The 121,896-nt window shown below is 41.5% G+C and overlaps 5 protein-coding genes across 10 annotated transcripts; 3 read left to right on the forward strand and 2 right to left on the reverse strand.

The window, feature by feature from the left end:
* Positions 1 to 38,903: 38,903 nt before the first annotated feature.
* On the reverse strand, positions 38,904 to 73,544 carry vamp4 (vesicle-associated membrane protein 4). 5 transcript variants are annotated; one of them, XM_041791273.1, is made up of 9 exons: positions 73,357 to 73,544; positions 67,825 to 67,881; positions 67,090 to 67,191; positions 54,667 to 54,713; positions 54,076 to 54,126; positions 51,609 to 51,709; positions 42,763 to 42,842; positions 42,638 to 42,689; positions 40,348 to 42,555 (listed from the first exon to the last, which is right to left on the reverse strand). In XM_041791273.1, exons 2-9 carry the CDS (start codon positions 67,825 to 67,827, stop codon positions 42,530 to 42,532), a joined length of 462 nt encoding a protein of 153 aa, XP_041647207.1. In that variant the 5' UTR covers positions 67,828 to 67,881; positions 73,357 to 73,544; the 3' UTR covers positions 40,348 to 42,529. The 5 variants fall into 5 exon arrangements, with proteins under 5 accessions (XP_041647208.1, XP_041647207.1, XP_041647211.1 ...); XM_041791277.1 differs by having other exon boundaries at positions 67,090 to 67,237; XM_041791274.1 differs by lacking the exons at positions 40,348 to 42,555; positions 42,638 to 42,689 and adding an exon at positions 38,904 to 39,111 and having other exon boundaries at positions 42,745 to 42,842.
* A 2,338-nt stretch (positions 73,545 to 75,882) lies between these two features.
* On the forward strand, positions 75,883 to 78,401 carry rangrf (RAN guanine nucleotide release factor). The gene is made up of 2 exons (XM_041791691.1): positions 75,883 to 76,331; positions 77,815 to 78,401. Exons 1-2 carry the CDS (start codon positions 76,065 to 76,067, stop codon positions 78,127 to 78,129), a joined length of 582 nt encoding a protein of 193 aa, XP_041647625.1. The 5' UTR covers positions 75,883 to 76,064; the 3' UTR covers positions 78,130 to 78,401.
* Positions 78,402 to 83,460: 5,059 nt separating this feature from the next.
* On the forward strand, positions 83,461 to 86,424 carry LOC121511739 (the record flags this gene model as incomplete). Its single annotated transcript, XM_041790501.1, has 2 exons — positions 83,461 to 84,726; positions 84,979 to 86,424. Coding segments are annotated over exons 1-2 (2,712 nt in total), but the record flags the coding sequence as incomplete, so codon positions are not given.
* A 2,622-nt stretch (positions 86,425 to 89,046) lies between these two features.
* itpa (inosine triphosphatase (nucleoside triphosphate pyrophosphatase)) lies at positions 89,047 to 101,635 on the reverse strand. 2 transcript variants are annotated; one of them, XM_041791602.1, is made up of 8 exons: positions 101,483 to 101,635; positions 101,170 to 101,227; positions 98,605 to 98,669; positions 98,253 to 98,326; positions 94,999 to 95,030; positions 94,811 to 94,923; positions 94,657 to 94,733; positions 89,047 to 89,245 (listed from the first exon to the last, which is right to left on the reverse strand). In XM_041791602.1, the coding sequence occupies exons 1-8, from the start codon at positions 101,543 to 101,545 to the stop codon at positions 89,113 to 89,115; spliced, it is 615 nt and encodes a 204-aa protein (XP_041647536.1). In that variant the 5' UTR covers positions 101,546 to 101,635; the 3' UTR covers positions 89,047 to 89,112. The 2 variants fall into 2 exon arrangements, with proteins under 2 accessions (XP_041647536.1, XP_041647538.1); XM_041791604.1 differs by having other exon boundaries at positions 94,606 to 94,733.
* A 65-nt stretch (positions 101,636 to 101,700) lies between these two features.
* On the forward strand, positions 101,701 to 111,012 carry mettl13 (methyltransferase like 13). Its single transcript, XM_041791601.1, has 10 exons — positions 101,701 to 101,959; positions 102,080 to 102,352; positions 102,737 to 103,205; positions 103,634 to 103,833; positions 103,912 to 104,101; positions 107,403 to 107,561; positions 107,637 to 107,849; positions 107,942 to 108,073; positions 108,209 to 108,521; positions 110,736 to 111,012. Exons 1-9 carry the CDS (start codon positions 101,807 to 101,809, stop codon positions 108,490 to 108,492), a joined length of 2,073 nt encoding a protein of 690 aa, XP_041647535.1. The 5' UTR covers positions 101,701 to 101,806; the 3' UTR covers positions 108,493 to 108,521; positions 110,736 to 111,012.
* Positions 111,013 to 121,896: the final 10,884 nt, after the last annotated feature.

The raw sequence follows: 121,896 nt of genomic DNA on the forward strand, positions 1-121,896 counted from the left end.
TTCAGTAAAGGTTCAATAAATGTTCATTAAAGGTTCAGTTAATGTTCAGGAAAGGTTCAGAAGAGGTTCGGTGAATGTTCAGTAAATGTTCAGAAGATTTTTCAGTTAATGTTCAGTAAAGGTTCAGTAGAGGTTCAGTGAATGTTCAGCAAAGGTTCAGTGAATTTTCAGTAAATGTTCAGAAAAGGTTCAGTAGAGGTTCGGTGAATGTTCAGTAAATGTTCAGTAAAGGTTCAGTGAATGTTCATGAATGTTCAGTAGAGGTTCAGTGAATGTTCAGTAAATGTTCAGTAGAGGTTCAGTAAAGGTTCAGTAAAGGTTCAGGAAAGGTTCAGAAGATATTCAATAAATATTCAGTAAAGGTTCAGTAAAGGTTCAGTAAATGTTCAGTAAATGTTCAGAAGATGTTTCAGTAAATGTTCAGTAAAGGTTCAGTAGAGGTTAAGTGAATGTTCAGTAAAGGTTCAGTAAATGTTCAGTAAATATTCAGTAGAGGTTCAGTGAATGTTCAGTAAATTTTCAGTAGAGGTTCAGTGAATGTTCAGTAAAGGTTCAGTAGAAGTTCAGTGAATGTTCAGTAAAGGTTCAGTAGAGGTTAAGTAAATGTTCAGTAAATGTCCAGTAAATGTTCAGTAAAGGTTCAGAAGATTTTCAGTAAATATTGAGTAAATGTTCAGTAAAGGTTCAATAAATGTTCAGTAAAGGTTCAGTAGAGGTTCAGTGAATGTTCAGTAAATGTTCAGTAGAGTTTCAGTGAATGTTCAGTAAATGTTCAGTAAAGGCTTAGTAGAGGTTCAGTAAAGGTTCAGTATAGGTTCAGTAGAGGTTCAGTAGAGGTTCAGTAAAGGTTCAGTTAATGTTTAGTAAATGTTCAGTAATGGCTCAGTAAGTGTTCAGTAAATGTCCAGTAAATGTTCAGTAAAGGTTCAGAAGATTTTCAGTAAATATTGGGTAAATGTTCAGTAAAGGTTCAATAAATGTTCAGTAAATGTTCAGTAAAGGTTCAGTGAATTTTCAGTAAATGTTCAAAAGATGTTTCAGAAAATGTTCAGGAGAGGTTCAGTAAAGGCTCAGTAAATGTTTCAGTAAATGTTCAGTAAAGGTTCAGTAAATGTTCAGAAGATGTTCAATAAATATTGGGTAAATGTTCAGTAAAGGTTCAGTAAAGGTTCAATAAATGTTCATTAAAGGTTCAGTTAATGTTCAGTAAATGTTCAGGAAAGGTTCAGTAAATGTTCAGAAGATGTTCAATAAATATTCAGTAAAGGTTCAGTAGAGGTTCAGTGAATGTTCAGTAAATGTTCAGTAAAAGTTCAGTAAAGATTCAGTGAATGTTCAGTAAATGTTCAGTAGAGGTTCGGTGAATGTTCAGTAAATGTTCAGAAGATTTTTCAGTTAATGTTCAGTAAATGTTCAGTAGAGGTTCAGTAAATGTTCAGTAGAGGTTCAGAAGATGTTCTGTAAATATTCAGTAAATGTTCAGTCAAAGTTCAGTAAATGTTCAGAAGATGTTTCAGAAAATGTTCAGTAAATGTTCAGTAGATGTTCAGTAAAGGTTCAGTAAATGTTGATTGAATGTTCAGCAAAGGTTCAGTGAATGTTCAGAAAAGGTTCAGTAGAGGTTCAGTGAATGTTCAGTAAATGTTCAGTAGAGGTTCAGTAGAGGTTCAGTAAATGTTCAGTAGAGGTTCAGTAGAGGTTCAGTAGAGTTTCTGTTAATGTTCAGTAAATAATCAGTAGAGGTTCAGTAGTTGTTAAGTAAACGTTTGGAAATGTTTAGGAAAAGTTCAGTAGAGGTTCAGTGAATGTTCAGTAAATGTTCAGCAGAGGTTCAGTAAAGGTACAGTAAATGTTCAGTAGAGGTTCAGTAAATGTTAAGTGAAGGATTAGTAGAGGTTCAGTAAATGTTCAGTAAAGGTTCAGTAGAGGTTCAGTAAATGTTGAGTAAAGGCTCAGTAAATGTTCAGTAAATGTCCAGTAAATGTTCAGTAAAGGTTCAGAAGATGTTCAGTAAAGGCTCAGAAGATGTTCTGTAAATATTCAGTAAATGTTCAGTCAAAGTTCAGTAAATGTTCAGAAGATGTTTCAGAAAATGTTCAGTAAAGGTTTAGTAGAGGTTCAGTGAATGTTCAGTTAATGTTCAGAAGAGGTTCAGTGAATGTTCAGTAAATGTTCAGTAAAGGTTCAGTAGAGGTTCAGTGAATGTTCAGTAAATGTTCAGTAAAGGTTCAGTGAATTTTCAGAAGATGTTCAGTAAATGTTCAGGAGAGGTTCAGTAGAGTTTCAGTGAATGTTCAGTAAATGTGTAGTAAAGGTTTAGTAGAGGTTCAGTAAATGTTCAGTATAGGTTCAGGAGAGGTTCAATAATTATTCAGTAAATGTTCAGTAAAGGTTCAGTAAATGTTCAGTAAATGTTTCAGTAAATTTTCAGTAAAGGTTCAGTATAGGTTCAGGAGAGGTTCAATAATTATTCAGTAAATGTTCAGTAAAGGTTCAGTAAAGGTTCAGTAAATGTTTCAGTAAATGTTCAGTAAAGGTTCAGTAAATGTTCAGTAAAGGCTCAGAAGATGTTCAATAAATATTCAGTAAATGTTCAGTAAAGGTTCAGTAAATGTTCAGTAAAGGTTCAGAAGATGTTAAATAAATATTCAGTAAATGTTCAGTAAATGTTCAGTAGAGGTTCACTAGAGTTTCAGTGAATGTTCAGCAGAGGTTCAGTAAAGGTTCAGTAGAGGTTCGGTGAATGTTCAGCAGATGTTCAGTAAAGGTTCAGTAGAGGTTCGGTGAATGTTCAGTAAGTGTTCAGAAGATTTTTCAGTAAATGTTCAGTAAAGGTTCAGTAGAGGTTCAGTAAATGTTCAGAAAAGGTTCAGTAGAGGTTCAGTGAATGTTCAGTAAATGTTCAGTAAATGTTCAGTAAAGGTTCAGTGAATGTTCAGTAAATGTTCAGTAGAGGTGCAGTGAATGTTCAGTAAATGTTCAGTAGATGTTCAGTAAAGGTTCAGTAAAGATTCAGAAGATATTCAATAAATATTCAGTAAAGGTTCAGTAAATGTTCAGTAAAGGTTCAGTAAATGTTGATTGAATGTTTAGCAAAGGTTCAGTGAATGTTCAGAAAAGGTTCAGTAGAGGTTCAGTGAATGTTCAGTAAATGTTCAGTAGAGGTTCAGTAGAGGTTCAGTAAATGTTCAGTAGAGGTTCAGTAGAGGTTCAGTAGAGTTTCTGTTAATGTTCAGTAAATAATCAGTAGAGGTTCAGTAGTTGTTAAGTAAACGTTTGGAAATGTTTAGGAAAAGTTCAGCAGAGGTTCAGTGAATGTTCAGTAAATGTTCAGCAGAGGTTCAGTAAAGGTACATTAAATGTTCAGTAGAGGTTCAGTAAATGTTAAGTGAAGGATTATTAGAGGTTCAGTAAATGTTCAGTAAAGGTTCAGTAGAGGTTCAGTAAATGTTGAGTAAAGGCTCAGTAAATGTTCAGTAAATGTCCAGTAAATGTTCAGTAAAGGTTCAGTAAATGTTCAGTCAAAGTTCAGTAAATGTTCAGAAGATGTTTCAGAAAATGTTCAGTAAAGGTTTAGTAGAGGTTCAGTGAATGTTCAGTTAATGTTCAGAAGAGGTTCAGTAAATGTCCAGTAAATGTTCAGTAAAGGTTCAGAAGATGTTCAGTAAAGGCTCAGAAGATGTTCTGTAAATATTCAGTAAATGTTCAGTAAAGGTTCAGTAAATGTTCAGTCAAAGTTCAGTAAATGTTCAGAAGATGTTTCAGAAAATGTTCAGTAAAGGTTTAGTAGAGGTTCAGTGAATGTTCAGTAAATGTTCAGTAGAGGTGCAGTGAATGTTCAGTAAATGTTCAGTAGATGTTCAGTAAAGGTTCAGTAAATGTTGATTGAATGTTCAGCAAAGGTTCAGTGAATGTTCAGAAAAGGTTCAGTAGAGGTTCAGTGAATGTTCAGTAAATGTTCAGCAGAGGTTCAGTAAAGGTACAGTAAATGTTCAGTAGAGGTTCAGTAAATGTTAAGTGAAGGATTAGTAGAGGTTCAGTAAATGTTCAGTAAAGGTTCAGTAGAGGTTCAGTAAATGTTGAGTAAAGGCTCAGTAAATGTTCAGTAAATGTCCAGTAAATGTTCAGTAAAGGTTCAGAAGATGTTCAGTAAAGGCTCAGAAGATGTTCTGTAAATATTCAGTAAATGTTCAGTCAAAGTTCAGTAAATGTTCAGAAGATGTTTCAGAAAATGTTCAGTAAAGGTTTAGTAGAGGTTCAGTGAATGTTCAGTTAATGTTCAGAAGAGGTTCAGTGAATGTTCAGTAAATGTTCAGTAAAGGTTCAGTAGAGGTTCAGTGAATGTTCAGTAAATGTTCAGTAAACGTTCAGTAGAGGTCCAGTGAATGTTCAGTAAATGTTCAGGAGAGGTTCAGTAGAGTTTCAGTGAATGTTCAGTAAATGTGTAGTAAAGGTTTAGTAGAGGTTCAGGAGAGGTTCAATAATTATTCAGTAAATGTTCAGTAAAGGTTCAGTAAAGGGTCAGTAAATGTTTCAGTAAATGTTCAGTAAAGGTTCAGTAAATGTTCAGTAAAGGTTCAGAAGATGTTCAATAAATATTCAGTAAATGTTCAGTAAAGGTTCAGTAAAGGTTCAGTAAATGTTTCAGTAAATGTTCAGTAAAGGTTCAGTAAATGTTCAGTAAAGGTTCAGAAGATGTTCAATAAATATTCAGTAAATGTTCAGTAAAGGTTCAGTAAAGGCTCAGTAAAGGTTCAATAAATGTTCAGTAAATGTTCAGTAAATGTTCAGTAGAGGTTCAGTAGAGTTTCAGTGAATGTTCAGCAGAGGTTCAGTAAAGGTACAATAAATGTCCAGTAAAGGTTCAGTAGACGTTCAGTGAATGTTCAGCAGATGTTCAGTAAAGGATCAGTAGAGGTTCGGTGAATGTTCAGTAAATGTTCAGAAGATTTTTCAGTAAATGTTCAGTAAAGGTTCAGTAGAGGTTCAGTAAATGTTCAGAAAAGGTTCAGTAGAGGTTCAGTGAATGTTCAGTAAATGTTCAGTAAATGTTCAGTAAAGGTTCAGTGAATGTTCAGTAAATGTTCAGTAGAGGTGCAGTGAATGTTCAGTAAATGTTCAGTAGATGTTCAGTAAAGGTTCAGTAAAGGTTCAGAAGATATTCAATAAATATTCAGTAAAGGTTCAGTAAATGTTCAGTAAAGGTTCAGTAAATGTTGATTGAATGTTTAGCAAAGGTTCAGTGAATGTTCAGAAAAGGTTCAGTAGAGGTTCAGTGAATGTTCAGTAAATGTTCAGTAGAGGTTCAGTAGAGGTTCAGTGAATGTTCAGCAAAGGTTCAGTGAATGTTCAGTAAATGTTCAGAAAAGGTTCAGTAGAGGTTCAGTGAATGTTCAGTAAATGTTCAGTAAAGGTTCAGTGAATGTTCAGTAAATGTTCAGTAGAGGTTCAGTGAATGTTCAGTAAATGTTCAGTAGAGGTTCAGTAAAGGTTCAGTAAAGGTTCAGGAAAGGTTCAGAAGATATTCAATAAATATTCAGTAAAGGTTCAGTAAAGGTTCAGTAAATGTTCAGTAAATGTTCAGAAGATGTTTCAGTAAATGTTCAGTAAAGGTTCAGTAGAGGTTAAGTGAATGTTCAGTAAAGGTTCAGTAAATGTTCAGTAAATATTCAGTAGAGGTTCAGTGAATGTTCAGTAAATTTTCAGTAGAGGTTCAGTGAATGTTCAGTAAAGGTTCAGTAGAAGTTCAGTGAATGTTCAGTAAAGGTTCAGTAGAGGTTAAGTAAATGTTCAGTAAATGTCCAGTAAATGTTCAGTAAAGGTTCAGAAGATTTTCAGTAAATATTGAGTAAATGTTCAGTAAAGGTTCAATAAATGTTCAGTAAAGGTTCAGTAGAGGTTCAGTGAATGTTCAGTAAATGTTCAGTAGAGTTTCAGTGAATGTTCAGTAAATGTTCAGTAAAGGATTAGTAGAGGTTCATTAAAGGTTCAGTATAGGTTCAGTAGAGGTTCAGTAGAGGTTCAGTAACGGTTCAGTGAAGGTTTAGTAAATGTTCAGTAAATGGCTCAGTAAGTGTTCAGTAAATGTCCAGTTAATGTTCAGTAAAGGTTCAGAAGATTTTCAGTAAATATTGGGTAAATGTTCAGTAAAGGTTCAATAAATGTTCAGTAAATGTTCAGTAAAGGTTCAGTGAATTTTCAGTAAATGTTCAGAAGATTTTTCAATAAATTTTCAGGAGATTTTCATTAATGGCTCATTAAATTTTTCAGTAAATGTTCAGTAAAGGTTCAGTAAATGTTCAGAAGATGTTCAATAAATATTGGGTAAATGTTCAGTAAAGGTTCAGTAAAGGTTCAATAAATGTTCATTAAAGGTTCAGTTAATGTTCAGTAAATGTTCAGGAAAGGTTCAGTAAATGTTCAGAAGATGTTCAATAAATATTCAGTAAAGGTTCAGTAGAGGTTCAGTGAATGTTCAGTAAATGTTCAGTAAAAGTTCAGTAAAGATTCAGTGAATGTTCAGTAAATGTTCAGTAGAGGTTCGGTGAATGTTCAGTAAATGTTCAGAAGATTTTTCAGTTAATGTTCAGTAAATGTTCAGTAGAGGTTCAGTAAATGTTCAGTAGAGGTTCAGAAGATGTTCTGTAAATATTCAGTAAATGTTCAGTCAAAGTTCAGTAAATGTTCAGAAGATGTTTCAGAAAATGTTCAGTAAATGTTCAGTAGATGTTCAGTAAAGGTTCAGTAAATGTTGATTGAATGTTCAGCAAAGGTTCAGTGAATGTTCAGTAAAGGTTCAGTAGAGGTTCAGTGAATGTTCAGTAAATGTTCAGTAGAGGTTCAGTAGAGGTTCAGTAAATGTTCAGTAAGAGGTTCAGTAGAGGTTCAGTAGAGTTTCTGTAATGTTCAGTAAATAATCAGTAGAGGTTCAGTAGTTGTTAAGTAAACGTTTGGAAATGTTTAGGAAAAGTTCAGTAGAGGTTCAGTGAATGTTCAGTAAATGTTCAGCAGAGGTTCAGTAAAGGTACAGTAAATGTTCAGTAGAGGTTCAGTAAATGTTAAGTGAAGGATTAGTAGAGGTTCAGTAAATGTTCAGTAAAGGTTCAGTAGAGGTTCAGTAAATGTTGAGTAAAGGCTCAGTAAATGTTCAGTAAATGTCCAGTAAATGTTCAGTAAAGGTTCAGAAGATGTTCAGTAAAGGCTCAGAAGATGTTCTGTAAATATTCAGTAAATGTTCAGTCAAAGTTCAGTAAATGTTCAGAAGATGTTTCAGAAAATGTTCAGTAAAGGTTTAGTAGAGGTTCAGTGAATGTTCAGTTAATGTTCAGAAGAGGTTCAGTGAATGTTCAGTAAATGTTCAGTAAAGGTTCAGTAGAGGTTCAGTGAATGTTCAGTAAATGTTCAGTAAACGTTCAGTAGAGGTCCAGTGAATGTTCAGTAAATGTTCAGGAGAGGTTCAGTAGAGTTTCAGTGAATGTTCAGTAAATGTGTAGTAAAGGTTTAGTAGAGGTTCAGGAGAGGTTCAATAATTATTCAGTAAATGTTCAGTAAAGGTTCAGTAAATGTTTCAGTAAATGTTCAGTAAAGGTTCAGTAAATGTTCAGTAAAGGTTCAGAAGATGTTCAATAAATATTCAGTAAATGTTCAGTAAAGGTTCAGTAAAGGTTCAGTAAATGTTTCAGTAAAGGTTCAGTAAAGGTTCAGTAAATGTTCAGTAAAGGTTCAGAAGATGTTCAATAAATATTCAGTAAATGTTCAGTAAAGGTTCAGTAAAGGCTCAGTAAAGGTTCAATAAATGTTCAGTAAATGTTCAGTAAATGTTCAGTAGAGGTTCAGTAGAGTTTCAGTGAATGTTCAGCAGAGGTTCAGTAAAGGTACAATAAATGTCCAGTAAAGGTTCAGTAGACGTTCAGTGAATGTTCAGCAGATGTTCAGTAAAGGTTCAGTAGAGGTTCGGTGAATGTTCAGTAAATGTTCAGAAGATTTTTCAGTAAATGTTCAGTAAAGGTTCAGTAGAGGTTCAGTAAATGTTCAGAAAAGGTTCAGTAGAGGTTCAGTGAATGTTCAGTAAATGTTCAGTAAATGTTCAGTAAAGGTTCAGTGAATGTTCAGTAAATGTTCAGTAGAGGTGCAGTGAATGTTCAGTAAATGTTCAGTAGATGTTCAGTAAAGGTTCAGTAAAGATTCAGAAGATATTCAATAAATATTCAGTAAAGGTTCAGTAAATGTTCAGTAAAGGTTCAGTAAATGTTGATTGAATGTTTAGCAAAGGTTCAGTGAATGTTCAGAAAAGGTTCAGTAGAGGTTCAGTGAATGTTCAGTAAATGTTCAGTAGAGGTTCAGTAGAGGTTCAGTAAATGTTCAGTAGAGGTTCAGTAGAGGTTCAGTAGAGTTTCTGTTAATGTTCAGTAAATAATCAGTAGAGGTTCAGTAAATTGTTAAGTAAACGTTTGGAAATGTTTAGGAAAAGTTCAGCAGAGGTTCAGTGAATGTTCAGTAAATGTTCAGCAGAGGTTCAGTAAAGGTACATTAAATGTTCAGTAGAGGTTCAGTAAATGTTAAGTGAAGGATTATTAGAGGTTCAGTAAATGTTCAGTAAAGGTTCAGTAGAGGTTCAGTAAATGTTGAGTAAAGGCTCAGTAAATGTTCAGTAAATGTCCAGTAAATGTTCAGTAAAGGTTCAGTAAATGTTCAGTCAAAGTTCAGTAAATGTTCAGAAGATGTTTCAGAAAATGTTCAGTAAAGGTTTAGTAGAGGTTCAGTGAATGTTCAGTTAATGTTCAGAAGAGGTTCAGTGAATGTTCAGTAAATGTTCAGTAAAGGTTCAGAAGATGTTCAGTAAAGGCTCAGAAGATGTTCTGTAAATATTCAGTAAATGTTCAGTAAAGGTTCAGTAAATGTTCAGTCAAAGTTCAGTAAATGTTCAGAAGATGTTTCAGAAAATGTTCAGTAAAGGTTTAGTAGAGGTTCAGTGAATGTTCAGTAAATGTTCAGTAGAGGTGCAGTGAATGTTCAGTAAATGTTCAGTAGATGTTCAGTAAAGGTTCAGTAAATGTTGATTGAATGTTCAGCAAAGGTTCAGTGAATGTTCAGAAAAGGTTCAGTAGAGGTTCAGTGAATGTTCAGTAAATGTTCAGTAGAGGTTCAGTAAAGGTACAGTAAATGTTCAGTAGAGGTTCAGTAAATGTTAAGTGAAGGATTAGTAGAGGTTCAGTAAATGTTCAGTAAAGGTTCAGTAGAGGTTCAGTAAATGTTGAGTAAAGGCTCAGTAAATGTTCAGTAAATGTCCAGTAAATGTTCAGTAAAGGTTCAGAAGATGTTCAGTAAAGGCTCAGAAGATGTTCTGTAAATATTCAGTAAATGTTCAGTCAAAGTTCAGTAAATGTTCAGAAGATGTTTCAGAAAATGTTCAGTAAAGGTTTAGTAGAGGTTCAGTGAATGTTCAGTTAATGTTCAGAAGAGGTTCAGTGAATGTTCAGTAAATGTTCAGTAAAGGTTCAGTAGAGGTTCAGTGAATGTTCAGTAAATGTTCAGTAAACGTTCAGTAGAGGTCCAGTGAATGTTCAGTAAATGTTCAGGAGAGGTTCAGTAGAGTTTCAGTGAATGTTCAGTAAATGTGTAGTAAAGGTTTAGTAGAGGTTCAGGAGAGGTTCAATAATTATTCAGTAAATGTTCAGTAAAGGTTCAGTAAAGGTTCAGTAAATGTGTAGTAAAGGTTTAGTAGAGGTTCAGTAAATGTTCAGGAGAGGTTCAGGAGAGGTTCAATAATTATTCAGTAAATGTTCAGTAAAGGTTCAGTAAAGGTTCAGTAAATGTTTCAGTAAATGTTCAGTAAAGGTTCAGTAAATGTTCAGTAAAGGTTCAGAAGATGTTCAATAAATATTCAGTAAATGTTCAGTAAAGGTTCAGTAAAGGTTCAGTAAAGGTTCAATAAATGTTCAGTAAATGTTCAGTAAATGTTCAGTAGAGGTTCAGTAGAGTTTCAGTGAATGTTCAGCAGAGGTTCAGTAAAGGTACAATAAATGTCCAGTAAAGGTTCAGTAGACGTTCAGTGAATGTTCAGCAGATGTTCAGTAAAGGTTCAGTAGAGGTTCGGTGAATGTTCAGTAAATGTTCAGTAAAGGTATAGTAAATGTCCAGTAAAGGTTCAGCAGATGTTCAGTGAATGTTCAGCAGATGTTCAGTAAAGGTTCAGTAGAGGTTCGGTGAATGTTCAGTAAATTTTCAGTAAAGGTTCAGTGAATGTTCAGTAAATGTTCAGTAGAGGTGCAGTGAATGTTCAGTAAATGTTCAGTAGATGTTCAGTAAAGGTTCAGTAAAGGTTCAGAAGATATTCAATAAATATTCAGTAAAGGTTCAGTAAATGTTCAGTAAAGGTTCAGTAAATGTTGATTGAATGTTTAGCAAAGGTTCAGTGAATGTTCAGAAAAGGTTCAGTAGAGGTTCAGTGAATGTTCAGTAAATGTTCAGTAGAGGTTCAGTAGAGGTTCAGTAAATGTTCAGTAGAGGTTCAGTAGAGGTTCAGTAGAGTTTCTGTTAATGTTCAGTAAATAATCAGTAGAGGTTCAGTAGTTGTTAAGTAAACGTTTGGAAATGTTTAGGAAAAGTTCAGCAGAGGTTCAGTGAATGTTCAGTAAATGTTCAGCAGAGGTTCAGTAAAGGTACAGTAAATGTTCAGTAGAGGTTCAGTAAAGGTTCAGAAGATATTCAATAAATATTCAGTAAAGGTTCAGTAAATGTTCAGTAAAGGTTCAGTAAATGTTGATTGAATGTTTAGCAAAGGTTCAGTGAATGTTCAGAAAAGGTTCAGTAGAGGTTCAGTGAATGTTCAGTAAATGTTCAGTAGAGGTTCAGTAGAGGTTCAGTAAATGTTCAGTAGAGGTTCAGTAGAGGTTCAGTAGAGTTTCTGTTAATGTTCAGTAAATAATCAGTAGAGGTTCAGTAGTTGTTAAGTAAACGTTTGGAAATGTTTAGGAAAAGTTCAGCAGAGGTTCAGTGAATGTTCAGTAAATGTTCAGCAGAGGTTCAGTAAAGGTACAGTAAATGTTCAGTAGAGGTTCAGTAAATGTTAAGTGAAGGATTATTAGAGGTTCAGTAAATGTTCAGTAAAGGTTCAGTAGAGGTTCAGTAAATGTTGAGTAAAGGCTCAGTAAATGTTCAGTAAATGTCCAGTAAATGTTCAGTAAAGGTTCAGAAGATGTTCAGTAAAGGCTCAGAAGATGTTCTGTAAATATTCAGTAAATGTTCAGTCAAAGTTCAGTAAATGTTCAGAAGATGTTTCAGAAAATGTTCAGTAAAGGTTTAGTAGAGGTTCAGTGAATGTTCAGTTAATGTTCAGAAGAGGGTCAGTGAATGTTCAGTAAATGTTCAGTAAAGGTTCAGAAGATGTTCAGTAAAGGCTCAGAAGATGTTCTGTAAATATTCAGTAAATGTTCAGTAAAGGTTCAGTAAATGTTCAGTCAAAGTTCAGTAAATGTTCAGAAGATGTTTCAGAAAATGTTCAGTAAAGGTTTAGTAGAGGTTCAGTGAATGTTCAGTAAATGTTCAGTAGAGGTGCAGTGAATGTTCAGTAAATGTTCAGTAGATGTTCAGTAAAGGTTCAGTAAAGGTTCAGTAAAGGTTCAGAAGATATTCAGTAAAGGTTCAGTAAAGGTTCAGTAAAGGTTCAGTAAAGGTTCAGTAAATGTTGATTGAATGTTCAGCAAAGGTTCAGTGAATGTTCAGAAAAGGTTCAGTAGAGGTTCAGTGAATGTTCAGTAAATGTTCAGTAGAGGTTCAGTAGAGGTTCAGTAGAGGTTCTGTTAATGTTCAGTAAATAATCAGTAGAGGTTCAGTAGTTGTTAAGTAAACGTTTGGAAATGTTTAGGAAAAGTTCAGTAGAGGTTCAGTGAATGTTCAGTAAATGTTCAGCAGAGGTTCAGTAAAGGTACAGTAAATGTTCAGTAAAGGTTCAGTAGAGGTTCAGTAAATGTTCAGAAAAGGTTCAGAAGATGTTCAATAAATATTCAGTAAAGGTTCAGTAGAGGTTCAGTAAATGTTGAGTAAAGGCTCAGTAAATGTTCAGTAAATGTCCAGTAAATGTTCAGTAAAGGTTCAGAAGATGTTCAGTAAAGGCTCAGAAGATGTTCTGTAAATATTCAGTAAATGTTCAGTAAAGGTTCAGTAAATGTTCAGTCAAAGTTCAGTAAATGTTCAGAAGATGTTTCAGAAAATGTTCAGTAAAGGTTTAGTAGAGGTTCAGTGAATGTTCAGTTAATGTTCAGTAGAGGTTCAGTGAATGTTCAGTAAATGTTCAGTAGAGGTTCAGTAGAGGTTCAGTAAATGTTCAGTAAACGTTCAGTAGAGGTCCAGTGAATGTTCAGTAAATGTTCAGTAGAATTTCAGTGAATGTTCAGTAAATGTTCAGTAAAGGTTCAGAAGATGTTCAGTAAAGGCTCAGAAGATGTTCTGTAAATATTCAGTAAATGTTCAGTAGAATTTCAGTTAATGTTCAGTAAATGTTCAGTAAAGGTTCAGAAGATGTTCAGTAAAGGCTCAGACGATGTTCTGTAAATATTCAGTAAATGTTCAGTAAAGGTTCAGTAAATGTTCAGTCAAAGTTCAGTAAATATTCAGAAGATGTTTCAGTAAATGTTCAGTAAATGTTCAGTAGAATTTCAGTGAATGTTCAGTAAATGTTCAGTAAAGGTTCAGAAGATGTTCAGTAAAGGCTCAGAAGATGTTCTGTAAATATTCAGTAAATGTTCAGTAGAATTTCAGTGAATGTTCAGTAAATGTTCAGTAAAGGTTCAGAAGATGTTCAGTCAAAGTTCAGTAAATATTCAGAAGATGTTTCAGTAAATGTTCAGTAGAGGTTCAGTAGAGGTTCAGTAAATGTTCAGTAAATGTTCAGTAGAGGTTCAGTGAATGTTCAGTAAATGTTCAGTAAACGTTCAGTAGCGGTCCAGTGTATGTTCAGTAAATGTTCAGTAGAGTTTCAGTGAATGTTCAGTAAATGTTCAGAAAAGGTTTAGTTGAGGTTCAGTAAAGGTTCAGTATAGGTTCAGTAGAGGTTCAGTAAAGGTTCAGTTAATGTTTAGTAAATGTTTTGTAAAGGCTTAGTAAGTGTTCAGTAAATGTCCAGTAAATGTTCAGTAAAGGTTCAGTAAATGTTCAGTAAAGGTTCAGTAAATGTTCAGTAAATATTCAGTAAATGTTCAGTAAAGGTTCAGTAAAGGTTCAATAAATGTTCATTAAATGTTCAGTAAATGTTCAGTAGAGGTTCAGTAGAGTTTCAGTGAATGTTCAGCAGAGGTTCAGTAAAGGTACAGTAAATGTCCAGTAAAGGTTCAGTAGACGTTCAGTGAATGTTCAGCAGATGTTCAGTAGAGGTTCAGTAAATGTTCAGGAAAGGTTCAGTGAATGTTCAGTAAATGTCCAGTAAAGGTTCAGTAAATGTTCAGTAGAGGTTCAGTAGAGGTTCAGTGAATGTTCAGTAAATGTTCAGTAGAGGCTCAGTAAAGGTTCAGTAGAGGTTCAGTGAATGTTCAGTATATGTTCAGTAGAGGTTCAGTAAAGGTTCAATAAACGTTCAGTAAATGATCAGTAAACATTCAGTAAATGTTCAGTAAAGGTTCAGTAAAGGTTCAATAAATGTTCAGTAAAGGTTCAGTTAATGTTCAGTAAATGTTCAGTTAAGGTTCAGTGAATGTTCAGTAAATGTTTAGTAAATGTTCAAAAGATGTTTCAGAAAATGTTCAGTAAAGGTTCAGTAGAGGTTCAGTGAATGTTCAGTAATGGTTCAGTAAATGTTCAGTAAATGTTCAGTAGAGGTTCAGTAAATGTTCAGTAGAGGTTCAGTAAAGGTACAGTAAATGTCCAGTAAAGGTTCAGTAGACGTTCAGTGAATGTTCAGCAGATGTTCAGTAGAGGTTTAGTGAATGTTCAGGAAAGGTTCAGTAGAGGTTCAGTGAATGTTCAGTAAATGTATAGTAGAGGTTCAGTGAATGTTCAGTAAATGTTCAGTAAATGTATAGTAGAGGTTCAGTGAATATTCAGTAGAGGCTCAGTAGAGGTTCAGTAACGGTTCAGTGAATGTTCAGTATTGTTCACTAGAGGTTCACTAAACGTTAAGTAAGTGTTCAGTAAACGTTCAGTAGAGGTTCAGAAAATGTAGTAAATGTTCAGTAGAGGTTCAGTGAATGTTCAGTAAAGGTTCAGTAGAGGTTCAGTGAATGTTCAGTAAATGTTCAGTAGAGGTTCAGTAGAGGTTCAGTGAATGTTCAGTATATGTTCAGTAGAGGTTCAGTAAAGGTTCAGTAAAGGTTCAGTAAATATTTTGTGTTCATTGACTCATAGAGTTAAAATTTAGACCACAACGTGACAAGAGGAGCATGTCAGAGTTTCTCCATCATTGTTGTCTAGTTTGACGTCAACTACGTGAGTCCTGAGTTTGAGGTTTTTTGTTTTTTGCTACCTTGTGTGTCTGACAGGATTTGGCCTGAGGCTGAGACCAGGCTCTGCAGGCAGATCTGGGTCCTTCCGGATCCAGTTTCCTCTGAGAAGCAAGTGTCCTCTTTCATGTTGAACATGACGCAAGCATCCAATGAGAGTCATCACTCTGGGGGGGCAGCAGGTCAAGGTTAAGTGTCAATCGATGAGCAGGCACCTGAAGTTGACCCTGACACAGAGCTGAACCCTGTGCTCTCTTTCTCTCTCTTTCACAGACGGGCTGGACGGGTGCCTGTGAGGCTCACGTGTGATCCAGAGGATGATGTGAGTCAGATACTCTCAGAGACGACACCATGCTGCAGGAGTGCAGACACACACCTGCACCTTCGCTTCCTCCTCTCTCAGTGAGTTTGGGCACCGACTATAATACTGACCAGGTCCAGAGGCCTGTACGACGAAGCTGGATTATCTCTTATCGAGATAACTTCAGGATTAACCCTGGATTTTCTGTACGACGAAGCTGGATTATCCCTTACCGAGATAACTTCAGGATTAACCCTGGATTTTCTGTACGACGAAGCTGGATCATCCCTTACCGAGATAACTTCAGGATTAACCCTGGATTTTCTGTACGATGAAGCTGGGTTACTTCTTACCGGGATAAATCACCGCGGTAACTTATGCTGAATGGCTAACCTGCTCCGGAGCAGGTTATGTTCTAGATAAGAGATCAGCGAGAATAAAAGCACCGCCTCCTGACCAATCAGTTCTCTTGGAAAATGGCCTGCCCATTCTTAGAAGATCCTGGTTGGTGCACGGAAAAAGAGAAGAGTGCTTCAGAGAGAAAGAACCTTTAGGGATAGATGATAATTAATTCTGGTGATTTCATCCATACAGCAGAGACAGTGTGAAGAGATAAAGCCTTGTCACCCGCCGCTATGTTTTTATATTTGATCTTCTGTTCCCAAGTCTTTTTTGCTCCACTAGGATTGCATCTGAAATAATGGGGTTAATAATAATGGTCACACATTATGTCCTTTGCACACTGGGTCCGATTATTTTGTCTGATTTTTGGACGTTAAAAAAGAAAATCGAGCTCATGTAGTTCTTATCAAGGTTGCACACTGACGCCAAAATTTTCGTCCGTCATTTCTTGTCGGAACAGGCTCGATTTTATGCGAAATTTCGCATCAGTCCAAGTCATTTAAATGGGTGAGTGATGATTTAAAACAGTTTCCACTGCTTTCTCCTTGCTTGCTCACCCTCACCAGACCCCTCCTCCCTCTCTCTCGCCCTGAAACATCACTTTAAACACCAAAGTTTGCTCATGTATTATGTGGATATAAACCATGGAAATATAACTGATAGATGGGCGATAGGTGATTCAGATCAGCGCCCGTTGCTCTCTCTCTCTCACTCACCCCCGTCCAACTCCTCCCACTCTCCCACTCCCGAAACCTCACTTAAAACCCCGTAGTTTGCAGGTGTGTGATGTGGATATCAGTTATGGAAATATAACAGATAAAGAGGCTACATTAGCCTACTCACAGCTCATAACAGAGACTGAATAAAAAAGTTGCACTCCATCTCTCCAACTTCTCTCAGCACTATGGCGCATGGGCAGGTGCTGAATGGAGCTCTGTGTCGGGATGGATCCAGTGGGATTTTAAAGGAGTGACAGAGACGCAGGTTCACAGTACTAAACTATTTGCCACCTTTTACGAATTTTCGCAGTGAAGGCAAATAAAAAGGCATCAGATCCAGTGTGCAAGGTCTGAGTGCGTGACGTTTTTTTTTTCGGATTATGGATCCTAAAATAACGGACAGTGTGTAAAAACCTTAACAGCAGAAACATGGATTAATGGAACGTGCGAGGAATTAATGTTACAACACAAAATTTGCCGAGGAAGCTCCGCCCCAAACATCTGTGCCGTAATAAAGTGAAACTGAGTGATCAGAGTGCTGTCAGTTTATATCGTCCCATAAATTAATTTTGTATAATCCAAAGAATTTACGCATTAACAGAGTTGGCAATTTTCTGCCAGCATTCATTCCTGGCTTTTGCTGCAGCAACAGTGTTGCTTCTGGCCTGGATGATTGATTTAAATTCCTCCTATTTTTGAAGAATGATTGTCTGTTCCTCCATTGAAAAGACGCTGCTCTACAGGCTTTCTCCATGTTTGTGATTGGTCAGACGCTGCAAACACCACCCCAATCTGATCCAGATTGGAAAACCCTGGCCGCAATCAGCGAGTTGATAACCAGCTTCGTCGTACAGCTAATCCGGATTGCGAATGTCTTGATAAGTCAATCCAGCTAGCAGAGAGCTATCCAGGGCTTGTTAATCCAGCTTCGTCATACAGGACTCAGGTTGGGTCACTGTAGAGGACTCACTTATGGTAGACGCCATATTGGAAATATTGTCTGCACTAAACTTCTGTCAACCAAAGACTGGCTACAGACTGATTTAAAGTCTGTAAAATTATCCAGCAGTCAGGTTCTAGATCACACTGCTCACTTCTGTTGGTACTGTAGCATAAAAAACATCTCTAAAAACCCCAAAACACACTGCTGCTGTCAAACACGCTTCCATCATCACAGCCAATATTTTCTATGATCAAAACCACACCAACGATGCGCGGCAGCACTTCAAGCGTCTGCTCCGTTCCTGGCACGACCTGTCAGGGCTGTCCGAGTGTTTTCCTGAGAGAGCGGCTGTCATCATACACACTCTGTTTGAGAGCACAGAAGAAGAAACTAGCGCCATCTTCCATCCCAGGTGTAGAATAAACGGGAGGCCTCTCTGCCACTAAACACCACTGATCTGATATTGATACCACTGATATTGTATTGTATTGTATTGTACTGTATCTTATACATCCGTAAGAGTAGCAGTGAATCTTTATTCACTAACCTGGTGAGGCAGGGAGGCAGCTCTCCCTCCTGGTATCAGGCTCCTGGTCCAGCTGATGACACATCTTTGCAGATGTGTGCTAGGGTTGGAAATTAAGGCCCGTCATACAGTTGCAAGAAAAAGTGTGTGAACCCTTTGGGATTTCTTGGATTTCTGCATAAATTGGTCATAAAATGTGTTCTGATCTTCATCTAAGTCACAACAATAGACAAACACAGTCTGCTTAAACTAATACTGCACAAAAAAGTGATATGTTTTCATGTTTTTATTGAACAAAACATGTAAACATTCACAGTGAAGGGTGGAAAAATTATGTGTTCTCTGGCAGCAATAACCTCAACCAAGTGTTTCCTGTAGTTGCAGATCAGACCTGCACAACGGTCAGGAGGAATTTTGGACCATTCCTCTTTACAAAACTGTTTCAGTTCAGCAATATTCTTGGGATGTCTGGTGTGCATCGCTCTCTTGAGGTCATGTCCCAGCATCTCAATCGGGTTGAGGTCAGGACTCTGACTGGGCCACTCCAGAAGGCGTATTTTCTTCTGTTGGAGCCATTCTGTTGTTGATTTACTTCTACGCTTTGGGTCGTTGTCCTGTTGCATCACCCATCCTCTGTTGAGCTTCAGTTGGCGGACAGATGGTCTCAAGTTTTTCTGCAAAATGTCTTGATTAACTTGAGAATTCATTTTTCCGTCAATGACAGCAATCCGTCCAGGTCCTGAGGCAGCAAAGCAGCCCCAAACCATGATGGCCCCTCCACCATATTACGGAGCCCCTAAAGGGACATTGGCAGAAAAAAATTAAATGTCAGGTTCTCGTGCGCACGCGTTATTATCTTGTGCACACGTGAAACTTTCCCGTGCTCACAGAAAACTTTCTCGTGCATATGTAAAACTTTCCCGTGCTCACAGAAAACTTTCTCGTGCATATGTAAAACTTTCCCGTGCTCACAGAAAAATTTCTCGTGCACACGTGAAACTTTCCTGTGCTCACATACGCAGGAGAAACTTTTGCATGTGAATGAGATAATTCCAGTTTGTACACACTGCAGGCGACACAGTAGACCAGTAGTTCATCTCAGCGTGCTTGTCTGAAAATGATAATACAGGATTTAGTTGAGCTTTACTTCGATCTTGGACTCAGTTATAAGGACATTACTGCATTATTTGCACATCGTCACCATTATATTCTCTCAGAATGACATTTAAAACGGATTTTAAAGTCTTGCAGTCTGTTTCAGCGGACAGGATTCAGCAGTCTCCACCAGGTAGCAACTTTCATTAATGAACTATTACAAACTTCTGGAGGTGGATGCACACAAAATGCAAGGAAAATGGATTACATGTCAGGAAAGAAGCTGTACGTAAAATTCTGAAAGAGCTTGATCCAAGGGGTGTTAAACTTAGAAGGACCAGGCGTCTCCACCGCAGAAGCTATTTGGCAAAAGGCCCCAATTTTATTTGGCATCTGGACTCCTACGACAAACTAAAGCCTTTTGGTATCTGTATTAACAGCTGCATAGATGGATTTTCGTGGAAAATCATCTGGCTGAATGCCTTTACAACAAGCAGTGACCCTAAAATTGTTGGAGGCTACTACGTGGAGGCAGTCGAGAGACTCCGAGGTTGTCCACGGATTGTGAGAGGTGTCCGGGGCACAGAGAACATTAAAGTCAGAGACTTCCAGCGTTGTCTCCGTCGAAATACGCAGGACGTGATGGCCATTGACAGCTACACTGAAGGGACGAACACGGCTAATCAGAGGATAGAAAGCTGGTGAGGATTCCTGAGGAAGGAATCTCTGGAGTTCTACATCGCTCTGTTCATGGATCTGAAGGACCGGGGTTTATTCGACGGTGCTTTTGGACAGATGTCTTATTCAGTTCTGCTTTATGGCTATCATCCAGGTAAAGCTACTGTACCCGTGATCATACTGGAATGTTGCAGTTTAAACCATTCCTATCTTGCAGCTCAGTTTATTTATCAACTAAAATTAGGAGGCTCTGCCTAACATTTTGTAGATCAGTTCTATATGTGAATATTGCTGGAGCTGAAGACAGCCACAGACTATTTGCCTTCATTTTGCACTAGATTGCTTATCAATCATTTATTAAGAAACCCACTGCTAACAATTGTGTTATTGGCTACTGTAAAGAGCCCACCAAATTAAACTACTTACAAAGTAATTTTAGATCCTGCTGAATGGGATGAGTTAGAACGGGGAGGATGGCAGAGCCCCACCAGGACCAGGATTAAACTTACACACATGCATACATACAGTGCTTAACAAATTTGTTAGACCACCACCCAAAGTAAGGTTTATGCCAAAGCTGCCCTAAATAAACAGCACTGGTGAAAATTGGTAAAACCAAAATCATTTTTTATGTTTCTACAATGGTTAATACACCAATATGTAGAAGCTCTTTAACCCAAATGATATTTTTAATGCTAAAATATCATTATTATTGTTATCCATGAATTTTCAAATTTACTGATTAAAAAAATGAAAAAATAATAAAGCACATTAATATTTCTTGATTAATATGTCAAATTATAGTTATTTACTGTCATTCCTTAACAGAAAAATGAGTTTTAGTGGTTGAAAGTTATAAAAAGATGAATGCAGCTTGAAATTCCTAATTCCCGTTCACAATGGTAAAGCATGGAGAGCTCACTGAAAATGAAAGAGTCCGCATTAAAGCACTTCATGATGCTGGATGGTCTCTGAGACAGGTGGTCTAATAAATTTGTTAAGCACAATGTGCATTATTTATATATGGTGCAAAAAAAACCCTCCCTGAGCTGCCACCTTAACGTGGTGGAGGGGTTTGCGTGTCTCAATGACCCTAGGAGCTATGTTGTCGGGGGCTTCGTGCCCCTGGTAGGGTCTCCCAAGGCAAACAGGTCCTAGGTGAGGGACCAGACAAAGTGCAGCTCACAGACCTCATATGGCGGAGCGGCAGGACAGGAATAGATCTCCCTCCCCGGACGTGGGTCACTGGGACCCCCTCCTGGAGCCAGGCCTGGGAGTGGGGCTAGATGGCGAGTGCTTTGTGGCTGGGCCTGCACCCATGGGGCTCGGCCGGGCACAGCCCGAAGAAGTAACATGGGCCCCCCCTCCAATGGACTCACCACCCGTAGGAGGGCCATAGAGGTCAGGTGCGTTGTGTGCCGGGCGGCGGCCAACGGCGGGGACCCTGGCGATCTGATCTTCAGCTGCAGAAGCCGGCTCTGGGGATGTGGAACGTCACCTTTCTGGTGGGGAAGGAGCCTGAGCTTGTGCGTGAGGCTGAGCGGTACCAGCTAGATATAGTTGGTCTCACCTCGACGCACAGCTTGGGCTCTGGAACCAGTCCTCTTGAGAGGGGTTGGACTCTTTTCCACTCTGGAGTTGCCCTTGGTGAGAGGCGTCGAGCAGGTGTGGGCATACTGATTGCCCCCAGGCTGGCAGCCTGTACATTGGGGTTTACCCCGGTGGACGAGAGGGTAGTCTCCCTCTGCCTTCGGGTGGGGGGACGGGTCCTGACTGTTGTTTGTGCATATGCACCAAACAGCAGTTCAGAGTACCCACCCTTTTTGGAGTCGCTGGAGGGGGTGCTGGAGAGCGCTGCCTGTGGGGACTCCTTCATTCTGCTGGGGGACTTCAATGCTCACGTGGGCAATGACAGTGAGACTTGGAAGGGGGTGATTGGAAGAAACGGCCCCCCTGACCTGAACCCGAGTGGTGTTCTATTGCTGGACTTTTGTGCTCGTCATGGAATGTCTATAACGAACACCATGTTCAGGCATAAGGGTGTCTACATGTGCACTTGGCACCAGGACACCCTAGGTCGCAGTTCGATGATCGATTTTGTAGTCGTATCATTGGACCTGCGGCCACATGTCCTGGACACTCGGGTAAAGAGAGGGGCGGAGCTGTCAACTGATCACCACCTGGTGGTGAGTTGGCTCCGCTGGTGGGGGAGGATGCTGGTCAGACCTGGCAGGCCCAAACGTATTGTGAGGGTCTGCTGGGAACGTCTGGCGGAGTCCCCTGTCAGAAGGCGCTTCAACTCTCACCTCCGACAGAGCTTCAACCAAGTTTTGGGGGAGGCGGGGGACATTGAGTCCGAGTGTGCCGTGTTCTGTGCCTCTATTGTCGAGGCAGCTGATAGGAGCTGCGGCCGTAAGGTGGTCGGTGCCTGTCGTGGCGGTAACCCCTGAGCCCGCTGGTGGACACCAGCGGTGAGGGATGCCGTCAAGCTGAAGAAGGAGTCTTATCGGGCCTCTTTGGCCTGCAGGACTCCTGAGGCAGCTGACAGGTACCGGCAGGCCAAGCGGTTTGCGGCTTCAGAGGTTGCCAAGGCAAAAACCCAGACGTGGGAGGAGTTAGGGGAGGCCATGGAGAACAACTTCCGTACGGCTTCAAGAAGATTCTGGACCACCATCCGGCGTCTCAGGAGGGGGAAGCAGTACGCTGTCAACACCTTGTACAGTGGAGATGGCGCGCTGTTAACCTCAACTCGGGACGTGGTGGGTTGGTGGAAGGAATACTTCGAAGACCTCCTCAATCCCATCGACACGCCTTCTGATGGGGAAGCAGAGCCTGGGGACTCGGGTGTGGGCTCTTCCATCTCTGGGACTGAGGTCGCCGAGGTGGTCAAAAAGCTCCTCGGTGGCAGGGCCCCGGGGGTGGATGAGATCCGCCCTGAGTTTCTCAAGACTCTGGATGTTGTAGGGCTGTCTTGGTTGACACGCCTTTGCAACATCGTGTGGACATCAGGGACAGTGCCCCTGGACTGGCAGACTGGGGTGGTGGTCCCCCTCTTTAAGAAGAGGGACCGGAGGGTGTGTTCCAATTATAGGGGGATCACACTTCTCAGCCTCCCCGGTAAGGTCTATTCAGGGGTCCTGGAGAGGAGGGTCCGTCGGATAGTCGATCCTCAGATCCAGGAGGAGCAATGTAGTTTTCGTCCTGGTCGTGGAACAGTGGACCAGGTCTACACTCTTGGCAGGGTCCTAGAAGGTGCATGGGAGTTTGCCCAACCAGTCTACATGTGTTTTGTGGACCTGGAGAAGGCATTCGACCATGTCCCTCGGGGAATCCTGTGGGGGGTGCTTCGGGAATATGGGGCACCGGACCCCCTGATAAGGGCGGTTCGGTCCCTGTACGACCAGTGTTAGAGCTCGGTCTGCATTGCAGTAAGTCGGACTCGTTTCCAGTGCGGGTTGGACTCCGCCAGGGCTGCCCTTTATCACCGGTTCTGTTCATAACTTTCATGGACAGAATTTCTAGGTGCAGCCAGGGCGTTGAGGGCGTCCGGTTTGGTGGCCTCAGGATTGGGTCTCTGCTTTTTGCGGATGATGTGGTTCTGCTGGCTTCATCAGGCCGTGACCTTCAGCTCTCACTCGAACGGTTCGCAACCGAGTGTGAAGCGGCTGGGATGAGAATCAGCACCTCCAAATCTGAGGTCATGGCCCTCAGTCGGAAAAGGGTGGAACGCCCTCTCCAGGTTGGGAATGAGACCCTGCCCCAAGTGGAGGAGTTCAAGTATCTCGGGGTCGTGTTCACGAGTGAGGGAAGAATGGAGCGAGAGATTGACAGGCGGATCAGCGCGGCGTCTGCAGTGATGCGGTCTCTGCACCGGTCCGTTGTGGTGAAGAAAGAGCTGAGTCGAAAGGCGAAGCTCTCGATTAACCAGTCGATCTATGTTCCCACCCTCACCTATGGTCATGAGCTGTGGGTCGTGACTGAAAGAACAAGATCACGGATACAGGCAGCTGAAATGAGTTTCCTTCGCAGGGTGTCTGGGCTCTCCCTTAGAGATAGGAGAGACTCAGAGTAGAGCCGCTGCTCCTCCGCGTTGAGAGGAGCCAGATGAGGTGGCTCAGGCATCTGGTCCGGATGCCTCCTGGAACACCTCCCGGGTGAGGTGTTTCGGGCAAGTCCCACTGGGAGGAGCCCCCCGGGGAAGACCTAGGACACGTTGGAGAGACTATGTCGCTAGGCTGGCCCGGGAACGCCTTGGGATCCCCCAGGAAGAGCTGGACGAAGTGGCTGGGGAGAGGGAAGTCTGGGTCTCCCTGCTTAGGCTGCTGGCCCCATGACCCGATTTCGGATAAGCGGAAGAAGATGGAGATGGAGATAGTGCAAAAAAAAACAAGTAAATATAACAACTCATCAAAAAACATCACAAATAAAGTTCACTCCTGAAATTATAGTCGATTGAGAAAACACCTATATAGATCCCATATATCACTCAAAACTGCAAAACAGACTTAGCAGTACTCTACCTGAATAAAGTGAAATTAAGATTACTTTGGTAGAAAAGGTCATATCTCTATGAAGTGTCATCATACAGTGGAAATGCCTGTACATACCAGAGGTCAACTGCTTTGAATATCATAAATTAAAGTTTTGTTTCAAGTCAAAGATCCATATCAAAGTATGAATGTGCACTACTGATCAGTTTCCTTATTTTCTTGTGTGCTGTTTTTGCAGGATGACCTTGATGAGACCATGCATGTGTGTGGGATTCACACGTCATCAGACCATCCAAGAACGAAAGAGCACCAAGTGGTCAACCCAGAATAATGTACATGTTCCCAGAGCTCTACAGAACCAATGACTGTCTTACTCCAGCAGAAAGAGATGATGTACAGCTGTGCCAGAGTAACTGCACATTTTGTCCAGCAGTGCCATGTGACATTGACATCTACAACATCTGCAACATCCAGCTGATGCTTACCAAGCACTGGATTTGTACCTGCATTTAAGGGAAAAGATCAGATCCTCTCTTTAGTGTGAGTTGGAGTTAGATGAATAGCCATCTTAACCAAACATTCTCCTATTTTTCAGGATTCCCACCAGTCCAAAGCTCCTTATTCACTAAAACATGTGGCTTTTATGAAGGTGATATCTGAGCTTGTTTTATGGTTCCTATTTACCACTGGTCATTACTGTTTTATTCAAAACACAGACTGCATCCCTTTGGAGTAAAAAGCAATTTCAGTGATTATTTTGTAATGAAGGATTAAAAGATCAAAAATATGCAAATTTTAGGTTTAGACATGCAACTAGTGAACAGTAACAAGGAAACCTGAAACAAACTCAGGTACCATGATCTAGAAAAGATATTAGCAGTAAAAGTCTTGCAAATGTTTGGTAAAGGCATAGTAAACATGGAACTGGATATATTCTTGTGGTTTTCCTGGATTTATGTAAGGTATATTTGTCACTTGTGGACTGTGTTGCCAAAAGAAAGTTTCCATCTGTAACTGTATGTTAACTTTAATAGAAACTATGATGGTGAACAATATTAAGAACATTTACCTTCGTACTGGGGTGCAGTCAAAGATGTGCTTTCCACTGGTTTCTTATCAATAAAAAATATTGTTCCTGCATTTCAAGAATGACTAAAGTTTAAATCTAAAACTTTTGCTGGAAGTAAACTTTACATAGTTTGGTATGTGTCCTGTGTTGCATCAGACATTAACAGAAAAAGAACATAAAAAATAAAACAGAAATGTGACAAAGGAGGGGATGGATGAAAATGACAACCTCTTACTTGATGAATAATTTATTTCCCTCATAAGGCTCAAACAAAACAAGCCATGGGTAGATATTTCAGGTGTTTAGAGGAACAAGCATTATTTTGTTAAATGCTGGCATGAATTTCTTTTAGAATAACAACAGCACAAAACAAACATGGCAATGATAAATTCAAACTTGGAAAAATGTGTCTACACATGAGTGCAGACCTTCCTGATTCAAAATGAGGGTAACAGAAGTGTCATTTGAACAAATTTTCAATCTATGTATCCCAATAAACAAATAAACAGATACAAAAAAATATCAACATGACTTATTTCACTTTTTGTTGTCTAACAAAGAAATCAGCCCATATGATTCACTGATGTTTACTTTAATTTCCTTTGAAGTTCATTGTGTAATATTTAGCCTAGTAGCATTTCACAGAACAAACTTGGCAAAAATTGAACATAATTTGTTGTAAGTAGGCCTCAAATTAGTGTGTAATATATATAATTGTTTTATCATTATTTGGTACTGCAGAAACATGCAAGATGCAAAAATCCAAGATGGTGGAGTCCATGGAGGAGACCCTCCCTATGTATGAATCAAATGTTTATTCTAAGTAAATAAAGATTAAGTCCTGTCATATATCCAGGTGATTAAACATTTACTTGGTGAGGCCTACTTATAAATACTCTGTTCAACTTTTACCAAGTTTGCTATAGGCTAAATATTAGAAGAAAAGTACACTGTTTTACCAGTTGTAATACCTGAACTGGTAACCTGAAATAATGAATTGTTACAAACATTCACTGTAAAGGAAGAGCTTCTTTGGCATGGCATTAAAAAAGGCAGTTTTTTTCCTCTGTAAATACTAGTTTGTGACAGAAGTTATTTTACTTCAACAGAGCTCTCTACAAACTAATACTTTCAGCAACAGCTAATGATGTCTACTTATGCAGAACTTTCAAGTGAATCTTGTAAAAAGTTACTTTTCTATGTAAGATTAGTCCCCTTATCCAATAACCAGGGATAAATTTGTTCATGCTCCTAACAGTATTAATCAATAAGCACTGGAAACACAATGTTTTAAGAAAGAAACCCCTCTTCTGGGAAAATACAACCAAAACAGCCTGGCCTAGCCTGATGCCTTAGCATACATTACCCTTTTGACAAAGCAACTGTGACAAAGTAACACTTTATTCACCAATGATTAAACCACAACACAATGATGCATATTTAGTAAGGAAATGTTAATCTGTCTGCATGAGTTTGACTCAGGTAAAAGTTATCAGAGAGAGTAATGTATATGATACACTACATCTACGACACAATCACCAGACAGGATGCTGTCCAGCTCTTTACGGAGCTCAGGGTACGAGCTGCTGTACATGTGTGTGCCACAGGCCTGCGACCTAAACCATACAGTTTTTAAAAGTTACTTCAATTGTGTCTTTGCAGAGCACAGTGGATCCTGTGCAGAAGTGTAAGAAGACCTCCAGTTTCCTTTGGTCAAGGCTTCTTACATAGCAGATCAGTTAGTTTAAGGCTGACTGCTCTTGAGAGTTTAGGAGCTCATTAGAGGGCTTTATCATCTGGGCCACTTTCTCGTTAGTTGGCCTCTTAGATTCATACAGTTCTATTATTCTGTCTTTGGGTGTGAGTGTGGGCACAGCATTGTGAATGACAGAGTGAACTTTGGTTCCTGAAGAAGGACTTTACATGCCAATGCTAAAACTGCTGCACCTAAGTTGTCTTTGGAGGGAAGTCTGCGTGAGCCTGTTCCTGAGAAGAGGTTGAGCAAGTCTTCCTTAATGTTTTCATCCATGTGGCCCTGCAATGCTTTTTCCACAGATTCTTGGTCAGTTACTGTGAGAAATCTAGAAAAGGACATCATCAGGAGCTCTTCATCCACTGAGCTGAATCCTTGACAACAGGCAAGAATAAAAGCAGGTGAGTCTGATGGGTATGATGTTGTGGTCCAGGTATCCTTTCATCCAAACTCTCCCGACAGCTTCCCATTCCTTCTCAGAATAGTCTGGTTCTAGTCTGGGTACTCGTTCATCCTCATCCTCACACTAGTCCAAGAAATGCTCCCAGAAAGCAGAGTAGACCTCTCTTGAACACCCTCGTTGTCCACAGCCTTCTCATTGGTTAGCTCCATTTTTAGATAGGGTTAGGGTCTTGTGTTTGCAGTTCTTGATTTCATATCAAATGAACCAAATTACTTTTGCTTTTAGGCTCTTTCTTGGTTAAATAAAGCAGTCTAAACATCTCAGCATGGGCTGTGGGAATGTGATGGCATTTCTCTCCTTTTTTACATGTTGAAACCTAAAAATATCATTGTATCTTATACTGATTGATGGACAATATCATTTTTACAGCACTATTATAATTACATTAGATACACATCATACCTGCAGAGAATTGAGCTCAAGTGGGTTCCAGGGAAGAGTGGAGTCTTGATCAGCATCACCAACAGATGCAGGCCCAAAGTCAACTTCTGAGTCTTCAAGAGATGCCTGGATGGCATGGGAGACAGAGGAATCTGGCCCATCATAGAATGGGTCTGCATCTTCATTCACCTCAAGAATGAAGCAGTCATCTTCATACAAGTGCCAACATCATCAGAAGATACTGAATGTAGGGTCTCTGTGTTTTCCATCTCAGGAGAGGCTGGTCGTGAAGCTGGCTAGGTTCCACAGCCTGTTGTTATGGAAGAAGGAAAATGTTATCATCTATGATTTGGTTACCATATGGCCTTGTCCATCACGTCTACTATCAACCACCTGCAATGCAAACCCTTGAACTTTGACCTTTTGTGTACACATTTTAAGTCAATGACATCCATCAGAAAAAAAACTCATTTCTGTGTGCTAAAAAATGCGCTAAAATTTGTGATTGTGTCCTGCAGGTGTAATTTTATTCCACTAGAGGTCACCATATATGATATTTAAGCTTTTATCTTGCTGTAAATCTGGAGTGAAGTCAGGGTTAACTTAAAGTCTGTTTCTATAAAGCAGGGGTGTCAAATTCAATAACAGCAGGGGCTGGATTCTGAATTTAGTTCAAACCTGAGAGCCGAAGAGGGTCAACATTTAGCCATAAACTGTCAGCCTCATTTCACACCAGTGATGAACTATGGGAACAATAAAAACCTTAGCACTGATGATAATTGAGCTTGAGACTAAAAAAGTCAAAATGATAAGAGTAAAGAGTAAAAATCTGAGATAAAAGGTCAAACTTATACATTCAAAAGGTTCAGTTTCATACTGTGGTATTATTTCAAAACAAAATTAAAACTCTAAATAATGTTTTTAAAAGGCAAAATATGAGTTAAAATTCAAAATCATGAGTTTAAAAGGTCAAATTATGAGATATGAATTCAAAATAATGAGTTTAAAAGGTCAAAATATAAGTTCAGATTTTAAACTGAGAGTCTACAGGTTAAAAAGTCAAAGTTAGGAGGTGAAAAGGTTGAAACATGAAATAAAATTAAAAACAATGAGTTTTGAAGGTCAAAGATCACAATATGAGCTAAGTAAAATGATTTGAAAAGGTCAAAATATTAGTATTATTATTAATATTGCTGGGCCAGTTAGGATAGAAATGATATGATCTTGTGTGCCCGGTATAGCTAACTGTGCCACGGGTCAGATTTGGCCTTGAGTTTGACACTGATTTAGTCTTTGCATCTTAAAAATTAAAACAAGCTCAATCAAAGTTCCATTTGAACAGCTTTAAATGAAGTAGTTCATGTTCATAGTTCATAGCCTGAAATAATGGAGTAAGTTTACAGGCCATAAAAAAACTGTAGAAGGATTGATTTTATACAAGAAAGGGTCAGAGTCATATGCTTAATTACATTCTAATAAATACAAGTCATTTAAACAGCCATATTTATATGTATAGATATTTTTACGTTACATGATGTTCTCCATAGCTCATAACCTGATGTCTGAAATTATTAACATAAAAATAAATAATAAATAATAAATGTTTTTGTATAGAAAGTTTACCAGAGATACCAAGATAAACCAAAGCAAATTTGTACTTCACTTCATGGCTTAAGAACAAATTAATAAGAAAATCACTGTGAAAAAAACACAGGCCATCACCACAGAAACAAACTGACAGACACCAGTGCAGTGAAGCTGGCTTCAGACTGAACTACACTCAAGTTTAATTTATGTTTGAAAATTTTTTACAATGCAAAAGATGTGGTAAGAACAATGCAACCCTTCAACATCACTGTTTAATGAGGATAAAAGACTATAAATCCATATAGCTTATAACAAACTAAAGTCAAACAGTCACCGGAGTCATTTCTTTTTTGAGCAATAATTTAGATTATTGACACATGGAGGTCATGGTCTGCTCAGCTACATTGCATTGTGAGCAATCAAGAGCATGTTGTGGGGATTTGGGATGCACAACTACTACGAAAATGTCATCATCTGTATAAATCTCTGGAACTTACTCTTTTGTTTTTTCCCTCCATTGAGCAGCTTAGTGATGGATCTGAATTGTAAGATCACTCTGGTCGATCCATCTGTTGGTCAGTCCTGGTCTTTGAGTGATGATATCCTCTGGTTTTGTTCCTCTCGGATTTTCTCCGTTTTTTCCTAGCCTAGAGACATTAGCAGATCAGAGGTCATGAGATTATGGATAAGATTATGCTCTCTCCAGCTTTATAAACTTGTTACTGAACATGCTCAGGAAAAAGAGATGAGGCAAAAATTCCCAATTTAATAAACATCTATCCAGTCTTTGCATTTCTAATATCACTTCTGATCAGGCACACAGTTTTCCAAAGATTGTAAGTCAAATAAAATGGATTATTAGACCATATTCTTGTCCACAAGTAGTAGAGAGGTTAGTAGGGTTACCTTTATTGGCCTGTCCTCGGTGGGCGTGAAGTCTGAGGATGTGTCAGACAGGATGATGGAGTCATCGCTGGGGCTAACTTCATCCTTTCTCTGCGAACAGGTGTAGATGCGCAGCATTCTTAAATTAGTCTGCTGGTAGAGCTGGTTCACGGTCATTTCAAGAGGCACTGACTTGTGACTGAAAACGTGAATATCAAAGCTGAAGTCTTCTACTGGTCCTCTAGAGGAAAGTCCATTTGGGACAAACAGGGTTTTGCCAGTCTCCAGCAGCTCTCCCACAGTTAAAGTCCTCTGGACAGAGAGGTGTCGTGTTCCACCTCCTTGTCTTGTTCGCACCTGATGATAATCCCCCTTGTTGAAGTGGAGCCATCCCATCTCAACCCGTCGGGTGTCTTTTGCTGCATGTTTATTGCCAACACCTGGGCCGGCAGTGTCCCTGATGGAAGGCGTTTTCTCTTTTTCCCGTAGTCGGTCTCTTACCTTCTGCATGAGAGCAGATTTGACTGACTTCTTCTCCAGTCTGCTCACTTGACACACTTTGTTGCCAACAAAATGCTCTGACTGCAAGCCTGTCCCCATACCTGACGATAGACTGTCCTAACTCTTCATCAGAAATCCAAGAAATCCCAAAGGGCTCACATACTTTTTCTTGCAACTGTATATACTGACGTTGCAGCACCAGTGTGTTTTGGGCTTTATTTGGTCCTTTTTATGCTACTGCAAAAACCAGCAAGATGGTGGAGTTTGTGGAGGGGAGCCTATCTGTTGAATGTACCTGTCCAACAAGGTGTTTGACTTCAGTTAGCTCATTAAATGAAATGATTAAATGAATTAAATTAAATGAAATTAAACAATTTCAGATATTACGCTGATTTATTCTGCCTGTTCTTAAATATCATATTACATTTTTACCAGGTCTTTTCCACTGAATGCTGCTAGGCTAAATATAACACACTGTACCTTTAAGGTCAGATTTTGGGCCCAGGCCCCCTCACCAATTATTAATATCAAACATATTTGAAATTTATTTATAAATATAAAAGGGAAATTCAGCTTACTTTTGTTAGATATTAGTGATGAAAAATTAACAAAATTAGCTTTTGTCATTTGCATTTCTAATAGAGGACAAAAATGGTTTCAGTTGTAAATCTATGGGTGCGAGTGGTCAGATTGCTCCTTGGGCAGCCTGTGGCACCCTTTGAGCATGTTATTCCCCTCTTTCTTGTCCCTATTTCTAACTCTAGCCACCACCCTAAAGGCGTGAAAAAATCCAAACAAACAAACAAAAAAAAAGAAACTAAAAAAGTTGTATTTGGAGTTTGGTGAGAAGTGTTGGAGATTTTAGTTGCCCAGCCCCAGAATCAACAATGTCAGGCCATGATCAAAGACTGGAGGAAATACTGGGCCAAGCCAGAGGGACATCAGCCATTTGGTTACTGAAGGGGCCTTCTGAGTCCAATCTGAGTCTGCCATATTGAAAATTCTCTCAAGCAAATTATAGACCAAGATGGGGCTCAGACAAAAACACGCCGGCGCTGGACCGTGGCTTTGGATCAGATGACGCGCCTCAATTGCAGTCCCTGAAACACACCAGACAAACTCGGGCTCTTGATACCAGAATAAAGCCCGCCCAAGGCTATTCTACACCTGCAACAAAAGATGGCACTGATTTCTTCTTCTGTGCAAAGACGTGAGCTATTCAGACCAAAATGTGTTATTTAACCAGGCTGTAAACGTGTTTAATTCTGCTCTAAATCTGGACTTTTTAAACATGGCCGTTAATGAGACTTTTGCCGTTTCTCGACACAGCCTCTAGTGGACACGAGAGGAACTGCAGGTTCCATGTTGCAGATCGTTTTTTGCTCTTCTGCTTCCCACACCAACTTCAGACGTCCTCCATCTCAGCTGATACATCACCCTGAGGTCACCTGAGGTCCCTGAAACATCATCTGACCCTCATGTTTCTCCTCAGGGAGGTCAAAGGTCAAAGGGTGCAGACTCCCACAAAAACACTTCCTCCTTGCAGGCCGATGATCACCTGCTTCTGTCAGACAAGTTAGTCAACAAGTCAATCAGCTGATTACAACACAATAATGAGAGTTTTTATTCAGCTTTGTAGAAATCTGTTCTCACCTCTTTCAGAGGTTGTTTTTGTTTTTTTCTGTCAGAAAAGCCCAAATCATGACCATGATTGATTTATATAATCAATAAAAGGAGAAACAGCCACGTTTTTTCAGGCACTGTAGATACCTGTTGAAAACGGGATGGTCCTGGTTAAATCAGGACGTATGGCCGCCCTGTACAGGAATCATTCTGCGTTTAAAGACCTGACACTCCCTCGCTGGCAGCTCGGGATGTTTTGGTCGTCCGTTAGGGGCCAATCCTGGATGACTTGAGATTCCGAGCATAGCAGTGGTTATATGGGTCCAATAAAAGAGAGCTAAACTCACAGAGGAGAGAGAGACAACATACCAGCTAGTGTTAGGCACACCCCCACTGTCCTCAGGAGGCAGCGCCCTGAGACACTCTTCCTCTCTCTACCTTTGTTTACTGGGATCTCTTCTTTGCAGCCTTGCCTTAAAGTGATTTATTTTCTTCTCCACCGCCCACGCTCTCTTTCCTCGGTGTGGAGATTTCCTGTGAGAGGATTTACACTAAATCAGAAACATGCTGCACATTCTTTATCAGTCTGCCCAACCAATCACAGTCGTGCTTCATCAATCATAGTTATCAGTCATGGTGGTTCTGATGCTCCGTCTGCTCACAGGAAGAGAGGGGTGAGGAGTTTAACCACTCAGTTCAAACTTTCATTCTCTCATCGTGGCCTTATCTACACAAGAATCCATTTCTGTGACTCAGTCCTTCCAAAAAGCTTCAACTCCTGGCCTTTTTGCCATTAGCTCCCTGTTAAATTGAGGAATTATTCTAAAATGGGTCCATCCGCTAGTTTTTAATGTGCATCTGCAACAGGAAACTCTAAACATTTCAAAAAAGTTCTTAGAATTTTTGCTGTGAAAACACAAAATAACAACAACATCTGTGGATGATAAAACCTGTCACGCCTCATATCTCTATGGCATCAAGACAACACCCCACAGGTGATTTAACCCTTCAAAATAAAACTCAGAGGGTTGAGGATGACCATTCTGTCATCATCACAGGCCAATCAGAGTTAAAAACAAATGATGCAATAGGCATGCACCACCACAGCTGTTCACTATCAGTGGAGCCCGTTTTACCGTCTGGCTCCACTGATTAAACTCTGCCTGAAGAGCAAAATCATCTTTACCACCAAAATCTTCCAGTGTGGTTCTTTGCTAAAGGAACGTTCTGATTAAACAGTTAACGCCACGCCACAGCGAGGAACTCCAGACGGTGGGCAGTGATTTCTCCATAGAGAAGCCAGAGTTTTGTGCTTTTACGGCTGTGCCTTCTGTTCAGTGTACAAAACTGGAAAACAATCTTAAGCCATGTAGTGACAAAAAAAAAACCTCCCAGAGAATGACCACAGAAAGCTTCTATCTGAAGTCTGAGAGAAGGCGTTCACATATGGCCTTCTTCCAGTTGGTCACAGTAAACCCTGATCTTATCAGCATCTCTCGTCGTGATGGGATCATCATCTCTGTTCAGACATCTGCTCAGATATAAGAGCCGAAATTTGGCCCCCAAACGGCTCTTCATTCACAGGTTTGGCTTTTAAAATGTGGGTTAAATAAATGGAAGAAGGAAACTGGCTCTCAAACAGGAGCTCCTGTCATTCATATAAAAGAGCTCCTAGAGCAAGCTCGACACGTCATGTACTTGGTCTTCGCCACAAATACACCAACAACCTTCGCCTTGTGTTGACTTGCTCACTCACTTCCCGCCAGCTCACCAACCTTTCCAGAAGTCGCCAGCTATGGACTACTGTTTGGCAAAAATGGAGGGAAAGAGACCATGGTTATTATTATTGTCCTGGATATTAGAGCAGAAGAGACCATGGTTATTATTGTTGTCCTGGATATTAGAGCAGAAGAGACCATGGTTATTATTATTGTCCTGTATATTAGAACAGAAGAGACCATGGTTATTATTATTGTCCTGTATATTAGAACAGAAGAGACCATGGTTATTATTATTGTCCTGTATATTAGAACAGAAGAGACCATGGTTATTATTATTGTCCTGTATGTAAGAGCGGAAGACACCATGGTTATTATTATTGTCCTGGATATTAGAACAGAAGAGACCATGGTTATTATTATTGTCCTGTATATTAGAACAGAAGAGACCATGGTTATTATAATTGTCTGTTGTGTGTGCGTTGTGGATGAACCCAGATACGGAGTCGGGAGCAGTTTTAAAAGGTTTATTGTGCACAGGAAAGGGGGGGGGGGATCCTAGTGTCCGGAGAGTGAGGGGAAATCTTCGTGGGTGAGAGTGCTGGAGTCGAGCTGCTGGTGAGCGGTGAGTGAGGCACTGGAAAAGAGGAGAGACACGTTAGTAACGAAGCCACAGGTAAGTACTGGAATAAATCAAAGAATCACGAGAATACTGAGCCGATGGCTGGAGCTTTACCACAGGGAGTAAAGAGCGAAACTCTGGCACTGCAGAGAGCTTCCAGGCGTCTTTTGAAGGTGAGTCGTGATGAGTGATTAACCGCAGGTGTGAGTGCTCTCCGCAGCGCCGTGGGGGGATGGTGAACCTCAGGGAAAGCAGTGACAAGTTACCAGCAACAAGGCCGGTTCCCAGAAACCGGAAACCGGAAGTCCACAAAAAATAAAATGAAACTTTCAAAGTAACCATGACAGTACCTCTCTCCTAACGGACGCCTCCTGGCGTCCTACCAGGCTTATCCGGGTTGGCCGAGTAGAAATCACGGAGAAGGCTGTCATCCAGGATCAAGCCCCGCGAAATCCAAGAGCGCTCCTCCGGTCCATACCCCTCCCAATCCACAAGGTATTGGAAGCCACGTCCTCGCGGTCGAACATACAAAATCTTGAAGACCGTGTACGCCGGGTGGTCATCTATAATCCGGGGGGGGTGGAGGGGCGACGGCAGGTGGGCTGAGGTCACTGGATGTCACCGGTTTAAGTAGAGACACATGGAAGGTGGGATGTATTTTCATCGACTCTAGAAGCCTGAGGGTGACTGCAGATGGATTAATCACTTTAATAACCTCGAAAGGACCCACAAAACAAGGAAGAGAGCTTACGTGACTCCATATCTAGGGGTAGGTCCCGGGATGACAGCCAGACTCTTTGCCCCTTCTGATACGCCGGAGCGGGGGAGCGATGCATATCGGCCATCCTCTTGTTCCTCTCTGCTGTGCGCATAAGCGCAGCCCTGGTGGTCCTCCATACCTCCCTCATCCTCTGGAGATGTTGCTGCACCAAAGGGACGGCCACAGATTGCTCCTGCTCAGGAAACAGGGGAGGTTGGAAGCCGAAGCAACACATGAAGGGGGACATACCTGTGGCCGAGGAGGTGAGGGAGTTGTGTGCATATTCCACCCAGGGGAGGTGTGTGCTCCAGGAGACGGGGTGGTACACAGCAACACAGCGCAGAGCGGTCTCCAACCCCTGGTTCGCCCGCTCCGTCTGGCCGGAGGACAGACTGGCTGTTGCGCCCAACTCCCTGCAAAACTCTTTCCAAACTTGAGAGGTAAACTGGGGTCCACGGTCTGACACGATGTCACAAGGGAGTCCATGTAGGCTGAAGACATGTAACACTAGGAGCTGAGCGGTCTCAAGAGCTGAGGGGAGTTTGGGTAAGGGTACATAATGCACACACTTAGATAATCTGTCCATGATGGTTAGAATAACTGTGTTATGTTCTGATGGAGGAAGTCCGGTGACAAAATCCAGGGCTATGTGTGACCAGGGGCGTTGGGGAGTAGGGAGAGGGCGCAACAAACCAGCAGGGGGACGATGGGAGGATTTACCTCTGGCACAGACAGAGCAGGCTGCAACAAATTGACGGGTGTCACGTGTCATGCCAGGCCACCAGAAGCTACGCTGGAGGAACTGGAGGGTCCTGTGGAAGCCTGGATGACATGTAAGCCTGGAGGAGTGGGCCCACTGAAGCACTGGAGATCTTGCAGAATCTGGGACGAACAGGCGATCTGGAGGTCCAGTCCTGGGGTCAGGTTGTTGTTCCTGGGCCTGACGGACGATGGATTGGATCTCCCAGATAGCTGCTCCAACAACACAGGTAGGTGGAATGATGAGATCAGGTTCTTCTGGGTCTCCAGAACCGGAGTCCCTCCGAGAAAGCGCATCTGGCTTGAGGTTTCTGGAGCCTGGTCTGTAGGACAACGTGAAGTTAAAACGGCTTAGGAAGAGAGCCCAGTGAGCCTGGCGTGGGTTCAACCACCGAGCAGATCTAAGGTAAGCCAAATTCTTGTGATCAGTCCAAATTAAAAAGGGGTGGCTGGTGCCCTCCAGCCAGTGCCTCCACTCTTGCAGGGCCCACACAACAGCCAGCAACTCTCGGTTACCCACATCATAGTTCCTCTCCGCAGGTGACAAACGACGGGAGAAAAAGGCACAGGGATGCAGTCTCTGAGTCTCTGGGTTCTTTTGGGAGAGGACGGCTCCCAGCCCCGTGTCGGAGGCGTCCACCTCCACGACAAACTGGAGAGAGGGGTCGGGATGCTTGAGCACAGGAGCTGAGGTGAAAAGAGTCTTTAGTTTGGAGAAAGCCTCCTCAGCCTCCGGAGTCCACCTAAAGGGGGCGCTAACTGAGGTAAGATGGGTGAGGGGAACTGCCACCTTACTGTAGTCCCTAATAAACCTGCGATAGAAGTTAGCGAACCCTAAAAACCTCTGTAACTCTTTGCGGGAGGAGGGAGTGGGCCACTCGATGACCGCTTGGATCTTAGCAGGGTCTGGCTGAAGTTGGCCTTGGGCAATAATATAACCTAAGAAGTTGACCGAGGGGGAGTGGAACTCGCACTTCTCAGGTTTCACATAAAGTTTGTTTTCCAAAAGTCTCTGAAGGACTAACCGGACGTGCTGTTGATGCTCTAGCAGGGTGCGGGAGAAAATAAGAATGTCGTCAAGATAAACAAACACAAATCTGTTGAGCATGTCACGGAGCACATTGTTAATAAGGGCCTGGAAGATGGCTGGAGCGTTAGTTAAACCGAATGGGATTAACAAATACTCGAAGTGTCCGAGTGGAGTGTTAAATGCTGTCTTCCATTCATCTCTCTTTATAACGGATGAGATGGTAATCATTGCGAAGGTCAAGCTTAGTGAAAATCTGCATGGAGCACAGGGGCTCGAATGAGGGGTCAATGAGAGGAAGTGAGTATTTATTCTTAACAGTGATGTCGTTAAGACCACAAAAATCGATACAGGGCTTAGAGAGGCATCCTTCTTTTTAACAAAGAAGAAACCTGCTCCTAACGGCAAGGAAGAGGGCCGAATCAACCCGGAAGTCAAGGAGTCCTGGATATACGTCTCCATGGCTTCCTTCTCAGGGCGTGAGAGATTGTAGAGCCGACTACTGGGCAAGGGGGCGCCAGGGAGCAAGTCTATAGCGCAATCATAAGGTCGATGCAGGGGGAGAGATATGGCCAGCTCCTTGCTGAACCCGGGCGCCAAATCATGGTATTCAGCAGGGACACTGGTTAGGTCAGGCTGACAGGGGGTGACTCTAGGGCGAGAAGTGAACGGATTGGCTGAACGGAGACAATGTGAATGACAGCGGACGCTCCAATTAGTGATGGAGGCCGTCTTCGAGTTAATCTGAGGATTGTGCATCTGCAACCAGGGGAGACCGAGAACTATGGGAGAGTGAGGAGACGGGATAACAAAAAAGGAAAATCCTCATGGTGATTACCCGAGATTATAAGAGTGAGGGGGGCGGTACGATGAGTAACTCTTGCGAGAACTCTGCCATCTAAGGCAGTAACAGTTTTGGGAGACTCTAGAGGCTCGAGGGGGATTTGAAGCCGATTAACCAATTCGTCTTGAATAAAGAAGTCATCTGCGCCAGAGTCTATGAGAACCTGAAGGGGGAGCGAGTTCTGCCCCCACAGAAGGCAGGAGGGGACGGTGATATGAGGGGGAGAGCTAGGAGTGGAAGAGGTGTGGCTCACTAGTGCGCCCTCTGTCACTAGTGAGCCTGGTCTTTTGGCGTAGAAGGGCAGGAAGCTAGAAAATTACCTGATTGACCACAGTAAATGCATAGTCTAAGATTTATCCTTCTCTGGCGTTCTCCGGGACTGAGTCTGGCTCTACCTAACTGCATGGGTTCAGAGAGAGGGGAGCTAGAAGGAGAAACATTAGCCTTGGGAGTTATAGAGATGGGTGAAGGGGTTTGGGCAACAGAGAGAGCCACCTGACGGGGTTTAGACTGCCGCTTCTCTCGCTGTCTCTCCCTCAACCTGTTGTCTATCCTAATGGTTAGAGAAATCAAGGACTCTAGTGAGTCTGGATCATCCCGAGAGGCTAATTCATCCTCAAGTTCATCTGATAAACTCCTCAAAATATGCCTTTAAGCTCTGTCTCCCCCCACCCACTCTCAGAGGCTAAAATGCGAAAATCTACAGAGAATTCTGCAGCTGACTGGGAACCCTAAGAAAGGGAAAATAATCTCTTGGCTGCTTCCTGTCCCTGCAGGGGGTGGTCAAAAACATGAATCAACTCAGCAGAAGAAGCGGAGAAGCAGAGGCTGAGGGATTAGCGGTAGCATTACTCACAGAGGTGGGAACTGGAGGTGCGTAGGGAGGCTGAGAGAGTGACTGCAGGTGGTCGGAAAGGGTAGAGACTTGGGTGCTGAGGCCTTGCAGGGATTTCATGATTCCGGTGAGCACGTCTTCGTGTTGTCCTAGGCGCTGTCCTTGTTGTGTGATGGCTGTCTTGATGGGGTCCAAATCCACTGGGTCCATGGTTTGGCCAGAGTTTACTGTTGTGTGTGCGTGGTGGATGAACCAAGATGCGGAGTCGGGAGCAGTTTTAAAAGGTTTATTGTGCACAGGAAGTGGGGGGATCCAAGTGTCCAGAGAGAGTGGGGATTCTTCGTGGGTGAGAGTGCTGGAGTCGAGCTGCTGGTGAGCGGTGAGTGAGGCACTGGAAAAGAGGAGAGACACGTTAGTAACGAAGCCACAGGTAAGTACTGGAATAAATCAAAGAATCACGAGAATACTGAGCCGATGGCTGGAGCTTTACCACAGGGAGTAAAGAGCGAAACTCTGGCACTGCAGAGAGCTTCCAGGCGTCTTTTGAAGGTGAGTCGTGATGAGTGATTAACCGCAGGTGTGAGTGCTCTCCGCAGCGCCGTGGGGGGACGGTGAACCTCAGGGAAAGCAGTGACAAGTTACCAGCAACAAGGCCGGTTCCCGGAAAACGGAAACCGAAAGTCCACCATGACATTTTCCTGTATATTAGAACAGAAGAGACCATGGTTATTATTATTGTCCTGTATATTAGAACAGAAGAGACCATGGTTATTATTATTGTCCTGTATATTAGAACAGAAGAGACCATGGTTATTATTATTGTCCTGTATATTAGAACAGAAGAGACCATGGTTATTATTATTGTCCTGTATATTAGAACAGAAGAGACCATGGTTATTATTATTTTCCCATGTATGTACCAGCAGAGTCTCAGTTAGCAGGCGTGTTTGAGCGGAGCTGTAAATTTTTACAGCCTCTGGTCCAAACAGCTTCACGTCTGATTTTACTGAGACTACAAAGACTTTACTGCCGCCACACCGAGGTTCGAATAAGATGAAATAGAGCCATCTGTCTTGCAGGAGCAGTGTTAGCAGAGAGGCCATCTGTCCAAGATCAGTGGAGGCCAACGCAACCTTTACGTTTGTCCTCAGCCAAAGTTTAAATCCGTCCAGTTTTGTTAATGGTCTATTTTGCTTATTTCTCATCCTCCTGTTGGTTTAAATCTTTGGGCACTTGGTGCCGCTTCTCTTCATTTCTTCCTCTCGTTCCTCAGCAGCATTCACCAAATAAATCATGAAACTGTTAAATCATTGCTGTATTTAATTTGCTGCCTTGAGTCCTTGGAGAAAATGAGGGCTTCAAGTTGCTATGGCTGCTCCTCTCACTAACTGCTGCGGCACACTCACTTGGAATTGTGCAAAGATGTTTGGAACCACTGGAGGAGTTAAAATATCAGAAGTTAATGAACACGACTGTGTTAGAGTGGCACAGTAGGGATCAGTCAAACAAAAATCCCCCTCTGCCTTGTGATCACGGCAGCAGAAATGTACTTTTCACAATTTCAAAGAAGGTAAGTCAAATCTCTGCTATCATTAAATACTGGCGATAGCAATATTCTATCACCATATTCTATCTTTCTGCTGCTCTCCACCTGCAGGACCCCCCCATGTCGTGCAGGTGGAGAGCAGCAGGTCTGTGAGAACAATAACCTCGCTCCATCTCCAGCTTTAGTGCCATCGTGGGACTCTACAGAGCCCGTAAAAGCACGGAGCAATAAAAGTGGCGAGTAATGAGAGCAGGAAAAGAAAGCCGTGGTAAAGAGACCAGGGATGGCATGGCCATTAGTTTCCCTCCTCACCTCTAATCGTTCTTTCCATCAAACTCTTCCTTCTCACATGAGGAACCAGTTTAAACCAAATAAAACCAGACCGCCACACTTTTAAACCACTTTATTTCAGAGCAAAAAGGATCTCACAGTCTTCCAATGCAGTGTCAGAGTATTATACATCCGTAGAATCAATATGTACAGCTAAATAAGTTACATTCAAATAATAAAATGGAGATTTGTGTTTTATACAGTTAAATCAGGTTTGTTCCATGGCTCAGCATCCAGTGCAGAGACCAAAGGTCCACGCAGCATCACACCGAGCGAGTGGACAACACAGAAGCCGTATTAAAGACCACTTTAAAACCAAACAGCCGCCAGCCGTGACCAAACAGGTCCAGAGCTCGGCATGGAGCTGCAGGAAGGAGAGGACACATTCATAACCTGGATGTTTGGGTATGACAGCGCGGCGGTACGGTAGAAGAAGAGATTTATGGAGGCGAGCAGATGGGCTTTCAAATCTGAGCTGACCGGGAAACATGACGGGCACGTGAAGCCAAGAGGATCCAAAGACAAGTACATGTTCTCTCAGCTAAAATATGTTCCCTTTAAACATCCCTAAGAATTACGGGTAGTCTCCTATGTTCCTGTTGCACCAGCTCTGTGTAAGCTCTGTCTTAAGTCCATGGGCAGCTTTACCTATTGGTCCTGGGGCCATGTGACTTCCTGGGGCCTAAACATAGTCGACAGGTGTTTGTCAAATATGAAGAATCCATGTAAAACTACTTTAAGGGACTAAAACGTGGTTTTTGGCTGTAAATAAGGGGCCAAGAGTGGATAAAACCCTTCAAAACAGACTCTAATCTTCCATCCTTGATCCCTAACACCCTAATGTCTCCGTATCAGTCTAATGATAGCAGGGTACATCCCTACAGACAGACTGGAACAATGAGCTGGTGAATTACTGTGTGGTAAATGGATTAATAAATTCAAATGTCTGATTAGAACCCGGACTAGAGACAAGTTCAGATATTAGGATGGAGGAGATGAGGTCTGATGTTTGGGGAGATGCTGAAGCGGAGCACCGACAAAGAGCGAGGTGAAAATTAAAGTCTGCATCAAACGTACACCAAACGGACCAACACCATTGGGAGCACTGTTAGTCAGTGTGATGGTGTGTCTATGTGTATTCTCCACCCAAACGAGTTGCATATGTTAGATATTGATTAATGGAAGCAGCTGAGGCAGAGGATGGGGGATTTTTTCACTTGTTCATCTACTGAGAGAGAGATGCATGACTGATATTTTCAGATGTCAGTGAGTAGAGCTTACTAGTTGGATCTGCAGACATTACTCAGACAGGCTGACCAATCACAGCAGTTATATTTTTGAAGATGTTCACATCGACTATGTGCGTCGGCTTCATTTAGGGTTCAGGGCTGCATTCACCGTGGAATGCAAAGATGAGAATGCCAAGATGATTAAAATCCTGAGCAGGGAGATGACCATTGAGCTGCACTTGCAATTCCTAATTTGAAATAACAACACAGATCTAATGATCCTCAAAGACACCAGTGGTTCTAGCATCATGACCCACCAACCTTCACTTTTTCTATCATACATTTGGTCAGTTTGAGATGGATGAAAGATAAAAGACTCTCCAGTTGAAAATCAAGGGTGTATACTACAGCACAGATCTGATGCAAGAAGTATGAATCAGGCTTTAAAGTGTGACTTTTACCTAAATTAGAACGGTCTCAGCTGGTGAAACGCCTTAAATGTCAGTAAAACATAAACATTATGCAGAGCTGGTGCAGAAATCAGGACCATCTAAAGACTCAGAGCGAGCAGATGACCTTCATATGTTCCCTCACCTTGTGTTTAAAATGTTCCCTTTAAATGTCGCCGCTCTGACGGCGCCACACAAGGCATCAAGGGTAGACATCTGAGGTTCATCAGCTGCAGAGTTAAATTTCTACCTATGAAGAGTTTCCCTTTGTGTACAGCAGACTCTAAATGTGACGTTTACGATGAGCTCTCCTTCATGAGGCAGCATTAAAATACCTCCCCAGTTTTCCCATGATCCCTTTCTGCAACTAGGACTCAAACCGACCCTCAGCTCAGATCTCAGCATGTTTTAATAAGATCTGCACTAAGGAGGAGTTCAGTGTACAGGGGGGTACTGAGGGGGGAGAGGGAGGCTGACTGGTGCCCCCTAGCTGGAGTGAAGGACTGTGTGCAGAGGAGAGAGAGACGGAGAGGAGGGGATTCCTCATTCTCCTGGTCAGACACTAGCGGTATCGGAGGATCACAGGAACTGAAAAGAAACAAAGAATATTCAGTGAAATGTCCAGCACATTTTTATTTAATTTGTTATCGTTGTTCAGTAAAAAACTCACTGATGATGATGAGCAGCAGAGCAACGACTACCAGAGCAATTATGATCTTCATCTGTGGAGAAAAACATGTTAGAGTGCACGTGCTGACAGGACACACATAGATTTACCTGAGAACAGATTGTCACCTTCATGTCTCTCCACCACATTCTCCTGTGCAGCTGTTTGGCTCGGCTGCTGAAGGCTGATGCGTTGTCTGATAGGCTCTCTGGAGTGTCACATGACCGGAGCATAGACAAGGACATGACACAGAAAAACAGAAAAAATTTTTTTACAGAGAATCTTTAGAAACCAGACTTCACTAACACCTTTAAACTCTAGGGACACTAAATCAGGGAGTTTGGAATAAGTGTGCAGGACGTCTGTGTTTTTAATCCCATGTGAATCGACCAGAGGTCAGACGGTAATATTAATCCTGTTTAAATTAGCATCATTGTATTTTAGAGATGATAACTTAGAATTTGTCTGAGTGGCTTTTTCAGTCTCTTTTCTGATTGAAAGTCTCTTAAAGAAGCTCTGTAGGAGATTATCCACCATGTCTTGACACATATAGGCCATAATAGGGATTTTCTTTAAGTCTATTTCATTTTACGCCGACTTTATTCGACTGGATTTATTCATTTAAATGGTGCTATTTAAGTGCACGGGTGCACCGCTGCTCCCTCAAGAGCAGGGGTGTCAAACTCAATCACAGCAGGGCCAAAATCTGAATTCAGGTCTAACCTGAGGGCCTAAAAGGGAAAACCGTCAACCATGTTTTCAAAGGAAATGAATTACAGGGGAAATGAAACTGTGATGATAAACGATTTTAAGATTTCTGAAAAAAAGTCAAAATGATTAAATATCACAGCATCAATGTTACTGTGTGTCCATGCCAAATAAATAAATAAATAAATAAATTCGATTAAAGGCACAAAATCTGAGATAAAAAGTCAACTTTATAAGTCCTAAAGCTCAAAACTCAAAATTAAAAGTCAAAAAAAAGTTTTAAAGGCAAATATATGAGATAGAGTTAAAATCACAAGTTTAAACATCAAGATATGAGATAAAATACAACTCAAGAGTTTAAAAGTTTAAAATAGAAGATAAAATTCAAAATTGTAACTCTAAAAGGTCAAAATATGAGATAAAATTCTAGATCAGGAGTGTAAAAATTTAAAATATGGGATTAAAAGTCAAAGTTATTTTAAAGGTCAAGATTTGATTTAAAATGAAAAAATGTGAATGTAAAAGGTCACAATATGAGAAAAAAGGGTTGAAATTATTAATTTAAAAGGTCAAATATGAAATATAAAATCAAAATCCTAAGTTTAAGTCATAATCTTGGGATGCAAAATCAAAATATGAAATGAAAACACAAATTAATTTCTTGCCCTCATTCCTGACATTTAATGAAATTATTTCTACTCTCTTTACTTTTTCAGATTTTTTTGTGAGACTTAACAAAGATTTTTTTTTTAATTTTCAAGGTTAAATTTACATTTCTATACTGGAGGGAATCTGCAGACCTCATTCGGGTGAGCCACTTCTAATTAAGATATGATCTTGTTGGCCGCACCATGGGCCACATTTGGCCCCCAGGCCTTGAGTTTGACACCTGTTCTCTAGAGGCAGCGCTGCTCTGCTCCTTACCTGATCTTCTATCAGCATTATTTCATGCATAACACAGTCTGTGATTTGGAATGTCTTGCACAACAGTCAGTCATTAGACTTCAACAGCTGATTTATGAGAGGAGGGTTTTTTGCAGAAAACTTTCAACAACAGAGGTTACACGCACTAACAGCAGGGATGTAATGGCGCCTCTCTGTCTGATCAGCTGCAGATACACACAGGTTACTGGGAGAGCCAGGGGAGATTTAAACACCGACATCATTCACAAAGTATCAGGAGTCCATGGGTAAACAAACAGTGCTATAGAGGACAGAACATCACCATTGGTAAACCAGTATTACTGGATTTTTGAAATGCCATCATAACAGACAATGCAAAACCAACAACACTGACACCTGTACTGGTGTCTCATTAAAAGTAGCATGACTGAGAAGCTTATGACACAAGCGAGCCCTAGCATCTCTTTAGAGAAGCTCCACCCATCTCTGTTTTTCAGGGCCAGTACTGAGTATTAGTTCATATTTAGTACTGATATTCATCAGTACTTAAAAACAAAATGAAGTTAATGTAACAAAAGTAAAACAATATAATAATAAAAAGGCTTATTTCCCTTGTCTCGCCTCCAAAGCATTGCTGCCGAAGGTTGGAGATCTCATGCTCAATGTAGACGGGACGTCCATCTGTCAGTCCTCTGAGGTCCGAAACTGGGGCGTCATCCTGGACTCCACCCTCTCCTTCCAGTCCCAATTCTGCTTTCTATCACCTCAAGAACATCTCAAGACTCTGACCATCACTTCCAGACCCTGTGGCAGAAACCCTCATTCACACCTTCGTAACCTCCTGTCTAGACTACTGCAATAGAGTCCTGTCTGGTATACTCAGCAAAACCCTGGACAGGCTCCAGTTTGCCTTCAGTCCTGCAGCCCCCACCCTCTGGAACACTCTGCCTGCAGACATCCGTAGCGCTCCATCTCTGGACACTTTCAAAAAAACGTCTGAAGCACCACCTGTTCACCACAGCCTCTAGTCTTCACTAAACCAGCCCCTACTCTCATCCTATCCTCACACAGTCCGTCCATGTCTGATGGGTTTCATGTCTTGGAAAGACGCTATATGAATCCAACATACTATTATTATTATTATTATTATTATTATTATTATTATTATTATTATTTTAATGGAAAAGCTGATATACTTTTAAGAAATGAAGATTTGGGGTAAGAGACCAAATAGGGACGTGTCGTTCATGAGTCAGCTCTTTTGTATGGCTCCTGTTCGAGAGCCAGTCTCCTGCCTTTCATTGCTGTTATTTACCCACATTTAAAAGGCAAATTGGTAACAAATGAAGAGCTGGGAATCTAAAAACCAAGCTGAGCCAAACGATCCAGATTTCCCATCATAACCAGTGAGTCCCAATTAAAAAAGTAGCAAACGGCAGAGGCAGAGCTGAGCAGTGCTGGTCCACTTATGGTGGAATTTACATATAGATTATTGAAGATAAAACATCGTGTTTGTTGTAGCATCTACATTATTTGATATTCCAGGTACTCCTGATGTTGTTGGTGAATCTGAAAACCATGGAGCATGGTTCTAATGAGAACAATAAGGCGTCTGTTGTAGTGGATGAAGTGACTCAGACCTCCTGGCTCTGACTGAGTCTGAGGTGTTTCCGTTATGTAAGGCTCTGCTGCTCGGATCATTGAAGAAAAGATTTCTAACAACGATTATCCAGAGAACAAACATGCTCTCTGAAACATCTGTGCTGTGACTCGGCGCCCTCACCCTCCCTCTGTTTGTTGGTGACTGTTGTTAACTCCACATTTCTGCTTGTTAACAGGAAGGAGACAAATCCCTGACAGCAGCATTGTTCTCCTCAGGAAGCCTCTGTGTGTCGTTGTATGTCACGTTTGCTCGTCTGTCTGTTAACAATCTGCCATTAAAAGAGAAGCACTCTCAAGGATTCGGAGAAAGCATTCATTAATCTGCAGGAATGTAACCACAGGTCAGCACGCTGCAATCACCGCATGTTAGAGCCACAACATGAAGGAAACAACACAGAGCAAAGGGACGAGCCACACAACACACAAATAAACAACAACTACACAAACGCACAGATGAGGTCCAGATGGTCTTTATCTGCTCACTGCTTGACCCGACAGAGTGACGCTGTTACACAACAACTGCACCAGCTTCAGAGAGATTCATGTGCTGGAGAAGGAGAAGAAGAAGATGGAGAAGAAGGAGATGAAGAAGGAGAAGATGGAGAAGAAGAAGAAGATGGAGAAGAAGGACAAGGAGAAGAAGGAGAAGGAGAAGAACAAGCTGGAGAAGAAGGAGGAGAAGAAGAAGAAGAAGAAGATGGAGAAGAAGGAGAAGATGGAGAAGAAGGAGAAGATGGAGGAGAAGAAGAAGAAGATGTAGAAGAAGAAGATGGGGGAGAAGAAGATGAAGGAGAAGAAGATGGGGGAGAAGACGAAGGAGAAGTGGAGCTGTTTTTGCTGAACGCCTTGGGTGAAAAATGTTTCTCTCTTGGAGTGAATGTGTGAGATTGATTTCAGACCCACAGCTGGTGAAAAGGTGTCCCTGGATCTCTCATAAGCATCTTTATAGTTTACTGAATGAGTTAGTGAGGGGCCCCTGCTACTGCTGAGCACCGTTTAACTACAGATGAACTTTAGATGTCTATGTGACAGACTTCATGTCTTTAAGATTAAACACCAAGCTGCACTAATGAGTGAAATAAGATGAGAAAAACTAATCTGCAAAACTAATCTACATTTTTATTTCCAGGGATGTCCAGATCAAATGCATAACTCATTAAGTCACCAGGAAATATTAGAATTTCTCACAGATACTAACATTTGAGTTTGTTAGTTTGATGCTAACATGCTCACAACGCCACACTGGCTTGCTCAGTGATCCAATTCTGTGGTTTGGCCTGTAAGAACCCTGAATGCATCCTGACTGTCTGACCATATAGCACTTTCTTTTTATCTGATCCTTTTATTCTTATTGCTATTTATTGTGCTTATTATTCTATTTTATTTTTAATTGTATTTATTTTACTTGCTGCTGCACTGGCCAGAGAAGTACTGCAATTTCACAGTATACCTGATGTGCAATGACAATAAAGGTGTCTAATCTAAACTAATCTAATCTAATCTAATCTAATCTAATCTAATCTAATCTTCTAATCATCTAATATAATCTAATATAATGTAATGTAGTGTAATCTAATCTAATCTAAAGCGTAAATCCCACATTGTTGATGATGCTCGTTCTTTACTGCATTGTACTTCTTTGGATGGACACTAGGTGCTGCTGCTGACTTATTTCTGTAAACAAACATTTTGACAGGAAGAATTTGTTGTTAATATTCGTTTCATGACTAAACTGAGACAGACAAATGCTCAACATATTGAGAACCAAAATCGAGCATTAGTTTAGGAATCAAACGTCGCAATATACCTGAGATCAGCTGATCTCTCAAGCCAGCCGATTTCCTTCTTAGCGTGCTAATCAAACTCATACTGCCATTTTTACCTGCTCCCTCTGTGAGCTGCTTCATGCAACCCTCCTCCACCCTAGCTCCTCCTTCATTACCTCCGCCAAGGAGGTTATGTGATCAGTTTGTTCGTTTGTTTGTTAGCAACATAACTCAAATAGTTATGGACAGATTTTGATGAAATTTTCAGGAAATGTCAGAAATGGCATAAGGAAGAACTGATTAGATTTTGAGAGTGATCTGGATCACTGTCTGGATCCAGGAATTTTTTTAAGGATTCTGTACTATTGGGAGATAGGGCTAATGGCGGAGCGCTGTGCTGTTACCACTTTACACCAGGAGATGACGGACATGAGTAACTTCAATCCCAGCATCATTTTGGCTGTGTTTCCATTCAAAGTTTTGGAATTTATAGAGTTCGAAAGACGCACGCCTGGTCGAGGAGATGAGTCAGAGCGTAATAGAGAGAAAGACAGCGAATTGTAGCGAGAATACTCACAATGCTGGGAGGAATAGAGGAATATTCACCCTCTGCCATGACTTCCAGTCGTCCAGTGAGACCATGATTGAGACTGTCAGTGCATCTGTTGGCACCGACAGGCAATGCTTCTGCCATGACAGTCCACCTGTAGCAAAGCCAATGCTTTGTCTCACTGTGTTTCCACCCCACGGGGAAGGGAGTAATCGGCCAATGCTGTGGTGGGGGGCACATGGGGACGGATCCGGAAAGTTTTGAAAGGATTCTACACTATTGGGAGATAGGGCTAATGGCGGAGGTCGGCGCTCTCTGTGTGCTTTTCTAGTTGTGCTTCTGAATTAACAAGTGTCATTCTGTCGTCATTGATGCCTGCTCTGCTCCGAGTTTTGCTGCTTCTCTCTGGCTTTCTTTGTGTGCACAGGAAAGGCAGAAACGTGTGCCGCTCCTGCTTGATGCTTTCCACATAGGCTCCCAGAAGAGCCAACCGCAAAATATAATTAGCAGCAATGAGTGCAAATTATTAATTGTTCAAAAGAAACATATTTATAAGCACAAATCATGCGTGTTTCTTGACAAAGAGGTTTGACTGAATTAAAAATGAAATCTGGATTTTTAATGCCAAGACAACCTAAAGGATCACAGCAGCATGAATGGCTGTCAGTTTCTCCTCTATCACTCTATCCTAAGCTCTGATTCACCAAGCATCGCTGTCATCTACAAGCATCAACACTCCTGTAAATTTTGCACATCAGATGTAGTCTGCACAGACTTAAGGCAGATGCTCTGACAGAAGAATAACACAGGCCTTGTTGTCTACTAAATGGTGCTTAGCAGGTTCAGCTGCCCAAAAGACACATTTTTCTGGCAACACAGAACTACAACCAGGCACTGGCAAAATTAAAAATTAAATGAATTAGTTGAAGGAAACTTTTAATTTTTATCAATTAGAACGATTAAAAAAATCTTCTCTAATCCCCAATTATTTCAGTGATTTTTGCTGCAAAATGGTGCAGCCTTTACTTGTTTTAGCTTCTGGTCTCTTCTCTGTCAAACGTGTTCATAAACTGGATGTCCTTGAACTGCTAATGACACAAAATAAGCTTATGCTGACTATACTCTGACTCCTTGTTTGCAGTCCTACCTTTGATTTTACTGCTTTTTCTTTTACCAATCTTAGAGACAGAAAGTATAACTGTAGCTCAGCATGCTCTCTGTGTGCAGAAATCATCATCTGCTAATGTTTCACACAGAATTTCTCGCTTTAAAAGGCTTTTCTCATAATAAAATTACATTAACTTGAATGCTTCTTTAAAATCGAGTCACATTGCAGAACTGTTTCCACGGATGTAAGCACATGGACGAATGATTCTAAACCCAGAGAGGCAAATCACTAACACAGCACCAGTCTAGGATTCTCATCAGGACCTCAACTTTGATCAACTCAGGATGAATCTTACAGAAGACATAAGGTCATGACAGTATCTGCAGTCTCTGACCTCGACACAGTGAGCAGGTCTGACTTTATTTCTCATCACCTCTGTCTCAGTACTCTGAGCTTCAGAATCTTCTGTCTAAATGCATCTGGATTCTGGTTTCTATGGGAGAATTCGAAGCAGCATATTTATGTTGCTCTAAACCAGAGGCCTGTACGACAAAGCTGGATTAACAAGGCCGGGATATCTCTCCGTTAGCTCGATTGACTTATCAGGACACTCGCAATCCAGATCAGCTGTATGACAAAGCTGGCTATCAACTGGCTAATTGCAGCCAGGGTTTTAAAATCTGGATCAGTGTGTGCTCACATAAAAGGGGTGGTGTTTGCAGCGTCTGACCAGTCGCAAACAAGGAGAAACCCTGCAGAACAGTGTATTTCTCAATGGAGGAACAGACAATTATTCTTGAAAAATATGAGGAATTTAAAGCAATCATCCAGGCCAGAAGCAACACTGTCGCTGCAGCGACAGGTCAGAGGGCAGTACTCGCTGATCTCATAACCAGTACATAACCTGCTCTGGAGCAGGTTGGCCATTCAGCATAAGTTACCGCGGTGATTTATCCTGGTAAGAAAAGAACCAGTGTCATCGTACAGAAAATCCAGGGTTAATCCTGAAGTTATCTCTATAAGAGAAAATCCAGCCTTGTCGTACAGGCCTCTGGAGTTATCCAGGTAGATGAAGCAAGAATCAGATGTTTACATGAGCACCAGAATACAACAAAAGCTGATTATAACAACGACACGTGTGCATGTGTAGTAGGGGTGTAAAGGTACGTGTATTTGTACCGTACCAATTTGGTACAGGCCTCTCGGTACAATACAGACGTGTACTGAACGAATACATGTGGAGCGAAGCTCACATAGAAAGACAGAAAACCAGAGAACAACTCACAGTCATACTGTCCTGGTAACCACACAACCACAGCAACAACAGCAATAGCCTGAATATTCCCAGATAAAAGTGTCCTGTTTAGGAGCACTTTGTTTCCCAGTAAAATACAACAGTGGACAAAGACAACAACAGTAGCGCTGACATTATTCAGCAGCTGTGTCGCTGACAGCACGTCGTCCAGCGGACCAATCAAAGCATTTGAAAAGGCTCCACTCAAACAAGAACATCACTGTAACGAGGAGGAACAATGAATTTCCTATTCTTTAAGATAGTTTTTATCATCACACTGGTGCTCTGGCTCTGTGAATCAAATTAATTTTACCTTCAACTGTCAGCCTCAGAGGAGGGGGGGACTCCTTCATGTCTGCAGCAGCGTCATAGGTAGAGTTATCCTCAGATTTTACACAGCTCTAACATCTTTATCTGCCTAGATGGCTGTGAAAAGTTCTCCCAAACTTTGTAGTAGGTCCCATTGGTTAAAAAAGTAATCCAGTGCTGAAGTCCGTGTTGACATCGGCAGGAAAGACACTAATTTGCATACTTAACAAGCTAACGCATGGTTGTGAGATGATGCATTTAAGTTGGCTGGGAAATTTTAGTGTTTAAAGAATGGGTATAAAAATATCAATATATCAATTAAAAAACCTAGTAATTCAAAAATATATTTATTAATATTTTTAATCACTGAAGAACTTCTGGAAGGAGGTTCCTGCATTATTAATAATTTAAATGTAAGTTATTCAGCCTATTTATTTTAATACAATTCAATTTAAAAAAAAACAATTAAATTTTATCTATTTGCTTCAATTATCGTACCAAAAACGTACCGAACCGTGACTTCAAAACCAAGGTACGTACCAAACTGAATTTTTTCTGTACCTTTACACCCCTAATGCGTAAGTTCAATATTGAAATAATACAGAAATAGAAAGCTACATTTTACTGGATCAAACAAAAAACAGCACGGACACCAACAGTCCTGCGTGGCTCACCTGACTTGTCCTGCAGGTCGTCAAGTCGCTCTCCTCTCTCGATCACCTTAGAGATGTTCTCCTGCATCACATCAATCACCTCGTCCACCTGAGACTGCACACTGAGAACGGATGGAGAGAGACGGGGATCAGTAATTACGGGGAAAGTTTAGGATGAAGGTTAGGATGAAGGTTACAGAACGCTTTTTACCATAAAGTTCCAAATTCACAGATTCCAAAGTCTGAATTTTTATTCATGAGGGTTTTTGCTAAAGCACGCTCTCGTGATCTCAGTCGTTAGATGGTCACAAGAGGTCAATCTGGGCTGTTTTAAGGCAGTCTTGGAGTTACAACAATATCAAATACGTTCAGTGTTCTCGCCGGTCTTTTGTCTGTTCTTATCATCGACAGCCAACGGGAGTCACTGATTGGTTAAATCCATTTATTTTTAAAACATGCAGGTGAGCATAGTTCAGTCTGACCGTTCATGACCTGATAGATGCAGGAACCTCCATCACCTTTTTACAAAGTAAAAGTTCCATCAGTGGTGAGACTTCTCATGTTTTTCCCAGACTTTTATTCTGAAATATTTCTGTGACAGGTCTTTAGTCGTTGCAGTGACTTGCAGAGTTGCTTTGGTTTCTCTGCATCTGTGTTAGACTTTCCTTTTGTTTCTACTCTGTGTAAATGATTTAGATACAGCAGATTATGAGCGATGTATGCAATCCACCTCTCCATTGTTCCCTGCCCAAAAGGAATCTAGTTCTGGTCTTGCAATTAGTGACCAAGTAAGATCCACAGTCTTGGAAAAATCCTAGTCCATGACTAAAAACTCAGTGGACTTGCTGACAAATTGTCTTTAGATGTGAGAGGGTGTCAAATGTTTTTTTGGCCGGTATTAATCAGACCCAAACTGGACTAGGGATGCGCGGGGTTAATCGGTAATACGGTTATGTCGTTTATCAAATTAGCTGGTGCGGGACTTATTAGTCGGTTAAACTTATTACCTATCATTTTTTATGAACAAGGGCTTGAAATCCCTGTCTATAATGCTCTTTTAAACTGTAATGAACCTCCCGCCCCTAGAGGCCGCTGTGGCTTCAGTCAATGGCCGCTGCCTTCCTCTCTGGCACTTCCCCGGATGTAAGCATGAGAAGCTCAGCGGTGGCTTAGCGGTTAGCATGTAGTAGGAAGACCGCAGTACAACAGTTTTCTAAAGTCGTAAATGGAAATGAAGTGGTATGTAGGCCGTTGAGGGTTGAACTCACGCAGAGGCCAAATATCAAAGCACAATATTAATCTGCAAAGAGGAACGAAGGCAGGCGGCGCTAGCTTTTAATGCTAGCCACGCTGTACAGAGTATATCAGGCTAACACCCACGGACTCAATGACCCTGTGAGGAATTTGACTGTTTTCAAGGGTTTTCTCCTCTTTAGACGAGTTGGTTAAACGAAATGTAAATGAGCGTTTAGCCGAATAGGGAAATAGACTCTTAGGAACATCCTTAAACTGGACAAGGCATTCTGAGCATGCTCCACAAATCCTGAACCAGACTTTGACCCCTAGGTCAAACAGCAGAAGTCATAATCTTGACCCAATCATATTTGTACCAACAGTGAAGTGTAGAGTAAGAACCAAATGTTCAGAGCTGTAGAAGTGTTCATGTTTTTGCAGGCTAGCTAACTGGTTAGCTGCTTGTTAACTTGTAAGCACTGTCCACCAGATCTAGCTGAAAAGGGGGTATATCGCCACCTAGTGTAGAAGATTGTGATGTTATGTCGTACCTGTAAATGCTGACCAGGACAATATTCCCTAAACTCTCCTGATGGAGCTACATCCATCTGTGACTGTGACCTGTCTGCACTCATTCAGTGGTTTAATCAGAGCACAAACACATGACTGGTCCATACGACCCTTTATCATTTGATTTCTGGGTAATTCTCTGCAGTAGCTCTGACTGGATGCAGGTTGAGTGGGGGTGGAGCGCTGGCAGATAAATCAAACACACAGTGAGAAACAACAAAGAATGTGAGTTCTCAGATTTTCCAGCACTGTTTGAGACAAGGGCCGTAGGAACACTGCAGAGCTGGACCGGAGCTTGATTGGACGCTGAAGGCGATAACACAAACACGATAAACACGCCAACATGAAGATGTATGGGCGACCACACATGCATATAAACACAGAGAGGGCCTGAGGTTCAGGTTCAGCTCCAGAGTAATGACAGCATCTAGTATCACAACTATAACAGAGAGGGAACAAACAGCCAGGGGCCGGTCCATTAAAGCAAAGGGACCTGGCGGGACGTCCGTGGAGGTTACACAATAACATGCTCATGAACGCCTCTCTTACACAATCGGTGAAGAACCAGCAGCTTCTGGTAAACATGAAAAGTTACATAAGAGCAGCAAACCTCAGAGATTGACCTAAGCCCCTCTGAGCTCTGACTGGGAGCCTGATCCAGGACCAGGAGTGGGTTTGTACTTACTGCTTCAGTTTGTCGTGCTGAGGTCCAAATCTGGGTCCCGTGGGCCCCCTCCTGTAAGACAAACATGGTCATTAATTTAAGAACAGGCTTGGGAATCAGAAAAAGGCTTTTGATCAGGAACAGCTTCTACATTTATAAGATTCATGGATCCTTCAAGGCAGTATGATGGCAGTGTGTTACCATGGCAACAACGATAGAGTCCTAGACATAAAATGGGGGGTCATTTCTTTGTTTTTTTCGAATAAAACTCCTGCACACCATTAGCTACCATTAACTATTAACCTTCTGCATGTTCAGTAAACACCTCGTCACCTCAGCGAATGGACCCTGCTGCTCAGTACTGTCTTTTGAGTTTCTCATCCTTAGCCCTCTGTACATTCAAGTTGTTTTATCATTATTATTACAAGCTTGCAGTGTAGAAACACTGCAGACTTATTTGTGAAATTAGGATGGGGTTTAGCTGATTTTTTTAAAGGTTTGGCTCTTTTTGGTACTATACATCATTAAAAATACCAAAGTGTTAGAAATGTTGATGACCTTGGTTTGATGATGCTTAATGCCTGAATTATAAAGATCTTCACACAAACTTACAGAAAGAAGTCTTCCTCCTCATCAGAGTCCTCTTCCAGAAGGTTCCTCTGTGAAAGAGAGATCAATAATCAGTAATCAACTCTGGTATCATGATTAAAACGTCTCGTACCAAAGAAAAACAAAAGGGTTTACACTGGGAGGATGCTGCAGGAAGTCTGTTTCCTCTACTTTCTTATATTATTATCTTCTATTATCCTATATATTTCCAATTATTTTCATGATCCTGGACACTCCATCTACCCTGTAACACAGCTGCCTGCCGTTGATTGACTGATGAACATTATTTGTGGGTTTGTAAGACACCAGAGATACCGTTGCAGTGTCCAAAAAACAGTTTGTTAATTACAAAATGACACGATCCTTTCCTAGCAGATCAAATCTGCTATTAAAAAAAGGTTTTTCCTCTGAAGCCAAACTCAAGTTTTTCATCATCATCACACCAAAAAAAGTCAGCATTAATCAAAGACATCTTCCTGAAGCGGTCCCCTGAGTCATTATACATATATATAAAAAATGGATTTGGTTCTCAGTTTGCCCAAAGCCCCCGTAGCTCTGGGTTAAAGTCTGCTAACACTCTTCACCATCAGTGAACTGATAGTATCTCATAGGAGCAGAATCAGGAACTGTTCTGATTAGGCCTGGGCAATTCATCGCAAATTAGATTAAATCGCAATATGGACTGCTGCAATTTTCAAATCACAGAGATGTTATGCATTACATGTCATGCATCAATCAAGTGCCACTAATTTAAGAATAGTCTACAAAAAAAAAAAACCCTGCTTCCTTCATTTTTGGTGGTTTCTAACTGAATATGAGAATGACATCAAAATGATCACTGCTTCCAAATACAAGAATTTACGTCCTTTTTGCAATACAGGTCAAAATGATCACAGACATAAAATGAGAAAAAAATTGTTGAACCCTTGTTTAGTCTAATATTGTGTTCGTGATAATATAGAATGATTTACTGTTTGTGTTTGTTAAAAAATACATAAGATGAGGAACTTAAGAAATAATTACATTTCAAATTGGAATCGAAATATTGGGGAAAAAAATTGCAATTACATTATTTTCCAAAACCGTTCAGCCCTAGTTCTGATTCACAAATGTTGTCCAGAGGCTATTAGCACATTTAACAAAAGCATTCAGAGACAGCACAGGAATGTAGAAACTCTAAGGAGGATCGAAGGCTCAGCGTTAACACTGTTCAAATTAGCCTCATTCTTTAGAACGACATGGCAACGCTGCAGAGTGAAGATGTTTCTTTGACTTTAGACTGGTCAACTAAACACAACACTTAGCGTGTGATTGGACGTGAAATAATTCAACTATGAACATCTCTAGTCAAGACAATTTTAAAACCATCCTATGATAGAACTCATGACAGGAGAGGATATGAGACCATAAAACATGATTGTTTAAAAAACTGGATGAGATGAGAGGAAACAAACTTTGGTCTATAAAGGAGGAGGCTGGGGTGGAGCAGGTGAAGCTTTAGTCTATAAAGGAGGAGGCTGGGATGGAGGAGGTGAAGCTTTAGTCTATAAAGGAGGAGGCTGGGGTGGAGGAGGTGAAGCTGGCTACCAGGAGGAGGCTGGGGTGGAGGAGGTGAAGCTTTGGTCTATAAAGGAGGCGGCTGGTGTGAAAGAGGTGAAGCGTTGGTCTATAAAGGAGGCGGCTGGGGTGGAGGAGGTGAAGATTTGGTCTACAAAGGAGGAGGCTGGGGTGGAGGAGGTGAAGCTTTAGTCTATAAATGAGGAGGCTGGGGTGGAGGAGGTGAAGCTTTAGTCTATAAAGGAGGAGGCTGGGGTGGAGGAGGTGAACCTTTAGTCTATAAAGGAGGAGGCTGGGGTGGAGGAGGTGAAGCTGGCTACCAGGAGGGGGCTGGGGTGGAGGAGGTGAAGCTTTGGTCTATAAAGGAGGAGGCTGGTGTGAAAGAGGTGAAGCACTGGTCTATTAAGGAGGCGGCTGGGGTGGAGGAGGTGAGGCTTTGGTCTGTAAAGGAGGAGGCTGGGGTGGAGGAGGTGAAGCTTTGGTCTAAAAAGGAGGAGGCTGGGGTGAAGGAGCTAAAGCTTTGGTCTATAAAGGAGGAGGCTAGGGTAGAGGAGGTGAAGCTTTGGTCTATAAAGGAGGAGGCTGGGGTGGAGGAGGTGAAGCTTTGGTCTATAAAGGAGGAGGCTGGGGTGGAGGAGGTGAAGCCTTATGCTTTAAAGGAGGAGGCTGGAGTAGAGGAGGAGAAGTTTTGGTCTATAAAGGAGGAGGCTGGGTGGAGGAGATGGAGCTTTGGTCTATAAAGGAGGAGGCTCGGGTGGAGGAGGTGAAGCTTTAGTCTATAAAGGAGGAGGCTGGGGTGAAGAGTTGGAGCTTTAGTCTATAAAGGAGGAGGCTGGGGTGGAGGAGGTGAAGCTGGCTACCAGGAGGAGGCTGGGGTGGAGGAGGTGAAGATTTGGTATATAAAGGAAGCGGATGGTGTGAAAGAGGTGAAGCTTTGGTCTATAAAGCAGACGGCTGGGGTGGAGGAGGTGAGGCTTTCGTCTATAAAGGAGGAGGCTGAGGTGGAGGAGGTGAAGATTTGGTCTACAAAGGAGGAGGCTGGGGTGGAGGAGGTGAAGCTTTGGTCGATAAAGGAGGAGGCTGGGGTGGAAAAGGTGAAGCCTTATGCTTTAAAGGAGGAGGCTGGGGTGGAGGAGATGAAGCTTTGGACTACAAAGGAGGAGGCTGGGTGGAGGAGGTGAAGCTTTGGTCTATAAAGGAGGAGGCTGGGGTGGAGGAGGTGAAGCTTTGGTCCATAAAGGAGGAGGCTGGGGTGGAGGAGGTGAAGCTTTAGTCTATAAAGGAGGAGGCTGGGGTGAAAGAGGTGAAGCTGGCTACCAGGAGGAGGCTGGGGTGGAGGAGGTGAAGCTTTGGTCTATAAAGGAGGCAGCTGGTGTGAAAGAGGTGAAGCGTTGGTCTATAAAGGAGGCGGCTGGGGTGGAGGAGGTGAGGCTTTGGTCTACAAAGGAGGAGGCTGGGGTGGAGGAGGTGAAGCTTTGGTCCATAAAGGAGTAGGCTGGGGTGGAGAAGGTGAAGCTTTAGTCTATAAAGGAGGAGGCTGGGGTGGAGGAGGTGAAGCTTTGGTCTATTAAGGAGGCGGCTGGGGTGGAAGAGGTGAAGCTTTAGTCTATAAAGGAGGAGGCTGGGGTGGAGGAGGTGAAGCTTTAGTCTATAAAGGAGGAGGCTGGGGTGGAGGAGGTGAAGCTTTAGTCTATAAAGGAGGAGGCTGGGGTAGAGGAGGTGAAGCTTTATAAATGAGGAGGCTGGGATGGAGGAGGTGAAGCTTTGGTCTTTAAAGGAGGAGGCTGGGATGGAGGAGGTGAAGCTTTATAAATGAGGAGGCTGGGATGGAGGAGGTGAAGCTTTAGTCTATAAAGGAGGAGGCTGGGGTAGAGGAGGTGAAGCTTTATAAATGAGGAGGCTGGGGTGGAGGAGGTGAAGCTTTATAAATGAGGAGGCTGGGATGGAGGAGGTGAAGCTTTAGTCTATAAAGGAGGAGGCTGGGGTGGAGGAGGTGAAGCTTTAGTCTATAAAGGAGGAGGCTGGGGTGGAGGAGGTGAAGCTGGCTACCAGCTGATCACAGCTGGGGTATGACTTTATGAAGTAAAGCTAGGCTTCATCAGTTTTAGGTAGAATGAGCTAACGTTTTTGCTCCTATTGCAAATATGATGTCATCCGCTTTGTTTAAGGCCATTATCTTTTTATCCCTAATTTTGATTCAGAAAAACATACACAAGACACAAAAAGGAGGATTTTTGTAAACCATTATAAAAAAAAATGACACTTGAATGTTTGCATAATGTGCATAAAATCTCTGCCGCTGCAAAAAATTGATTTATTAAACTGGTATTTTGACAAATTTCAAGTTAAAATATTGCAACTTCTGCGATCAGAAAATTGCAGCAGGCCATATTGCAATTTAATCTAATTTGCGATTAACTGCTCAGCCCTAAGTGTTACACAAAAGAAGATGGTTTCTGCTCGGACTCTCTCACCTCTTGAGTTTCTCTGTAACTTCACTGAGGTTTCCTGATGGACCATGTAAAACCTCTGCCCACATTCTCTGCAGTCCTCTCTTTTAATGTTTTATTTTATCAGACTGAATCCACCGCCATGTCTGTCTGTGATTATCTACATCAGCGGTCCTCAACTGATCGAACATCAGGACCCACCAACATCTCCTTAATAACAAATCACGATCCAAATTTCTCACATTTTGCAATCATAAAAAATGTTTATTATGAAAAATGGTGGACTTGAAATGGACCAAAAGATATAATGGAAAAGGGGATGGAGACATATCCTTCAAAATAAGTGCTTGTCATAGATTTTTTTCCACTTTTTTTTGTTTCAGGCAGACATCTGCAACCTACTAAATGGCTTCACAACCCACTTTTGGGTCCCAACCCACCAGTTGAGAAGCACTGATCTACATGATACAACATGATAGGTTACAACAGGATATAATAGGAAACAATACAAACCATTACAACATTATATGATACAACACAGTATGACACGTGACAAGACAATATGATAAAACATAATAGCATACAAGACTGGATGAGATGAGGATAGATACGCTGTGACACCAGAGGGTTCAATAAGATTAGCTTAGATACAATAGAAAATACAAAACGATACGATACAACACAGTACAAGAGGGTACAATATGCTGTGCTACAATATGATATGAAATGATATAGTAAGATATGATGTGTTGCCTAACAATCTGGTATGATCTGGCCCCATATAATATGATAAAAGATATGATGAGAAGGTATGAGACTGAGCTATACGCTACAATACAAAACAATACAGTCTGATATACAATACAAAACTGAGACGTTAAATTGTTCACATGGGGTAATTTGTCTGCACAAATTCAGCTGCCACCATTGCCATTGACGTATATATATATGTCATTTAAAAACCAACGCTTGAGTGCCATTGACGAATATATACATCAAAGTGTTTTTTTGGCTGCTGGCACAAGGGGGCGCTCTCACACTCCCTGTGAGTAATTTTGGGGCTTTTGGGATACGTAGTTGGAACACAGAAGAGACGGTAGATCAAAGCCACTGAGATCAGAGAGAAGTGGAGACGCTGGGATGGAGGTAATCTAAGCCAAGTTCTAAAATATTCAGCATCGGCACAAAATGCCCCCCAAAAACTGAGGGAGTCAAGTGGCCAGTTTCGCCAGCAGACGCTGGAAGAAACTAAACTTTTGCGTGAGAAATCGGTTACTCACTCAAACCGATAGCGAATCCAGGGATCAGCACATTCATTGATCTGCCTTGGCCGGCCAAGAGGCTAAAGAATGTCACAAAGTCTCCCCCATGCGTCGGAGAGAAAAGTCATCCGCTGGCCAGTTTGATGCATACAGCGATGACACTTCAGAGACGGACTTTTCCGACCCAGACTCTGAGGAATGGCTGCCGAGTGAGCGGATCTTGTTCTCCATCCCAGAGCGATGGAGGTAAGTTAACGTTAGGAACCCACTGATTATTCAGACAAATTTATCGAATGAAACCATCACTCATGCTCCTGTGATTTCAGAAGCAGACTTGAGAGAAGGGCAAGCCCCATGCAGTTCTACAACACCGTCTGTTGGCAGAAAAAGAGGTAAGAACAAAAAAAATCTATATTATAGATTACATATTTTATCTAAAAAAAACATATTACATATTACTTCTATAATTTACAGGTAGTGCCAGGGGACACGCAAGCAGGAGAAGACATAGGCGTATAGGGGGGTCACGTGGTGGCCGTCCGGTTGTATTGTGCTGCATCTTGTATTTATTTTTATTTATTTTACAATAAAACACGTTTGTAATAAAATTTTCAGATGTCTTCTATGTAATTGAAGGCAAAAATATAAAATTCAAATCACTGTTTTGCTTGACAGTCTCTCTTTCACAATATGGCATTTTTCTTGGCTTTCTAGAAAAAAAGTGGTCTTTTTGGTGAAATAAGCCTCTATTCAACTTAAGACAAATCAAGAATGAAACAAGCTGCAAACAAACGTTTTTTTTCCATGATGAAATAGAGGGTTTCTTCTTTCATTTGAGCTATTCTACGTGTTCAGAGTCATAGTAATAAATATTCTGTGGGTCTTGAAAGATGACTCAAAATGGCCAAAAACACTGGCACAAGCCACTTTCCATTTTATAAAAGGGCTGGCACTTGATGAGTAAATAGATAAGAATAATGAATACCTTTAATAATTTGCCGTCTAATGCTTTTATCTCACTTTCTCTGTCGCCTTCACACTAATCACCTCAGCTCTGCAGTTATAGGGGCGGACAGCCACAAATCAGCTGTAGGAGTCTTCTACAGGTTCTATGCTGTACTTTAAACTCGCCATGCCAACAGATTCACAGCGAACCTGAACACAGCCGGTTGAAGGAACAGAGGGAACCCCGCCTGGAGCCTGACTGGCTTCAATCAGAGACTGTAAAACGCCATTCAGCGAGAATCAGAGAGGACAGCGGGACTAAATCCTCTGAGGTGGGCTGGAGCACAAGGAATTAATTCACTGCTGCTCAGAGCAACAGGCTTATCTAGAGGTGGTCATGATACTGGAATGAACACTTCAGTGAAACATATATCGAGCCACACATTCCAATACCAACACAGAAAAACTACCGGTTGTTGTTAGACACCTTTGACAGGTAAACAATCACAGAGCGGTCAAAGTTTGAAGAAAATCCCTGCAACCATCTCTGACATCTCACATTCACAACAAAGTGATGAGCATGACCTTAACCTTTGACCTTTACCATCAAAAACCTCATCAGTTAATTCTTGGGTCAGGATGAACATTCATGCAAAGTTTGATGAAAATCCGTCCAAATATTCCTGAGTTGTGAACCATAGCCCGGACAGAGAGGAGACGTAAAAGTCTGATGAACTGATTTAAAATAATCTTAGATGTAAACTCATGAAGAAACACACTTCCTGTGTCTGCAGCTCAATTAAACACTTACAGGACTAGAGAAACATCAGTATTCCCTTCCCTTTAGCCTCAGCTAAAAGATGACTGTAGATTTTTGTAATGTTTTGGTACTTTTAAATGCGATAAATCATTTAAAAAATTGATCATTTATGTAAACATGACTGGTACTGAGAGTTTTAATTTAAACCAGAGGAGATCAGCAGGAGTTTGAACATGCAGACAGTGTGTTGTTTGTTGAGTGTAAAGGTTTTATTAATCGTAATTTAAAGATATAGTATTCAGCCATAGTTAAAGTTAAGTATCTTTATTTTGGGTCGCTGTAATCCTGCCAGTACAGAGACGGTCATGTCGACAGCTGCCAGCCAATAGAGATATTAATACTCCTGTAAAAACCCTGTGATGTGCAGAGAGGCTGAATGTGTGGTGACCATATGATCATAAAGGAAACCATGGCACTGATGCTCTCTCCGTTACCACGGCGAGATTTGTGAGCCGTGAGGGAGAGCTAGAAGTTATTATCGGAGGGCCGGAGGTGAGGCAGTAAAAGAGAGCGGAGGTTTCTGTGATGTGGGCCTGGATTCTCAGCTTTGATCGTACTGCAGCTCAAAAAACATGGAGGAGGAATGCGACCACAGGAGGAGAGGAGAATCAATCAGAAGGCAAACAGACTTTTAGTTACAGACTCATCTGCTGTTTACTCACTTTACCATCCTTATAACTATCACAGCGTCCTGAGCAAGGTTATTATAGTTGATTTAAACTAAAAGGTACAAACCATGTTAGTTCAATGAAACTAAATAAAAACTGAGATTTATGAGAAAAACATAAACTAACTAAAATGAAATTCTGTGCTGACAAAACTAACAAAATGAAATAAAATCAGAGACAAGATCTCCTTAGTTTTAGTCTTTGGCAGCAACACACTGTCTGACATGAACACCCGAGCCCAGAGAGAGTAAAGTGGCCTGATTAAATAGCAGAATGCTACACAGTGGTAAATTTTAGGTCATGAGTTGTATACAAACATAAAAATTAAATAAATAAAATGAAAAGTCAAGAGCCCTTTTGGGTCTGGCCCTTGACAGGTGTCCCATATCTCCCCCAAAAAATAAAAGTAACACTTCAACTAATTAAAACTAACTAAAGCAAAGCATTTTTTCAAAATCAAAACTAAACTACACTAAGAAACCAACAAGAAACACCAATAAAAACTAAACTGAAATCTAAAACTAAAGGTAAAAACTAAATCAAAATAAGAACTAATAACCTTGGTCCTGAGGTTCACTCACTCTACTTCAGAGGCGGGGTACACCCTGGACCGACCAATCCGTCCCACAGCTGACTAAGGGCGCACTCACACTAGGCCATCCATACCGTGCCTGGGCCCATTTCAGCCTAAAGTCCAGTACGTTTGGCCAGTGTGAGTGCAATCGCTCTGTGCTTCGGCACAGCACGCTTCGCGGCCCCGGCACAGAGGGACGAGGTGGGAATGTGACGTAACATGAAGTAACAACAAAAGGACTCTCTTCAGAGCGCTGAGAGCACACCAGGCAGCAGCTGCACTCTAGAGACAGCAGGATTTTTTTCTTGAGAGAGAAAGAGAAATATATATTTTGTCTCACTGAATTCAACAAGTTACAACAATTTTATAAGAGCTGAATAATTTCACTTCATACAGCTCCACTGCTATCTCATTCTAATGGATCCCAGTCCAGTCCACATTTCTGACCAGTTTCCAGCAAAGTCAGGCTTTAATGACTGTGAGAGGATTTTTGGTTTATGAAATAAAACTTCTTCCCTTGTTTTAGTCACAAGCAGCAGCTCACAGAATAACAGACACGTTTTATCTTCTGTGCGTAAAGCAGAGTGCAAAAATGACAAGTGTGTGCCAGGGTTAATCTCATGGCTGATTTAACGTCTCTTATTATAAAATTATAATGCCACTGAATCAATTTACCTCTAATTCTATTTAATGCTATCAAGAAGTGAAATTGTGATCTTGGTCGCTGACGTTTGAGCGGAGCATTGTTTATTAATCCTATGGCGTTTCCAATTCCAGCTCTCATCAGATGGTTAAAATTGCTCTCGTCACCATTAAAAAAATCTTTTATCTGAACATTTATTCCTGCTCTGGACACATGCTGTCCTGTGACATGAGAGATTGTTTGGTGCAGCACTGAACAGCATCCAAGCGCAGAGAAAAGCCACAGTTTATGGTGTGTAAAAGAATTCCAGGGGGATTCAGATAGTATGAGGACATGCAGAAGAGCAGCTGTAGGGGCTCATGCGAGTTAAAAGTCTGTGTTTCATTCAGCAGAAGTGCTTGGAACTCTGATCAGGCTCCAGATTATATGCTGTGAGTGATAACTCTCCGCTATGAACTAGGGATGCACCGATCGATTGGCCAAAATCGGTATCGGCGCCAATTTCCTTAATTTTAGGAGATTGGCGATTGGCCGATCCTTGTAAGATCGGTGGATAAGATCGGTTTCATATGCCTCTACCTACTAAAATGTGAAAAATGAAAGACTATAGGAACTGATATAATTTAGTAGTTTGGACAGCAATGCTTTAAACTTTTCATTTATATTTGAAAGAACTACCTCATGTGCAGTTAAAACAACAAGTTTGTATTGTTTCTCGGGTATTGTTCAATGTTATTCAATAAAATAAGATTGGAACATTGAAGGTGTATGCTGTCAGTTATAAAAAAAAAAATTGGTATCGGCCAAAATCGGAATCGGCAGGTCAGGCTTTTCAAAGATCAGTGATCGGTGATCTGTGATCGGCCAGAAAATTGCAATCGGTGCACCCCTACTATGAACCGCTTTCTCTCTCTCTCCTCACTGGGCTCTGTATCTACTGATCCCAGGTCAGCTGGAATAACTCCGATGTCAGATCAGATATCGGATACATCTGTTGCTATTTTACAGCCAAAAAACAACACTTATATATGCTGAGTCATCGACACGTATAAATTCAGCAACGGTGGATGTTGTGATGACATCGACACGTGACATATCCGTGCCCAGACCTAGATGCGTTGAGCAGTGTGAGTGTGGGCCAAAGGGGGGACAGGGGAGGGGGTGAAATGGGCTTCAGCACGGTTAGAATATGGCACAGTACAGATGGCCTAGTGTGAGTACACCCTAAGAGAAAACAACCAGGCATGCTCACACTCACACTCACACCTACGACCATTTTAGAGTCACCAGTTAACCTAAGGAGCATGTCTGGTGGTGGGAGGAAGCTGGAGTTCACACATGCACTTTTGTTGGTTTTGAAATGGACTGACTTATACTTTTTAATTTCTTTTTAAAATCACTTCTTTACTTGAGTGTATGTGGGGGGAGCACTTCATTACATTTTAAAAAGCGTTGAGTTCTGGGTAAAAATACAAACACTAAAAGCCAAAACGAGGAGGTCCAAGTTCTCTGGCAACAAGAAAACGACCAGTCACAGTCATCAGCACATATCAAAAAACCAAAAACAGCTGCTGCACACCTTATAAACCCTACTAACCCGTGATAGAGGTCCATTTTAATAATAAATGATATTAATAATAATAGAATATGTCCTCCTGTTGTTATTGCACATCAAGTAAAGAACACATTTCACTGTACAGTCATCTTGGGTATCAAAGGTAGCTACTCAGAAATGTAAGTAAACTTTAAATGGTCTACTTTTACTTTGGTAGAGTTTTAGTAAGTCAATTTAATCAAAGTAACTGTACTTTTACTTGAGTATGATAATCTGGTACTTTTTCCAGCTCAGCTCTAAACCAGCCTTCATGAGGGCTATAAAAGTCATCAGACCAGGAGGTGGTGGAGAAAGAAATGACAGATTTAAATCAAACCGTGTTTAGACCTTTTAGATGACAGCGCCTGTTTTTAAAGGGCTATTAGCAGACTGTTCTAGGCTGGCTGCATGACAACAGCAAAGCTTTCCTTATTACCTCTGCCAAGGAGGTCATGTGATGGGCAGGGTTTGTTTGTTAGCAACATAACTCAAAAAGGTATGGACGGATTTTGATGAAAATTTCAGGAAATGGCAGAAATGGTATAAGAAAGAACTGATTAGATTTTGGGAGTGATCCAGTTCACTGTATGGATCAAGGAATTTTTTTAAAGGATTCTGTTCTATTAGGAGACAGGGCTAATGGCAGAGGTCTGCGCTCTTGTTACTAAAAACTGAGAAACACTCAGACTGAAGGCAAACAGGACTGAGTCTAGAAGTTTTTTTAGGTCATTTTCACTCCTAATAGTCCGGGGACTCGGTCCATTTTGGAACAGAAATGGCAACATTGTTGCACTTTCCTTTGGTTTGGTTCGCACTCACACTGCTCTCTTTGGTCAAACAGACCAAACCATCGGAACACCTACAACCTCTGCCCACTAGGGGCGCTGTCGCCACAAACAAACAGCGACCAAGAAGAAAAGAAGGCATAGAAGAGGATGAAACTCCTTCCGCTGGTCTTTTCTTCCACATAAACAATGAAAAAACACAGAATTTACGCTGTCTCGTAGTTTCAGCTCTTGCACTTCGGCATTATGAGCAGCCAGCAAGGGGGTGAGCTGTCCAGCATGTCGTCCTTTACACGAGACGAATAAATCAGCACGGATTACTAAATGTTGCCATGGATACACAGACGCGAAGTGAGGTACCAACATGTATTTGAGCGTATTAAATCACATATAAATCCGTATATCATTACGGTTTATGCCTCTTCCTGCCTTTGGTTCACAAGTTGGTCTGCTTTGCTTTCACACCTCTAACAAACCGCACCAGGGTTCATTAGGAAGTGGACTGAGACCACCTGTTTCAAGCGGACCAGAGTCCGCTTGTTTGGTCTGCACCAGAGTTTGTGTGAGCTTTCACACCACTCAAAAACGAACCGGACTATCCGGGGAAACGGACCAGAGTTCGTTTAAAGCAGACCAAACAGCTCTGGTGTGAATGCGCCCTTAATGTTTCTGAATGCTACTGCAGAGTTGTCCAAGATGAAATGACTGAAAGCATGCTGTCAAAATGGTCTTAATTCACATTTTCCACCACCCCGTTCCTTACTTTGTTTCCCTGATTTCCTGTGCTATGGCATCCTGTCCTTCCAAATGAAGACAAAAAGCCCCAAAATAAAAAAGACACAACCAGCAGAGATTGCTAGTTATTCCTTTGTCAACAGGGGGGCACAAGGGCTTAGAAAGACTGCGCTAATGGCTTTTAATGGTCTTTCTAAGACCTTGTGTCTATTTACACGTATATATTTTTTTATTTATTATTAGGGTTTCTTGCATTTTGTTCTTGCCTTGATTAAATTCAATCTTCCTTAGATCCTGCTTTTGCTTTGTGTGGCAGAGCGTGTTGTAAACTATTATAATGACGCACCGTATGGTCAAAAACATGAACAACTGCCCCCCCGCTCTGTCTCTCACCCTCTCACTGCGGATTGATCCCGTGACCTCATCGTCGTTCAGGTGTCGTTTAAACTTCGGGGGCATGTTGTCTTCAGGCTGCTCCTCCCGATCTGGCTCCCTCTGCAGGACAGGAGGAGAAGGACGTCATCAGTGTCCATCTGCTGAACTGAACCACAACAGATCAGTTTCTCACTCTCACACACTCAAAGCAGCTAAACTTAGACTCTGGTGGGTGGGTGTGAGTGATTACAGCTGCAGGTACGAGCTCAGACAGATCCAGTCTGCAGCAGAACAAAGAATGAAGTGTGTAAAACTGAGTCTGATAATGAGACATGTTGAAACCATCTGAGGAGGAATTTAACTCCACAAACATCCTGTTCTGCAGCATGACTTTGTTTTAATTCACACAGCTGATCCTGTTCCTAGTCTCTGATATCTGATCTTTACCCTGGGAACATTTTCAGAGCGTGTTTCTTCCATTATGTCTGTGAAATACTCCGTAATGCCAGTAAACAGAGTTGTAAGAACTATATATTTCTGATGTTGACTCTCAGCGGCCCTGAAAGGAAATGTCATCAATGCTCAGGGTGGGATGTTAAAAACATGCTGTTCTTCCAGTTTCACCCCTTGAGTCTGAGCTTGGATGTTACTGGTTCCAAACAGTGCCACAAAAACACAATAACGCTCCTCTGTGACACTCAAACTACACACATACACACAGCAGCTCTCCCAGTCCAAAAACACAGTGAGTACCATTGAATCCAGTTCAGCCTGACACTCTGGATTTCTCTGAAGCGTCCTGTTCTGGCTCTGCGGGTGGAAAAAGGCCAGCCGAGGAGAAGAAGTTTCCAGTAAACAGAGGAGGAGAGGAGAGGGAGACAGAGGGAGGAAGAAGAGAAGCCAAGAAGGAAGAGTTTAGACACTAGTCTATTTAAAGAGAGGATCATTTAAAGGTACAATCCATAAAAGATGTATGGTGACTTCAGGTCTGATGGAAAAGTGAGGATAAAATGTTAGTTTATACCAATGATGATGTATGTTTGTATTCACAATAATATCAGGACAAACAGCCTATCACACGCCAGGAAAATGTCAACATCCTAGAGCTATGGTCGCTGTTTTTGGATTCAAAACAAGTATCAATCATCACTGTTAACCTTGTGTGTCCATCAGTTTCATGCAGGCATGTGGGCGATTGAGCAGCTGAATAAATTCGTACCAGGAACATCATTCTGAGCCTGAGCATGCATGCATATACTGTATATCCTGTCTGATACAGTCTGACACTCTGATCCTGCTCCTGTGGATGTTGTTCTCATAAAGACATCAACAATGAGCCTCCGTCTACCTCCACATCAGCAGCTCAGAGGGGGAAACTGGCCTGTGCTGCACACATATGATGGGAGACATCTAGGATTGCCTCTACAACTCTACTCACTGATGAGGACACTTCTCTCACATCTCCTGAATCCTGTGCCTGAGTACACATGAATCCAAAAGCCCAAGACCTCCAATTCAAGCACGTTTGTTCGCATTCACACTGATCAAACCAGCGTTTGAGGTCGAGTGTGGTCAGATCCAGGAGCCGTTGTGAGAAACCCGCCTCTTTGTCTTGGCTTTAAATACAAGTGGTGCTAGACTCTAGACCAGGGGTGTCAAACTCAGTCACAGCAGGGGCCCAAATCTGAATTTAGGTCCAACCTGAGGGCCTAACAAGGTCAAGATTTAACCAAAAACTGTCAACCGTGTTTTCACAGGAAATGATTTACAGGGGAAATGAAACTGTGATGATAAACGATTTTAAGATTTCTAAAAAAGTCAAAATGATTAAATATCACAGCATCAATGTTACTGTGTGTCCATGACAAATAAATAAATAAGTGAGTTTAAAGGCACAAAATCTGAGATAAAAAGTCAACTTTATAAGTCCTAAAGCTCAAAACACAGACTTAAAAGTCAAAACAAGGTTTTTAAAAGGCAAATATATGAGACAGAGAGTTAAAATCATGAGTTCAAAGGTCAAGATATGAGCTAAAATACAAAATCAAGAGTTTAAAAGGTCAAAATCGAAGATAAAATTCAAAATTGTGACTCTAGAAGGTCAAAATATGAGATAAAATTGTAGATCGGGAGTTTAAAAAGTGAAATATGGGATTAAAAGTCAAAGTTAGGAATTTAAAAAGTCAAGATTTGTTTTAAAATGAAAAATTGTGAATGTAAAAGGTCACAATACGAGAGAAAAGGTCAAGATTATTAATTTAAAAGGTCAAAATATGAAATATAAATTCTAAACCCTAAATTTAAGTCAGAATCTTGGGAGGCAAAATGAAAATATGAAATGAAAACCTAAATTAATTTATTTCCCTCATTCCTGACTTTTTATCTGATTATTTCTACTTTTTCAGATTTTTATAACTTTAAGATTTCTTTTTTTTAATCTTCAAGGTTAAATTTACATTTTTCTGCAGACTTCATTTGTGTGAGCCACTTCTAATTAAGATATGACGTGGGCCGGGTAAAACTGTACTGTGGGCTGCATTTGGTCCCCAGGCCTTGAGTTTGATACCCGTGCTCTCGACACTTTATAGGGCAGCAGTTTATCGTTTTATTCTACTTTTATTGTTTTGGTCATATCTGTCCTTTTATACATGGTTTAAGCCTGCTTTAATCAGCTGAGGTTTTTAAATGTTCTCTACAGAAACTTTGACTTCACACGTCCGTCTCCCACAAAAAGGAACTGTTTGAGCTGAGGCAGACAGTGGAAACTTCTGGACTGAAATGAGTGAAGCTCCAGAGCCTTCAAGAGACAGGGTCTCCAGATTTACTCCAAAAATGTAAACATTAACGGCAGCTCCACAAGAATGCCAAACATTAGTCTGTAATATTAAAGGGAAATGTGATGATGGTTTTCATACTGCCCAGCCCAACCATGATCAATGATCACAACACATTCAAGAACTACAACTTAAAGCAAACACTAAGACAGGAATCCACAGAATATTTCTATCAAAGAAAGAAGTCAGAGGAAGTAAAGATGATTTCAAACCAAACTTCAACCACCCGACACTAATCTTAAGCAATCAAGAAGACAGAGGACAAGCTAAGCCATTAAAAGATGAGGCATTTACAGGAATAAGATGGAGAAGTTACATCCATAAGTTCTTTTTCACATAAACTAAAATACATTGTGAAAACTTTTTTAAATTTATAGTTATTGAGGCAAAAAGTAAATTTAAATCAGTAAATTAAAACCAAGCAGCAACCTCCGGTCCTAAAAAAATGAAGCCAATGCAGAAGTGCCAAAAATTGCTATACCGCGAGTGTCCACTTGAGGCTGGCTGCAGGAAAACCGGAAGTTCCGTCTGCATACATGTTAAACAGCTGGTTTTGAGGCACAAAATAAACTGGTTTACAGCCTGGTTCAAAACACCAAACGTGTCTCATTAGCTAGTCTCTCATTGTGCTCCCACGGTACGGGGGGTGAGTTTTTTTGTACCACGATCATTTGGCTTATATTTAGGATGAGAGCTGATTGGCGCATCTCATTTGATTGACAGATAGCTGGGCAGGCAGAGGCTCCATTTCTGTCAACTGGAATGCTAGCTAGCAGGCTGACAGGAAGTCGCGCTTAGTGGGCGGACGTTAAGTTCGGCTGAGACCGCGATTTCAATATGGGAGCCTCCACGGATTGGCTTCAAAAGCCGTTTGAGTCCGCCTATAGTAAGCAGACGACTGACGTCACACGGGGTTTGTCCAATTCTTTCTACAGTCTATGATTAAAACCTGACGAGGTCAACTGTGACAACTGTCTTCATCTATTTAATTCAGCTTCATTCATGTGATACAGAACATCCACCGATGGTGCTGGAGCTAGAAAACAGTAGGATGAGCTGACAGGACACCAGAGACTCACACCTGTCTGACCCCCAGTCTGAAACAGCCAATACTGGGCAGTTTCTAGGTTTTAATGAAGAAAACTTTTCTCCATAGCAACCTCTGCCATCAGTGTATAAATGTGGAGTAAAAGGGAGGAAAGAAAGCTCTGACCAGGAAGTGGTTACAACCGGATGGTCCAACTCTTGAAGACTAAACTTCAAACAAAAAGTAAGGCAATTTGTGTTTGGTACATTATTTCTTTGCAACAATGCTTCTTGGTATTAAATCTTATACCGTTGGAAAGCCTGTTTATTACCCTTTTAAATGATGCCACATTTTTAAGGATCATGCATTTGTGGGATGAGCAGCAGAGCTGAGTATGTGGGTTGCGCCCATGAAAAATGTGCCAAATCTTCTCTGCCAATGCCAAACAGCTGATTCTGCCGTTGACTCTTGTTTGGTGTTTGGTTGATTGGATTATTGAAGTTTGAAGAAACAAGACATTTTGACAATTTAACAATTTGTTCATTCAACAAACAGGAGCCTCAGTAGCACATGGAAGAACCATACACAGCCACAACAGTCTGGCTCCTCCTCCACATGCTGGTCACCAGTCTGGCTCCTCCTCCTCATGCTGGTCACCAGCCTGGCTCCTCCTCCTCATGCTGGTCACCAGCCTGGCTCCTCCTCCTCATGCTGGTCACCAGCCTGGCTCCTCCTCCTCATGCTAGTCACCAGCCTGGTCACACACTGCTGTGGGATGGCATCCTATTCTTCAACCAGCATTAGTCTCCAGTCAGCCAACGTGGTTGTGTTGGTGGCTGGCACAAACAGCACGCTGATCCCACAAGTGTTCAATGGGGTTAAAGGTCAGGACCGCTGGCAGGCCATTCCATCCTCTCCACTCCCAGATTCTGGAGGTAGTCTCTGATAAACCCCACTCTGTGGGGGCGAGTGTTGTCATCTTGGAGGATAGAGTTCTTGCTGACAGGGTGAAAAAACAGTATTTTTGGGCTGTTGTCGTCTTGGGACGCCCACTTGGCGGCCTGTCACTGACATTTCCCGTTATATGGAACTTGGCCTTCAGTTTGGAGATGGTACTAGGGTTCACTCCAAACAATGCCGCAACTAACACCAGCTTGAAGTTGCCTAACCGACAGGCCCTATCCATTTCAGTCAAACATGGCATGCCAATTCTTGAAGCAGACATCTTCTGACCACTGTAGCAGGGCCCATTCTCACAGGTGCTGCCAATCACACCTGGGGGAACCAGAAGCTCAGAACAAGAGTCAATATCAACAGCAATATCAGCTGTTTGGCATGGCAGAGAAGATTTGGAACATTTTTCATGGGCGCAACCCACATACTCAGCTCTGCTGCTCATCCCACAAATGCATGATCCTTACAAATGTGGCACCATTTAAAAGGGTAATAAACAGGCTTTCCAACAGTGTAAGATTTAGTACCAAGAAGCACTGTTACAACAAAGAAATGATCTAGCAAACACAAATTGCCTTTTTGTTTTAAGTTTAGTTAGAACTGTTCATGAAATTGACATCATTGAGAGACTAACTTTTTTGAAATAACGCTACAGTCAGAGAAATTCAATGGGATTATGGTTAAAATGGGTGCGATGCATTTCTTCACAGAGACCAGACTTGCTCCGACTGGGTTTTAACAGACTGGACTACCTAAAGTATTTACTGTGATCAGAGAGTGTGACATCTTCTGTTCAGATGTTTAGAGTTAGTTTCACATAAAATGAAGAAGAGAAAATAACAGAAGGAAATGTTTTAGTGCACACATGACTATTCCTCAGGTTTATTCTATCCATTATTTATTTGTTGTCATTTGTTTTTGTGTGAACTCTCTCTTTGGATACTGGATTATATTTGAGCTTCCAGAAAAAAAAGATTTAAAATGCCTAAAATATGACTGTGAAGAAGGTGATGACTTTGGATTAGCCTTAAAGAAGGAATCCTTTTAGAATAAATGTCGAAACAAACACCAGCTTGTAAAAATGTTACCGCATATTATAAATATTGCAATATCGGAGTATATCTAAAAATATAATTGTATTTCATTAGCAAGACAGAAATGCAAAAAACCCTTTATCTCAGATAAATCCGGTGTTGAGGATTTTAAAGACAAAAACATGACTTAAATCAAATGGCATGACTGTCAGCTGCTATCATGTCCACTGATATTTTAACATTAGCCTTCTAAACTGTTTATTTGCCTTAATTATCATTTAAACCCTCATCATACCCTAACAACAACGAGATAATGCAGCTGACACTAAGTCTATTATAGCTAGCTCCATGCTAGCCCAGCTAGCTCTCTCAGGCCTTTTCACCGTTGACATTTTAGCTCCGCGGCTAAGCTAAAGATGCTAAGACGGTTAGCTACCTGCTGTTTCCTTTAAAATCCGACACTCGCGGCAGCTGAAGTCAAATGTTCTCAGGTGTGAATCCAGGTATGAATCCAGATCTTCAGGGTTCGGCTTGGCTTCACGGTTTGGCCTTGTTCATGTCAGATGCTAACCGGACGGGGACACCGGGAGATCATCACGAAGGATGCTAACGGCTCTGACCCGGAAACGACACAAACATCTGGAGGAGGAGAGACAGCTGCAGATGTTTCTTTGCACCTTTAATTTAAATATTATTCGTTCAGAGAAGGTGTGTTATCTTTATAAGAATCCACAGTAAACGGACATTTATAAATGCATGTAGGCGTAACTGACCAGAAGAAGACTTCATCTTGTTTGAAGATTTAAAATAAATATTATTTTTAAGAGAAATGTACGGTGGCCCTGAGGGTCGACTGCGTTTTACACCGTTTAAGACACACCTTGTATAAAATAACTAAAGTCAAAATACCTTTGTGGTTTATTATTTCTGTCTGATTGTAACATAGCTGGGCCAGGACTTGTTCTTGGAGGCCCCAGGCCGAACCAAGACCACCCCTCTCAGAGGCACCAACACTCCCAGTGAGGGGAAAAGTTAGGAAGCACAGTATTGGAATTGTTGGTTGTTGCTGATATTTCCAAACATACTTTAGCCAATACCGATAAATGCAAACTTTTTTAAATCTTAAAGAACGCTAAATGTCTCCAGTCAAAGAGAGGCTAAACCAGTCTGGTGGTTGTTTTTATTCAGGGCTTCATTCAAGATGTTCAGGGCTCACAGTGGGCCCCCCGGAGTGTGTTGGACCTTGGACGACCACCTATACCTGAGGGCAGGTGAACATTTTGCAGATACATAAGGCTGTAAATATTGGCAGAAATTTCCATGTCAGCCAATACCCTTATGTAACACTTTGTGCTTTTTTCTGTGTGTGTGTGTGTGGGGGGGGGGGGGGGGGGGGGGGGCAGATAATGTCCCTGGAAATTGCAGCCCAGATTTTTGAAAGTTTTCTGCCATCCATCACCTATACCTGATGGTACACTTGTATATTTCACCCATATTTATGGCCCAATGCTGAATTACCTGTGTGTGTATATATATATATAAATACAGTGCTTAACAAATGCATTAGAGCACCCTAACCCTAACCAAAGTCAGGTTTCTGCCACAGCTGCCCTAAATTAACAGCATTGGTAATTACCAAAATCATTTCTTATGTTTCTGCAATGGTTAATACACCAATATGTAGACGCTCTTTAACCCAAATGATATTTTTAACGCTTAAATATCATTATTATTGTTATCCATGAATTTCCAAATTTACTGATTTACAAAAAAACTGAAAAAATAGTAAAGCACATGAATATTTCTTGATTAATATGTCAAATCATAGTTATTTACTGTCATTCCTGAACAGAAAAATGAGTTTTAGTGGTTGAATGTTATGCTTGATTCATTTCTGACTTCTCAGAGAAGCCCAGTGAGCCGGCTAAAATTTGGGTGAATTCAGTTTGAAATTCCTCATTCCTGCTCAAAATGGTAAAAAAGAAAGAGTCCGCATTAAAGCACTTCATGATGCTGGATGGTCTCTGAGACAGATATGACAGGTGGTCTAATACATTTGTTAAGCATATATAAATATATAAATATATATACACACACACACACACACACATATATATATATATATATAAACAAAATGTAAGGAAATTTGTGTTTGGTAGATTATTTATTTGTTGTAACAATGCTTCTTGGTAATAAATCTTATACCACTGGAAAGCCTGTTTATTACCCTTTCAAATGATGCCACATTTGTAAGGATCATGCATTTGTGGGATGAGCAGCAGAGCTGAATATGTGGGTTGTGGCCATGAAAAATGTTCCAAATCTTCTTTATTCTCGTATCTCTCTGAAGGAGACCTCAGCTTCATGTTTGTTTTTTATTCTTTGTCTAAGTGGATGCAGCTTGATGTAACCAGTTATTATTAACCTGACTGATGTTAGTAATGATGCAGATGATATTACACTCAATAGAGTTAAAATATGTTATTAGTGGCACACTGTACACTGTGCTGATCCTGTTAAATCATATCCATATGCCAGTCATCAGAGAAGTTGAGAGAAAAGGGGGCCTCCAAGTCACTTAAACAGCCCCTGGAACCACATCCATCTCTTTTATATGTTATATTTTTATATCTCAAATACCAGAATCTGTTATTTATCCAACATATGAAATACTCATCAGACTACTTTGTATTTCAGCTCCTTCAGCACCATTGATCAGCACATCTGCTGTAATTACAGTCCAACTGAGACAAAGTTACAGAGGAGCTGTTCAAGGATTTAGGAGGTTAAAGATGCAGATGTTGTAGCCATATCGTTGAGTTCTGATGTGTATAATGTCTTAACAATCAGTCGATTGATTCTGCCTTTAGGAACCCTGCTGTTCTACCGGGGTTGACTCACCCTCGCCTGTAGGTGGCAGCAGAGCACCAAACAACATTTTACTCTTCTGGGAGAAGAAGGAGGAGGTCGCCTTCCCCGGAAGAGAGCGGTTAAGTTAGTGCGAGGGGATCTAAAGCAATAATTCAGACAAATTCCCATGTTATTCCCCTTTTATATTCATCTTACTGAGTAATAGATGTTTATGTGACAGTAGGCAGTGCCGCTGTCTCTCGGTTCGTCTCCTCAGCCTCTCCCGGCCTCACCATGCAGCATGCCCCGGCAGGAGCTCCGCAGGCTCGGCCGCTGTTCGGTGGATCTCTGTCGGCCGTCCTCCCTCACTCTTCTGTGGACACCAGCGAACTGAGGGAGATCCCGGACAACCAGGAGGTGTTTGCACATGCGCTGACGGACCAGAGCCTGATCATAGAGCTGGTGGAGTTCCAGGCTCAGGTGCCGGACCAGGACGCGGCCAGGTACCACTTCGAGGACATCGCAGGGAGCAACAAGGCTGCAGAGCAGGGGGGTTTTCAGGTATGATAGACCATTTCACCACAGCTTGGTGGATTCATGAAAGGCTTGAATGAGAATGGAGAAGAATATAAATCCACAGAAGCTCCAGAACAGTGAACAGCCGGTGTATTTGTTAGATGGAGGCATTGTGCTGCAACTCACAGTCTTGATGACTGAAATCTATAAATGACTTCATTCAGAGTGACTTTGACCTCTCTTTTGCTGTTATATCTAAACAGCTATGCATATGTTTGTGGATTTTTACTGTTGTCAAAAGTACAAACTGGTATCCTAGCAGAGGGCTATGAAATACAGAACCATGGCCAGTGTTTTTGAATGGTTTAGACCACAGGTGTCAAACTCAAGGCCTGGGGGCCAAACCCAGCCCATGGCACAGTTATATCCGGCCCACCAGATCCTATCATTCTTTTTATTAGAGCTGGTCCACCAGTATGAGTTCTGCAGATTTTCTCCAGTATAAAAATGTAAACTTAACCTTAATAATTAAAAGTATCCTTGTTTAGTCATAAGAATTAGAAAGAGTGAAAAAGTTAAAATAATTTGACAAAAAGTCAGGAATGTGTGAAAAGAAATTTGTTTTCATTTTGTATTTTCTAATTTGCATCTCACAATTATGACTTAAAGTTATGGTTTTGACTTTTTATCTCATTTGACCATTTCGATTCACCATTTTGAATGGTCTAAACCATTCAAAAACACTGTCTCCGTTTATACTCATGAAAGTGAATTTTATCTGACAGTTTGACTTTGAACTTTAACCGAAGAATTAACCTTTTTTATTTAAAATCTTACATTTTAGCTCATCTTTGGACCTTTATATCTCAATATTTTTCATTTTATCTCATATTTTGACTTTGAAAACTCATTTTTTTAGAACTTTATCTTATATTTTCACCTTCTAAACTCATGAATTAGAATTTTTTTTCTCATATCTTGACATTTTCAACCCCTAAATATAACAATTAATCCCAAATATTGAGTTTTTAGATTTACAATTTTAAATTTTTTATCTAATTTTTTGACCTTTTAAACTCATGTTTTTGGATTTCTTCTCATATTTTGACATTTAAAACTCATCATTTTGAAATTTTTTTAGTACCTAAATTGTTAAATATCAACGATTTCAACTTTTTATTTTTTTTAAATCTCAGAAACATTCATATCTGTGTTACATTATTTTTCCCTATAGTTTGTTACCGGTTAAGATGAGATTGACAGTCTATGGGAAATTTTGACCCAGTTCAGCCTTCAGGTGAGACCCAAATTCAGGATTCAGCCCCTGCTGTGACTGAGTCTAACATCCCTAATTTAGACTTTGTGCTGGTCTTTTCTCACTTATTTTGATCATTGAGGTTGAATTAAAATGTCCCAGTATTTTGTGCCAAAGGGATTTTGTTGCTGTGCTGTCAAACAAGCATCAATACAGTTTGATTTTTACATACAAAAGTTTAAATGTCTGGTTTCATGATGACTTTTCCTCCAGGTGGCAGGTGTGGAGCCGGTGTCCCAGGCTGATCTGTCCCTGTCAGACTGCAGCTCGGCCTGGATCCTCTCTGGGACTCAGTGCGTGTCCAAATTTAACGAAGAGGCTAAAAACACGGTGACCATACACCTGGCCCTGCTCCGCCTGCCTCAGTTCTCCACAGATGTGCTAATCAGCTTCAACGACCCCCAGAGCATCAGTCCTTCCAGCAGCAGTGCGGCGTCAGCGGGGGCACACGCACAGCCGTGGACCCAACAGGACTTCCAGCGCCTGGTGCAGACCCTCACACTGCATGACCCGGGTCTGTTTGGGTAGACTCTTCTCTCTCTGTGGCGTTTCAGCTGATAAGGGAATATATTCATGTACATTTTGGGCTGGTTCTGTTTCTGAGGTCCCACCAGCACTTGATTCCAGGATTTCCCTGGATCCAGACATGAAAATTCAGCAGCAGGCGTCGTCACTGCCATGATGGCAGAAAGAAATACAGGTTTCTACTGAGTTTATTCCTAAATAAAATCCAAATATACCAACGGAGAAATGTTTTTTCTTATAATGAACATTAAAGAATATTATAGTTCGAAAAATGACATTCTGTTGTGTTTGGATCTCTATTTTGTTAAAATATTTATTTTTCTAAATTAAAGACGATCATAATGGCATTGTACTGGGATTTTCTGCCTTGGATCAGATTGATACCATCAAATTTGGTTGGCTCAACTCACACGATTTTCAGATCTTAACGAGGATTTCCTGAACAGGAAACAGCTATACAGCTCTATAAATGAGAATGGCCTATCACTGATACTATATAAGTCACATTAGTGTTGTGAAATATCAGCTGGTTTGGCGATTGGTCAGTCTACTAAGCCTTGTAGTGTACTGGGACCTCCTACAGGTGGCAGTCTAACCTGATTAAAGGAGCTCAAAAGTCCTCCTTATTTAGTCAGCAACACGCTTTTACTCCCTGTGTTCAACAGAGCAGAACAAAACCTCCCAAGGAGCAACCCAGCAAGTATCCTGCTTTAAAGAGGGCTGAACTACACACTGGGATCACTCATTCATCACACACATTCATTTAAGGGAATTAATATGAACCATTATTAACAGGCTGATAGCACTATTTAACCTAGTGACCTGGCTAAACAGCACAAAAGTCCAGTCAGTAACAACAACTGTAACTCTGCTGCATTATGCAGCGTTATCTACTCAAGTAGATTAGAACTGAGGAAACTTAAATGTTCCTCAGCCCCCCAACAACAATCACAGTAAATATAATCATGTTTTTCTCTAATTCTCTGGGTTCGATAAACTTCGGGGTTCACAGAACGTGTTGGTCGTCCGTGTTAATTTGGCGTACAAACGTGGTGCAAATGTCCTCTAAATCTGCACATTCTAAGCTTTCCACTTTGCCAGGGATGTCAGACTCAGTCACAGCAGGGGCTGAATTCTGGATTCAGGTCTAACCTGAGGGCCAAACTGGTCAAAATTTCCCATTAAGTGTCAACCTCATCTTAATCAGTAAAAAATAATAGAGGAAAAAACATAATGATGAAAAATGATGTTGAGATTTTAAAAAATGTCAAAAGATAAAATTGTGATATTTAACAATTTAAGTACTAAAAAAAACATTCAAAAAGATGAGTTTTCAATATCAAAATATGAGATAAAGTTAAAAAAAAATGAGTTTTCAAAGTCAAAATATGAGATAAAATGAAAAATATTGAGATATTAAGGTCCAAAGATGAGCTAAAATGTAAGATTTTAAATAGAAAAGGTCAATCCTACAGTTAAAATTCAAAGTTAAAAAGTCAAAACCATAACTTTAAGTCATAATTGTGAGATGCAAATTAGAAAAAAAGTTTTACTCAGAGCACTAATGGATGTGTTTCCACAACTTTTCCAATGTCTAGACTTTTAAATACCAACTCATAAACTGACTTTACTGTTCTTAAAAAAGGGAGACCTGAAGTCTCAGGAAAGAACCGGCTGAAGACAGGACATAAAAGAGAGTGATCCAGATCATAGGTCCTGATGAATGTGCTACCAGCAATAATAATCAATAATAAATGACATCATAATGAAGCCTTTAATGGTGTGTTTTAAAAAGATTAAGATACGCGCTACCCTCACACATTACCTGCAACCCTTGTTCCCAAGCCAGCCTGTATTTCAGTCCTAGTGATGTCTCTGTTGAAAAGTAAAAAAAAAAAAAAAAAAAAATTCCTGTGAGAAAACGAGAATATAAATGTCCATCCATGACACATTTTTGGATTTATGTCCACTTTCTGCTTGTTTTGGTTCACAAATGATGAAAACTTAGAAAATTCTTACATTTAGGAAACTAGAAACCTTTTAAGAAGTTCTGATTAAAAAATGACTGCAAGTGTTTATCATCAATGAGTTGTTTTTAATGTTGTTTGAGCCTTGAATGGAGTGGAGCATGGCCAGCATTGGTTCATCATTAAGCCTCTGTAATAGACCGATACTTGAATTTAAACCCAGAATCATTCTAGTCATTCTTCTCAGTGAGAGCAAGAGCACATGTCTGTGAGAAGCATTTAAGGCAGAGGTAGAATTCAGGAGGTTAAAGTTGATCTTAGGACCTTCATATAAACTCTGCAGCAGCTAATATTCCCATAATCCTCAGAGGAACCACAGATTTTGGTCGTGAGTGGTGGAAAGAGAGCAGACGGGTCCCAGCAGGAGTGAATATTAGGTCAACGGTTTCCATCGTTCTCTGCAGACTCCTGCTGGAATCATTCATTAAACCCTGGAAACACTTTATGAAGGGCGAGTTTGGTTACAAAAACACATTTATAGCAAGGAAAGTGATCCTCATTATTGGAGCTTTGAAGGTTTGGAGTCATATTTGGAAATTTAAAGTCACACAGAGAGCAGCAGATGCTGTTTTTCTTCAGCTTCACTTGCTGTTGTTTAGGAGAAGAAGCTCTGGTGTTAGAATCCCCACAGTGAGGATGAGGAGGATCAGGTAAACATTACATAACAGGAAGTAGAGTTTGTCTCCTCTGATCCTCAGCTGATGCTCTTCTCATGAAGTCGGCTTCCTCTCCTGACAGGGATCCAGAGAAACATTCCTTCATTTTCACAAAACCTCAGCATGAGCAGCTGAAACCAACAGGCTGGTATTCGATTTCTCTGAGATACAGCCAGATCATTTCCTGTGGACCAGAGGCAGGAAAGGTCCAAGACAAGGCTTCATAGCAGAGGTGAGATCAGGAGAACATCTCTGGACTTTATAAGCTCCTGACACAGACAGAAAGACAGCTGAACGTTTGCTCTCAGTCTTACCTTCAGGGTAAGGTTGGGTTCATCCTCCAAGAGGCATGAGGCAATGCTACACCTGTAAATATAATAACAGTCCACAGATTCCTTTTTACCAAAAACATAAAGTCCATCTCCACTCACAGTTTGTTTTTAGTCTCAGGAAGTTTTTACCCTTACGTTTTAGACACAGTAACCTGCTTTAATAGGAAGATCCAGCAGAGCCTTAGCCTGAGTTTTGTTCACATGCAGAAAAGTCTAAACCTGCAAATCAGATGGATTCGCCTGTTTCCATGTTTCTCACTGGTGAATCCATCTTGCACAGCTCCCATCTGAACCATTTGGGCCCGGTTAGAAAGTGACAGGACCAATCAGCAATGAGGGGCAGTACTTTTGGGCACAGCGGAGTCGTGGCATAAGCAACCAGCAACAAGAGGCCGGTGCAATTATGGCGGAAGAGATTAGCGTGGATGCTGCTAAAGCACCAGTTTTATCAGAACTTGATGACAATTCTTCGTTAAAAGAAGAACAAAGAACAGCAGTGAGTTGTTTTCTTTTCAAAAACCACAAAAGTTGTGTACTGACATGTCTACAGTCGCCATGGTTACCGTTATGCAGTTCTCTATGGAGTTTATTCCTCGGTGGCGGCTACGTCACGTGTTTTGTTGCTCTGATTGGCCCGTAAAGATGTGACAGACAGAACGTTCAACCAATCACACTCTGAGTTTCTTTTTCAAAGGCTCTGCCCTTCCTCAAACGCCGTCTGAGAGGTTTACCAAGTTAGAAAAAGTCTGTTTTCAGCTCTCTATGAACATTAAAATTACTCATATTTGGATCAAATTGACTTCCTCTGAGGGTTTCATGAGAGAGGAACCCCTTGGATTTTGCAGAATTTTCCACAGCTAGTATCAATCTTCTCCTTTTCGCATTCAAAAATTTTGTGCAAAGATTCTTGGCTGTGTGTGTGTGTGTGTATATTTTAAGACTCTGAAAAAACTACTTCCTGTTTCATGGTAGAAAAAAAGATTGCCCTTTCTGTATTTTTGATGTGACTTGAGATTTGAACCCATATGCAGTTTTTAAAGACTAAAACAAACAATGACCACAACTTTCATTTTCCATCTTCACATTTTTTTGTGGGAAGTTAAAGACAGTGATTTTTTATCTTCCGTCAAATGTAATAAATCACTGCAAATGTAATAGTAATCACGTTTGCAGTGGGAAACTGCTATTACATTTGTGGTTCATTTTCTTGACGTTTGCAGGTGTTACAGGACTCCACAAACCAGCCAGCATGTCCTTGTGGGCCCAGATGGGTTATACATGGGCTACAGTATGGGTCCCCTGTGGGTTTGTCCTTGGGCTCCATGGTGGCCCCACCTGTGGTTGCCCATGTGAACGGCAAGTGTGGGTCAGCCCATATGAGACCCATACAGGCCCCATGTCTGCTCAGACAGACCCGTTTTTATTTTAGTACAAGAGAAAACGTAGCCCTTTCCTCACAGGAAGCCCACAGCAGATATTTTAACTGTTCTGATCTTTTTGTGCAGATTATTGAGATAAAGCTGTAAATTCCTTAGAAACCTCAGCGTGAAGCGGGCAGCTCAACATTCCCCTGAATCTGTTTTTTCTGAGTCCCAGAGGAATTCTCCAGGGTATCGTTTGACCTCTGACCTCTGCCCAGCTTAAGCCCCACAGGTGGTGTTTGGACTGACGCCTCCATAATGAAGATGAATACCACTTCCTGTTTATAATAGGAACAACCTGCTGCTTCCTGCGTCCCTAAACCAAGTTCAGCAAACGGATCAATCACAACCTGCAGCACCAATATCATCATTCACTGATCAATGAAAGGGGTTTTCTGAGTGATGATATGCATTACTTCCTCACAATCCTCTGAGCCTGCGCGTGCGCCGGATGTGTGAGGACGCTGGCGTGTTTGTCGCCGCTTCACAATCCTAAGAAAACTGTCTGCTTTCGCTTAACATCGATTATTTCTTGTAGTTCTGCTGTTGCTAAACCATCCAATCGAGTGCTGATTGATATCAGTTAGCTCTAACTTTGTTACAACGAACCTTGTGTTGTCGTCAGCCAAAGTACTCACCGCCCCACAGCTGTTAGCGTCCTCCAGCTAACCTCCAGCCCCCTGTCTTAGCAAGTGTCCCACCAGAGCTCCGAATGTGCTTTTCCCCTTCGAATCTTGAGCTTTCTCTCCTGACCACCTGTGGATCTTCCATTAGGTTTTCCTGGCTAGACGCCGGTTTAGCTGTTAGCTTGTAGCCACCGATCAGCTGTTAGCCTCTGTGGGCTAGCGGATAGCTAGCTAGCAGCAGCCTGCTCCCACTGCCTCCTCGCGCAGCTAACATGGTGCTCCTCAAATACTCGCCCCAGCAGCTTCTCAACCTCATCTCTTTCTCCACTCCAGCCTGTCTTACAGACATTAAATCCCTCGGCCTTCTGCGTCGTCCTCGTTATATCCACAGAGCACAGAAACATAAGTTTGTTTACTCCAGCCACACCGTCCCCACAGTCCAGTCGGACCGGCGCCCCGCCCACTCTCGACGACGTCATCACAACAAACCACACGTACAGCTCAGTAACCTGAGACCTCTCAGATGCACCAATGTCCCTCCCACTCCCCTCTGCTCATCATCTTCAAACATTTCCACAACATTTATGCTGCAAAATGCCCGGTCCATAAACAATAAAGCCCACCTCATCCATGACATCATCACAGACAGGAAAGTAGACTTCTTATGTCTGACTGAAACCTGGCAAAGCCCAAATGACTACTTCACACTAAACCAAGCAACCCCACCTGGCTATGTGTTTATCCAAAAACCTTGCACCACTGGTCGCGGTGGGGGGCTGGCCATGATCTATAGAGAAGATTTCCAGGTTAAGGAGCTACCAGCACCCAGCACCTCAGCTCTCAAGTGTCTAATCATCTCTCTCACTGGATCAGCTCCGCTTCAGATCATCCTCATCTACCGGCCTCCCAAAGCAACGACCACCTTCCTGTCTGACCTGTCTGAGCTCCTCACCTCTGTCTGCTCCAGGTCTTCTTCCATACTTCTCCTTGGAGACTTCAATATCCACGTTGACTCCACCAGCTGCACACTCACCTCCAAATTTCTATCACTACTGGACTGCTTCAACATCACACAGCATGTCCAAGGACCCACCCACTCCAAAGGTCACACACTGGATCTTGTGTGCTCCACTGGTCTCACCCCATTCATTCCACAATGCCTGGACCTAGCCATCTCAGATCACCATGCTGTTTTCTCCTCTATCCCCACCCCCCTCCCCAGACAGCTTACAAAACGCAACATCACTTTCCGTAACCTCAAGTCAATAAGCATCCCAGCCCTCAAGAACATGTTAGCTACCAACCTGACCACTACACACCCTATAACCACAGTTGATGCCCTGGCCAATCACTACAATACAGCACTATCCCTCAGCCTGGATTCTCTCACCCCTCTGAAGACTCGCTCAGTCTCCTTTACCCACCCAGCCCCCTGGTACACTGCTGAACTCCGCTCCATGAAGGCTTCTGGCCGACAGCTGGAGAGACTTTCTAAAAAATCTGGCCTCACCGTCCATCTGGAGGCCTATAAAGAGCATGTGCGCTCCTACAAAGAAGCTCTCTCCAGAGCAAAGTCCAGCTAGTACTCATCCCTCATCAGTGACCAGCAAAACCATCCCCGGATGCTCTTCTCCACAATAAATCGCCTTCTCCACCCCATTGACAACCTTCATTCCCCAGCCAACTTCGACCGCTGCACTAGGCACCTGCAGTTTTTCCAGGATAAAGTTGCCTCCATCCAGCAGCAACTTTCATCTGGACCTCCACCTCAGGATTTCACTTCACATCAGGACACCGCTCCTCTGCCTCACTGCCGTCTTTCCTGCTTCACACCCGTGGACACTCTCCAAGTGGCTGAATGGGTCAAGAAGGCCAAGGCATCCACCTGCTCCCTCGACCCCATACCCACACCACTGGTGAAAGCATCTCTGTCTGTTCTGTGCCCCATCATGGTAGACATCATCAACACCTCATTATCATCTGGAATTGTCCCCTCATCCTTCAAAACTGCCTCAGTAACCCCCATCATCAAGAAGCCTGGGTCAGACCCGGAGGACCTCTCCAACTATCAACCGATCTCCAACCTTCCCTTCATCAGCAAAATTCTCGAAAAAGCAGTCGCTGCCCAACTCCAGCAACACATGTCCAACCATGAGCTCCATGAACCTCTTCAATCAGGATTTCGCACTCACCACAGCACTGAGACCGCCCTTATCAAAATAACCAATGACCTCCTCACAGCTGCAGATTCTGGACACATCAGCCTCCTCATTCTCCTTGACCTAACCGCTGCCTTCGACACAATATCCCACACCATCCTCCTTGACCGCCTGTCTCACCATCTTGGCATCACTGATACAGCTCTCTCCTGGTTTCACTCATATCTCTCACAAAGAAAACAGTTTGTTATCATCGGCACCTCTCATTCATCCCCCGTCCCAGTTAACCAGGGCGTGCCTCAAGGCTCTGTTCTTGGACCTCTCCTTTTCACCATCTACATGCTTCCCCTTGGACAGATTATTCACAAACACGGTCTCAGCTTCCACTCTTATGCAGATGACACCCAACTCTACCTCAGCACCAAACCATCCACTCAGCTCCCTCCCCACTCCCTGGTAAACTGCCTCCACGACATCAAAGCCTGGATGAACTCTAACCAACTCAAACTCAACAGCAATAAAACAGAGCTCATGGTGGTGGCCCCCAAAGCGCTGCTGCAGAAGGTTGGAGATCTCATGCTCGATGTGGACGGGACCTCCATCTGTCCGTCCTCCGAGGTCCGAAACCTGGGCGTCATCCTGGACTCCACCCTCTCCTTCCAGTCCCACATAAAGTCTGTCACCAAATCTGCCTTCTATCATCTCAAGAACATCTCCAGACTCCGACCATCACTCCCTGATTCTGTGGCTGAAACACTCATTCATGCTTTCATAACCTCCCACCTGGACTACTGTAATGGAGTCCTGTCTGGAGTTCCCAGCAAAACCCTGGACAGGCTTCAGTACGTCCAAAACTCTGCAGCTAGAGTTCTCACCCACACTAGACCCTGGCAACACATCACTCCGACCCTCATCCACCTCCACTGGCTCCCTATCAAGTCCCGTATCAACTACAAAGTCCTCCTCCTCACATACAAATCTCTCCATGCTCTGGCTCCCCAGTACCTTTCTGATCTCCTCCATCCATACACACCATCCCGCAACCTTCGATCTTCAGACACCGGCCTACTTTCCATGCCCAAAACCAAACTCCGAACCTATGGAGACAGAGCCTTCAGTGCTGCAGCCCCCACCCTCTGGAACACTCTTCCTGCAGACATTCGTAGCACTCCATCTCTGGACATTTTCAAAAAAATGTCTCAAGCACCACCTGTTCACCACAGCCTACAGTCTTCACTAAACCACCCTTACACTCATCCTACCCCTCACATAGTTTGTCCATGTCTATGAGTTCCTGTAAAGCGTCCTTGGGTTTCTTGAAAGGCGCTATATAAATTCAAGATATTATTATTATTATTATTATTATTATTATTATTATGGTACCATAAGGAGTGCTTTTGCAGAACGTAAACACTAAATCTTAGTTCAGTAAAAATAAGCAAGGACATTAGGGGGGCGAAGAGTGTCAGCAGAGGTGTCAAGTAACTAAGTACAATTACTTTGCTACCTCACTTAAGTAGAAATTTTGGGTATCTATACTTTACTGGAGTAATTATTTTTCAGCCTACTTTTTACTTCTACTCCTTACATTTTAAAAATAGCCTCGGTACTCCTACTATTCCTCCTATTTCATTTCAGCTTTTTTTCATTCCGGCTTGTCATCATTCAAAAAAACAAAACAAATAAAAAAAACCAAAAACCTATCCAGATAAATCACGTCATCTGGATAGAGTGAATTTGATTGTGATTGGATGAGAAGTATAAACATAATACCATGCCGACATCCTATTGGTTTGTATGTGATCCATCGCACCCTCACACGACTCAAATCATGTCACACTCCAGCATGAAATAGCAGACGTACAGAGCTTAACAAATGTATTAGACCACCCTAACCAAAGTAAGGTTTCTGCCACAGCTGCCCTAAATTAACAGCATTGGTAATTACCAAAATCATTTCTTATGTTTCTGCAATGGTTAATACACCAATATGTAGAAGCTCTTTAACCCAAATGATATTTTTAGTGCTAAAATAGAATTATTATTGTTATCCATGAATTTTCAAATTTACTGATTTACAAAAAAACTGAAAAAATAGTAAAGCACATTCATATTTCTTGATTAATATGTCAAATTATAGTTATTTACTGTCACTCCTGAACAGAAAAATGAGCTTTAGTGGTTGAATGTTATGCTTGATTCATTTCTGACTTCTATCTTCTGCTCCACGAAACACGTTAATGCTCAGTAGTACACATATATGGTTCTTGAATGTATTTGCATTGTACCAAAGTGAGTTCATTTTCAATGGGCATGAAACAAATGTGTCAACATGAACATTTTAATATGCCTAGATCAGATCTTTAATAGACAGGTGCTCTTGAAAGCTCTGTCTATTCGCTCAGATGATGCTCACTGACTTAATTCTGAGTACAGGCCCCTTCTTTCTGGTCTTCGCCTGTGTGTTACACGGGCCACTAAAAACAGAAACACTCATTTGTTCCTGTCTCCATTCGAGCATTGAATGCTGCTGAGGGAAGGAGGTAATGTACATGCAGCTGTCACTGCTGCCTACGGTTGTTACATTGTTGTTCTCACTGCTATGCCTACAATGAGAGACACTTTATTTATTACTCTTCGAGAGACTGCAATTACCAGACACTGTGTGTCTCGATATTAATTTGTGCACTCTACTGGTCACTGTGTGCCCAGACCCTACATTTTAGCTTTTTGTTTTGTTTTGTTTTGTTAGCGATGACTTGTGTGTACTAGTATATTGCTTGGTAATAGCTATCTGTGTGCATGTTATATGTTTGTACTGTGACTTCATGTGTTTTTTGTGCTTCTCGTTGCAACCCAACTTGCCCTCTGGGACACTAATAAAATTGAATCTTGAATCTGAATATGTCATTATAGTCATTATGGCCTTTAAAAAATGTTTTTTGGGGAGGGGGGGTACTGCACTACAGGCCCCTGTGGCACGGCCTAAGCTTTTGTCCTTAATGGCATTGTTCCCCCCTACAATACTTTTACTTTTATACTTTAAGTAGTTTTGAAACCAGTTCCAGTACACTTTTACTTGAGTAAAAGCTTGAGTTGATACTTCAACTTTCACAGAGGTCTTTTTAAACCCTAGTATCTATACTTCTACCTGAGGATTGAATGTGAATACTTTTGACACCTCTGAGTGTCAGAGATGTGTTTCTCCTCAGTCAGAGGAGGAATGTAGAAACTCATCTCCACCAGAAGCAGGTCTAGGTGTCTATTTGGGTGTGTGTGTTTAGGTGTGTGTATGTGTGACCTGCGGGGTCGGTCTGGGAGGCATCAGTCACAGCTGCCTGTACACTTCCTGCTCAGAGACTCGCAGCTCTGTGGTCGTTTATTACCCACAATCCTCGGTTATCTCTGCTGTGTTTGTCCTGAGGTCTGCTGCTCTCATCAGGATCCAACTTTATGATTTATGATCTCCTCCAGTCCCGAGTCTCTGTCCGTTGGTCCAGCGAGGAACCATGAGCCCTGCTGTCACTCCTAGCTGAGATTATTTTACCTGACAGAGACATCAGCACCTGAATTCATAACTACACTAGTTTAATAATCATCAGTCTGTCCACAGAGGAACGGAAGAACACGTCTGGGATCGTTTCGCTCTAGATTTACCGTCAGGTTTCACTAAAATAAGGACACACAAATAGACATAAATTAAAAATGAACTGAAGCTTTATTGTGACACAACCAACCAACCACCCAGGAGGAGCTCACCCCCCCTCAGTCCTCCTGTCTCTTCTTCTTGCTCTGAGGTGACGTGTTGTTGGTCTGACTGAAGTGTTCCGACATGGCGGCCAGTGCTCTGTAGCGGTGGGAGATGCTGTTTTTCACCGCTTTGGGCAGTTCAGCATATCTGTAGAGATCATCCACAGTTTTAATATCAAACATTTGTCTGACCAGTGTTAATGGCTAATATTATCATAAATCGTCAAACATATCCCAAACACCTTTTAGCTGACAAACAACACAAACACCTGGCTTTAAGACTTGAAAGTGACAAATTAGTCCTGGCTGATGGTAATATGTGGAAATATAGAATATAATACTGTGTAATTCAAAAGAGCAGGGGCAGGAGATTACCTGCAATTTCTGGAAAATTAAAACTTTTAAACCCAACAGTGGGTCTGTTTTATTTGCTGTTGTATTGGAACATATCTGATCTGGTTTGATAACTGGGTCAGAGACGACTGAATCCATCAGAAGTCGCCCAGATATGTTGAAAAGCTTTTGTTGCGCTGGATGAACCCAGTGGTTTCCAAACCTTTTTTGCTGGCCCCTCAGCCCCCCTAGCCCTCAGCGTACACATCGACATGTAGCACTGTGTAAATGTACAGCTAACATAATGTCAGTCAGGATTCTTGCTGACTAATTCCTTTCTCAACCTCTTCAGCCCACGACCCCCAAAATACAGGTGTTAGACACCGGGGACCTCCACTGCACCTGAAGGTGGTTGAACAGCCATGAACATTCTAGAATAGTCATGTGGAGACAGGGCTGCCCATAAGGGGGAAAAAAATGGGAGGGTCTTCTGGGACTCAGCCAAACTGGGGGCCCTTGGAGGTCAGACAAAATAATGATCCATTGTAATGTTAGTTAGATATCCATATTTTTTATTTAGCCTGAATAATAACCACTTTTAACATAGCAACACGTACCTTTTTTTTTTTAAAGATTTATTTTTGGCCTTTTTGCATAGGACAGTGGATAGAGTCGGAAACAGGGAAGAAACATGCAGGAAATAGTGCCACGGGTTGGATTCGAACCCGGGTCGCCTGCGTATATGGCATGCGCCTTAACCACTTGACTACCGGCACGCCACAACACGTACCTTTTTAAGTCATTTGTGTCATAGTATATAATAATCTTAAAAATATAAATCCCTTTCCTTCAAAACAGAATTAAATTTGTAAAAAAAAATGTCCAAAAAAGGTGGTGAGAGAGGTGGTTAAATGGGATTTTGGAAGTAGCAGAAATGGGTTAAAAGTGTCATAAGTTTGATAACAGTGACAAAAAGAGTAAAAAATAACTAGTTGAAGTGGCAAAAAAGGCACAAAAAGTGGTAAAAGGGGATTAAAAAGTGGCAGAAATAGGTTTAAAGCAGCAAAAAATGGGCAAAAATGGGGATAAAAAGTGAAAAAAGATGGGTGAGAAGTGATAATAAAATGCGTTACAGGTGGCAAAAAATGGTCCCAAGGTGTCAAAAACCAGGCAAAAACATGAGTAAAAAAAGCAGGAAAAAGTGATATTTAATGACAAAAGGATGCTTAAATGGGCAAAAAATGGCAAAAGCAGCTTAAAGTAGCAATAAAAATAAGTTAAAGATGGCAAAAATGGTCAAAAAGCAGCAAAAAAATGGGCAAAAATGGTGAGAAAAAGTGGAAAAAAAAGATGGTGAGAAGTGACAAAAAAAATGAGTAACAGGTGGCAAAAAAAGGCAAAAAATGAGTAAAAAAGACTCAGCCTTATACAACTTAAAGTACTGCACAGGGCTCATCTCTCTAAATCTATATTCGAATCTTCCAGACATCTGTAGCAGATGCCATAACACTCCCTGCAGTCTCAACCATATGCTCTTCTTTTGTCCAGAGTTGCATGGTTATTGGAATGGATACTTCCAAACTATGTCCACAGTGCTTGGATTCAATTTACAACCATGTTTTCATGTAGCTTTCTTTGGTGTCCCTACTGAAACAATTCCAAGTGCTCTAAATTCTAGGCAGAAACAAATAATTGCATTCACATCTCTTATAGCTCGACGTACAGTACTGTTACACTGGAACTCTCCCAAGAGTCCGTCCTTTTCCAGGTGGCTTAGGGAGGTCATGTTTTTTCTCAAACTGGGCAAAATACAGTACACTGCTAGGGGCTCCAGGGAGGAATTTTTTCATACATGGCAACCCTTCATATCCCATTTCAACGCCATGCACCGCTTGCTTTCCAATTAATCACAGCATTGCTAGATTAGATAGGACAGTTAAGGTTTTATCCTGTACATAATGGCTTCTACCATGTGTGTGTGTGTGTGTGTGTGTGCGTCTATTTGGGTGTGGGTGGGTGGTTACGGGGCTTATAATGCACTATGTTAAGGTCAGTGATCATATGGTACTATTTCTGTTTGTTTTGAGTTACAATTTGTCACTACAGTTCAATATATATTTTGAGCAATGCCCATTTTGGGTTATTTAATGTGCATTTGTATATGTATATATTATTATTTTATTTTATTTTTCTACAATTGTACCAAATTACTTTTATCTATATTTGTACAAGGGTGTTGTTGATCACTGTTGTCGTGTATATCTGGACGTCTTACCCCATTGTTTAAATAAGAAAGATAACACCCCCCCCTCCCAAAAAAAGGGTAAAAAAAGCAGTCAAGAGTGGCAAAAAAGGGCAAAGTAGGAAAAAAGTAGTATTTAATGACAAAACGATGCTTAAATGGGCAAAAAAGTGGCAATAAAAAAACAGTTTAAAAGGGCAAAAAATGGAAAAACCAGGCAAAAAGAAGTGGCAAAAATGGGCAAAAAGTAAGAAAAAAGTGGTATTTAATGACAAAATGATGCTTAAATGGGTGAAAAGTGTCAAAAAATGGTATAAAGGGACAAAAAGTTTCCCTCCTTTAAGGTTTTCTGGGGGAATAATATTTAAAATGAAATAGGTTTAATGTGGCAGAATAGGTTTAATGTGGCAGAATAGGTTTATTGTGGCAGAAATTGGTGAAATTGGGTTAAAAGTGGGAAAAAGTGCTTTAAACTGGCAAAAATTGGTTAACTAGGGCAGAGAAATAAGCAAAAATTGGCAGAAATGGGCTGAACTGGTCAAAATGGGCATATCAAACAGTGAAATGTGGTTGAAATGGGCAAAAATGGCGTATAATGTGATCAAAAGGGGTTGATAGTGGCAATAATAGGCCAACAGAGGCAACAATTATGGAAAGTGGCAATAATTGGTTTAGAAGTGGCAAAACAGGCAGTAAAAAGTAGTGTAAAGGGTTTGAAATAGATAAAAATGGGTTTAGAGTGGCAAAAATGTCTTAAAATTGGCAAGAATTGTTGGTAAAAAGGGATGAAAATGGGTTTAAATTTGGCAAAAATGGAGCAAAGTGCCAAAAACGGGTTGAAATTGTGCAAAACTGATAAAACGTGGCAAATAATAGTAACGAAATTGGGTGAGAAAAAAAATTTCAAAAGTATTCTCCGTTTTTCTTTTTTTTTGGCACGTGGTGACCCCCTCTTAGTGTTTCACGACCCCCAATGTGGTCCCAACCCCAAGGTTGAGAACCCCTGCTCAAGACAACAACACCCATGGCCCTTAAACAGAGTTTTTAAGATTTACACTCCCAGTCTTTCCACACTTTCAGGGACTTCTGTGGACTTGTTTGTGCTGCAGGTCTTTTCAGGTTCTGGGTGCAGCTGTTAGACGCTCAGTTCATTTTCAGGGTCCAGTTTTTCTGAAGATTTATTTTGGGCATTTTTGTGCCTTTATTTGATAGAGGAGGACAGTGGATAGAGCAGAAAACAGGGACGAGAGCAGGAGAGAGACATGCGGTAAAGGGCCTCAGGCCGGATTCGAAACCCGGGCCGTCCGCATAAATGGGGTGCGCCTTAAACCACTAGGCCACCTGCGCCCCTTTCAGGGTCCAGTTTTGATCTGTAATTTCTCTTGATTGAGGCAGCAGCAGAAAAACCTCTCACAGTGGTAGGATGGTGCAAAAAGGAGGAGTGTAGTCAGGGCTCTCCTGCAGACCACATCTTTGGCTTGAAATGGACCCGCATGGTTGAATCTAAGGTGAGGTGGATGAACTGCTGAGGTCTTCCGCTGAACCTGCAGGGACCCCTGCTGAAATCAGTACCGGCACCAGTGAGATTCTCAGACTCATCATTAGACGATCTTTCAACCTCATGTTTGGGTAAATCACACTGGTCAGGACTGTGTGAACCCGGTAACTCTGAACACTAGAGTCTGGTACTGTATGAGATGGAATTTAGATCTTTCTGTGCATCCACACCATACTCAGTAGTTTTCATGCATTTTAGGTAACAACAAACAAAAGTGACCCCGTACTGGGTGCACGCGACAGGAGGTGAACCATTCAAGAGCAGGGGTTTTCTAAGTGTGTGAGAGTGAGCCTCCCCTAAGAAGAAATTATTCATTCGTTGGACCCCCACCCACAAAAAGGATTCAAACTGAAAAAAATAAATAAATAAACAGCATTTCAAACATTTATGTCTAATCTTTTTATATATTTTGGATTGCAAATGTCCTTAAACATCTGCCTTTCCCTCTTATTCAGTCAGAATGCCATTAAATACCCTTTCCATGTTTTTTTTTTTCGGCTATTTTACAACTTCTTGCCTCTTTTTCCCCATTTTTTCCACTTTAATTCCATTTTTTGCCCTTTTTCACCTTTTTGCCCATTTAAGCTACCTTTCATCATTAAATATCTCTTTTTTTTCCCCAATTCTTTTGGTCATTTTTGCGATGTCTTTTTGCCACTTTTTGCCCATTTTAACTACCTTTTGCTATTACATACCACTTGTTTTATCTTTTTTGCCCATTTTTGCCACTTTTTACTGCTTTTTGCCCATTTTAGTCACTTTCCACTCATTTTATTGTCACTTCTCAACCATTTCTGCTACTTTCTGACCATTTTCCACTTTTCTCCCCATTTTTGCCCCTTTTCACCCATTTTTGCTGCTTTTTGACCATTTTGCCACTTTAAACCTATTTTTGTTGCTACTTCAAGCTGTTTGTGCCACTGTTCACCTCTTAGCTTGTGGCTCTTGCAAAGGTATTTTTCAACATTTTGGCTCTTTGGTTGAGTAACACTGCTCTATAGCATAGTCCCTATCCATTTTGCTCCATGCACAGAAGAGGTTAGCAAAGCAAATCACCTTTTTTCTGGTTTATGGTTCTGCGCCTCCCCTGACACTTTGGTTTTCAAAGTGTGAGGCGGGCCTCCCCCAATGCTTAAGAGGATTATGGTCATTTATTAGAAATTTACAGGCGGAATATAAAGTAATTCTTCTGAAATATCTGGAGATTGATGAGAAAAAAATCTCTTTCCTCTGATTTATCTTTGGTTTAACTTGGTACTAAAACTGGAAGTACAGAGCGCTCTTGTTTGGTCTTATAGCTGGTTTTATTTCACCACATTCTGTTCTGTGAGCTGATCTGAAAGGTTAAAGCCCAAAAGAAACACTGTATCTTAACCTCTGGCTCCCCCTGGTGGTGAGAAGAAGAAGAAAACCCATCCTGTCTCACGTTTTGTCGTATCCGTCTGGCTGAAAACAGGGATCCCATCCAAAGTCTCGAGGGCCCCTGGGCTCCACGATTTGTCCCTGGAAACACCAGTGAAATGTTAGTAGATGATCAGAGCCCTGGTCCCACAGTGACAGACACTTTAAAAGCTTCTGACCTCAGTCCTCCCTCTGAACAGCTCCACTGGTTCGTCTTTCCCAGCAGAAAAAGCAAACGTACAGAGAGCCCACGCTGATTTATCCTCAAACCCTGCCAAGAGTTTGTACAAACCTGGAACAAACAAAAACACGTCAGACTTTAAATCCTCAGTCAGGACTCAAAAGGAGCCTAGAGAAGAATTATCACCTTCTGGCTGCAGTTTATCCAGGAACCATTTTCTGCAGAAATAAAAGAATCATAATTATTTATGTGTATAAAGGTGCTAAAGACAAAAAAGGCTCTAAAATACAGGTGTCAAACTCAAGGCCCGGGGGCCAAATCCGGCCCACAGAACGATTATATCCAGCCCGAGAGATCATATCATATTTGTATTCTAACTGTCCCACCAGTATGAGGTCTGCAGATTTCCTCCAGTATAAAAGTCTAAACTTCAGCTCGATTATTTAAAATATCCTTGTTAAGCTAATAATCTGAAAAAGTAAAGACAAAGAAAGATTTCATAAAAAGTCAAGAATGTGGGGAAAAAAATTAATTTGTTTTTTATTTCATATTTTCAATTTTCATCTCAAGATTACAACTCAAACTTATGATTTTGGCTTTACATTTCATATTTTGACCTTTTCCACTTAAAATTTGGACTTTATATATCACAATTTTATCTTTTAGATCTCCAATTTTAAATTTTAAGTCATATTTTGACTAGGGCTGTCAAAGTTAACATGTTAATATCGCGTTGACTCAAATTACTTTTAACGCCGCTAATTTTTTTGTCGCATGATTAACGCATGCGCATTCTGTATGACCCTCGACCCATCCCGTAGTTTACCAGGCCAGGAAGTGGCGCCGTTATGATGCAGTACAAGCGAGCAGAAATGAATAAAGGACAGAGACTTTTGAATGACAGGTTCAGCTTTCAGATCATGTCAGATAAGACTGAAGTTATTTTCTCCTACTGTCGACATGAACAGAGTTACAGGAAGTTCGTAGAGTCTTATAGCCCGCACCACTCGCTAGCCATGCACACCGCTAATGCAGAGAGCCGCCCCCTCCATGCTGGATTTGTTTACAATGGAGCCACTCAGACAACTCTACAGGGATGGACTTGCAATCTGGCATACCGAGCATTTCCCGGTGTGCCAACGCACTTTTGGGCCAGTGTGATTTATTCATTTATTTAGGCTGTTATATCTGCCATGAACCAGCACCACAGCTGCACTGACCCTTTATATTGACTGCTGACTGGTCCGATCACGTCTCCTAAAGGTCCGTTCACCCCCTGCTCCCATCCACGCTCAGCTCCTGCTTGAAAGTGAAAGTATTCGGAAGAAAACGAAACTTACTAAAACAATCGACTGGAACTGTAAATAAACGCCAAATTTAAAACAATCTAGATGCTGCAAAAGTGTCAAAGACTCTGCAGTGCCTACAGGAGGGTCTGATGCTGGTGAATGTACAGCTGCATCATGAGGAGGAGGAGGAGACAGAGCAGCAGAGGCTGGTGTGTGACAGGAGAGCAGAGGTTAGTGAATGAGCTCTGTAGAGTATCAGAATAGAAGCTGAAAGCATTATTAGACTGTGGCTCTCCTTTATTTAGGAAGAAAACATGTTTTTAGATTAAATCTGTAGCTCTTCTATGATCTGAAGAATGAAAAGATGGTTCAGTCCTCTTACTACACCTTAAAAGTTCTCCACTCAGACTTCTTTTACTTTGTGTGTTCATGAGTTTTGAAAAGCAGCTTCACGTGTCTTTACTATTATTCCAGTCAATCTACTGGACTGTTTCAGTCATTTCTTACTGTCAGCATTTATCTTACATTTGGGAATTTTTTTAGTTTGAAAGTAAGAAATATGATAAATAATAGCAGACATTTTTAAGTAATGACTTGCTTTTTCTCTTGAGCAGGGCAGATGTGTCCACCTTACTCACGTCAGAACAGTGAAACACCATTAGATGTGTCTGTGCCTTACTGCTGAGCTCTCAGCAGAGACTTGACTTCTTTATGTCCATGTGTGATGATGAGATCTGTTGTTCTGTGTTCAGCTGCTGAGAACAGAGGAGTAACTTCTAGAAGTCTAAAGTTTGACTCTACATTGTGGTATTATTCAGTAATGTTACATTAAGGTCAGTATCTCCATCTGTTGGTCTTGAGTTTACCATGTTATGCTCTCAGCAGATTTTTGCAGTGTTCAGTATCTTTGAGCCCAGACTAGAGAATGTTCTGGACTTTATCTGTTGTTGTTTTGGGTTGTTGACATGAACAAACATTTGCATAAAGAAAACATTTTTGTCCGCTTGTGTTGATAAGGGTATTTAAATCTTCAGGAAAAAGTACTGTAAGGTGCATTTAGAACAGACAAAAAAAGTGTGATTAATTTGCAATTATTCACGAGTTAACTATGAAATTTGTGAGATTAATCGGGATTAAATTTTTTTAATCTATTGACAGCCCTAATTTTGACCTTTTTCACTCATTATTTAGACTTTATACGTCACATTTTTATCTTTTAGAGCCCCAATTTTAAATTTTAAGTCATATTTTGACCTTTTCAACTCCTTACTTTGGCTTTTTAGTCCCACATTTTGACTTTTAAACTCAGTATTTCAATTTTTTTCATATTTTGACATTTTAAATTCATTGTTTTTACATTTTATATCATATTTTTACCTTTTAAACTCCCAAGTTTGAATTTAAATCATATGCTTAATTTTTTAAGTCATCATTTTGAAGTCTTGCTCATATTTTGACATTTTCAACTCCTAATTTTGGCTTTTTAATCCCATATTTTGAAATAAGACACACAATTTAAAAATTTAGGTCATATTTTGACTTTAAGACTCATTATTTCTATTTTGTCTTATATTTGACATTTTTAATTCATAATTTTTACTTTTTCAACATATTTTTACCTTTAACACTCACAATTTTGAATTTAAGTCATATTTTTAATTTTTCAAATCATCATTTTGAATTCTAGCCCACATTTTGACATTTTCAACTCCTAATTTTGGCTTTTTAATCCCACATTTTGTACTATCAGACTCACAATTCCAAATTTAAGCCATATTTTGACTTTTAAACTCATTATTTCAAATTTGATCTCATATTTTGACCTTTCAATCGTATGATTTAAACTTTCTCCTTGTATAAACATTTTTTTTCTATTTTTAATATCCTGTTCTGATATTTTGAACCAATAAATTGGAATTTTTATCTCAGATTTGAGCCTTTAAACTCATCATTTTTACTTTTTTGAATTTACAAATGATTTATCATCAGTTTTTTTCATATTCTATTACTGGTGAAAATGAGGTTGACAGCTATGGTTAAACGTTGACCCAGTTAGGCCCTCAGGTCAGACCTAAATCCAAAATCCGGCCCCTGCTGTGACTGAGTTTGACACCCCTGCTCTAAAAGAAGTAAAATGGTTGTTGGACTCACATGTAAGGACCTGGCAGACCCCCCAGAGCTCTGAAACACAGACACGTATCCTCCACGATGACCGGCCCGTCAACCTGAAGAGGACAAAGACCCCAACTGTTAAACTAATAAGGAAAAAAAACAGAGGCTCAATATTGGATTTTACAAAATAATTTCAGCTGATACCAATGTCAAAACCCACATTTATGTAGCTCAGACCTAAAACTGCAGTCCTTAAAACACACAATCAAAAGTTTAAGGATGAACACATTAACATTTCGGTCCATTAAACAGACAGTAAAGACTGTAGACTGACTAAACGCTGATTAAAGAAAAACTGATTGATTGAAAGCGATTGATTGTGGTGTTTTACCTGCCGAGCAGCCTCCTTACACTTCTGGACGGAGATGTCGTCTGGCTCTCCTTGGTACTCTGGTACTGCAGGATTCAGCAGATTATCAGCTACAGTTATGTGAAGGTTGTCAACATTTCAGATACTTCTAGATACCCAGACAACAATAATGGAATATAACAATAGGGGAGAGTGGGGTAAGATGAGCCTGTTTTCACTCCTGCTGTCCTCAAGGTTGGTAAAAATGAGACAGCATGAAAACACAAACCTTTACTTCAGGCGGCTCTCTGCAGTCAAAGGAAAATATTAGCATTAATCTGTATCAAAGCTCCAGAATAAAGTGTTCCTCAACTTACCCCGTACCCTGCCCAGGTACGGGGTAAGTTGAGCCCTCATGGGGTAAACTGAACACCTGACTCTGTACGTTTAACCTGAGCATTAAAACACTTTCACAGTTCTGAACCTGTCCAAATAAACCACCGCTTAGTCTAAGACCGCTGACCAATCAGCACAGTCGTCCAGGTGAGAGGGGAATATGAACTGTCGATTCCTCCTTTACTTCCTCCAGCTGTTTGAGGCTGAGCTAGTCTCTTCACTTTTAGAAGTTTATGATTCACCGACTAACAGATCTGAGATGCCTGACTGACTTCTGACTAAAGGACAGATCATGGAGCCAAAAACAGGAGGGGAGAGTTTTAGACTTTTATTCTGATCTGTGGTCAACAAACAAAAAAAAATCCTTTAAAACAGAGCAGAAGTTTTGTTTGTCTCACTGTGAGATCTTTTCTAATCGAATGATGATTTAGAAATACTTTATTGTTGACTTCTGGATGTAGAGACAGAAATCAGTCTTTGATTTTCATGAGATAAGATAAAACTTTATTGATCCTCAGAGGGGAAATTCTGGAAATTTCACTGAAAAACTCAGATTTTAGAGGATTATTTGTCTTATTCAAAGAGTAAAGAACTCAATACACAAGAAGTCCAGGTCAGCCTCTCATTTAAGATAAAAATAAAGCCTGATTTGATCAGAATAAGAAGAGAAATATCTATATCAATAAAGAGATTTACGTGTATTAGTGATGCTGCTAGTACTGCTGTCGGGATGTTCAATTCATTTGATTTTTTAATTCCAGGGCTGGAAAATGGGTTTAAAACTTGTATGCTGACGATCCTGCCACCACGTAACCAGCTAAAGCAGCTTTGTAACTTTGATCAGAACAGGTAAAAAGTGCTCTTAACTTTATCAATTCATTGATCACGTCCTGTTCTACAGATGAACACCATCCTAGATTGACTCAGAAATGGACAATCTATCCTTGATCTCCTCTGCTGCTGTTTCTAAAGCTAATAAAAAACTAAGATGCCACTCAGAAACGTCCTTTCTGACTGTTTATACACTAAAATTATTATTAGACCTATCAATAATGAAAATTATCAACATATGTGATTAACTGTGATAAATTAATAACAACGTCTATAATTGATAAGATTTTTTTAATTGGCTGACAGCACTAGTTCCTAGGTAAATAAATCCAAATCTGGTTCATAAATTGATCTTGAATGCCTCATGGCGGTGGCTTTTCCCATAGCAACTGTTCAATAAAATAATGAATAGTTTCAGCCTCATCTTCACAATGTGGTTTACATGATTGTCATATGTAAAAGAATCACCAACATGAATAAAAAATTTAGGGCGTCAGGGCGGTGCAAGGTTAGCGCTGCTGCCTCACCGCAGAAAGGTTCCTGGTTTTCTTCCCGGTCAGGGCCTTTCTGTGCCGAGTGTGCATGTTCTCCCCGTGCATGCACGGGTTCTCTCCGAGTACTCCGACCACCAAAAACACGTCCATTAGGTTCACTGGTGACTCTAAATTGGCTATTGGTGTGAATGTGAGCGTGCCTGGTTGTCTGTCTCTAAATGTCAGCCCTGTGATTGATTGGCGACCAGTCCAGGGTGTACCCCGCCTCTCAGCCAATGACAGCTGGGATAGGCTCCAGCCCCCCCCAACCCCCAACGGGATAAGCGGTATAGAAAATGGATGGATGATATATTTATTCAGACCTGAGTAAATTTAAACGTCATTATTCCTGACCCCCAAAATAACAGCGCCAGACAGCAGAGACCCCCGAGACCCCCACTATCCCAGGATGTGGTGAAAATATGGAAAATATTATGTACAAATGTACCTGTTAGGAAGTCTATGAGCACATCACTTATTTTTAAGCACAAATCTCACTCAGTAACTGTGGTCTTATTTTAGATTGAACTAATCTTTACAATGTAAATGAAATGTATCACTGTTAATAAAACCCACTACTGGTTTTTCTGAAAAGCATTTCACCAGAGACCCTCGCGACCCTTCAAGGGGTCCCGACCCCCAGGTTGAGAACTATTGGCCTAGATACAGGAGGCGGGTCAACCTACCCACTGGCTCATCTGACCCCACTCCCCCTACTGACACTGAACTATTCTGATACTGACTCAAACACCGGATACTGGAATATTAGAAACGGAAGCATGACTAATCAAACTTTAGAAATCAATAACTGATTGAATCATTATTGCAACATCAGTTTTAAACTTACAGTCGATCTTTCTAGAAACCAGTTTGTAGGGAAATTTGTCTCCGAGGATCTGAACGACCTGAAACAGAACAAAATCAGATTTAAACAGGGAAACTCACCGAGATATAACCTCTGTTTATCAGCTCTGAGTTCATTTAAATAATGATGAAAATAAATATAAATGACTGGCTAGATCACAGAGAGAGCTGGGCATCATACTACAGCTAAAGCTCGTTGTCCTCATTCAATAATAATCAGTTATTACAGTTATCCAGACCTCCGCCCTGTGTGTCAGTCTGACTACAACATTCAAACTCCATTCTTTCATTTTTACCTCCTCTAGTTTTTTGGCGTTTCCAGTCACGAACACCACAGACCTCCCAGCAGGCACCGCCATCTTGGAAACAACCGGACAACTTACAGAGCTGGACCGAGCCGGCGCCGTAACAGCCAATCACATCCGCCAGAGCAGCTTCAGCCAATCAGCGATTAGTAATCTGAAACGTTCCCCCAATCAAGCAGCGGTGCGTCTAGCTATTCTGTCCGGGCAGAGACGTCGTTCCTTGTACCATGTGGAGGATCAGGGGCTGTCAACAGATATTTACCCCAGGAAGCGGAGCTCTCTAGCCCGGTACACGGAGCCGTTCTTCCGGTAAACATGAGTCTGCTGCCTCGCAGCGCAGAGGAGTTCAGCTCGGCGGACTTCTGGGAGAAGTTCTTTAAGAACCGAGGAGAGAGGTCGTTTGAGTGGTACGGAGACTACAACAGTCTGTGTGGAGTCCTGCACAGGTACATCAAAGTCCCGGACCAGGTGAGACAACCTGTGGAGCGCGGACCTGCAGGGGTCCAGCTGTCAGCAGTGGTGGTATGTTGATAAAGTGTCAGTCTCTGCCATTAAGGCATAAAATGAACCGTGTTTCATGTGGTTTAGGTTTTGGTGGTGGGTTGTGGAAACTCTGAGCTGAGTGAACAGCTGTACGATGTCGGCTACAAACACCTGACTAACATCGACATCAGCGAGACGGTGGTAGCGCACATGAACCAGCGGAATGCTGAACGCCGGCCTGACCTCACCTTCCAGCAGGTAGATGCTACACAGACACCGTATGAGGATGGCAGCTTCCAGGCGGCTCTGGATAAGGGCACGCTGGACGCCATGGCATCAGAAGAGGAGGGGGCGCTCGCGAGGAACATGCTCTCTGAGGTAGGGGCTCAGTGGGACAGGGTGTTTGGAGTAAAGGAGGTTTAAATGTTGATGTGATACTGGTAAAAATCTAATGGTATTGATTCCTGAGTCGATACCACGGCTACAAAAACAGAACAGGCATTCAGTACTGGGCTATTTCTTTCTTGTAATTATTACTATCAGACTAACTCACACATTATCTGAAAACACTGGCAGTGCTACTGAAGTGTTTTTGTGTTATGTAGATGGTGCTCTCTCGCTCTTTAGATACAAACTCGTAAAATTCCAAAGATTTTTAGTTTTGTGGATCATAAAATAAAATCATAGTTTTGAAAATCCCACAGCCTTATCAGAGAATTGCCATCTTTCCTCAAACATAAGTGTCTGTACTTGGTCCTGTAGGTCTGCCGTGTGCTGTCTGTGGGTGGGCGCTACGTTTGCGTGACCCTGGCTCAGCAAAGCGTGATCCGGCTGGCGATCGAGCACTTCGTCCAGCTAGGCTGGGCCGTGAGGCTGCACTGTCTGCAGGAGGAGCGAGGGAAAGAGGAGGACTCCTTTGCTCTGCCCGTCTTTGTCTTGGTTTGCACCAAGTTCAGACAGCCGCTGCCCCGCCCCCTCTTAGAGATGTGCGTGGGGGAGGACGGAGCGCCGACTCGTTTCTCTGAGGTCACTGAGCTGTTGTCAGCAGTCAGGGAACATCAGGCATACTCTGTCTTGAGAAAGAGGCTCAGAACAGGCACAGACGCCAACTCCAACCTTTCCCTCATGCTCTGTGATGCCAAAAACGGCCTTCCCCGGTACACGCTCACGGTACAGGACTGCCCCCACAACACCAAGGTGCCCAGATCCAACCAGTTTGCTATTTTTATTGGTGAGTGCTCCTCTTTTCTTCCCTTGCTCATGTTTGCTCCACTGTGGGACGAATACTGTACACATGACAAATCTGATCCATAATATTTGGGATCAATTAAAGTCAATTCACCCATCCATCCATCCATCCACACATGCATTTTAAAATGTAACATGGTAACACTCTGGCTCCCTGATCAGTGTGAAAAACAAACAATTAATAAAATCAAGGAACGTAAAAATGTCTAAATATCTAAAACGAAGAAGTAAAACATTCTAGAAAATGAGTACAACACCACCTACAGCCGATGATGGTTTGATATCTGTTATTTTGTTTTCATAATTGTTGAAAACTAGAATCATGATTGAAACTGAAACCTGATTTTGTCGTCCTCCTCCTCTGATTGATTGAGTAACTCCTCCTCCTCCTCCTCCTCTGTTTCTCCTCAGTGCCTCAGGGCAGCGAGACGGCGTGGCTCTACAGCTCCACGGAGGGCAGGAAGCAGTTAGCAGCTAGCGCTAACTTCAAACGCCTGGTTATTGTGGCGATGCACAGGAATCAGGAATACACGGACATGCAGGCCGTCCAAACAGAGCTGTCCCCCATGGTGATGGACCTCTCCCCCCCTGGTATGCCCACCAACCAGCAGGTAAACACACATTCCATTTTAAAATATAACACTTTTTTAGGCGTTTAGTATTTGCGTTTAACATCAGCTCTCGTTCAGGTGCCATTCCTGTCGGTAGGAGGAGACCTAGGCTGGAGGGAGGAGGTCAGCAGGGGGAAAAGTGAGCTGAGCGGCGAGTACTGTGTGGAAAACGTCAGAGGAGAAGACGGGGAGCTGTACCGGCGACTCGTTTTCCTCACCAACACCGCCCTGGTCCAATCAGAGAGCCGTCTGGTCTCTTCAAAGAAAGGTCAGTGCTCGTTCTTCATTCAGTTGCTTAGTGGTTTCTATTGTCCTCTGCTGCCTCAGCGGCGATGGGAACCGTTTGGATATCACGCCATTTCACAGGAAGTTGGTGTAACATTCCTGTCAAACTGTAAACATGACGTCATGGGTTATTATCACGTTTACAGTCTGAAAACCTCAGTCAGGGTTTGAGCTGTCACTGGAGAAAGCATCATGGCGAAAACCAAAGACATCAGTTTAGACTGGAGAAAAAGGATCATTGATGCTCACAAAGCAGGAGAAGGATCTACAGAGTTATCACAGTGTCTCAAACTGGAGTGAGGAGGATCAGCAAGAAAGAGAGCCACACTGTCCAGAACAAGCCTGGCAGAGGTGGAAGGAAGAGGAAGATTTCAAAGACCCTGGAAAGAAAACAAGTGAGATGTGTCTAAAGACCCCAGAACAACTGACAAGACTCCAGTGAAGGACTTAGACAAGTCAGGAACTGTAGACTCAAAGAAGACCAACTCTAGAGACCTGGACAGGAATGGACCATGAAAAGTCCACTTCTCCAGAAGAGAAACCTTCAAGCTGAAGTCTGCTGAGACAGCCTGGAGAAAGATTCTGATCCTGGAAGCGTGTCCTCTGGTCAGCTGAGACCAAACTAGAGGTCTTTGGCCACGGAGATGTAGATGATGTTTGGAGAAAGAAGGCAGAAGCGTATCAGCCAAAGAACACCGTCCCACAGTGAAACACGGCGGTGGGAGGATTATGCTGTAGGAAGACAGAAGGAGATGTGGAGAAGAAAAGCTCAAGCAGCTAAACTGGGTCTCTGTGTCTTCAACACGACGACCCAAAACATCCTTGGCTTCTGGTGAAGAACTACCTCCAGAAGGCCAAGATGAACCTTAGTGACCAAAGCCCTGACTGGTATCCCACTGAAATCTGTGAGGTGAACTGAAGACCAAGGTCCATGCTAGCAGGCCATCAGATCTGGAGGAACTGGAGAGATTGGCCAAAGAAGAATGGACTGGGCAACAAGTTTGTCCTCACATGTATGTAAATATGCCCCCAGGGGGCTCTAAATCAAAATGATACCAAAGGATGATGCTAGAAGGGAATCAAGCCAGTGACTGGACCATAGTCAAGGGAAGCTTGAGTGACAGATCCTGCAGCCAATGCCAGAGAATAATTATAGTTGATCACTAAGCAGCACAAAGCATGAATGAGGTACAGCAACAGAATGGCAGCTTCCTGCAGCAGTATATGCTTTGTTATGCAGCAGTCTTTGACACAACACCCAGAGTTTCTATGGCAAGGATAAATCTGTCATGGCTGACAAACATCCTGCTACAACCTTAAAGGGATATTCTGGTGTTTTTGAAGTTCGCTTGTATGAGGCCCTTGGAGGTAGTAGTGCCATTATCCTCCTGAGGTTTCAGAGAGCATTGCCCCTTCATACAAGACGGCTTGGGGAAGCTAGGCTAAACAGCGGCACAGACTGGTACACTTTCTCCATGTAATTTAATGAGTTTTAGGTCAAAATGGGACAAAAAAATAATGCTAATTTTTTTACATTAGATTAAAGTGTTTTATTTTTCACCCAGTAAGCCTCTTTGCTTGGCACTATTTTGCAATGCATGCTTTGGCTATGTGCTCTTCCACCTCAGAGTATCTGATCAGTTGAATCAGCCATTAGAAAACTAAAGCCACTTTGAACCTACTGGCAGGAAAAATTTCCGTTCAGCTCTTGAAAGACCTCTCGCCCAATGACAGCTGGGATAGGCTCCACCCCCTCCGACCCGGAACGAAATAAGGGGTATAGAAAATGGATGGATGGAAGTTGAAAGAGAAAGAAGGTCTGTAAAAATGGGCGTTCAGTAAGACAGGGAACTCCGGAAGGGGAGTGATGCAGGCTGCAGACTTCTCTGTCCCCCATATTCTGATGGAAGCAGCTCTCGGGGTTCATGGGCTCGCAGTTAACACACACACACATCACCAGGTTGCTCAGGATCCCTCCTCCTAACCAGTCTTCTGTCTTTCCTGCTGCTGAGTCTGCATCTGTGGATGAATATGAGTACTCTGATTCATAATGTTATCCCGTCGTATCAACAGCTAGCACTTCAGTCTAGTTTTAGCTCGGCTTTTGTTTGGTTTTCTCTCCGTCGAAGCCTGCAGGCCCAAACAACTGATCAGATACACTAAAGCGGATGAACATGTAGCCAAAGCTCGCATTGCAAAATAGTGCCAAACACAGACACTTTCTGTTTAAAAAATATTTTAATGTTACGTACAATTGAGCTAACATTGTTAACTGTCCCATTTTTACCTTAAACCAGTGTTGCTCAACCCAAGAGCCAAATTGTAGAAAAATACATCTGCAAGGGCCACAATCTAAGTGGTGGGAAGTGACAAAGATGGGTTTAAGTGGCAGAAAAATAAGTGTAAAGTGGCAAATGTGGTCAAAAAGCAGCAGAAAAGTGCCAAAAATGGGTGACCAGGGGTTAAAGGTGCAATGAAAATGAGTTCAAGGTGGCAAAATTGGTCCAAAAGAGGCCAAAAATTGGCCAAAACTTGGTGAAAAGGTAAAAAGGTGCAAAAGTGGGGAGAAAAAGTGGCAAAAAGGGGTGAGAAGTGACAAAAATGAGTCACTGATGACTAAAATGGGCAAAAATCAGCAAAAAGGTAGAACTATTGGCAAAAAACCCCAGCAAAGACTGGTAAACAAGGAAAATAATGAAATTTAATGGCAAAAAGCAGCTTAAATGAGTGGAAAGTGGCAAAATTGGGCTTAAAGTGACAACAAAAAGTGAAAAATGGGCTAATAGCAAGTACCGCATACAGCGCAACTTCAAAAACACCAGAATATCCCTTTATAACACGAGAGATTCCTCTGTGTTTGAAAACTGTTAGAAATATTTGATGTAATGAAAGAACTCGGCTAAACGTATTTTACAGTGTTATTTATTTAAATGTTCTTTACGATTTAATTATTTTGACATTTTCAAAACCACAATAACTAAAATCAGAGGTCATAGACACCCAGTATGAGTTGTTGTCTCTATTACTGAAACGTGAAGGCAAACTTTAGCACACTCATAAGATTCTCTCTGAAAGTTTAGAATTCAGACATGGTGACGACCCTAAATAATGCAGAAACCTATCAAAGAAATATCAGCTCCAATTCAAAATAAAGGAGGGACTTAATAAAAGAAACATGTCTAAAGCTTATCAGACAGTCTAATTTGATAATAAATGTCTCCTTCAGTGTTACTTATCTCAGATAAACTTCATTATTTTATGTTAAAGTAAATCTGTCTCTGCAGAATCAAGCAACAAAAAGAAAAACAAGAAGAAGACGAAGCAGGCAGCAGCGCTGTCCTCCTCCCCTCTGTCCGTGGACGGCGGCTTCCTCTGCTGCGCTCATCATGAGGTCATGGTGGCCGGCCTCGCTATGCTGGGGGTGGGAGTGCCACAGAACAAAGGTACGTGTTCACGAATGTTTAATCTAGCAGATTAAACCTCCTCAAACACCGCTCTGTACTGATCCTCTCCTGCAGACAGCCCGCTGTCGGTGCTGCTCATTGGCCTCGGTGGAGGAGGGCTGCCGCAGTTCCTGCGGGACTTTGTGCCAGACGTTTCCGTGGAAGTGGTGGAGCTAGACCCAGTCGTGTTGGAGGTGGCAAAGGAATGGTTCGGGTTCAGGCCAGACGATCGGTTGACGGTCACTCTGGGGGATGGCCTTGAACGCATCGCTGCCCTGCAGGAAGAAGGTCAGTGAAGTGGTTGCTTAGCTGTGAGGATACGCCTGTTTGAGTGTGCATATCATCAGAGAGTAACGGGTCCTCCTCTTCTTTATCTGCAGGCTCTCGCATGTTTGATGTCATCATGTTTGATGTGGACAATAAAGACAGCTCTGTGGGGATGAGCTGTCCCCCTGCTGCCTTTGTAGAATCCTCCGTCCTACAGAAAGTCCGCTCATTGCTCACACCCAGAGGTACTCTCTTTATTCTCATGCCTGTTTATCTCACATGTCAGCTTTTTAAAAGTAAAATGACTGTTAATACTGCAAAGTATTCATGTCCAAAACCCCTGCTGATTGGTCTCCTAATATCTGCTCTCGTTGGACCAGGTGTGTTCACTTTGAACCTGGTGTGTCGAGACTCAGTGTTGAGGAAAACCGTGTTGGAGCGAGTGAGCGCCGTGTTTCCCACCATCCTCTCCAGGAGTATCGAGGGGGAGGTCAATGAAGTCCTCCTGTGTTCTCCTGAAGAAAAGGAGACGTCAGACACCGCTGACATCCTTCCCTCACTGAAGCTGGCGGGTCAGAGTCTGCAGGCCGCCCTGAGCTCAGGGAGCAGCAGGAAGCCTCACATAGACATTTCAGAGCTCTTAAAGGACCTGACAATAGAGTGACCTTCAACCCCAGAACACGTGCATCATGGGTAAGGACCCAGTCATGAGGGTATCTGACAGGACTGACCCCAAGACATCAGATCAGGCCCTCCACCACCAATGCTGTGAGGAGGCTGTAAACTCACATCTATTACACTAATAATCCAATAGAAGATTTAAATTAAGTTTGAAAAATATTATGTCTCTGATATTTACACCCCCAAAATTTTAAAACAATTCAGTCCAACCTGACTGAAGAACCTCAGAAGTGCAGATACTTTCAAATGTTTATTTAAGGTAAAGGTGTATACCAGCAGAATGAATGCACTGAAACAGTGTGGTGGTGTTCTAGGATCACTCTGATGACAAATAAATCTGATCTGCTCATTTTCAACTTTTTAAAAGACTAGTTTGACCTCTACTGTGATAGGACTGACAGGAAACAGGGGAAAGAGTGGGAGGAAGATATGAACCTAACACCTCCAAGATCGGGAATCGATCCTGTGGCCGGTGTGTGGAGGATGCAGCCCCTGCTCTACCCACTGAGCTAAAGCGGCGCCCTAAAAGTCAAGTTAACATTTATGAGAGTATAACGTCATACATTCACAATAAACCAGACAGATTTTTGTTTTATTTTAAGTTAACCCTCTATGGAACACAATATGATGCCAGGTGGGAAAAAATATATATTCGTGGTGTTTTTTTGTCATAAAGTAGACTAAATAAACATAATAATAGTAAATAAAAACTTTTTTTTGGAAGGGTGCTTTTTGGGTTGTCAGTTTCCCATAATGGTACAGAATGAAAAAGAAACAATATCATTTAAAATTTTAAATAAAAAACTGGCCCCTAAAACTCTGTTTTAAAGCATATTGAAAATGCAAAGTAGCTGCAACAGGTTGCAATTAATTATATTTGAACTTTAACAATGAAAAGAACTATTTTTGATATTATCAGATTACAGTATTTCATGTCTGACTGTTGCCTTGTGGGAATGTTCCTAGAGTTTTCCCCCTTCAAGTCCTTGGCCTTGTTTTTTGCTACATGTAGGAGAACTGAAAAAGAAAAAAATGTCCTTTGCATGCTGTGAAAATATCCAGAAAATAAGTTATTATGTATACATCTTATAGTCTGTCTTACTGGTTACTGTACATTTACCCTCACTGTCCTCATCCTGATCCACATCACTTCTCACTTTCCTCATCCTTGTTCTCATAGCGGTCAGTGTCACTGTCCTTCTCCTCATTCTTATTTCAGTAATCACATATTAATACCTTAATATACAATACCAAAATGCAATGGTACCATTGTGAATCCATAACAGTACAGTGTTTGCACTTTTCCATAATGGTACGGTGTTGCCACAAGGTAACGTATATTTTAACCATTTTCCATCATTTATTCATCAAAAAAAGCAACATTTAACAACTAAAAATTAAACTTTACCCACCAATAATTATGTACACATTTTTTCCAGCCTCAGAAATATCTGGGAAAAATATTTTCTTGCAGTTCTTTTGCAGCAAAATGGCCGAGCTGTTTTGTGTGAGAATGTCTGCTCAGAAAAGGGTTATAAAACGGCTTCCAGAGAGTTATGTGACAAATTAGGACAATGTTTTAGGTTACTTAAGGTCCTGCCAGTGTCTTTAAGTACTCTTATCATACTTGGGAATATATTATTCAAGTGCACAAGGCCAAAAAGTGGTATGTCGCCTACAGGCAACATCATCCCATAGAGGGGTAAATTTGGACTTTATAAACTCAGAAAATACAAGTTTATAAAGTCAAAAATGTAGAACATTCTAAAGTTATAAATATAAGAGAAACCCAGCTGAAAACGGCTGAGTAGTTAACAGAAACGTCTTCTTTCAGTCCTGATGGTAATGACCAGGTGATGGTTCTGGGCTAAAATCCGTATTTTCTTGGAGCTCAGTCCCATTAAATTGAAAAATAGCTTCGTCTGTTGTGATTTTTTCCAAACTACAGTCACGCATACATTCTAGGTCTTCAGGATTCACCATGGGGCCAAACATGCCACAACCAGAGCTGAGGGGACTGGTGCAGCAAGAGTCAAGCTTAGCAGCGCCCCTTTAGTCCACACCCCAGTGGTTTTCAGGCCCTCGGGACCTCCACACGACCTGTGGCTTGTGTGGCAACCCTCCTCCCCACCCGACGCTACCCTAGGCTGTGCATCCACATCCACCTGTAAAGGTGTTGACTGTTATTTTTTTCAACAGATTGTTTTTTTTCCATGTCCCTCCTAGTGTCCCAGGACAACCCGTACATGACCAGGACAGCACTGATCCTCCTCCACTAGAGCTCTCAGGCAGGGGACTTCAGCCTCTGCACAGTACCGTGGACGCTATCGCCTTTATAACCTCAAAAGTTTTGGTTATTATAAATTCACCGCTGTTTCCACTCAAAAATGAACAGATCCTCTTTGATGTTTTTTTCTCAGTGGCCCTAAAACATCATCTCACATCCGTGCAGCTTAGACTGTTTGCTTCAGTATTTGATCATTAAAGGAAGGATATTTACCAACATTGTGTTTTTTATTTATTTACTTGTATAGAACAAGAGAAATCAGTGTTGTTTGATTTTCATGAGAATTATTTCAGAGGTATGACAACTCTAACAGCGTCAGCAACATCAGCTTCCTTTTACTGATAATAGTTTATTGTTATTATAGTTTTCCTGACAGCCCACAAGTGATGTAACACAATGCAGTGCAACATTTCGTGCCGTTACCTCACCGCTCTGTTCCAATTTCCCCTCTGTCACTGAGAGGAACAAGGAAAGAGGGAGATGATAAGGCATCAGGAGTGTCTTGATTTTGATCTAGATCAGTGGTTTTCAGAGTTTGAGGCGGGCCTCCACTGGGGGGCGCCACAGAGCTTCAGGGGAGATGTGGAACCATAAACCAGAAAAAAGGGGATTTGCTTTGCTAACCTCTGCTGTGCATGGAGCTAAATGGATAAACTTATAGTTACTATAGGGACTATGCTATAGAGCAGTGTTACTCAACCAAAGAGCCACATTACTGAAAATACCTTTGCAAGAGCCACAATCTAAGAGGGGAAAAGAGAAAAAACAGCTGGAAGTAGCAACAAAAATAGGTTAAAGGTGGCAAAATGGTCAAAAAGCAGCAAAAATGGGTGAAAATGGGGTGAAAAGGTGGAAAAATGGTCAGAAAGTGGTAAAAATGAGTGACAAGTGACAAAAAAAGTGAGTGAAAAGTGACTTAAATGGGCAAAAAGAAGTCAAGAGTGGCAAAAATGGGCAAAAAAGACTAAGCAAGTGGTGTTAAATGGCAAAATGTAGCTGAAATAATTGGAAAGTGACAAAAGTGGCTTAAATTGACAAAAACTAGGGAAAAAAATGGTATTTAATGACAAAAGCTAGCTTAAATGGTTGAAAATTGGGAGAAAATGGTGACAAAGGGCAAAAATGGGAGAAAAGCGGCAAAAAATGGGTGAAAAGTTGCAAAAAAAAAAAAGTGTTAAAATGGGCAGGAAAAAGTGGTATTTAATGGAAAAAGGCAGCTTACAAGGGTGAAAAGTGGCAAAAATGGGATAAAGTGGCAAAAAAAGGTGGCAAAAACAGCAAAAAAAGAAACAAGTGGTATTTAATGGCAAAGGGTAGTTTAAATGGGCAAAAGTTGCAAAAATAGTAAAAAAAAAAAAAAAAAGGGCAAAAAATGGGATTAAAGTGGCAAAAAGACATCGCAAAAATAAGCAAAGAATTGGGGAAAAAGGGATATCTAATGATGAAAGGTAGCTTAAATGGGCAAAAAAGTGAAAAAGGGCAAAAATGGGATTAAAGTGGAAAAAAAATGGGAAAAAGTGGAAAAAAGAAGTTGTAAAATAGCCAAAAAAACATGAAAAAGGGTATTTAATGGCATTCTAACTGACTAAGAGGGAAAGGCAGATGTTTAAGGACATTTGCAAACCAAAATATCCAAAATATATTAATGTAAAAAATGTTTAAAGATTAGACATAAATGTTTGAAATGTTGTTTTTCAGTTTGAATCCTTTTGTGGGTGGGGGTCCACCGAATGCATCATTTCTTCTTAGGGGAGGCTCACTCTCACACACTTTGGAAACTCCTGATCTAGATGACATTTTCTGCTGATATTTACAACCAATACATCAGTTTTCAGTATCAGCCAATGTGGGCTGTGTGTACGGTAGATGGAAGAGGCAAAAACATTAATGATGCTAAAAAAAACATTTTTTGTTGAAATAAATTCAGTAAAATTGGATCTTTGATTGAAATCCTGTCGTCATAGTTCCTTTAATCGCTTTAACTTTGTGTTGCATGCTTAAAATGCTTTTGCAGATTTAGTTGAATAGTAACTGAATGACATAATGGAATATCTGCATTTTTGCCATTTGAAAGCATGTAGAAGGTTTTTAGATATTTCTTATTTGATGAGTGAGAAATGGTTCATTTGTCCTGCCCTCATGATAGCGCTTCAAAGATGGATCAAACACTACATTTTTATCTTTCTTTGGTTGGTCCTCAGCCCCCTTTTTACCCCCCATGGTCTCTGAAACACCCCCCAGGAGAGTTCCTCTTATCTGTCCGTGCCCGTGTGTCTCTGATATCAGTTTGATCTTTCACTCTCTCTTTCGCTCTCCTGTTGCTGCGTGTTTCTCTCTGCTCGCTCTCTCACTGCCAAAGAATGCAGGAGTGTTATTTACAGTGGATGGATGTGGATCTGGTTCTAGTTGCAGCTTGTGTGTGTGTGTGTGTGTGTGTGTGCCCTGCCCTCTCCCTGTGTGTGTGGGATCTTAAATAGCTGAGTGAAGGATCGCCTCGTGTCTGATAAGTCAGCCTACTTTCAGAATTGGCTCATCTGTCTCCTCCCTATGGAGGCCCATTTCTGCCAGTGGGAAGAGAAAATCAATGAAACTAAGCCTGTTTAAAAATAAGAAGTATGAAGTAAAAATGTTGGGAAAGTAGGCCTTGATTATGAGATATTAAAGGTACAATATGTAGAATTTTTGCAGTAAAATATTTAAATGAATAAAAAATTACTGATTTTAAAATATTGAGATAGTTTTTAATTTTGTGCTTGTATGACCTCAGATTTTTTTTTTTTTTTAGTAATTTTTATTTATTTATTTTTTTTATCGGTGATGAAGTGTACATACATACCAACCAACAAAACAAACATACAATAACAAACAATACATACAAACAAACTGGGGAAAAAATGAATAAATAAAAACAAGAACGGACATTATTATGGCATTGGTGTTGAACAATTTGTGGTGTCCTGGCTTATACATTACATATAATTCCAATTTTGTTGGTTAAGGGGAAGGGGGATGGCTATAAAGAAATTATAGTTGTCCATCTATGAGAAAAAGAAAACGGGGGGGGGCTTAAGAGACTGCTAATTAAATCAGGAATAATTAAAAAACATAACAACAATGATAATAGACATAAAGTAATAGTACATTAAATAATGAATAAAATAAAGTCATAATAATATTAATTATATATACTTGTGTACATGTATACGTACACCATGTATACACACATACACAAGTATCCTCATGACCTCAGATTTTTTAAAGACAAAGAAATCCTTCATGTTTTGATTGTAACAGGATGGCAGTGTTAATGCAGTCTTTAGATTAAAATATTTATGAGTATTAGTCTCATTTTAATTATTTCTAACCTTTATAGTTTATTCTAGTTTAAGTCATTTGAGCAAATCTAATCAGCCAAAAATGTAAATAATGTGGCAACATCATCATGATTTATTTCCAGCTAGTCTGGGTCCAGACCTCCTCATGAAAAACTGAGAGGAACAAGGAAAGAGGGAGATGAGAAAGCATCAGGAGTGACACTGCAGGGCGGGTTGTCCCACGGCAGGCACCGTGCCAGAAATGACATGTTGATGTGGAAACATTGGTATGACGGCCTTTACACAGAGTCCATTCTTTCATCTGAAACTGCTGCATCATAAAGAAAAAGACCGGTCTCATGTTGTGTTCACATTTATATTATGATGAAAACTTTGGTCCGTTGTCATTTCTCTCTGAAATATTTGACTTTTGTGTTTTATCTGTTGGTTTATTGAGTCGTTCTGAGTCGTTTCAGTGTTACTGAGAGCGGCTCATGCCCGTGTATTATGAGATATCAGTGCCGTAGATAAAGGCCAGAGTTTTTCTCACAGCCTCGCCATAGCGGCACAGAAACGTTGTGAGCTCTCTCTCTCTAGCTTGGCCGGGCACCGTGACAGTGTTCATTTTAGCAGCTATTTTTGATTTTAGTCTCAGTGTTGGTCTTTAAATGAAATGCATTTTAGCTTTAGTCCCATTTTAGTCATTTCTATCCTTTTCAGTTTTGGTCTAGTTTTAGTCCATAAAAAGTCCTCACATTTTAGTCTGAACTTTTAGTCCCAGCATTTATTCTTTTGCCTAGATCTGGTACCAAATCATGGTAGTGTGTTCTCCCTGCCAAACCTGGGGTCCCTGCTTTCTACAGCTGAGAGACAGAATAGATACAGATGTGTTGTTTTTGACAGATTTACCCACAGTGGAGAAATATCACAGATTTAGAATGTCTGACGAGAAATACATTATATTTTTTTCTAGTTATACTCATCTCGATGAAAACTTAACTTAGTTTTTGTTAGTTTTAGTCATCACAGATCTATTTTTGTTAGTCTCAGTCTAGTTTTAGTCATCACAGATCTATTTTTGTCTGTCTAGTTTTAGTCATCACAGATCTATTTTTGTTAGTCTCAGTCTAGTTTTAGTCATCACAGATCTATTTTTGTCTGTCTAGTTTTAGTCGTCACAGATCTATTTTTGTTAGTCTCAATCTAGTTTTAGTCATCACAGATCTATTTTTGTTAGTCTAGTTTTAGTCATCACAGATCTATTTTTGTTAGTCTCAGTCTAGTTTTAGTCATCACAGATCTATTTTTGTTAGTCTCAGTCTAGTTTTAGTCATCACAGATCTATTTTTGTTAGTCTCAGTCTAGTTTTAGTCATCACAGATCTATTTTTGTTAGTCTCAGTGTGTAGAGACCTTTAGTCTAGTTTTTGTCATGGATAAAAAGGCTGTTGACGAGCAGTTTTAGTCACAGTTTTAATTGACAATATTACCACAGCACCGTGACACACAAGCTCATGCAAAGGACCCTGTAACAGTCAGAATTCCATTGTAGTACCTGATTACGCCACAAGGTGGAGCCCTTGCTATGTTTATGTTCTATGAACCAGAAAGTAGCTAGTGTGTGACACTCTCTCTGCCACTCTTGCATGTGTGCACAACAGTGAAGAGGACTCCCAAAAACTACATGGTGAGTTGGTTAAGGTTATGTCTGTATTTTACTTCTCATGTATGAGTAGTCCATATATAACACCGTGGAGACCTGGCATTGTATAGTCTGTTTTCAGTTGTAGAATAAAGCACCGTGTGGAAATCCCCATACTGTCCTCTTGCTTGTCTGAGCTAACCTGCTATCCTGGAGCTTCTGCTAATGCTGCTAGCCTCTCCACCTAAAACCACCAACCAACCATTACAACCCGTATAAGATCTCTGCCAGGATGGACGGACTTTGTGTTTTGTTTTTATTTTTCAAGGATAAAGACACAAAATGATCCTCCTTGTTTTTCATAGCAGACCATTTCTGCAAACTGAAATTTGGGTCTAACCTGAGGGCTGAGCAGGGTCCACATTTAACCATAAACTGTCAACCTCATTTTCACCAGCAACGAATTACGGGGGGGGGGGGGGCTTAGCACTGATGATAAATGATTTTGAGATTGAAAAAGATCAAAGTGATACGTTTAAAGGCTCAAAATCTGAGATAAAAATTATAACTTATTAGCTCAAACAGTCCAAAACATGGCATTTGTCTGCCTCTGCGTCGACGCGCACCTCCAAAAAAATCTAAACTTTCCAGCGCATGCGCAGATCAGTAGATTCTGTTAGCTGTCATGGTCTGTGGTTTTCCTCTTGTGTCGACAGACAGCTGAAATAAAGAGTCCGCAGAGGGGTTAATACTTCAGGGCAGACTCTCTGCTCACTCCCGGAGGCTTTAACGGTCCAACATGTCGGTAAGGAGCAGTTTACAGACTCTCTTTCAACTTCTACCAATGGAAACGTTGAACGTTAAGGCTCTAACGGTAACTACTGATGGCAGAACGTTGAACGTTAAGGCTCTAACGGTAACTACTGATGGCAGAACGTTGAACGTTAAGGCTCTAACGATAACTACTGATGGCAGAACGTTGAACGTTAAGGCTCTAATGGTAACTACTGACGGCAGAACATTGAATGTTAAGGCTCGGTAACTGCTGACGGCAGAATGTTGGACATTAAGGCTCTAATGGTAACTGCTGACGGCAGAATGTTGGACATTAAGGCTCTAATGGTAACTGCTGACGGCAGAACGTTGGACATTAAGGCTCTAATGGTAACTACTGACGGCAGAACATTGAATGTAAAGGCTCGGTAACTGCTGATGGCAGAACATTGAATGTTAAGGCTCTAATGGTAAGTACTGACAGCAGAACATTGAATGTTAAGGCTCTAACGGTAACTACTGATGGCAGAACGTTGAACGTTAAGGCTCTAACGGTAACTACTGATGGCAGAATGTTGAACGTTAAGGCTCTAACGGTAACTACTGATGGCAGAATGTTGAACGTTAAGGCTCGGTAACTACTGATGGCAGAACGCTGAACGTTAAGGCTCTAACGGTAACTACTGATGGCAGAACGTTGAACGTTAAGGCTCTAACGGTAACTACTGATGGCAGAATGTTGAACGTTAAGGCTCGGTAACTACTGATGGCAGAACGCTGAACGTTAAGGCTCTAACGGTAACTACTGATGGCAGAATGTTGAACGTTAAGGCTCGGTAACTACTGACGGCAGAACGTTGGACATTAAGGCTCTAATGGTAACTGCTGACGGCAGAACGTTGGACATTAAGGCTCTAATGGTAACTACTGACGGCAGAACGTTGGACATTAAGGCTCTAATGGTAACTACTGACGGCAGAACATTGAATGTAAAGGCTCGGTAACTGCTGATGGCAGAACATTGAATGTTAAGGCTCTAATGGTAAGTACTGACAGCAGAACATTGAATGTTAAGGCTCTAACGGTAACTACTGATGGCAGAACGTTGAACGTTAAGGCTCTAACGGTAACTACTGATGGCAGAATGTTGAACGTTAAGGCTCTAACGGTAACTACTGATGGCAGAATGTTGAACGTTAAGGCTCGGTAACTACTGATGGCAGAACGCTGAACGTTAAGGCTCTAACGGTAACTACTGATGGCAGAACGTTGAACGTTAAGGCTCTAACGGTAACTACTGATGGCAGAATGTTGAACGTTAAGGCTCGGTAACTACTGATGGCAGAACGCTGAACGTTAAGGCTCTAACGGTAACTACTGATGGCAGAATGTTGAACGTTAAGGCTCGGTAACTACTGACGGCAGAACGTTGGACATTAAGGCTCTAATGGTAACTGCTGACGGCAGAACGTTGGACATTAAGGCTCTAATGGTAACTACTGACGGCAGAACGTTGGACATTAAGGCTCTAATGGTAACTACTGACGGCAGAACATTGAATGTAAAGGCTCGGTAACTGCTGATGGCAGAACATTGAATGTTAAGGCTCTAATGGTAAGTACTGACAGCAGAACATTGAATGTTAAGGCTCTAACGGTAACTACTGATGGCAGAACGTTGAACGTTAAGGCTCTAACGGTAACTACTGATGGCAGAATGTTGAACGTTAAGGCTCTAACGGTAACTACTGATGGCAGAATGTTGAACGTTAAGGCTCGGTAACTACTGATGGCAGAACGCTGCACGTTAAGGCTCTAATGGTAACTGCTGACGGCAGTACTGATGGCAGAATGTTGAACGTTAAGGCTCGGTAACTACTGATGGCAGAACGCTGAACGTTAAGGCTCTAACGGTAACTACTGATGGCAGAATGTTGAACGTTAAGGCTCGGTAACTACTGACGGCAGAACGTTGGACATTAAGGCTCTAATGGTAACTGCTGACGGCAGAACGTTGGACATTAAGGCTCTAATGGTAACTACTGACGGCAGAACATTGAATGTTAAGGCTCGGTAACTGCTGACGGCAGAATGTTGAACGTTAAGGCTCGGTTACTACTGACGGCAGAATGTTGAACGTTAAGGCTCGGTAACTACTGACGGCAGAACGTTGGACATTAAGGCTCTAATGGTAACTACTGACGGCAGAACATTGAATGTTAAGGCTCGGTAACTACTGACGGCAGAACGTTGGACATTAAGGCTCTAATGGTAACTACTGACGGCAGAACGTTGGACATTAAGGCTCTAATGGTAACTGCTGACGGCAGAACGTTGGACATTAAGGCTCTAATGGTAACTGCTGACGGCAGAACGTTGGACATTAAGGCTCTAATGGTAACTACTGACGGCAGAACGTTGGACGTTAAGGCTCTAATGGTAACTACTGACGGCAGAACATTGAATGTTAAGGCTCGGTAACTGCTGACGGCAGAATGTTGGACATTAAGGCTCTAATGGTAACTGCTGACGGCAGAATGTTGGACATTAAGGCTCTAATGGTAACTGCTGACGGCAGAACGTTGGACATTAAGGCTCTAATGGTAACTACTGACGGCAGAACATTGAATGTTAAGGCTCGGTAACTGCTGACGGCAGAATGTTGAACGTTAAGGCTCGGTAACTGCTGACGGCAGAACGTTGGACATTAAGGCTCTAATGGTAACTACTGACGGCAGAACGTTGGACATTAAGGCTCTAATGGTAACTACTGACGGCAGAATGTTGAACGTTAAGGCTCGGTAACTACTGACGGCAGAACGTTGGACATTAAGGCTCTAATGGTAACTGCTGACGGCAGAACGTTGGACATTAAGGCTCTAATGGTAACTACTGACGGCAGAACGTTGGACATTAAGGCTCTAATGGTAACTACTGACGGCAGAACATTGAATGTTAAGGCTCGGTAACTGCTGACGGCAGAATGTTGAACGTTAAGGCTCGGTTACTACTGACGGCAGAATGTTGAACGTTAAGGCTCGGTAACTACTGACGGCAGAACGTTGGACATTAAGGCTCTAATGGTAACTACTGACGGCAGAACATTGAATGTTAAGGCTCGGTAACTACTGACGGCAGAACGTTGGACATTAAGGCTCTAATGGTAACTACTGACGGCAGAACGTTGGACATTAAGGCTCTAATGGTAACTACTGACGGCAGAACGTTGGACATTAAGGCTCTAATGGTAACTGCTGACGGCAGAACGTTGGACATTAAGGCTCTAATGGTAACTACTGACGGCAGAACGTTGGACATTAAGGCTCTAATGGTAACTACTGACGGCAGAACATTGAATGTTAAGGCTCGGTAACTGCTGACGGCAGAATGTTGAATGTTAAGGCTCGGTTACTACTGACGGCAGAACGTTGGACATTAAGGCTCTAATGGTAACTACTGACGGCAGAACGTTGGACATTAAGGCTCTAATGGTAACTACTGACGGCAGAACATTGAATGTTAAGGCTCGGCAACGACTGACGGCAGAACGTTGGATGTTAAGTCTCAAACAGTAACTACTGACGGCAGAACGTTGAATGTTAAGTCTCTAATGGTTACTACTGACAGCAGAACGTTGAATGTTAAGTCTCTAATGGTTACTACTGACAGCAGAACGTTGAATGTTAAGTCTCTAATGGTTACTACTGACAGCAGAACGTTGAATGTTAAGGCTCGGTAACTGCTGATGGCAGAATGTTGAACGTTAAGGCTCGGTAACTACTGACAGCAGAACGTTGGACATTAAGGCTCTAATGGTAACTATTGACGGCAGAAGGTTGGACATTAAGGCTCTAATGGTAACTACTGACGGCAGAACGTTGAATGTTAAGTCTCTAATGGTTACTACTGACAGCAGAACGTTGAATGTTAAGTCTCTAATGGTTACTACTGACAGCAGAACGTTGAATGTTAAGGCTCGGTAACTGCTGATGGCAGAATGTTGAACGTTAAGGCTCGGTAACTACTGACGGCAGAACGTTGGACATTAAGGCTCTAATGGTAACTATTGACGGCAGAAGGTTGGACATTAAGGCTCTAATGGTAACTACTGACGGCAGAACATTGAGTGTTAAGGCTCTGATGGTAAGTACTGACGGCAGAACATTGAATGTTAAGGCTCTAATGGTATCTACTGACGGCAGAACATTGAATGTTAAGGCTCTAATGGTAACTACTGACGGCAGAACGTTGGACATTAAGGCTCTAATGGTAACTGCTGACGGCAGAACGTTGGACATTAAGGCTCTAATGGTAACTACTGACGGCAGAACGTTGGACATTAAGGCTCTAATGGTAACTACTGACGGCAGAACGTTGGACATTAAGGCTCTAATGGTAACTACTGACGGCAGAACATTGAATGTTAAGGCTCGGTAACTGCTGACGGCAGAATGTTGAATGTTAAGGCTCGGTTACTACTGACGGCAGAACGTTGGACATTAAGGCTCTAATGGTAACTACTGACGGCAGAACGTTGGACATTAAGGCTCTAATGGTAACTACTGACGGCAGAACATTGAATGTTAAGGCTCGGCAACGACTGACGGCAGAACGTTGGATGTTAAGTCTCAAACAGTAACTACTGACGGCAGAACGTTGAATGTTAAGTCTCTAATGGTTACTACTGACAGCAGAACGTTGAATGTTAAGTCTCTAATGGTTACTACTGACAGCAGAACGTTGAATGTTAAGTCTCTAATGGTTACTACTGACAGCAGAACGTTGAATGTTAAGGCTCGGTAACTGCTGATGGCAGAATGTTGAACGTTAAGGCTCGGTAACTACTGACAGCAGAACGTTGGACATTAAGGCTCTAATGGTAACTATTGACGGCAGAAGGTTGGACATTAAGGCTCTAATGGTAACTACTGACGGCAGAACGTTGAATGTTAAGTCTCTAATGGTTACTACTGACAGCAGAACGTTGAATGTTAAGTCTCTAATGGTTACTACTGACAGCAGAACGTTGAATGTTAAGGCTCGGTAACTGCTGATGGCAGAATGTTGAACGTTAAGGCTCGGTAACTACTGACGGCAGAACGTTGGACATTAAGGCTCTAATGGTAACTATTGACGGCAGAAGGTTGGACATTAAGGCTCTAATGGTAACTACTGACGGCAGAACATTGAGTGTTAAGGCTCTGATGGTAAGTACTGACGGCAGAACATTGAATGTTAAGGCTCTAATGGTATCTACTGACGGCAGAACATTGAATGTTAAGGCTCGGTAACTGCTGACGGCAGAACGTTGGACATTAAGGCTCTAATGGTAACTATTGACGGCAGAACATTGAATGTTAAGGCTCGGCAAC

Source organism: Cheilinus undulatus, linkage group 7 (assembly GCF_018320785.1).
Source record: "Cheilinus undulatus linkage group 7, ASM1832078v1, whole genome shotgun sequence".
Classification (NCBI taxonomy): Eukaryota; Metazoa; Chordata; class Actinopteri; order Labriformes; family Labridae; genus Cheilinus; species Cheilinus undulatus.

What these genes read in the sequence shown, in the direction of transcription:
- itpa (XM_041791602.1), bottom strand. Translation starts at nt 101,545, where the DNA reads ATGGCGGTGCCTGCTGGGAGGTCTGTGGTGTTCGTGACTGGAAACGCC. An exon ending in GTAAGGAGGCTGCTCGGCAG is followed by an intron (nt 98,327 to 98,604) that starts GTAAAACACCAC and finishes TGTCCTCTTCAG; the next exon opens with GTTGACGGGCCGGTCATCGT. An exon ending in GGTCTGCCAGGTCCTTACAT is followed by an intron (nt 95,031 to 98,252) that starts GTGAGTCCAACA and finishes TTATTTCTGCAG; the next exon opens with AAAATGGTTCCTGGATAAAC.
- rangrf (XM_041791691.1), top strand. Translation starts at nt 76,065, where the DNA reads ATGCAGCATGCCCCGGCAGGAGCTCCGCAGGCTCGGCCGCTGTTCGGT. An exon ending in CAGAGCAGGGGGGTTTTCAG is followed by an intron (nt 76,332 to 77,814) that starts GTATGATAGACC and finishes CTTTTCCTCCAG; the next exon opens with GTGGCAGGTGTGGAGCCGGT.
- vamp4 (XM_041791274.1), bottom strand. An exon ending in GAGGAGGAAGACTTCTTTCT is followed by an intron (nt 54,127 to 54,666) that starts GTAAGTTTGTGT and finishes TTTGTCTTACAG; the next exon opens with GAGGGGGCCCACGGGACCCA. An exon ending in CGACCTGCAGGACAAGTCAG is followed by an intron (nt 42,843 to 51,608) that starts GTGAGCCACGCA and finishes GTGACACTCCAG; the next exon opens with AGAGCCTATCAGACAACGCA.
- mettl13 (XM_041791601.1), top strand. Translation starts at nt 101,807, where the DNA reads ATGAGTCTGCTGCCTCGCAGCGCAGAGGAGTTCAGCTCGGCGGACTTC. An exon ending in GTATGCCCACCAACCAGCAG is followed by an intron (nt 103,834 to 103,911) that starts GTAAACACACAT and finishes GCTCTCGTTCAG; the next exon opens with GTGCCATTCCTGTCGGTAGG. An exon ending in CGCTGCCCTGCAGGAAGAAG is followed by an intron (nt 107,850 to 107,941) that starts GTCAGTGAAGTG and finishes CTTTATCTGCAG; the next exon opens with GCTCTCGCATGTTTGATGTC.